The sequence below is a fragment of the Zalophus californianus genome, chromosome 9 (assembly GCF_009762305.2).
Source record: "Zalophus californianus isolate mZalCal1 chromosome 9, mZalCal1.pri.v2, whole genome shotgun sequence".
NCBI lineage: Eukaryota > Metazoa > Chordata > Mammalia > Carnivora > Otariidae > Zalophus > Zalophus californianus.
In genome coordinates this window covers 65,691,560-65,816,073 of record NC_045603.1, presented here as the reverse complement: position 1 = coordinate 65,816,073, position 124,514 = coordinate 65,691,560, and the positions used below count along the sequence as shown (strand labels likewise).

General features: G+C 54.9%; 3 protein-coding genes across 6 annotated transcripts; 1 reads left to right on the top strand and 2 right to left on the bottom strand.

Annotated features, from left to right (window-relative positions):
* Positions 1–10,816: 10,816 nt before the first annotated feature.
* On the top strand, positions 10,817–18,756 carry SLC48A1 (solute carrier family 48 member 1). The gene is made up of 3 exons (XM_027592836.2): positions 10,817–11,060; positions 16,747–16,914; positions 17,532–18,756. Exons 1-3 carry the CDS (start codon positions 10,925–10,927, stop codon positions 17,666–17,668), a joined length of 441 nt encoding a protein of 146 aa, XP_027448637.1. The 5' UTR covers positions 10,817–10,924; the 3' UTR covers positions 17,669–18,756.
* A 1,120-nt stretch (positions 18,757–19,876) lies between these two features.
* On the bottom strand, positions 19,877–55,603 carry HDAC7 (histone deacetylase 7). Of its 4 annotated transcripts, none has more exons than XM_027592833.2 (26): positions 55,487–55,603; positions 39,523–39,573; positions 36,411–36,595; positions 36,193–36,283; positions 35,813–35,924; positions 35,062–35,177; positions 34,744–34,869; positions 34,298–34,389; positions 33,995–34,105; positions 33,660–33,840; positions 33,244–33,440; positions 32,823–32,996; positions 31,426–31,645; positions 29,924–30,057; positions 29,651–29,771; positions 29,393–29,442; positions 28,068–28,175; positions 26,995–27,050; positions 26,740–26,827; positions 25,533–25,652; positions 25,227–25,324; positions 23,874–23,992; positions 23,040–23,173; positions 22,635–22,719; positions 21,193–21,331; positions 19,877–21,061 (listed from the first exon to the last, which is right to left on the bottom strand). In XM_027592833.2, the coding sequence occupies exons 1-26, from the start codon at positions 55,503–55,505 to the stop codon at positions 21,016–21,018; spliced, it is 2,973 nt and encodes a 990-aa protein (XP_027448634.1). In that variant the 5' UTR covers positions 55,506–55,603; the 3' UTR covers positions 19,877–21,015. The 4 variants fall into 4 exon arrangements, with proteins under 4 accessions (XP_027448634.1, XP_027448636.1, XP_027448633.1 ...); XM_027592835.2 differs by lacking the exon at positions 55,487–55,603 and adding an exon at positions 54,810–54,831; XM_027592832.2 differs by lacking the exon at positions 55,487–55,603 and adding an exon at positions 45,363–45,691.
* A 20,499-nt stretch (positions 55,604–76,102) lies between these two features.
* Positions 76,103–123,723, bottom strand: VDR (vitamin D receptor). Its single transcript, XM_027595783.2, has 10 exons — positions 123,612–123,723; positions 111,903–111,982; positions 108,877–109,024; positions 97,580–97,710; positions 90,624–90,808; positions 90,251–90,371; positions 86,816–86,987; positions 80,635–80,786; positions 80,299–80,415; positions 76,103–78,946 (listed from the first exon to the last, which is right to left on the bottom strand). The coding sequence occupies exons 1-10, from the start codon at positions 123,614–123,616 to the stop codon at positions 78,687–78,689; spliced, it is 1,371 nt and encodes a 456-aa protein (XP_027451584.1). The 5' UTR covers positions 123,617–123,723; the 3' UTR covers positions 76,103–78,686.
* Positions 123,724–124,514: the final 791 nt, after the last annotated feature.

Below are 124,514 nucleotides of genomic sequence, written 5' to 3'. Positions count from 1 at the left end.
ATGCCCTGCCCCAGTGCAACCTTCACCCTCCCCTGACTGTCATTAGATGCCTGGAGATGTGTTAGGACAGATAAATAAAAACAAGAGTTACCCTGCCTCAGGCCCTGCTCTTGATTCGTTACATACATGCATGTTTTTAATCATTACAGCAATCCTATGAGATAGGTCTAATTGTCATCCCATTTCACAGATGAGGAAGTTGAGACACAAGAAGGTTGGATGGCCTACCCAAGTTCCCCTAACTAGGAAGATGTAGAGCAGTGGGTTCTACCCAAGCCGTCAGGAGTCCTGTGTGCTTTTCCATTCTGCAATCCTGCCTCTCAAATACATCAACGGTTCCCATGAAGGGGAAAACGCCCTTATCCAGAGTCATTTCCCCCACAGCTGGATGCACAGGCTCCAGAGGGAAGGGAAGGGAGAGGCAGATGATGGAAGCTGAAGGGCAGGGCCCCTTGATGCAGTCTCCCCATACAAGGAACTCTCCGCCAACCCTGCCCGTTCCCTTCAGGCAGATGGCAGGGGACTACAGAGACCCCCAGAGAATAGTGGAGGAGGGTGCATGGGTAAGGAGAGGCCTCTCGGTGAAGCTGTCCACTCACGAGCTTCCTGGATCCTCCCAGGTGCCTCACAGGCGGGGTTGTGGGGGGGGTGGGGGGGTGGTTGTCTGGACTCCCTCCTCCTGCCCTGCCTCCCCTCCCTGCCTGCTCCCTGCTCCAGGAGCCCCCTCCCCCCACACACACACTGCCTAAGCCACCAACTAGATTCCTCCGTCTCTCCTCCCACATCCAATCAGCCATGCCACCAGCTCTGGCCGAGTCAACGAGTAATAATCTGTTACATTCAGCCCTTACGCCGCGCCTGCTGCAACTGCTCTGGCCCCAGAGGTGGCCTCTTCCAGCACTTACTATGCGCAGGGTGCTGGGTCACTTCATAGATTTTGTCTGAGAGAACACTCTCCACTTGCAGGTGAGGACACTGAGGCACAGAGAGGTGAAGTAAGCTGCCGGAAGCCCCACCATGGAGTTTGGTAGAGCCAGACCCAGGCAGCCCGACTGCAGAGTGCACACTCCACCACTCTTGGGGACTGCCTCCCCATTGCTGCTCTCAGCCTTGCCCTCCTCGCCCTCCTCACTCTATCCTGTGCCCTGCTGCACAATCCTCAGGTCATTCCCCCGCATATACCCGGGCAGCGCTCCTCTCAACTGGGATCCTAGAACTGAGCAGACCCCAGGCTGCACGGGCACAGGGCCAAGTGGAATTTTCCTTATCTCCTTAACACACACATCTGGTCAGGCCTCCCTGCCCAGCACAGTGTCTGATGTAGAGATTAGCGGTGGAAATGAAATGAGTGGGAACTGTGGGAGACCAGCTTGCCCACCAAGGGCTGTCCCCCAGGGCCAGGGGAGGGAGAGGGGCTGCTTTTCCAGCTCTCCGTGGTCCAGCTTCCGAGGCATCTGCTTCCATCTCCCTCCCTCCTCGCTGCTTCCCTGCCACCTACTCGGTTCTCCTGTCCTGTGCTGCAGACTTTGCTCACAGGCTCAGCTCTGGCATCTGAGGTTTGTTGGTGGGATGCATGGTGGGAGGTTAGAGGAAGGTTTAACTAATGGGCCGGCAGGACTGCAGGAAAGGGCCGGCTTGGAGACCAGAGGTTGGAAGGGCTCTGCCTGGGAGCCCCAGCCTGCTGCAGCCTCCCTTAGCATCCCTGGGATTCTCCCTGGGCCGGGGCCAATTGACAAGGGAGAGGAACTTGAGCCCAGTACCCTCATGGGGGCTCTGCCTCCTGGCCCTGGAAGGTTTCAAGTCCTCCCGTACTTGCCCAGGTACCTTGCCCTGAGGGTGGTTCCAGTTCAGTTCCCGGCTCCCCTCCCTGCCCATTCCTGGGGTGGGGGGCAGAGGCAGGGAGCCGGCATGCTAATGCGCACCAAGCCAAACCTTCTCAGGACAAGCAGGTCCCAGGCAGGCGCTCAGGGGCCACTCTGACAGCAGTGGCGCGGGAGGAGAAGAGCGACGGGCTCCTGCCTTCTCCAGGTGGGGGAGGTCAGCGAGCTGGGAGGGAAGGCTGGACAGGGCTGGGGGCCGCTGGGGATCTGACCCCATACTTTCCAGGAGGCACATTCTCCTGGCTGGTGCTCAGACTAGTCATGTGCGACAGGGGCAAGGAAACAGTCACTGAGCTGGCCCGTGGTGGTGACGGTAGTGGCTGGAGGGTGAGGAGAGGCGGGGAGAGCAGGAGGGAAGGCAGGGGCAGGTCTGGAGCTGTGTGGGAGGGAACAGGCCTGCCTAGCAGGCAAATGTGCTCTTCTATGAACGTGCATAAATAAGGAGCTGCTTTTGTTTCTCAAGGGCTCTGTGTGTGCGCGCACGTGTGTGTGTGTTTGCACGCTCGCGTGTGTGTATCCCAAATACTCAGGAGACACTGCATCTGACCTTGAGTGATCAGTGCTGGGAAGTGGCAGCTCCAGGCCAGTTGTAGCCACTGTCCGTCAGGCTCAGAGCGCCTCTCCTTCTCCCTCACTCCTGCAGCTCTGTCAGAACTTCCAGCCTACACTTGCCTTTACCCCAGAGCACACCACTCCTAGCCTTTCCCTGAGGCTCACCACCCCCACCCCCTCCTCCCCCTTGCCTCCTCCCAACATTCCCGGCCTTCCCAGAAGCCCAGCCTCAAGTGCTCCAATCTCCCAGCCCATCCTAGGCTCATGGCCTTTGTTCAGGATTCAGACTCTGCACCCACATGACCCTCATGTTTTAGGCCCCTGGCAGGAGCAGCTGCGGGAGCCTGAGGGAGGGCTCCTAGGAGGGCCCCAGCCCTGCTCATGAGATGCCCCGTTCTCTGCTCGTGAGATGCCCCATTCTCTCTGGATCTAGAGCACGGGCTGAGAAGGGACAAGGGTGTGTAATCAGGCAAGCAGGCCAGGGAGAGAAGCCCCTTCCTAGCCTCAGAGCAGACCTCAACCTGCCCCCAAATCCCAGTCAGGAAGTGTTGCGGCCAGAGAAGAAGCTGAAGAGTCCAAAGACTTCCTGGCACCAGAACCACTGCCCATTTCCTCTCTCCTGAGAGGACCTGGGAACAGCCCAGAGGAGGTTGCAGAGATGGAGTCCAGAGAGGAAAACAGAAAAGAGAGGGGTCTGCAGTTCTGACTGAGAGAGAGAGCCGTAGGTCATTCCCTCCGCTCCCAGTATCAGTTCGTACCTCCAGGACAGGGAGACAGCACCAGCTGCTCAGACCTCCACCCCAGGCCTGGGCCTCAGGAAGTCCTTCCTGCCCTTAGCCTTGGTGCCTCCTCCTCTAGAGGCCTCACCTCCGGAGAAATGGAGAGTCACCTCCACTTAAACATGATGCAGGGGCAGGTAGAGAGGCCACCTCAGCTTTTCTGTTCTCATTCCACAGAGGCCTACTGGGGCCACACACCTGACACTCACCGCAGCCAACATTAAATCACTTCCTAGTTATGGTCAATGATTCCTCCTTCGAGAGAAGGTGAGCTCCAAAGACCGGGCTCTGCATGGCCAAGGCTGCATGCCCCGCCCAGTCAGGGCCTTGTGCACAGAAGGTCCTCAAGGGAGGTTTCTTGAGTTCAGCAGGTAAACGACCTTCCCCTTCTCCTGCATGGGTCCTTTTCACCTTCCTCGTGGCTCCCCCACATCTGCCTTCCTTCCTGGTACCTTTCCACCCACTCTTGACCACTCTCCACTCCTCACCCTGTGGCAGGCCATCTCTAGAACAGCCCTCCCTCCTCCAGAAAGCACCCTCAGATGCGGCCACTCTCCAGGCCACTTTTCTTGGGTCCCATGCTCTCCCATGCTCTGGACCAAGCACAGGTGTCGGCCTTATTTCTAGTCTCTTTACCTCACCCAGTGTCCCTGCAGCTGGACTAGGGCAGGACCCACATGTATCAATTAAACCTCTGTGATGACTTTCTCATTCAATCAATCCAATTACCAAACTCAAAACAACGGGACAAGCTGTGCACCTCCCTGAGCCAGGCTGTGTCCTGCAGGAAACGTCAGCAGCCTCCCCTCCTGCCCTCAGCCCCGCTGGTCTCTCACTCCCCACAGCTCCGGAGTAGGTCCACCTCCACGTGGAGGTGAAGAGCAGTCTCTCTCTCCCTCCCCCCTCTCTTTCGCTCTCTCCCTCCCTCCCTCTTCCTCCAACAGCAAGCCCACAGGGAAAGAGAAAGAGAGTTGGAGTAGGTACCTGTGATGGAGGGTTCTGGTCGGAAGATGGAGGTCACCAGGACACACCAGGAGAGGCAAGCAGGCCTGGGCCCCACGCTGCCCTCCCAAACAGTACTGCGGCTGTGATCACACACACACACACACACACACACACACACACACACACACACTGCCCCCCTCCCCGCCTGCTGCCTCTGGCTTTGCCTCCGATGCTCACTTAGCACTTCTCACCCTGCATCCTGCCCACTCTGGGGACTTCTAGGCCTTCAGTGGGCAGGCAGAGGAAGTGGGGTCTCAGTGAAAAGGCAGACTCTGAGCAGTTTCACTCTCACCCTAAGAAGCAAAGACATCCCTTCTAGGGGCAGAAGGCAGCCACAGCCCTGGGGAGGAGCCCGGGGGCCAGGGGGGCGAGGTGACCCCCAAGGAGCCCTCAACTCAGGATGTTTTTCTACAACCTGGGCAGCTGGGACGCTTATGATGGGGCCAGATCCTCCCTTCAGTGAGGCACCTGCTCCCCCTCTTAGAACAGTCCTTTCTGCTCTGGTCTATCAGTCTGGCCTCAGGAGGAAGACGAAGCTTCAGGAGGTGGGACTGGAGTGAGGGGGTGATCTTATTCAGGGTCCTCGGCCTCGAACTCCACAAGAGCTGGGGGTGGGCAAGGGGGCCATGCGATGTCTGGGGAGAATCTTGTGGAACTCACCACCTAAATTCAAGCACAGGAGATTTTTAGCCCAACTTCGGAAAGCTGGGCCTAGAGGCCCAAGGTTGGAGAAGGCTGCCCCCTAGAGCTAGGATCAAGGAATTCTTTATGGACAGCCAGCCATTGTTACACTGAGCATACAAATTTTATTGAGTTCCTCCCTGTGCACCTGGCCTTAGACTAGGTGCTGGGAATGCGAAAGCAATCAAGACAGGCAATAGCGGTACCACAGTTTGCTCTAGACCAAGGGACTTCCCGGGGGGCGGGACTTCTAGTGGTAAAACCAGGACGGTCCTGGGCAAACCAAGAGGAGTCAGACCCTATCACATAAAGCCCCTGCCTTCATGGAGGTTATATTCTGAAGGGATAGGAGAAGTGGGGGCTAAAGGTAAACAAACACAATTTCACATAGTGATAGGTGCCATGAAAACATATAACCAGGTGGCAGATCGTGCTTGATATAGGGAGGACAGCATTGCCTCTCTGAGGAAGTAGAGTCTGCGCTGACGAACGATGAGGAGGAATCAATCTTCTAGGCACTCAGAGAAGAGATTTCCAGGCCCGAAGTCCAAAATCCCTGGGGCAGGAACAAGTGTGGCACGTTCGAGAAACAGAAAGAAGGCCCGTGCACCGGAATTGGAATGAATGGTGAGAATAGCTGCAGCCGGCAAGGCCCCGGTCACTTTACTCCACGAGAGACGGGAAGCTCACGGAGGGATTAATCAGGAGAGTACCACGTTTCGGCTTGTTATTTTTAAAAGACCGTGCCAGCCGCTGGCTGGAGAATGGACTGGAAGGGAAGGGACAAGCAGAGGAAGACCAGTTTGGAGACCCTTGCCAGGGGGCAGGGGCTGGACGAGGGTGGTGACAGGGAGAAGGAGAAGAACGACAGGGCAGACTCCACTGCACTTGCTAATGAACTGGATGTGGGGAGGAAGGAAAGCAAGGACTCTGAAATGACGCTGGGGTTTAGGGCTGGAGCCCCAGTAAGCAAGGACATGCCCCGGAAGGCATGCAAGATCCCTGTGTGTGGGGAGTAAGGAGCAGAGAGGAGGAAGCCCTGGCAAGTCCAATAAACTCAGGCAAGCTGAGTACAGCTCAGTGGGGTTATCCTTGACGCAGCACTGTGGGGCGAGAGATGTGTCTGGAATGTGCCTGCTTTGGGGGAGTGAGGAAGGAATGTCTTGGGAGGCAAGATGCCTGCAGGTGGGAGTTAGAGCCTGTCTTAATATTGGTGGAGCCCAATTTAAAAGTGACTCCTGAGGGATTGAGAGTTCAAACCGGTTAGCCACATGGGCTGTGTTTACACAACCTGAAATGGGATGAGGGATGGTGTCTTAGGGATGGTAATCGGGTAATTGTAACAAACAACCTGCAAATCTCAGTGGTTTAGTACAACAAAGGTGGGTTTTTTGTTACAGTTGCATGAGGACAGAGTGAGAGGTTTTGTTCCATTCATTCATTCAGGGGTCCCAAGCTCCTTCCATCATGTGGTGCCACCATCGTCAACATGTGGCCTCCCAAATTATGACAGAACGGAAATAGGGAATTGAGAAGGGACAAGGGTGTGTATGGGTCCTGCCTGGAAACGGCACGCATTGCTTCCGATTAGATTCTGTTGTTCAGAACTCAATCCCATGGCATCAGTTTCACTGCAAGGACACTGGGAAGGGTTCCAAGTTCAAATTTAGTGGGTGATGTGCCAGAAGAGTCCCTAATGGTGAGCATTAGTGAGCAGGGAGAGTGGCTATCTGTCTTGTTGGAGGGAGCAGGCAGCGGTGTCTTGTCTTGGGTTGGGATGGGAGTGTGCTCTCTGAAAGCACCTTGGAAAGGAAGCTAACGTGGAAAGACGTGTATGTGTGGACACACTCATGTGCTTTGCAGAACACAACAGAATCCTTTCATTCTTTCCCATTGTCATGGCCTTTCTCCAGATAAGACCTTAATTATCCCACACCTTACCACTGAAATAGTCTCGTGACTGCTTTCTCTTCTACAATTTTCTTTTCCCGTCGAATCTAAATTAGACATCACAGTCTCAATAATCTTCCTAAGACATGGCTTATGTCCTGCTACTCCTATTCAATGAGGACAATAGCAACAATCTTAAGAACAGCGAAAATAACTTGTTGGATTACTGTGTTGAGGGCTCTAACTGCAGTATGCCAATATATCTCAATTGTTGTAACAAGCCTACTAAGCATCATCATCCTCCCCATTATACGAGCAGAGCAACAGGGCTCCGGAGAGCTTCCTGGGCTATCACAGTAGCCACTAGCCACCTGTGGCTATTTAAATTTAAAATTAAAAACAATTAAACACTCAGCTCCTCAGTCACACTAGCCACATACCAAGTACTCAATAGCCACATGTGTGTAGTAGCTACCATTTTGAAGAGCAGAGACATAGAGTATTTTCTTGGCAGAAAGTTAGAAAGTTCTGTTGAGTTATGGGAACCTGCCTAGGGTCACACTTTAAGTGGTGACCCCATCTGAGTATGAAATCTTTCAACAGCTCCATATTACCTCTACAATCAAGAGGAAGATTCAGGGGCCCCTGGGTGACTCAGTCTGCCTTGGCTCAGGTCATGATCTCAGGGTCCTGGGATCAAGCCCCGCATCGGGCTCCCTGCTCATCAGGGAGTCTGCTTCTCCCTCTGTCTCTCCCCCCACCCCAACTCTGACTTGTGCTCTCTCTCGCTCTCTCTCTCTCTCTTAAATAGAATCTTAAAAGAAGAAGGTTCAGCCTGCTTTTAACCTTTCTGTATGACCTGGGCCAGCTACAGTTAGATAATTTTTTTCTCATTAATTTCTTGTACGATCTCATACTTCGGAGCGACACATTTGCTCACTACTCTCCAACACTCCCACTATGTCCACTCAGAATATTTTCACCCTCCTCATTTCTGTCTGCCCAGATAATGAATTCCTAAATGACCTTTAAGGTTCAAATAGCTTCAATATCTGTCAAATCAGTTCCCACTTTTCCCTTCTCATTCTTTCAGCCAGAACCACCTTTCAGCTTCCCCTCATCTCTTGCCAGGGCCTCTGTACTGCACTACTATAGCTAATCATAGTTACTGAGCACCTACTATGTGCTAGGCACTCTTCTAAACACCGACTCCTCGTCACAACACTGGAAGTAGATATCCCTGCTGTCCCCATTTTGCAGATGAGGTCACTAAGGCACAGCGAGGGGATGGACTTGTCCAAATGAGCTCTCCGCTTCCAGTCTTTGCACAGGCAGCTGGTCCTCATGCTATTACCCTGGCCACATTTCTAGAACACGGAGCTCTTACTTCCCTCCCCTTAGCAGAGCACAAAGGCCCTTTATGTTCATAATATTTCTAACTTCAAAACCCACCACTCCACCCACAGACCACAAACTATTTACAGTTTCCCCAAATCTGCCAGGTTATTTCTTCCCTCCGGGCCACACACATGCTGTTCCCACCGCCTGGAGTGTTACCCAGCCAGCCAGGGCTGAAGCCATCCATGGCAGTGTACTCTGGACCATGGGGCTCGCTCTCTTCTCTGACTGCATCACTGGCTCCCAAAGAAGGGCTGAGTGCTGAGCTTACCACATGAAAATTACTTCTTATTAAAAAATACACTTCCAGGGCACCTGGGTGGCTCAGTCGTTAAGCGTCTGCCTTCAGCTCAGGTCATGATCCCAGGGTCCTGGGATCCAGCCCTGTGTCAGGCTCCCTGCTCAGCGGGGAGCCTGCTTCTCCCTCTCCCTCTGCCTTTAGCTCCCCCTGCTTGTGCTTTCTCTCTCTCTGTCAAATAAATAAATAAAATCTCTAAAAAAATAAAAAAATACACTTCCCAAGATTCAAATTTAATAAGCCATGGATGGATGGGAGCCTGTTTTTTTGTTTGTTTTTGTTTTTGTCTTGATTGAGCTTTTATTTATTTATTTCTATTATGTTATGTTAATCACCATACATTACATCATTAGTTTTTGATGTAATGTTCCATGATTCATTGTTTGCCTATAACACCCAGTGCTCCATGCAGTACGTGCCCTCTTTAATTTTTTAAGAAGCTCCCAGACTATTCTTAAGTGAGGCAAGTGTGGTTTACACTGGTTTATATCACTCCCTGGGCAATTCATCATGCCCTGCCTGGACTTCTTATGACGATCACCTTTATCATTATTTAATGCTTACCTCATTCACTGCCTTTACCTATTCAACAATGTTCATTAAGGGGCTACTAGGTGCCAGGCACTCTTCTAGGTGTTCATGTGAATGAAAGTGGCACAGTCCTTATTCATAGAGTTTACATTCTGGAAGGTTGTGGTAGGCAGAATAATGCATCCCTAAGATGTCCACGTCCTAATCTCCAAAATTTGTGAATATGTTACTTTACATGGCAAAGGAGATTTTGCTGATGCGATTAAGGTAAGGAAGTGGAAAAATTAGCTTGGATTATCCAGGTTCTTTTTTTTTTTGAGATTTTATTTATTTATTTAAGAGAGAGAGAGAGAGAGAGAGAGAGAGCACTTAGGCGGGAGAGGCAGGGAGAGAGGATCTCAAGCCCAGAGCCCCATTCGGGGCTTAATCTCAAGACCCTGACCTGAGATGATGGCCTGAGCCGAAACCAAGAGTCGGACGCTTAACTGACTGAGCCACCCAGGTGCCCCAGATTATCCAGGTTCTTAGTCACAGTGTCCTTACGAGGGAAGAGGGAGGCTGCAGAGTCATCAGTGGACATGTGACAACAGTAGCAGAGATCAGAGTAATGTGATTGTTAGCTTTGAAGATGAAGGGAGAGGGCCATGAGTCAAGGAATGTGGGTGGTTATAGAAGCTGGAAAAGGCAAGGAAGCAGATTCTCCCCTCCAGCCTCCAGAAGCAGGGCAGGCCTGCCATCGCCTTGATTTTAGCCCAGTGAGACCCACTGTGGGACTCCTGACCTGCAGAACTGCGGGAGAATAAGTATTTGTTGCTTTAAGCCATTAGATTTGTGGTGATTTGCTATAGCAGCAAAAGGAAACTAATAGCCAAGGGCACCTGAGTGGCTCCGTGAATTAAGCATCTGCCTTTGGCTCAGGTCATGACCCTGGGGTCCTGGGATCAAGCCCTGCATTAGGCTCCCTGCTCAGCTGGAGTCGGTTCTCCTTCTCTCCTCTCTCTCTCTCTGTCAAATAAATAAATAAATCTTTTTTTTTTTTTTTTAAGGAAACTAATAGGGATACTGGCTACTTATTTTGTGCAGGGATGTGATGGGCCTCCCCAACTAGATTATCTGTGCTTGAGGGCTCTGTGTTAAGTTTGGTTTTCCCTCCCAGCTCCCAGGAGGAAGCCGGGCTCACAGTGGAAGCTCAACATACTCCTGCTATAGATTCTGAGAGTCGGGGTGATGTTTGCTAGGGATTTGGGGTGGGGGGTGAAGCTTTTGGGGATGAAAGGAAGGGGAAGCTGTCAGCGTGGGTGAAGTGTTTGAGGTTATGAGGTGATGGTCACAGTGCCCGGGTTCTCAAACCTTGGTGTGAAGAATCTTCTGAAATGCGCATAACGTCTAGGGGAGGGCATCTGGTTCATAGGGACAGGGTGGAGGGAATCTATTCACTGTGTACTCACATGTTTCTCAATTTTTATATCTTAATTTTAACGAGAAATTTAAATTTTAAGCGAGAATTTTATTCAGAGAGAAAAATGTTAAGTCTTGGCCGCAGCTGGCTTGTGTACCTGTAGATTGCCGGGCCCCGCCCACCCCGAATATCCCGACAGGGTAATGAGGATGAGCCCCCGAACGTTCCTTTTTTTTTTTTTTTTTTTTTTTACCAGGCACCCCCAAACGCCCCGCGGCCCCAGGCCCTCACTTGGCGAAGCTCCGGCCGCGCGGCGCGGTTCCGGGCGCGGGCGGCCTCCGGCCGGGGAGGGCGCTATGCCGGAGGCTCGGGGGGCGGGCCGGGGGCGGAGCGCGGGGCGGCCGTCGGCTCCCGGCTCCCGGCTCCCGGCTCCCGGCTCGCCGCCCCGGCCCCGGCCCTGCACCTGTGACTGTCGCGGCGCTCGCCCTCCCCGCCCGGCGCCCGCAGCCCCATGGCCCCGTCCCGCCTGCAGCTCGGCCTCCGCGCCGCCTACTCCGGCCTCAGCTCTGCTGCCGGCTTCTCCATCTTCCTCGTCTGGACCGTGGTGTACAGACAGCCGGGGACGGCGGCCATGGGGGGGCTCGCAGGTACCCCGGGGCGCGCGGGGGCCGGGGGTGGGGGGGGGCGCGGGGTCACGGCTGCGGGCGCGCGGCGGCGGGAGGCGCTGTCTGCTGCTCCGGGAGGCTCCTCGCGGGCGGCGCTTCCCCGGGGACCGGGGCGGGAGAGGCTGTTTACCCAAAACCGTCCGTGGGCAGCGCAGGCCCCGCGAGGGCCCGGGCGCCTGCGGGAGCCGATGCCCGCCCCCCCCCCCGCCCGCCGCCTCTGCCCTTGGCACCCTCCTGCCGCGCCGCCGGCCCAGCCGCCCGGTGACAGCGTCCTCGCTGCGCGCCTGCTTGCCTGCCACCCTTCGTTCGGCCCCCCAACCGCGCGCGCGCTTCTGCCCGGGGACCTCCGCTCCTCAAGCGCCCCTTCCCTGGGGTCTGGGTGAGGCAGAGGAGGAGTAAGTGGAAAGGAGGGCGGAGGGGTTCCTCAGGGAACCCGTCTCCTCCCGCCAGGGCGGACCCCACCCCCCGCAGAGTCCTCAGCCGAACCCGGGGGACCGCGCTAGGGATCTGACGGAAACTGGACATTTTCTTCCTACCGCGTCGGTGTCTCTTTGCCACACCTCCGCTGTGGCTCCTCTGCCAAGGTCTGCAGAAGCCTGTGCTGGGTGCCTTTTCTGTGCTTTAAAGAGCAGAGGGGAGCCAAGTGCTAGAGGGCGAGCGTCAGGGTGCTGGGAGGCGGGATCCGCACCAATGCTGTGTCTTCCCTGTGCACCTGCGGACACCCGATGAACCTCTCTGTGTTGTATGTAGCATTGGTGTGAAGACAAAACATATTCTTCCTACTCGCTAACACTTTTTTCTAATACTTTCTGTGTGTCAGTCACCGTGTTAAGCGGCGTTTCCATCATCTTGTTTCATCTCTACCTTAGTCCTATGCAGTGGGCATTATTATTGTGTCCATTTCACAGATAAGGCTTGAACTGAGACTTAGAGTAAGTAAGTAGCTTCCCCAGGGTTACACAGCTACACGAAACACTGTGTGTGGAAAAAGAACTTTGGAGAAAAAAATACATGTAAGGATATTACTTTTACATATGGTGATCACATTCCATTCCTAAAATCCTCTGCCCGAGAGAGTCCTGAGTGTACTCACTGAAAGTAACTAGATTTAGTCATTGCCACCAAGCCTACTAAGTGCCATCCCTGGGCAGAGAAGGAACGGGGCGGGGGGGTTGGGTTCTGCCTTAATCGAGGGGCATACAGAGTGACAGCCTGAGCAAGGCCAAACAGAGCCCTCTGGGAAGCCCCCTGGCTGGGATGCTCTCATGCCTGCCTAGATGCCCCCTCCCCCACCTGTGGGTTCCTGTCCTCCCTGGAGGCAGCCAGCCCGGCATTGCTTAGTTCTCTACAGACCCCTGGCTCCCCCTCTGCACCCCCACGAGCTGCTCTGTTCCTCAAGGTTCTCTCCTTGCAGTTTTGTGTGTTTGTTCCTGGGAAGGAGGTGTCGTCAGGCCTGTGGCTGAGTGACACCTGAGGTGAAGGGACTGGTTGTGTGGAGGAGGGAGGGGAGTCCATCCCTGGGATCTGAGCTGGTGTTGTTAAGAGTCTGGTCCTGGGGAGCTGAGCCCGGTGAAGCTGAGCTGAGCCGATGCCTCCTGGACCTGTTTCCTCATCTGTAAGGAGTGGGAAGAGATACCACTGAAAGGGGTGATCTTGGACACCCCCTCCCGGTTGGCAGTAGGACAGCTTAGAAGGCTCCATAGCATTCATCCCACAGTCTTAGGAGGCCGTGGAAAAGGCACCGTACCTCGAGCTCCAGGGAGTGTGGGCTTTCCCTCTGACCCAAACCCTGCCCTCTCTCCCTCCTTGAATGCTTCCCTCAGGCAGGCCAGCTGTGGAGTTGCCTGCGGGGAGGGGTGCAAGGGCAGCAAGCAGCTGGAGCAGGGCCTGGTGCCTCCCTGACAGTCTGGCCTTGCAGACAACCAGGAGGTGGCAATGGACAGGCAAAGCCACTTGGTAGTGGTGGTGCCAGGGGCGGGCGGGTGGAGGGCTGACCAGGTCAGAGCCACCAGCCCTCTCCACCCCGAGTGTGTTCTGAGAAAGTCTGTAGTCAGTCAGCCTCCTTCCTTTTTGGAGGGGGTAAAGCATCAGCAGATTTACTAACTTGTGAGCACCCCCACTTCTGACTCAGCATTTTCCAGCCCAGAAACTGCTGAGTCACCAGAGGGCAGCCCCAACATGCTCCTTCTCCCCTGCCTACCAGGCAGGGGCTGATGGGGGTGCTGGTTTCTGAGACAGGGCTAGCCCCCAGGGGCCCCTGGGCCCAGCGGGAAGCCTGTTCATGGGTGGAGACCCACTGTCTCCCATCCTGATGGGTGTCTGGGAAGAAGCGGCTTGGAGGAAAAGCCGTTGTAGAGAAAATGGCTTTGCTGGGGGAATCCTGGGGAAAACAGAGACTCTTGTTCCGGGTCTAGTAGACCAAGAAAAGGTGAAAAGAATGGAAAAGTTGCCCCAGGAGTCTAAATGGCTTTGTGTTCTTCCCACCTGAGCTGGGAGGGAGAGGAGCCCTGGGGCTCGGGCCTGGCTTTTCCCCAGGGCTGGTATAGAGGGTAGGGGTGCACTGGCCCAGGGTCCCACTTGTCTGAGTTTCTCTGTGGGCTCCTCTGGCCTCCTCCCGGCTCCTCACCTCCAACCCAGACCCTAGTGATACTCTCACTGACCAACTCCGACCCTTCCTTGCCCTTGGTTTGTCAGCTGCGAGCCCCCAGTGGAGCAGGGGCTCTGCTCGTTGAAGCGGTGGGGTGGGGTGGGGTGGGGGGTGAGGGTGAGCACGCAGCCGGGTGGGCCTGGGGAACTGACCATCCTGCCCTGAATTGTACAGACCAGGCTTCCTAGAGTCCAGAGTGTCCTCAGGAAGAGAGCAAAGCTGAGGGACAATTGCTTCCTGCTTGAGGTGTGGGAGGGGACCAGTCAGGGCTCCTGCTCATTCACTGACCACCTTGGGGGAGCTCCCTGTTCCAAGGACAGCGGTGGGAGCCTGGGTGGGTAGGAATGGGCCTGCTTCCAGAAGTGGCTTGTCTTATCTGGAGGCAAGGCCTGTGCGCAGCGGGAAGTGAGAGGTGTTAAGGTTGTGCCTGCTTATTAACAAAGAACTAGTACATGGGACACCCAAAATGGCCATCTTCCTTTTCGGTACGTGGGTGTATGGTGGCGGCGGCGGCGGCGGCGGGGAGCTGTCTGGGGGCACTCCTGCAGCGCGCCCAGTGGACTAACACATGGCATTTCCACAGGCCCCTATTTCAGCATTTCCTAACCCAGAAATTGCTGAGTCACAGAGGAATTACTCTGACCTTATTTTTCTCCTGAGCTGGCTCCAGGGTCTTTGAGTGGTGACGGATCTTAGAGCTCATCTCCTCCAGCAACCCCCCCCCACATGGCATACTGAGGAGACAGAGGGCAGGTGGAGCTGTCCCAGACAGATGCCCATCTGACCGTTCCTTGGATGCGCTCAGTAACAATACGCCTTCTTCCTAAGGACCCACACGGCATCCCCAGACGAACACTTAGGATGCATGTGAGAGGTTTGGGAAATGCTTCTGGCATATGCTACAGATCGTGTGAGATGTCAGCGGAAAAGCCATGAGATTATCATTCTGTCCACCTCTGGCCTGCTCCAGCTTCCTGTCTGGGCGGGGATGGAGAGACGCTTGTTCTGGCTCACCCTGATCTCAGGGGTGGAGGGACCCATGTTCCAGGCCCCAGAGCCCCGCAGAAGGTTGCGGTGGGGAGGGGCAGAGCTGGGAGAGCGGGGGTCAAACAGGGTGGGACGGGAGGCTGGGGGCGGGGGGGGGGGGAGTGTTGGCTGGCAGGGCTGAGCCCTCACTAGGGAGGAACCCTGGGGTGGCCAAGTTTCCGGGCTGGCAGGACCTTTGGGCTCACTCGGTTCTAGACGTGGAAACACCAAGGCTCTGCGAGGTCACGGGCAGCACAGCAGTGCCAGGCCCCAGACTTCCTGGCTCACAGTCCCGTGGCTTTGCGTCCCGTGCCAGGCTGCCCGGAGTTGTGACAACTGCTGAGCTGACAACCAGAGCATAGTTCTGTGACAATGCCCCACCCCCCACCCCCCACCGCCGCCACCAGCCTCTTCTCCCCTCCTAACTTAAAAAAAGAAAGAGAGAGAAATATCTTGGGCATATAAAAAAGGATAGATGATTTCATGAACTCCCTTATACTTAGCACCCAGCCTAAGAAATAAAAATACCACAGAGCCAGTCAAAGCACACTGCCTCCCCCAATCTCCCGTCCACTTCCCTTCCTTCTCTCCCTCGCTCAAGATAACCACTCTCCCCCGACTAGATGCCCGCCCTCCCTAAGCACAGATGCTCCCCTGTGTGTAGTGTGTGCGGCGGCCTGCTGGAAACGTCCCCCGACTCCTAGGACCCAGCAGCCTAGGAGTCGCCTAGTCGTGTGTGTCACCCCCACACACGGACAGAACTCGCAGCCGGCTCTGCCTCTTTCGTCTGTCCTTCCTTGCCGGGACCCTGTGGCCCTGCTCCAGACCCTTGCCAGTGGGACAGATAGTTGTTCCACTCCCAGGGCTGCGCCGGCAGGCATGGCCTGGCACAGAGAGCACTGACTGTGTCGGCCGAGTGGTAGCTGGCTTCCAGGGGAAGTGCCCAGCCAGGCCTGGAGGGCAGGCCTTGCAGAGGCTGGGGGCATCTGGCCTGCCCTCTCAGCAAGCTAGCAGGAGTCACATGGAGTCTGGTCAAGAGCAAGACGGCCATGTGGGTGCTGGGTGGCCTTGTGGGGGGTCTCACTGCTGGGCGTCTTCGCTCTGCAAGAGCAATCCGCGGAGTTCTGAAAGGGCCCCGCCGGCCTAGAGCTCAGCCACAGGCCTCTGAGGGCCAGGTGGAGCTGGAGCATCAGCCCCCCACCCCCGCCCCAGGTGGTCGCAGGTCCCAGAAAGCAGGCCAGACTGCAGGATTCCCAAACCTTCCGATGTCAGGACTTCTTCACACGCTTGCAAACTAGTGAAGCCCCAAGGAAATCTTGCGTATGTGGGTTATAGATCTCGAGCTGTACCACACTAGAAATTAAGACTGAGAACATTTCAAGCATTTTATTTTTTTAATCTAAAAATATCGATTGTTGTTTATTGTCATCAAATATCCAGTGTCCTAATTTTTCCACTTGTTTCATAACATTTAAAAAAGTCTTTTTAAATTTTTTAAAAATTTAAATTCAATTAATTAGCATATAATGTATTATTTGTTTCAGGGGTACAGGTCGGTGATTCATCAGTCTTATAGAATACCCAGTGCTCATTACAAGCATTTTAAAGTAATATAAAAAAATAACACTGCGTTAGCGTAAATAACATGTTTGTGTAAGAAAGTCATGTTTTTTAAAACAAAAAAATGAGGGAAAAGAATGGCATGGTTTCCTATCTTTGCAAATCACTTTAACATCGGGCTTAACAGAAGACAGTAGATTCTCTTATCTGCTTTTGCATCCCTGTCCTGGTGATGCCAGAGGCCTCATAGCCTCCAGAACATTCCACTCCACAGTCAGAGAGTAATGAAAGTGGAAGGCCAACATGATCTTAGTATTGCTATGCAGACAGCCCTGGCCTCTGGGGCCGGAGGGTCTGCGGGGTTCCCGGGCTGGAGGCCGGGGGAGGCGGAGAGGGGAGAGGCGGCTCCGTGGGCTGACGGGTCTGTCCCGGCAGGTGCGCTGGCGCTGTGGGTGCTGGTGACGCACGTGATGTACATGCAGGATTACTGGAGGACCTGGCTCAAGGGACTGCGTGGCTTCTTCTTCGTGGGCGTCCTCTTCTCGGCAGTGTCCATCGCCGCTTTCTGCACCTTCCTTGTGCTGGCCGTCACCCGACACCAGAGTGAGGGCCGGTCAGGGAGGGAAGGGCGGGGGAGGGCCCCTGGGGGACTTAGGAGTAGACGCGGGATTCGGGTCCTGGTTCCAAAGCTTGTGTCCAAGGAGCTTGGGCAGATCACTTAACCTGCCCGTGCCCGGGTTTTCTGTGAGGAGAAAGGAGTCCCCAGCCGCCCCTCGGGTCGGAAGGGTTCAATGAAATGCGTGGGAGGTGTTGAGCGGGGTGTGCTCTGCAGGTCCTCAGCCCGGAGTGCTCTTACTGGCCCTACGGGGTTAGTCCTTCTGCCCAGCTCTGGGATGGGAGCGCCCCCTGGTGGCCACGGCCAGCAAGTAGGCAAAGGCCCTTCCTGCCCCTGAGGAGTCTAATGTTCAAAGCAAGTTGCAAGTTGCAAGTGGCCCAGGGTAAATGTAGAAAAGCAGAGTAGATGATACAGACCTGGGACTGGCCAGCCCTGACCTTCCCTCAGCCCCAGGGCCTCCTGCCTGCAAACCCTGAATGCTCTAAAAGTGCTTATCACATTCCACCTCTCCTGGTGGGGAGGGGTGGCCCTGCACTTGTGGCATGGTGGCTGGGGTCCAGGGCAAAGCCCTCTCAAGTCACCGTGGGGTTCCTCTCCCCTGCAGGCCTCACAGACCCCAACAGCTACTACCTCTCCTGCGTCTGGAGCTTCATTTCCTTCAAGTGGGCCTTCCTGCTCAGCCTTTATGCCCACCGCTACCGGGCTGACTTCGCCGACATCAGCATCCTCAGCGATTTCTGACCCAAGGGGTGAGGCCTCTGTACCCTGGGGGTCCTCAGGACCTGGACTCAGCCTCTGAGACACTGGGCAGGCCTGCCACACCCCCTGGAAACCCTGGATCTGTGGCAGAAGAAACACAGCAAGAAGACTGCGGTCTCCTAGGAAGCTGTCTTGTCCCCTTTGCGGGACACCTGGGTGCAGTGGAAAGGGGTCCTTCCTGCCATGTTGCTTCTCATCGGCCTGGCTGGAGGGCAGTTTTAGACCTTTTCAGATGGATCTATTTTCTTAGCACTCAGTGAGGAATCTTCATAAGCGGGGCCAGGGCAGTGAGTCAAGGGGTAGGGCAGTGAGCCTGGACCTCTGCCTGGGGGCACTCTCCCTCGGGCCAGGCTGAGAACCTGGGAGGTCAGGTCAAGTGAGGGATCTCTACGGGAGACCTCCCAGCCCCGATCCCAGCACCCCATCCTCTTGTCCTTTGAGGGTCAGGTAGCTTAACTCCTCAATCCCAGGGATGGCAACATTTGGCTCTCTTTTCCCAAGGCCTGGGGACCTGAGTGGAGAGGTGAGTGTCCCTCTCCCCCCCAGAGCCGGTCTCCCATGAGTGCTAGAGCCAGTCATCTCCTTCACCATACCACACACCACACCCCCCCCAAAGAGGGCTCCCCGAGCGAGGCCAGACGAGGTGTCTGGGGAAGGTGCCATGCCCCCAAAAGGGCTCCAGGCAAGGGGGCAGCATGGTGCAGGCTGGAGGGAACCCCACAGATCTGTGCCTGTGCACCTGCAGCCCTGTATTTCCGTCACTTCTCACACGTATCACCCCTGGCCACGAGACGTCCCCCCCACTCCCCCGCTCACTGCCCTTTGCCTAGAGCGTTCATCTTTTTAAATCTCCCTTCTGAAGGACAAAATCTGCTTTTCTGCCTGTACATGGGCACAAGGGCTCACTAACTCGGGAGGGAAGGAGCTATTGTTACGGATATCTTTTTATGTTAGGTTGCCATTTTGCACGGTCTACCCTTTTCCCACCTGATGTGTCCTGCCCTTCAGCTCTTTTGCCTTATCTGTGTCACTGTCACTTTAGCGGAAATACATTGGCCCTTTGTATCCCACAGCCTCTGGTGGTTTCTTGTGGGGCGGGAATCTTGCGGGGAGTGGGGAGGGGGGTGCTGTAGGAGTGGTAAGCGGGACGGGTGGGGGTGGCGGCGGGTCTCAAGGTGTCTCAGGAAGCCATCTCCTTAGCTCACCTTGTGCCCTGCAGGGCAGAGGAGGGATCACTGTCTCAGGGGCTGGAGGCCCTCCCCCTCTGGCCCCTCTTGGCACAGGGGAGCCCAGCAGCCTGGCTCTCAGGCCACGCCGGCCAGGGGGAGGATGCTCGGAGGCACGGCCTCAGCACCACTGGTGGCATGTAGTGTCTGTCACCCAAGGGGCTAGGACAGATGGAAAGGGGCTGAACTTGCTTCCCTTCATATTCTCCCGGGCTGAGGGCTTGGGGCCCGGTCTGAGGGGATGAGGCTGCTCCTCCTACAGGCTGGAGAAGCCTGGCTGGCTCAGAGCTGTAAAGACAGGCGCCGGCAGCCTGGCACCTTCCTCTCCGGTGGTTGGATGAGCTTGTCCCAGCCTGCTGCCTCATGCATTGTCTCTTCTAGGCTCAGTATATGTTAAGAAGCCATGGTGCAGTCGAGCGGGAAGGGACCAGAAACAGTGTCTATTCCTGGAGCCTTTAACTGATAAACAGGGGCCCCAGGAGGTGACGTGACTTACCTGAGCTCCCAGCTGGGACCTGAACCCAGGTAGGTCTGATTCACCACTCTCTGGGGATGCCTTCTGGGTCCGCGTATCTCTAGCCCCGCCCGCTCAGTGGGCCTTCTGACTCTGGACCCAGCCCAGAGCTGCTGCCTCTTTATTACCCCAAGGTGGGGCGAGTGGGGGCCAGCTAGGGTGTGTTCAGAATGGGTTCTTCCTGCAAGGGAGCTACCCACAGAAGGGCAAGGAGCTAGAGGGGGGCTGGCCCGCAGCCCAGCCTGGTCCCTTTTTTTCCCCACATCAAAGGAGACGCACACTGTGCTGTGTGGCCGAACGCCCTCCGCCCGTCCCCGCGCTGCTGTCCGCCCGCGGTTCACCCCGCATCCCCAGAGGCCCTTTCACAGGCACCTTTAAAGCAAATAAAACATTTATTGTTCAGATTTTTTTTCCATTTTTTTTTTCTTTTTTACAAAAACATGCATACATACACAGGGTATGGTGGTCCTGGGGAAGACACACACACACACACACACACACACACACACACACACGTTCTCTCTCTCTCACACACACACACACACACACACACACGTTCTCTCTCTCACACACACACACACACACACACACCCCAACACTTTCCTTCTTGGCCCCAGGCCCGGACCCCAGAAGCCTTGAAGACTTTGCCAGGGCAGCCTCCCCTCCCCCAGGTCTTGCGTCCACTCTCCCACCCCCTTTCCCCTCAGCCAAGCTAGTCCTATGTAGGGCAGGAGTCAGAGCTGGGTGAGGGAGACCCCAGAAAGAGAGAAGTCTCACGGAGGGGGGCAGTGACTGAGGGGCCCCTGGTGGTCATGCCGTGCCGCTGAGGAGAGATGAAGAGTTTGGCACCATTGGCTTAGGAAGCACGGGACTCCCAGAGCACCTGTCTGCTCCACCAGGGCACTGAGATGGCTGACGTAGGGTGGCCTCTGGTGGGGCCAGGGACCAGATGGGAGGCCTGCTGATGGCTGCTCCTGGAAGGAGCTTTGTCTCCCTGCACAGTGGCGGGGCGGGGTGGGGGTGGAGGGGAAGCTTCCAGAGTCATCTGAGGAAGCAGGCAAGAGGGATGCCCCCTGCCCTCAGGGATGGCAGACCCCCTGGCTCCTCCTACCCAGCCCCCTCTCCCCCACTCCAGCCCAGCCCTCAGAGCCTAGGAAGGACCACCCTGGCTGAGGCCAAGTTCACATTTCTGTGTGGAGCCTGGGGCTGTGTGCAAAGCCCAGGGTCTACAGAGCCAAGAATAGTGGTTATCGGTGGGCCCGACTGAGCTAGTCCTCCTCTGTGCAGTCCTGAGGAATGGGGGCCCAGCCAGGGGCCCGGACCCCAAAGGGGTAGACTCTGTTCTTGAGAGAGCCCTACTGAGGCCTGCCTGGCTGTCCAGCCTGCCTCCTCTCCGGGTCCTCTTTGGTCCCTATCCTAGACCCAGGGCCCTTCTCAGGCTCCTTGGGGTGACTGCAAGGGGCTGTTCTCTGGCCCCAACTACCTGCCCGAAGGCTCTCTGAAGACCCCGGGAACGGGTACTGTTGCCAGAGGTTAGAAGAGAACCAGGTCCAAAGGGCAGGGTGGGCAGGCAGATCCGTTCTGGAGCCTTAGAGATTCATGGGTTCTTCCTCCTCCACCAGCTGTTCTGAGGGCCTGGGGGAGAGACAAGGGTGGGGGCTGCTGGCGGACCTCAGGAGGCTGGGGCGGCTGTGCTGGGATCTGGGGTCCTCGAGTTGGGAGGGTCCGAGGGGTGGAGAGGCTGGGGGCCAGGGGGCGGGCGTTACCGCTCTTCAGCCAGGATGCCCACGGAGAGGGACGCCAGTGCCGTCACTGCCTCCACTTCTTCTGTGTCGGCCCCGGGCACCCTGGGCGCCCAGGAGTCTGGACAGGAAGCCAGGCGCTGCATGCAGCCCCAGTATTTACCTGGGGCAAGAAGCCAACTCAGGCAGGGTTGGGGAAACGAGCCCCCCCACCCTGCCACACCACACGTCCTAGACTGATATAAGGTTGGACCTCTCAGGCCGAGGGCCCGACAGCGGCAGGCACACCCTCAGTTTGGGGTCAGCGTTCTCACCCGCCTCTACCCTCAACATAACACGTCCCCTCACCTGCCCCCTCGGCCCCCCGCAGCCCTGCCAGGGTGAGCAGAGCTGATTCGCTGTGGCTACTGGGGGGCCCTAGCAGGTGCCCAAGCTATTCCCCCACCCCTGAGCCATTCCCACAGTGTGGGGTTCACTCTTCCCCAAATGGGGTCCAGCACGTAAGGCCAGGACAGCATGGGAGGCGCGAAGGACGCGACCCAGAGAGCTGACCCCCACCACGCTGCTCTGTGTGGCCGTCAGCGGGTCACTCACGGCCCCGGGCTTCCACCGCCCCCGCCAAGCCATGGACACGACCATCCTGCCCACTGTTGTCAGAAATAATGTCCATGGCACACGCCCAGCCCAGAGCCTGGCCCAGCATGAAGACGCCATACAAAGGACCAGCAGCATCGCTACTGTTACGCGCACTTCCTCTACTGGATGTGGGGAAATCTACTTTTATTCCGTTTTTGTATCCCTAGCATTGAACCCCTTGAACACGGGTCTTTACATAAAGTGCTCCACAGATGCTAAGTTGCAGGGGAAAATTTAAAGTGCTTTCCAAATGTAGGGTTATTTATTTATTTTTTTTTTTTAAGTAGACTCCACGCTGGGTGTAGAGTCCAATGCAGGATTTGAACTCATGACCCTGAGGATCAAAACCTGAGCCAAAATCAACAGTTGGATGCTTAACCTTCTGAGCCACCCAGGCACCCCCAGATGTGGGGTTATTCTAAGACCAGCCCCCAAAGCAGGCAGAGCTCCCAAGATCCCTGTGGACAGGACTGAGGGTCAAGGTAGAACCAGGGCTTTTGGCAAAAGGCCTATTGCTATTGGCCTGGCCCTGGCCTAGGGCTGCAGCTGGGGATGGGAGGCCCGTTCTGCCTTGAGGAGGCAGGTGGTCCCCACTGACTGGTGGTCCCCACTGGATCCATCTGGAGGGCTCTGAGAGTACCCATTTGCAGGGAGGGAGGCAGTCCCACCATTACCGTTGGGGTAATTCATAGGAGGCCTACTCTGGCACAGCAGCGGAGCCCCTCGCCTGGCGGGCCCTGGAAGCCATGGGGCCCAGGTTACTGAGGGCAGGAGATGCCCTGAGGTTCTCCCAAGTCTGGGGCCAGCAGGTGCCCTCTCTCCGTACTCACTGTGCACCCGGATCACGGCTTCCAAAGAGCGGATGGCATTGAGGTTGGGTTTCTGTTTCCAGCCCTCTTCTGAGAGAGGATCCACCTGTAAGAGAAAACAGCACGTCAGCTCTTGGGGACCCACAGGCCCAGCTCTCTCCCACCCCTAGGGCCCTGGCTTTCCAGGAACAAATATGCATGTATTCCCCAAATATGCATGTGCTTCCGGCCTAGGGCTGGAAACACTGGTCCTAGACCTGACCTGGGGAAGGGGTACCCACTCTATCCCCCCTCATTCTAGGCCTGCTACCCCGGCCCTATCTGCAAGCCCTCTGGGGACACCCCATCTTCCTGCTTGCTGGGGCCATCCTCGGGGAGCTGGGCTTCCTGCCCTAAGGATGCACAGACCGGGGGCGGGCTGCTCACCTTGTTGCCCAGAAGAGCAGCCACACAGGCCTCAGAAGCATCACAGATGGCTGTGAGGTCATGACCACCTTCCAAGGCCAGCACCACTGCACCTCCCGCCAAGCTCATCAGCTGCTGTGTCATGTACCCAAAACCTAGATGGTTGGGGAGGGAGGGAGAGGAGAGGCAGGGCTGGAGGGGAGGTGGACCCTCTCTGTGATTTCCCTGCTGCCATCCTCCTTTATAAATAATGATCAGATGCATACATCTCTCTTTCTTCCAGGCCTTTCACACGGACTCCCAGGCCAAACCTATTCGTATGCCCCAGTCAAGGCTTGTGGAGCTTGAAGGACTTGCATGAGGCCCACAGCTAGTAAATGGCAGGGCTGGGACTGGAACCCGGGGCTTGGACTCCAGCCCGTCTTTTCCACTAAGCCACACCATCTTCTCTTTCTGTCCCCCAAGCCCTGGGGCCCAGCAGGCTGAGTGGGCTCCCTCTGTTCTGAGAACATGCTCCTCCCCATCCTCCTCCGGGAGAAGCTGCCAGCCCAGCCGGGGATGCACAACTGGGGTATGCATTGGGAGGGGCATCCCATGGCTGAGCTTCTGGGCTACCAGACTTCACCCCCGGATTGTGGCTTAGGCCTCCCATGGTGATGCCCCTGTCATGAGAAAGGGCTCTGGGCAGGGCTAGGCGAGGAGGGCCTAGGGAACGCCAGGGCCAGCTGTCACCCCCCAGTCCTCACTCATGGCCCTGGGCCGGCCATTGCTACCTTCCTCTGGACTTGGGCAGTGCCTCTCCTCCCAGCCTAGCCCTCATTCCCTACATCGCCTCCTGGGCTGGGCCCTCCTTACATTTAGCAGAAACATGGTAGCCACCCAGTGGGGCTGGGTGACCCTCGGCGGCATCAAACCCAGCTGACACCAGGACCAGGTCCGGAGAGAACTCTCGGGCGATGGGCATCACAACCATCCTGTGTGGGTGCCAGAGGCAGGGGCTCAGCACTCTGTGCAGGGCTGCCAGGGGCAGACGCCCCTGCCCGCCAGCTTTACTGTGGGTACCCTGCTCTTAGAACTCCAAGACACCCAACCTCCCAGCAGGATAAATGGATCCCTCTGACCTCCTTGACCTGGCTGGCCACCCATATCCCTAGCACAGCCTAAGGACTCAGCCACCCAGAACCGAGGCAGGAAGGAGTCAAGGAAGGGGCACCAAAGGGAAAGAAAGAAGAGGGTGCATGCACGCATGGGTGCGCGTCTGTGTGTGTGTATGTGTGCGCACGTGTGTGTGTGTCCATGTGTGTCTGTGGGGTGCAGTTGGGCAGGACCACAGTGGGGGCAGGTCACTAAGCCTCGGGGGCTGAAACTATTGGTCCTCAGCTGTCACCCGCTTTGGACTGAGTTGACCACACCTCACCACTTGCTACCTGAGAGCTGACTCTCTTGAGGTCCCGTGCCACCCAGATCCATTCTCTCATCCTCTGCCCCTCCCGGCCCCCCACAGCTGCCTCCCTCCATCCCTCACCCAACTCTGGGGTCCATTTTGATGTGTTTCAAAGCCCCGGGGTCAGGGCACACAGACACTAGGAAGCCCAGTCCAGGGCTCTTACAGAATTAGCTCTCAGGGTGAATATTTCCAGAAAAGTATTTGAGACCTACTTCCAGGGTTCTCTTTTCCCAGAGTATAGGCACGCCGGAATGAAACATATAAGGGCTCCTAAACAGAGCCCAAAGCCCCTCTTCTAGAATGCCCTTTCTTAAGCAACTTCCCCAATATGAACATCATCTGCTTTCTTTCTCCACAATTTTAAATTTCTTATCTCCTATGCAAAGCCCACCTCCTCCAGGCAGCCTTCTTTGACTGAACGTGGCAGCTATGCTCACTACACCCTGCCTCTCTTCCGGCACTCAATTCAACATTGGCTTTGGGTAACATGTGACTTTATAAAGCACCCTTGACTTTTTCATTCTGTGTTTCCTGTCTTCTCATGGGGACTGGAGGCTCCTAGAGACCAGTGTAATAGTGCCTTTCCTTTTGTTTGTCTCAGTCTGGAAGGCCCACCCCAGGACTAGCTTATAATGTCCAGTAACTGGATGAGGATGGGCTGCCAAGCCAATCCATCACCTCCGGCCTGGTGCTGTTGGGAAAAGGGGCAGGAAAGAGTGGCCTTGCTGGGCAGACCTCCCCTGGGCCCCCAGAGCACTTACCTGAAGGCAGCCAGATACTCAGGATCCCCCATTGGGGGGTCCAGACCTCCGGCCCAGGCCACGTTGACATTGAAGCCCTCACCGCTACCAGCTCCCACCTGGAAAATAGGAAGCAAGAGACAAGAGGAGAGCAGAGTCCCAGGAGAGGAATCCCAGGATGCCAGTGCTGCGAGACCAGCTCGTCCGACCTCTTCACTTCCCAATAGAGAAGTGGAGCATCAGAGAGGCTAACCAACCTGGCCCGGATCCCACAGCTAGCTGTGACAGAGGCAGAGTCCACGGGGCTGGGAGGGAGCATGTCGTTACCTCATCCACGGCCCCGCTGCCGGGGAAGAAGTTGCCGTCATCATGGCGATGCAGGGAGATGTAGAGGACACTGGGGTCCTGGTAGAAGGTCTGCTGAGTGCCGTTGCCATGGTGAACGTCCTGGGCAGGGAGATGGACAATGATTAGGGAAGGCCTGAAAGCACACAGATGGGGGCTGGCGCTGCTCAAAAGGGCTGTGAGCGTCCCTCTTCTGAGGGTCAGGATCCTAGACTGGGAGTAGAGAGACTGGGGTTCCTAGAGCGACACTGCTCGGTGGTCCCAAGTAGTCCGCTGGCCCTCTCCATGTGCGCACAGATGTGCGCACAGCCCTGGACCAGGGTGGATAAACCACGAGACCCTGAAGGGGAGGAGGCGTGCCAAGGGCCAGCCGGCCCGCGAGAGCAAGACACGTACGGCAGAAGAGGGAGGGGTCTGGGCTTACACGTGTCAGGAACCTTCACTGCTGTGTCTTGCCCAAGGTCAAGGAGTGATAGGTGATGGGAAACCAACCTCAGTTACAGAGGGGCAGGTCCATGAGGCCCGGGGCCACGACGGCTAGGAAGAGCTGTGGCCTGACACTCGGTAAGTCAGAGGGCCACACGTGGGCACAAGGGTGGAAAGTTCCTCCACTGTCCTCAACTGCTGCAGAGGCATGTCCCATTCACAGACGCTCATGCAGAGTATACAGCTTCGTTAGATGCATGGACTCCAGAGCTAACTGGCCTGGGTTCAAATCCCAGTCTCAGGACTTACTAGATGTGTGGCTATGTGCAAGTTACTTAACCTCTCGGGGCTCACATTCCTCATCTGAAACCAGGTAACAGTCAGGCTCAAAACCCATCACAGGTCAAACCACAGGGTCTGGATGTGATTAGGGGCACATTGAGGTGACCTGCTATCACACTGTGACTGTAGGGGCAATGTAGCAATTATGACACCTGCAGAAAGAAGCCCCTGGAGGCCAAAGAGCACTCAAGTGGCTCCTCCCGCCGAGGGAGTTCGAGATGGCTGAGGACCTTCCCACACGCCATCACCCCCAGGCCTCCTGGCAGCCCCCCGATGTGGCTCTTATCTTCGCCCACATTTTATACAGAGGGCCCAGGAGGCTCATGTGGAACTCGGACAGGAAGCCAGATCCTCTGATGCCAGGCTCAGGGCTCTTTCCACGGGGCTCTCAGATCTGAAGGGGCTAGGAACCGGGACCTACCCAGTCCATGATGAGGATCTTGTTGGCCTTGCCCTGTTGTTGAAGCTGCCGGCAGGCGATGGCCACAGAGTTGAAGAAGCAGAAGCCCCTGGGAGGAGGAGAGAGAGGCTCTGCCCGCCCATTCCCCCCGGGTCTCCACCTATCCAGCCTCCATCCTCTGCCCACCCCTGGCCCGGCCTGGCCCCAGAAGGCTCAGGGGACGGAGGGGGAATGCCCCCCCATCTCACCCCCTCCCAGGCTTCCCCCCAGCCTTACATGGCTGTGGAATGGTCTGCATGGTGTCCTGGGGGCCGAACCACAGCAAAACCATTCTGGAAACAGAAGGAATGATTGTCAACCAAGGGCCCAGCACTCAGACCCACAACTCCCTGAAGCTGCCCCCAACCCCAGGCTCATCCCTTGAGGAGGGGCCATCAGACAATAGCTGTCAGCAGATCTGACGGTGGCCAGGCTGGATCTGAGGTGCCCTGGGGCTTGGCCACCAGGCCAGGCCAGGCATCCTCTGCCTTTAGGCTGGCCGTGAACACAACCCCCCCACCCTGGTGTGTCTGGACTCTTACCACTTTATAACCACAGTTAACTGTTTGTCGGGCAGAAGCTACATGCCCGGCACTGTGCCCCAGCACTCTATAAACGCGGGACTTCATCCTGACATCTCTCTGAGGTAAATGTCATCTAATCCTCACAACATCTCCATGAGATAAACAGGATTCTCTCTAGTTCACAGCTGAGGAGAAATCTGAAGCTTGGGCAAGTTAAACAGCTTGTGGGAAGTTGCCCCCTTTGTCAAAGGGTGAAGCCAGAATGCAAAGCCCAGTGCTGAGCTCTTCACTGCATGCCCCTACCCCCCGAGGAGGAGCTAGGACACTGAACGTGTGACCACCTTGGGCTGTGAGCTCTTCAACAGCTGGGGGTGCGGACCTCAGCACGAGCCCCTGGAAGGTGCCCAGCCCAGAGCAAACAAGCACAGGCACCAACCCAGTCTATAAAACCTCGGTATTGCAAAGAACCAATTTGCCAATGGGAAAGGTCCAGAGATGCTCTGCAACGTGCCGGTGGTCACACAGCGGGTCTGTGTGTGAAATGATCCTGAATAATTACGACCCTGGGTCTCTTAGAGACCAGCGGCTTGACTCCCCACCAAATAGCATGAGCGTAAGGTTCGAATCTCAGCTTTGTCCCCAGAGCTCTCGATTTCCCTTCCCTTCCCACCCTGCGGCAGATATCCAAGAGGAGTGAGAGGTCTGGGGCTCTGGGTCTGGCCTTCCCTGCTGCCCCGTCCTGCCACCTCCTCTGCGGCTTACCCACCTCGCACTCAAAGCTCCTACCTTTAGCTCACGGGAAGCTACTTTGAAGGCAAGGTCGGTGACGCTGCCAGCAGCCCAGCGGGCTGCATTGGACGAGTGCAGCTCGTTCCAGATGGTATCAGTATCCACCTGTGGGGGCCAGAGTCAGGGCCCGCATCATCCAAGGCCCCCCTAGGAGCCAGGGCCCACTTGGGCGGTGCCCACCCCACGGCCAGGACCCCAGGGGCAGGGAGCTGGGCAGACAGTGCTGCCTCCCCAGTGCCCCACCACCCAAAGGCAAGGCCTCCTGTGTCCCCCAATCCCAGCATGACTTCTCCTTCCCAGCTTCAGTCCATATCACCAGCCCGTATCTGGCCAGCACTCTGCCGGCAGCATCGCGCCTGCCTCCCCGCTCAGAGGAGGGGGCATGGCGTTACCTGGGCGGGACTTGGGGTTTGGACCGGGAGGGGGTTTTAAGCCCCAGCTGACTCTGCTCAGGCCCTGCGGGACGGTCGGAGCTCGAGGGGCCGTCTGCACCACTGTCTTCCACTCAGGGCCCCTAGCCCAGGCTGGGAGGCCCCCCAAACCCAGTCCCTGGGCCTCAAGGCTAGGGAGGGGCCGGGGGGCATGATGGGGAGATGGGGAGGGCGAGGCGGACCAAGAGAGGCGAGGAAGGCAGAGAGAGTCGCAAGAGGCTGGAGAAAGAGAGAGAGAGAGACAGACAGAGAGGGAGAGGAGGGAGGAGAAAACAGAAGCAACAACAGTTGGAAAAATCAGAAAGTGGCAAGAAATGGGAAGTTGTGAACAGGGCGCTGACCGGCTCCCCAACAGCCCCCCAGCTACAGCTCCCACTTCCCTCTGGAACTAGGCCTCCATCCCCTGCCTCCACACTCCTGTCTGGGACACCACCAGAGGAAGCCGGGTGAACTGGGAGGAGGGGAAGCTGGGCCGTGGGAGAGAACTGCCTGGGTCACCAAGGACCCTGCAGGCGCCCCCACAGCCCCAGGCTGAGCAGACCGACTCCACCTGGAGGCCGGTGTGGAAGGGCGAATCCCGACCACCACCAGGGTCTTACGAAGGGAGACGATCCCCTGCTCTTTGAGCCTCACTCCACATTTACCAAACACCTTCTAAGTGCAAGGCAAAGGGCTCCCCACTCAGGAGACACTGACGGGTGGAGGACACACCTGTCCACAAGGAGCTTCTAGCCGGCAGAGGAGCATTATGGGAGAGCCCCTGGCCCAACAGGTCTGGCAGAACCACAAGAACAAGCAGGTAGGGGCTGGGCCTGGGAGAACAGAAGGGAGGCGCTCCGAGAGCCCATGGCAATGGCTGCTCAAGCCCCCCCCCACGCCGGGCACACTTACCCCTACCCCACCACAGGGCAGCATCACAAACATCCGCTGTGCCAGGAGCCCTGTGGGGAGAGGCCCAGGGTGTGTGAGCTGAAGCCTCTCAGCTCTGGCCTGAAGAGGGCTGGGGCCGGCTGCCCAGGGCAAGGGGGAAGTGGGCCTCGGCGTGGGGACGCCCAGGATGCTGGAGGGACAAGCCGGGCAGAGCTGGGAACGCAGCGGCTGGGTGAGTCAGGGGAGGTACGGGGATCCCAGGCGCCCCTGGGCCCCTACCTGCCAGCTTCCCGTTGTCCAGTTTGAGGCGGCTGAGCGGGTTGGTGCCATAGAGGAGCACATGCCGCTCCGAGTGCACTGACTGCAGCTCCTCCAGGGAGGCCTTCCGGCCCCGGAGACACTGAGGGAGGGCCCGCAGAGCTCCTCAGCCCCGGCTCACCCCCACCCTGCCGCTGCTCACCTCCTCCCTGCCGCGACCACCGCCCGCTGGGCCCCTCCTGCCCGCAACCCCTGCCTCCTTGGGTTTCGCATGCGCCCACGCTGCCGCCTCACCTCACACTGGCTCCGGAGACCCCGCTCCTGCAGCCGGGACCAGATGCTCTGGATCCGGCCCGCATGCTCCGGGTGCCTGCTGTTGTCTCCGCAGGAGCACTGGTGCTTCAGCATGACCGAGTCATAGACCAGCCCTGCCGAGAGCGGGGCTCAGGGCTCAGGGCCCAGGCCCGAGGGAGCCCCCGCCCACCGCCCCCCCATGGCTGCAGATGCCCACACCCACATGGAGCCAGACCTGACAGCCCCCCACCACTACTCACACAGCCCCACATCCCCCATCCGGCCCCTCAGCCCTTCACGCACATACACACACACCCCAGCCTCTTCCACGGGCAGCCTCAGGTGCCCCCCGCACACACCAGCACGGCCCCAGCCAATACCATGGCCATAGAGCCACTGCCTTCCTGCCCTCTGACCCTCCCCACAAGGCTCCCTATGGTTACCAAGACCTCAAGAGCCCAGAGCCTGACAAAAGGAGGCCTAATGTCGGGGGTCTCACACTGGATGTCACGACCCAGACAGGCTGCCATGGGGGCGTGAGAGAAGAAAGAATTCCTCAGAAACCCCCAAGCTAAGAGCTGAGAAGCCCACAGTGACACTGGGCCATGTGACAAGACAGATGCAGTTTTGGGGAAGTGACTGTTTCGGCCTGACAAGCGGGCCGCCTAGAGGGCCCTGCACGCTATCGGTGGGTGGGTCACTTTCAGCACGCCTCAGGACATCGGGAGCCTCAAAATGTTCACCCCACTTGACCCAGGGATGCCACACTCCTTAAAAAGTAGCCCTTGGTAAACAACGCCAGGGATGGGTAAAGATTCATGGACAAGGAAATTCACATGAGGAAAAATGAGTAACCACCTACTGCCCAACCAATAAGAAATCTTCAAAAAAAAAAAAATACTGTGATGAAATACTATAAAAATCTCATTTTTAAACATTAATTGTATCAGGGTGTATTCATAAGACGTTAACAGAATAAGCGGGGCTCAACACCCAACCAGCATGTGTATGGTATCTGAATACAGCTGCCGCAAAGATGGTGACAAGCTAGAGCAGCATTTAGGAGAGGTGCCTCGGGGTGGTGGGACACCGGTTGGTGATTTTTATTGTGTTCTTACGTTTTTCTGTATTTCTCAAAATTTCTAAAATGCTTTTGAGCTCTTTTTTTTACCAACAGAGAAACCATAGTAAATATCATTTTTGAAAGGTCTGAACGAGTTGTCAGGAGACCCGGATTCTTAATCTGGCTTGACCATCAGCTTGCTCTTTGACAAGCTTGTCACCTTAGTTTCCCGAGCCCAGGCCTCCTCATCTGCAAAAGGAGAACTACCACCCGCTCCACCTGCTTCGTGGGATGCCCCGTGTGGATCTGACAAGGCCAAGAAAGTGCTCTGTGGCCTCGAAAAATGTCCCGAGTAACAGCATGACACGACATGGACTTGTGCCTAAGCCCCTGTAGGCCCCCAGCCCCTTCTCCTGCCCCAGTCTAATGTAGGCCTCACCTGTGGTGAATGGCAGGGTCCTGGCAGGGGTCTCTGAGCTGGGCAGGACACGGGCCTGACTGGCGGACTCTGGAGTTGGCAGTGAGGCAGGTGCAGCTGGGGACGACTGAGCCCTGGACAGGGGCCGGTGACTGCCCTGGGCCAGGGGAAGCAGCACAGAGTCCCCCGTTCCTCCCCGGGGGAGCCGCCCAGCCAGTCGCTGCTGCTCCCAGAGAAACACCTGAGGGACACAGGGGGCCTCAGTCTCCAGGTCTCAGGATTCTGCTCCGCCTCCTGCTGCCCAAGGCCTTGGAAACCTCCAGGCAGGCCCCTTTTGGGAGAGAGTCCAGGATGTCTCTAGTCCAGCCTCCTGGTGGGGCTCTGGCCTTTGATCTCTGAACCTTCGGCCCCCTACACCACCCCCAAAGGTCTGTAGCCCAGAATGACCACCCTGTGCCACCAGAGCTCCTCAGACCCTTGGGACTGCAAAGCCAGAACCCAGGTAAGGGGCCTCGGGCCAACTGCCCAAGGACACAGGGACGTGCGTGAGCCACTGCAGGTACGTGGACTGTTGCCACGTGCTGTGGGCTGAGTTGTGGCCCTGCCACTTCCCATTCGTGAAAGCCTAAGTCCTAAGCCCCGCCCCAGGACCTCAGCATGTGCCCTTATTTGGAGATAGGTAATTACAGCAGTAATCGAGTTGAAGTGAGGTCATTAGAGCCTTAATCTAATATGACTTTTGTCCTTATAAGAAGGGAAAGGTGAGACACAGGCAGGCGGGGGAAAGACGACATGAGGACCCAGGGAGAAGATAGCCATCTACAGCGGAGGACAGAGGCCGGGAGCAGCCCTTCCTTCACAGCCCTTGGAAAGAACGAACCCTGATGTCAGCCTCCAGGCCTCCAGAACCGTGAGACGACGTATTTCTGTCCTCTGAGGGGCTGGGTCTGTGGTACTTGTTCCAGTAGCCCCAGCAAACTAATCCCCCACGGCTTGCTGGACTCAGGCTGTGAGAGCGCCTTGGCTGAAACGCTCACGCCTGGCTGTGCCCCGTTTCCGGTCCCAGCCCCCGTTCTGGACGCGGGACAACCGGTCACAGGGCAGACGGGCCAGGGCAGGGACATGCCCAGCTCTGTGAGAGGCCAGCCTCAGCGCCGGACAAGGGACATGGCTTCCTCCCAAGACAGGCAGGCTGCCGGAGTGTGCGTGTATGTGTGCGTGCACATGCGTGCATGCATGCACGTATGCAAACGTGTGCATGGCGGGGGACGCGTGTCTGCACCTTGGTGCCGATCTGGTAGGGCAGCCTGGGTCCCAGACTTGTCTCCTGCACTGATGAGCTAGAGCCCTCCCTTCCATCTATGCCAGGCCCCAGAGTCTCCTGACTATACCTTCCCAGGGATGTGGGCGTGCCATACCTGCTGGTGCTGCTGGAGAGGAACAGGGCCTCTGGCTTCATGCTGCCCATGGCTTGACTCCCTGTGTTCCAGGCCATCATCCCCCACTGGCCCCACTCCCCCACCATCCGTCTCTAGGTCCTCAGCGGAGGGTATCTGCCGCAGTCGGGGCTTCTCACTTGGCTTGGCTGGCCTCTGGGGAAGGGAGATGCCCACTGAGAAGACATGCCGGGGTGCAGGCTGTGTGGTGGGCCATGGTGGGCTGGGCTGCGTGGCCACTCATGTTGATGGGACTTGAGCGGCCACGTGGCTCTGGGCCCTCAGGAGCCATATCCTGTCTCTGGCTCTCCAGGTCCCAGCCCTTCCTGAGCCTCCCTTCTTTCAGCCCCCAGGGGCCCAGTGAAGCAACCCCTCATTACCTCCCCTACCCAGTTCCCCTCACCTTGATCAGCTGGACGTGAGGTTTGAGCCGTTCCAGGCGGGGCTGCAGGGGGCCCAGCGGTGGGGGGGCGGTGGCGCTTGGGGGCAGGGGCTCTGAGCGGGTCCGGCTTAGTGGCCGGTGGAGGCCTGACCCAGAGAGCCGCTCGGTGGTCAGTAAGGACTGGGCAAAGTGGAAGGGCAGGGGCCCAAGCCGGGGCACTGGAAAGAATGGGGTGGGGGTGGGGCATAAGGAGGGAACCCAAGGGAGGAACGGAAGGAAGCAAAGGCACGGGGTGGCAAGGGGGCATGGGCTCAGCGGGGAGACACGCAGGATGGGGGCACTGCAGAGGGGGGCAGGAAGGAAGGGACCCTTCCCGAGCTTGGCCCTTAGCAGGATGCAGGGACCAGCCCCTCCCCTGGAGAAGCCTTGGAACTCACCAGTCAGCAGAGGGGCGTGAGACACTGAGGGATCCAAGAGGAGGATGGGCTGTAGTCGAGAGGGCAAGGGGCCTCCAGCCTCAGACTCCAGGCCATGGGGCAGGAAGAGAGGAGCATGGGGGCTCCCCAGGACCGGCCCCCGAGGGCCCAGAGTCGGATGGGCCCTGCGGTCAGCATCAGCCTGGGGAGAGGTAGGGAGAAGTCACGGGGGCGGGGTGGGGGGGGACGACCCCTCGCCGAGAGAGAGCAGTGAAGGTGTTGGGGTGAGGTGGTAGGAGAAGGGAGCGACAGAAGCTGGGGGCTGGCGGCGGGGAGAGGGCGCCTCAGCCACTCACCCTGGCAGGGGCGGGTAGCCCCAGCGTGATTGCGGGCAGCAAGGACACTGTCGGCAAGGCGAACGGGGCCAGAGAGGTCTCCTGCAGCCGCAGCCGCGGGCCCAAGAGCGCCTGCCGTGGGGAGCAGGGCAGGGGTCACCGGTCCCAGACCTCTACCCCTGGGCCTGCCTTCCCCAGAACCCCCAGGAGGCTCAGTTCCGGGCTGCCCAGACCCTGCGGCCCCAGCTTGGTCAGGGCTGCTTGCTGAGAAGAAGGCTGAGCCTCAGAACCGCCCCCGAAGAGCCTGGCCCAGCACGGCCTTACCTCGGAGCCCAGGACGGGGTTGGGGCCGTGCTCGCTGTCATTAGGGGAACTGCAGCCCGACGCCGGCGTGCTGCTGCTACTCGGGGAGGAGTCTGGGGTGGCGGGGGCGGGGGGGCACCGTCAGCGGCCCATTGTGACCAGGACAACGGGGCCAGTCCCCCTTCCCCAGGGGGTGGCCTCTGCTTCCCGCTTTCTTCCCAGAAGGGCAGGAAGAAGGCAGGCCACCACTCGCCTCTGGTGCCTTTGCACACGTTTTTAAGGTGTCCCTTTCTCTGGGCAGATGTCAGCTTAGCCAACCAAGCAGGGGCTGGCTTTCAGCCTCAACCCCACCCCCTGGCGAGCGTGTAGGACACATCCCGTATAACCATGCACAGCCACCCTGTCTGGGCAGGACCTGACCCAGAGTGACAACACCAGCCACCCCTACCCACCCTGTGGACCCTCACCTCCAAGGGTTTCCGCAGGCCGTCGCCGGAGACTGGGTGGGGCGCTCTCCTTTCTGAGCAGTGGATTCTTCCTCCGCTCCAGGGACTTCTTGGGCTTGTAGCGCAGCTTCAGGTTGGGCTCAGAGACTGTGGGAGCACCGGTGTTACATGGCCCCACACTACCCTCCTCCCTCCGTCACCTCTGGGTGAAGGCAAGAGAGGGCAGCGTCTGGGACAAAAGCACCGTGGGCTGACCTGCTGCTGCCCTGCCAGGCCCTCCTGCTCCTCCACGCTCCTGACCCTCCCCTGGAGGGTCCCCCACCTGCCCGTCCCACTCACCTGTCTTTCGGAGAGGGAAGTGTTCTGGGGGGTCACTGGGCAGGCTGGGAACAGGAGGCAGAAAGCTGCTGAGCATAGAGCGAGCAGCTCCTTCCGTCTCCAAGGGCTCGAGAGTTCTGTGGAGGGAAGTCCAAGGCAGCTTCAGAGGGGCAGGGATGCCCAGGGACCCGGCGGCCAAGGGCTCTGTGAGGGCTCTTCCTGAGCACGGGGCCCCAGGACCTGCCGGGGGAGGCAGTCGCTGACAGGGCCAGGCGTCATATGGCCACCAAGAACAGGGGCCATCTCCAGGTGGCAGCACCGGGCCACTCTCCCTCCCGGCAGCCTGCAAGGCAGGCTGGGATCTTGGCATAGGAGCCAGGGTCCCGGGACTTGGGTGAGGGCCAGTCACACTGGGGACTCTGTCCCCTGTGGGAGGAAACTGCTCTAGGAAGCAGGATATTTTTGTGCTTAGGGGAAGTCCTAAAGAGAAAAGGGACTCTTGTAGGAAGAAGAAAGCCAGCCTGGTATGTCTGTGCTGGGGTGGGGGAGGGGTGCAGCTAGGAAGGGCTTCAGGTGGGGTAGGGAGTGATAATTAAAGGAGAAAAGGGGGCAGGTGTTGGGCGGGAGGAGAGAGGTTGGGGCAGCATTATAATTAGAGGTGGGGGTACAGGTCTGCTGATGAGCACCCGGGAGGCAGGCGGAGTGAGGATGAAGGCCTGTGGGTTGACACTTCAGGAGGCGGGGGCATGACAAGGACACAGGGGAGCGTTACCTGTAGGGAATGCTGGGGCTACCAGGATGGACCGTTCTCTCTAGGGCAGCCTGCTGTTTCTTTAGGATCACCTCCGCCAGTTTTTGCTTGACCGCGCTGCTGGCTACGGCACCTAGCAGGGGGTCAGGAGTGGGTTGGGGGGGTGGGCAGTGTGGCCTCCCCGGCCCGCAGCCTGCCCACCGCCCTGTCTGTACCCGCAGTTGGAGGCAAGAGCCAAGCCTGGGGCCCTGCCCCTTCCGCGAAGCCTCCAGACCCCACCCACATTCGCACGCAGCGCTGGGCAAGCAGAGGGAGGCCCGGGCTGGCGTCGCTCCCGCCCCAGCCCGACGTGCCCCCCCGCGGGCGGGCCATGGACCCCAGGCAGGAGGCTCCATCCTTACTCCGCTTGCTCTTGTCCTTATGGAGAAGCTGCCGCAGCTCCTGCTCCTGCTGGCCAGCCTGCGACTGGGGCACCGGCGTGTCCATCGGGAGCTGTGGGCAGGGCCGGCCGCCCAGGAAGGGGGGCAAGGAGTTGAAGATTGAGCCGAGGGTCTGGGGAGGCTGAAGGCGGGGGGGCTGAGCTCGAGGCCACCGCGGGTCGGGGGAGCTGGGACTTTACCCTCATGGACTCTGCTGAGCGCTGCGGCAGGCCCGCGAAGAACAGGTGATGGTGCAGGCGCTGCGGGTGCTGCAGGGCCAACAGCGCGGGCTCTGGCGGGGGCTCCACGGGGGGCCGCTGGCCCACCCGCAGGTCCATGGGCTGGGGCTGAGGGCCTGGCGTGTCTGCACGGGGCCTGGGGTGGCCTGGGGGCACACAGAGAGGGGGCGCAGTCAGGGCCTCCCTGGCCTCCTGCAGGCTCCCTTGGCCACAGCGAAACACTCTGCAAGGGGCCCTTCCTCACTTCTGTAACCATGGTCCCACGAGGTAGGTATTTCCAGCTTCGGCTCCATTTCACCCGGGCGGGGGAGGGGGGGTGTCATGGAACCACGCAGGGTTAGTCTACAGAGGCAGTGCCGGAACGGAGCCTCCTGACTTGAGCACTGTGCTTTCCCACTAAACGGTGTTGCCCCTCCGGGGCAGGGGCTGGGAGCTGGGAGGATTTAGGTGATGAGAAGATTTGGCCAGGATGCCCCCTAATGAACTGCACTCAAAGATAGCTATCCGACAGTCCCCTTTGTTCAGCCTCCAGCCCCAGAGGGGCTCTCCCAGTTGCCCCCCCTCCCACGCTCTCTCCTAGGCCAGAGGATAAAGAAGCAGAGCCTTGAGCCCACAGCCAGCCCTGGCCCACCACCCTAAGCCTGCACAGCCCTATCCACAGGGCACCTTCCTCGGCTCACTGGCCCCTATGCCCGTGGGGCCTGCTCCCGGCGCCCTCAGGCCAGCTCTGGGCCTGGCACTGTGAGGACGGCAGGCTCAGCCGCCTCTTTTCAAGTGTCCTCTGCAGCCACACCAGGAGTACCTGCCCAGGGCCGTGGGGGCAGGAGCTATTTATAACCAGCCACCAGACCAGGTCCTAGGCCCACACAGCCAGCTGGGCCAGGCTGGACTGAGCAGCTGGAGATGCTCAGGGGCAGAGTGTCTGCAGGGCCATCATCCTGGAGAAGGGGAAGCCGGTTTGGGGGGGCGGGGCAGCGGAGAACAGGGGCCCTAGGACAGAGCACACAATTGGGGAAAGCTTTCTGGAGAGGTCTCCTTCGGCTCAGCCAACAACGCTCGGCATCCCCCATCAGGGCAGCCAGAGGCTGAGGGGCGCTGGAAGGCACTGTGACAGCACCAGCTGGGGAGTCAGGGAACGCAGTCTCCAGGCCCAACTCAACCATCACTAACCATTACCTTTGATCTACGGCACACGTGCGGGCATGCCTGCAAAACCCTTTCACCCTGAAACCCCCATAGGCCCTCAGAGGTGGTTATTGCTATTCTATTATCCCAAATGTGGAAACTGAGGCTCAGGGGACGGGACCTCTCCAAAGCCACCCAGCGAGAGGCATGGTGAGCATGGGTTCTGGTTCTGCCGAGGCCAGTGCTCTGGCTCCATTTTCCCCTGGACTTTCAGGAAGTCAGCACCCCTCGTGGGGGTTTCTCACTGGACAGAGGAAGGTGGGCTTGCAGTAGGTTGCTGCTAAGGGGCATCTGCTCTAACGTTCTCTGCCCGTGAGAGAGAGACAAGAGGAGCCAGGCAGGGAGGTGCCCACCATGACTATCCAGATATTAAGAGACCGGAGGGGATGGCTGTGCATCCAGATGTGCCCTGCAGCAGGCAAGCATGGCCTCCATGCCCCCACCCCTGTTCAAGCATCCACTCGGGGAACCCAGATTCTCATTCAGCTTGAGTCTCCTGCCAGGAAGGGTCTCAGTCTTCCACATCTGGTGTCCTGGTTTCCCGGGGTGACTCCCCTGATGAGGTAAGAGGGACCTCAGAGAACCCCAGGCAGGCCACAGGACAAAGGGCTAGCTGCCTCAGCCTCACACAGGCGAGAGGCCCCGTCCACCCCCTCCAAGCACAGGGCTGCCCCCTGGCGGTACCATCCTCACCCCTCAGATTCTACTTTTCCAGATCCCGCCCCTTCTTTCAAGTCCCGCTGGAATCTTCCTTCTTCCCACCGCCCGTGTTCCTCCCTCCTCTGGATTCCAGTCACGTTGGTGGTTCGGCGCCCCCCAAGCCCAGTGCGGGCAGGGACCATCAGAGTCCAGCTCCAAGGGCAGGAATTTGTTTTGTTTTGTTTTTTTACTTCTCACTATCCCAGCACCTAGAATAGTACCTAGCACATGACAAGAACCCAATAAATGCTGGTTGAATCAATGAATACACCTCTGTCTCTGCCCCCCTAAAATGCCTAGGAAGGTGCCCTGGCACAGAGATGGGGTTCATCAATACTTCTTTTTCCAATTTCTGTATTTTTTTTGGAAATTACATGTCTAGGAGGACTACGTGACAACAGGTGTGAATTTAGTGTTTCTTGAATGAAGGGATGAACTTGGTCCGCTGTGCCCTCCTTTGGCACTGGTCACCTACTGCATTCTACTCTTGGTGAGTCCTGTCTCCCCAACCTGCCTGTAAGCTTCTGGACAACCAGGAGGGAGGCGAGAGGACACCCGGACTTCACTCCTCCCCGCCCTGCGTAACCTACAGGCATCAGACACCGGTAGGCCCTCCGTGGACGCGGGCTGAGGCTGAGGAGGGGTGGCCCTCAGCCCCTGCAGCCCCAGCCCCGTAGGCACATCCTAAACCAGAGCACGGCCAAACGGCAGAGGAGGCAAGGGGCGGGGAGAGGACCCAGGAGAGGGGTCCCTCCCGCCCCACCCAAGTGGCAAGAGGCATCTCTCCACCTGCGAGGGGTGCTGTGCCCACTTTGTGGGGCCAGTGTGAGGACTGAAGCCAACAAACAAGAAGCAGGCGCCCCGCCCAGAGCCTGATGTGAGACAGGGGCTGAGTATAGACGTTAGCGTCCTACTTGCCTTCCTGCTTCACCGCAGCCAACAAGAAGAGGAGCGTCCTGCCTTTTCTTTTCCTGTTGTGCTTCGCAGCCGTGGGGCCAGCCTAGATCCAGAGTTGCCTCCCCCACCCCTCTCCTCACCCCACCCTCACCTCAACTCCGCCCCCACCCCCAGGACCCCAACCTCCCAACCCCCCGGTCCATCAGCCAGCTCCCCGGCTTCTGTCGCCCCTCTGATGTCCTCCCCACCCTCAGCTTGCCCTCCCCACCTCGGGAGCCCTAGGGTCTCTTACCTGTGCCGGGGGGACTGGGGCAGCGGGCACCCGGGCTCACCTGGGTCCCATCTGTAGAGAGAAAAGAGGGGGCATGAAGGGGCTGCAGGGAAGGGGCGGGGAAAGGGTGACAGGGCCAGGCCAGGCGGGGAGGCCCCACTCTAGCTTGAGCACCCCTAAACCCGGCACCTGCATCAGAAGCTAACCAAAAAGCAAGGATTCCACCCCATTCCTTCTCTCAAATTCCCATGCTGAATGCGAACGCTCGCCAGCCCTCTCTTCCTTACCCAACTCAGCCAGTCAATCAGACACCCTGCCCTGCAGAGCCCAGTCCACAGCAGGCCCAAGGAGGCCCCAGTTCACCCAACGGTGCCTTCAGCCCTCCTGGATGTGCTCCGACACCATCCTCCTAGGGCCCGGGCTCCCAGAACCCAAAGGGAAAGAGAACTGGAGGGGAGGCAGCCAGAGGTGGGAGAGCATGGCCGGTGAGGCTGCCAGGAGGGAGATGGGGAGAAGCGGACCCAGAGAAGGGTAGCTGGGGGCTGCTCAGAGGCTTCCTGGGTGGGAGCAGATAGGAGCAGGTGGCAATGGGGAAGCTTCCACAGTTGGGGAGCGGCTGGGTCACGGCCTGAAGACCAAGTCAGAAATGGTGGGAGCTGTGAAGTAGCAGGTCTGGAGCACACAGCCAAGGCCCCCACGGTAGGAATCCCTTTCCTCCTGCCGCCCCAGCCCGGGTCCTGCAACCTCTGTGCCCCCACAGACAAGAACCTCGCAGCATTGTTTTTTTGTTTGTTTGTTTGTTTGTTTGTTTTAATAACCTGAAATAAAAGTCTTTGCTTTTGGAAAGGGTCGCTTCTCTCAGGCTCATAAGCCGAGCCCAGAGCGCCCCCACCCCGTTCAGAACCCATGAAACCCATGGTAGGGCCCGAGCTGGGCAGCAACAGAGGCACGAAGTTGCCCAGAGGCCCACTGGGGTAGGGAAAGACGGAGATGAATCTGAGGTCACCTGTCCCAGATGGACCCCTTTCCCTTCTGCTGTCCCCGCTCAGGGCCCAGGGGACAAGAGTCCAGGAGACTGGAAGGCCACGTGGAAGGGGCCCTGAGGGACACACAAAGACGTCCCTAGGCCAACCTTGGGGCAGAAGGGATATTTTCTGAAGAGCAACTGTTGGGCGCTGTTCTTTTGGGTCTGTGTTAAAGGGGCAGAAGCTAAAGAAAGGCGAACTCCCTGCAGGCAGGCATCACGGGAGGGGGCAGCTCTAGGCCCAGAGAGCCTCGGGCCGGCTGCCCTCACACACCAGTGCTCCATGCTCCAGCTGCTGACGTCGGGTAGGGAAGGGCGGCCCTACCTCCCCAAAGTCGGCGCAGCCCAGGCCCACGGGCTTCCTCATGAAGCTCACCCCGACCTCCCTCCCGCTCCCCGCCCCAGAGCACCCACTCTGCATCCGCCCCCTCAACACTCCACTAATCGTGGTCTCCATGGTGTCATTTGGAAGCTGCGCCCGTTTGCACCTACCACCTTGCTGCACGCATGCCAGGCTCCATCAGGAAGGAGTGACTCAAATGCCATGGTGCTCCCCGCGCACCCCCCCCCCCCGCCCCCTGGCTAGGATGTGGCATGAAGATTTCTCAAGCTCTGTGAGCCCCAAGGAACACTGGTGCGGCAGGCAGCATCCCCTCCCCAGGATGCGGTAACCCCCTCTCTAGGCTCTCTTAGGACCTCCTCTTTCTTCTGCTGGTCTCCCAAGAGAGGTTTCTGAACTGGGCTCCCAGGTATACTCCCAGAGGCTGAGTCAGGCCTGTGTGTCAGTCCGGGGCCTCCAGCCCCTGCCTAGTGGGAATTCTCCCCTACCTCCCCTCAGCCCCTGCCCGCGGGCTGGTCAGCAGCAATCACGCTTGGGAGCAGAGCCAAACCTTGCTCCCCTGGTAACCATGGAGTCAGGACACCATGCACTCTCTGGATAGGAGACAACCTAATGGCCCTGAACTCTGTAGTGTTTGTTACTGAGCCCAAAGGGATGTTTTGTGATGATGATCTATGATAGAAACTCTGTTCGGAAAAGCTGGGAGCAGGCACGCCTGTGTGTGTGCGGGTTGCCAACAGGGGCTACTTCCAGAAGCAATTCCTGGAAAAAGTTCTGCTTCTCCCCCAGTGCCCTGGTTCTGTGCTGACAGCCTTTAAGTTCAGAAGAGCCCAAAGCAACAAAGGTAAGACCTGTGCAACAGCTCCCCCGTGTCCCAGAGAGAGGAGAGGTGTCTAAGGGGACCCAGCTGCTGGCTGAACTAAAACCAGAAAGCGAACATTCTGCAAACCAGGCTTGGCCATGATCTGGGGGACAGTTCTTCTCATTGGCCCCTCTTGGGGTGCTGTTACCACTACTCTGGGACCAGACCAATAAAATCAGGAGTGAATGGACCTGAGGGCCTGAACCGTGCCTAGGCCTGGACCCTTCTCCACACAGCTCCCCGCCAGGGTGGAGAGCTCTCCATTTTGGAATCCTGGCTCCCTCCCTGATCTCTACCTTCGGAAGTCGCCACAGTCAGACTGAAGAGGTGGTTTACTTGGCACCGAGGCACCTGGGCCTACCAAGTTACCTTCCCAAGCCAGCGTACCTGACCTCACACAGAACCAAAGAGCCCCAGAAATACTGCCCCAGTGGGTCCACTGCAGCCCTCAGAAGCCCCCAGAGCAGACACGAAGGCCCCCCAAGCCCCTGTGCAAGCTGGTCTCCCACTCCTACTTTGTGGGCCTGGGCCTCACCTCCCCCACAGATGGGACTTGGCCCCAAGGCAGGCGCAAGGTGGCGGGAGACCTGAGCCCGGCCTGCTCACCTGCTCTCCCAGGTGTTTCAGGCCTTTTGTCAGGAAGAGGGCTTCCCTAGGAGCAGAAGCCCCCTGCCCACGCCTCTGATGTCTTTTCTGAGGCTGTCCCCACCTCCCTGATCTCCCAACCAGCTGTAGAGGAGTAGCAGGAAGGCCTGGGCCCCAGCGGGCAAGAGGAAAGAAGGCAACGGCAGGAGGCCAGGTCCCGGGTTCAGGGCTGGCTCCCTCCACACCCCACATTGCGGCTCTGGTTCTGTTTCCCTGACACAAGCAGGACAAAGCTTGACTCTGCATGGGGGCTGGCAGAGAAGATGAAAGCTGGGGCTGAAACGGCTTCAGGAAGATCCAAGAATAAATAAACACGAGAAAGAAAGAAATCACGGTTGCCAGGCCCTCCTGACACAGACTGAGCACTGAGCACCAAGGAGAGGCTCTTCTCTTCTCTCATTCCGGTCACAGAATCTGAGAACCTTAGGAGCTGATGGGGCTCGAGTGCCTATTCTGGCCAACCCTCTCACTTCAAGAGGAGGCAAGAGCGAGGGAAAGGGGCTAGGTCACGGTCCCCCAGCGGGGGAGCCGCCTGGCCAGGCCAGGGCAGGGGAAAGCCAAGAAGGCAATCCCAAATGCAGGCATCCAGTACTCCCATGTGAGGTCACTGCTCCAGGCCTTGAAGACATGGGCGTATGAACGAAATCGCTTCTCACTTTCAACGAGTTTCACATAGAGCCCACAATTTTTTAAAAAAATTAAAAAGTAGACGACTTGCAGATACTAAAAAGTTCAGAGTCTCGAAAAGTGTAAGACAAAAACTTTCTCAGTCATCCAACTCCCAAGAACTTCCCTAGAATCAACCCTTTTTCTAACGGTTTCTTATCTCTCCCTCACCTTCCAGAAATTCTCTTGCTCATTATTAATTCTATTGCTCATTATCTTGGCACAAAGCTGCTTATTGCTCAGATTTCTCCAGAACCCAGGGGGCTGCAAGCTGGCTAGAAACTCCTGCCACACAGAGTAATGGAAGCGAGGGTCCACAGCATAGAGGACGTTGGCTTTGAGGTCAGATGGACGTGGGTCCAAACTCTGGCTCCCCTGGTGACCCACAGGGAGAGCCAGGGACACAGTGTAACCTGGTCAAGCCTTGGCTGCCCCAAGGGGCAAGAATAACATGCACTTGGAAGAGATCATCTGAGATTAGCAACGCTGTGAGTGAAGCTCCTAGCACACGGTAGGTGCTCCCTCAATCGTCTCCATTACTACCATTTGTCCCTGAACTGGGCTGCGGCCTCCCTTCTGGCATATGCATTTCAGCGTCTGGTCCCAGCTGCACCCTCTCCTCTTCTGCCCCAGTGCATTTTCTCCCCGATGCATTCCCTGCCCCACCTCTTATGACGGTACTCCCTCCCTTTCTCTTCCATCGGAACTTTTGTAAACAAACACTTCACTGTGGGCCAGTTGTTCTGAGTGCCTTACATGTGCTAAGTCATCTCACCCTCACCAGAAGAGGCAGTTAGTTTTTATCCCCATTACATAGATCTGTAGACTGAGGCCCAGCGGGATTAAATAACTTGTCTCAAGTCCCATAACGTGGGAGTGGCTCAGCTGGGACTTGAGCCAGGCACCCGGGCTCCAGAATCCATGTTCTCAACCAATACCCTCCCCTGCTCCTCCCAGGCGCGTCTGCTCCCACAGGCCGGCAGGTAGGGAGCAAATGCAGGACTTGGCTCAGCACAGGGAAAGATGGAAAGAGCACCCAGCCCCGCAGAGACCAGTCTCAGCGGCAGATGCCAGGCCTGCTGGAGGTTAGAGAGCAAAAGCTGCCTATTTCATCTCCGGGTCCCCAGGAAGACTGTCCTGAAGAATCACTTATGGACAGCAACTGCTGACTTCGAAGATCCCAAGCAATGATTTCAGACTGCATGTGGGAGCAAGGGGCTGGTGACAGGTTGCGGTCTTGGAAGAGCATTGGCTTCATTCTCCCTGCTCTCCACTGCCTGCTACGTATGTCCCCTCTCTAGAAGCTCCCAAGTCCCTCTGAGACTCTCATTAGCGTCCCAAAGCAAGCTGGGCTGCTCGCAGGCAGAGGGGCTAGCTGCCCTTGGGGCAGAGGCCTGCCTCACAGGTGAGTGGCCTGGGCCACGGCCACCCAGACAAAGGCCCCCTGTCAGCCCAAGTTCGGGGGGGGGGGGGGGGGTGGCGACAGGGGGAGCAGCGAGGGGACTGAAGCCCTGCAGCTCGCACAGCCTGGATGGGAGGCCACAGGCCGGCTCTCCGCCCCTGCGGTGAGCATGCCCCTTGCCCCTTGCCTGGGGCCCTAGGGCAGCTATTTTTAGCTCTTGACACCTGGGTATTTTGCAGCCGCAGGATGTCCGGTTTGGAGTCTCTTTCTGGGAATCCCACATGCGGCTGTTGTAAACAGCCCCACGCAGCGGTGGCCCGAGCTGGGGGCCGGCACCCCTCCTTCTGCTGTTTGAGATGAATCAAACAGGAAGCAGATGTAACCATGGCAGCGGCAGCTCGCGCTCTCTGGGGGTGGGAAAGCGTCCTTCCTGGCTCCTTGCCCCCCAACCCAGGTCCTCTCCCCCGCCCCCCCCCCGGGCGCCCGTGGCCTCTCCTCCCAGCCAGGGACCCGCTGGACGCTGAGGCCCAGGGAACCAAGCCATCCCGAGTCGTGTGCAGCTGTCGGTGCCTGGGACTGGCACTCTCGGCGGAGCCTCGCCATCCTCTGGCAAAGAGAAACAGGGGCTCGTCCAAGCCCTGCCCACCTCCGGGGGCCTCCCAGACCACCACTCCGTCTTCCCTGCCTGTCCTCGGTAGAGGTGCAAAGGGGCAGGCAGAGAGCCTCTTGCTCAGGGTGGCTGGCCTCAGAGAGCCTGCATCCACTTCCTGTCACCCACCACCCTCTCCGGACAGCCAGGCCGGCCCTGAGCGCTAGGGAATTCCTGAGCCGGCACGTTTCCCCCCAACTCCCAGCCCCCTGGTCAGACTGCCCCAGGGTTTCTCAGGTCCTGAAAGCCCTCAAAGGCTAAGAGCCCACTTACCCTCACTCCCCTGCTCCAGGAGCTCCAATCCCTGAGATAGGAAGTTCACCATGGTATCTAACCACCATCTTTCCTATCGTAAGCAAAACATCCTGAGCAGTCAAGATGGGGGCCCCATCTGTAATGTGGGGAGAGGAGTGGAGGTTCCGTCAGCTTCTGCCTTTGTCTCTCCCCTCCCCCAGCCCCTGCTGCCCCACTTAGACCAGCTGCTCCCTCTTAGCAGCCAGCCCCAGACAGTCTTTCTCAAGGGCCAGCGCTTGCCCCAACAGGAAGCACAGTCCCCGCCCCGGGGCTGCCTCTCCGAGCCGCTCCTTCTCCCCTCCAAGGTCTCATATCCCTTCCCTCGCACTGCTCCTTGTTCCCTCGGCTTCTGGGCCCCCCTTAGCCAGGTCCTGCCTCCCACGTCCCCCAATCCCGCTCGCCCCCCACCCTCTGCCAACCGCATGAGCCACAAGATGTGCCTTCCCTGGCTCCTCCCACCTGTACCACCGGGAGGCCACTCAGCCCACTCCAGAGACTTGCCAGGGAGAAGTTCAAGCCATCAGATTAGTACTATTAATAATTAGTAACTTATAATTATTAACGAATGAGATTAGTGACAATCCACAACTCTGTACCAAATGCCCACTGTGTGCCTGTTACCGTGCTAAGCATCTTACTCGCACTATCTCACTTGGTCCTCGTCCTCGCAAAAACCGTCTGGTAGATGCTCCAAGCATCCTCCTTATACAAAGGGAGAAACTGAGGTGTGGGGTTTTTAAGAAGCTTGCAGAGGCCACATAGCTCGTAAGTGGGCTCCTGGGGCCCCAGGACCTAAGCTCACAATCGTGACCCTGGCACCCAGGTCCACCCACCTCCCCAGGTGGTGAGGTGAGGTCACCGAGGGGCCAGAGGACACAGTGAATCTCAGCATCTGAAGGCCTGGGTGTGCCCCCCAAGGGCGGTGTGTTCCCACAGCGCGCTAGTATTCCACCCAGAAAACATCCACGGCTACAAAAATAACAGCAGAGATAGTCATCTCCGCCTGTGTCCTTCACAGGCCTTTTGTCTCCAGGAGGCACTCCCAAACCCATCTTCACTTCCTTTTTCATCTTCTGTTTTCCCTGTTTTTTAAACATACATGTTACTATTTCATTGTTTCCTGTAAGCAGGCTCCAGCAGGATATAAGCAAACAAGCAACCCTCCCAGGGCTGCCAGGGAGGATCAGATGCTGTGTGCAGGCATTCTGGAAACTGTCAAGCACTGGAGAAAATGCAGGTTGCATAACCAGAGCAAGTCACCCATGGAGCAGATACTTGGGAGTGAATTCCCTTGGGAAGAGAAGCTCGCACTCCCTCCCTCTCCCCCCCCACCTCCTTCTCTCCCCCCAGGACTCAGACACACAGGCAGATCTTGGGCAGGTGGAAGAGACGGAGGCACCCCCAGTGCAGAAGAGAGCACCCTCCTTGAGGGCAGACTCCTGGGGACCAAGAACACAGCCAAAGACCATCAGTGCCCTTGGAGCTGGGGCAGGGGAAGGCAGAGGCCACTGTGGAGACCAGGGCCTGCTCCCAGGCCTGGGGGCATCACAGATAGAGGAGGCCATTACAGATACAGGAGGCCATTAATAGCAATAAGCTATGAATGCTGGCACTCATGGGTGCCACATTAATATTAATGACAGTAAGTACCCAGAGATCCCCCTCCTTTTGCCTATTATTTTTGGAAGATGGCAGAGGTCTGCTAGGCAGATTCTCCCGGTGACAGGATTCCCTTCTGCGGCCAGGGTTCTGCGGCTGCCCTTGGGATTTGGTGGGCCAGGGTTTTTCCGGACCACAAACGCAGCCAGCGTGTTCGCACAGCCTTCAGGGAACTCAGTAAACAGACGCATGGTCCCGGGTACTGATTTGGACAAACCAGCTGGGACGGACGATCTCTGACCAAGTGGGAATTCGATGAGATTAAAATTTACTGTTGTGGAAGGTGGCAAGCACTGAAAAACCAGCATGTGCAGTGTAATCTCATTTTCGTAAAAACTATGACCTAGAAAGGCATGTTGGGAAACAGGGAGATGCGAAGAGGTATTGTGGCAGTGGCCTCTGACCGCTGGGAGTGGAATGCTTCTCAATTTTTGAATTTTTGCTTGTCTGTGCTGTCTGATCATCTACAATGCACAAGAACTGCCTCTGTAATAATAAAACAGAATACATATGTATATGTACACACACACACACACACACACACACACACACACACACACACACCCCACGGATAAAGATGTCACAATGGGCCGCGAAGTCAAGGTTCAGCTTCTGGTTCCCACGAGAACTAAGACAGCAGGCTTTCGTGGACTCCATGCACCGTATTCTTGGATGCTGACAGCCTCTGAGGTTCTGCGTTATTTACAACCTCGCAACCCCTGCCTCTCCTCAATCACACAGAGGGCCTAGCACAGGGCTGGGCACCACATCAGGACTGACTTAATGAATGCCTGTAGGCTGAATAATGGTCATTTCCTGAAAGAAATGCCTCCTGCCTCTTCCAGGGCCACAGTGCTGGGAATACTCACTGCTGACATCACTGACCTTCCCAGCCCTCCTCTGCCTTATGCTCCTCTTAAGAGCTGCCAGGGAGGGGCTAAAATAAAGGTCACCCCAGCAGATACTGGTAAGGTACCCCACATGAGGCCCATCAGGGCGGCCCCATCCCAGACCCTTCCCCAGTGCCAGCTGGCTGGGAGGCCCTGAGGTCGGCTGGCAGCCTGCCTCGCTGGGGGAGCCCGGGGGCAGCAGACTACAAGAGAGAAGAAGGGGTCCACCCTGTGACTTCTGGCTGCAGACTCCTGCTATCCCAGGCCCTTATGGGTGGAGGAATCTGGAACAGTGAATTTGGCCTGGTTTTGTCTGTGAACTGGGGCTGGGCCCAGTTTCTGTTCTTCATGTCTTCAACGGTCCCTATCCCTGACCTTCAAAAATATGAACAATAACATCGATAATCATGAATATTCTGTGTGCACCGGCTTCATGCCAGGCTTGGCGCTGACATTATTTACTTTCATCTTTATAGCAGCTCCATGGGGCTGAAACTGTTGTTCTCTTTGGGTTACAGACATGGAGAAACTGAGGCACCGAGAGCCACGTGCCCGAGGTTACACTTAGCTGTCTGGAAGAGAAACAGGGACTCTGCCAAGGCCATCCCATCCCTCCCTCTGTGTCCTTACTGGAAGGCTCTGATGCCAGGCTTTGCAAGGGGCACAGGAGGGTCCAAAGGTGATAATTAACATCTGTAGGGTGCTTTAGAGTCCACCCCGTGTTTGCCTCCGCATCTGAGAAAATTCCCACTTGAAAGACTGGGAAACCAAGACTCAGGGCCCTTCCGCGGCTTCACACAGGGCCACCCGGAATCCAAGCCAGGTGTCTGGCCTCAGAAGGGTACGTTTCTTCTCACCCCCCCCCCCCCCCCCCCCGCCCATCCTACAATCCCGGTGGCCCAACTCTCGAGACGGCCCTCAAGGCCTGGAAGGGGGATGCACATCCTCTAGAACCACAGCGACGAGGCTGCTCTCAGCCCCTCGCCCCGGTGGGGGTGGGGGTGCAGGGCCGGCACCTCCTCAGCGTCTCCACCGTGACTCACTCCTGGGACCCAGGGGAAACACAGCCCTGCGCGGCGGGCAAACATTGCCCGCCTCCTGCCCCGCCTCCAGCTCCCCGCCTCCACATTTGCTAACCGAAACCCGGCTGCTGCTATTTTTAACCCTCCAGCTCCCCCTCGCTGGGGGCTCCCCCCTGCACCCCACCCCCACCCCCTGCCCCAACCGGGTGCCACCAGCCTGTCATTCTGAGAGCAGTTCTCCAACCTGAACGCCCCGGCGGCGCAGCGGATGCCCGGGCAGCTTTGTGGGGCAAACAAAACAGGACGGTTACAGCCCAGTTGCCGAATTCCCCCACCCCGGACTCTTTCCGAACCTGCGGCTCCCAGCCGGCCCCGCCTTTCCCAGCCTTCCTGGGAGCTGGAGAGGAGGCAGGAATGAGACTTCCTGGGCTGGGAGTGACAGCAGGAGCCAGCGCTGGGCTCCTTGGAACGGGCTCTGCAGGGAGCTGGGCTGTACTCCTGAGCGGGAATGGGGTAGTCCTCGCTCTTCCCAGGGCCGAGGCTCTCCCTGCAGGCCCAAGGTCTCTGACCACCAGGGTTTCCAATCCCTGCAGGCAACATGGGGGAAAATAGGAAGTGGGAAGGAGGCGGGGTAGGGATGGTGAGATTAGCCCTGTGCCCTCCTTACTAAAAGTCCCCTCCCCATCCTACTGCAGGGGTTATGGAGGGGCTGGGATTAAGCTTGGAAGTGGAGTCCAGGGGGCTTGGGCACTGAGCAGCCTAAAGGAGGCCCCGGGTAGAATGCCAGCCGAGGCAGTAGGGGGAGGGGGCAGAAGAGGGCTCTTCTCGTACTTGGGGGGGCTCCCCTGATGCTTCGGTCTCTAAGGAAAGGGCTGCAGCTCCCCGCAGCCTCAGCTCTATGTCCCCCAGGGAACACACCCCCCTCTCCCCCACTGCAGAAGAGGTTGGAGGTGAGAGGGTCTGAGGGCTCCTTGCCCGATGTGAAAGTTAGCCTCCTGAGAGGCAGAAGGGGTAGGACTGCAGGGGGACTAGCTGACGTCTGCCCCCTGGGCTGCGAGGCTCACCCAGTTTGGGAAGCAGACTCCAAGGGCCCAGGAGAGGCTCTGGGGCACCCAGCCAAAGGACTCCTTCACGCCTTCTCTCCTGCTGGGACCCCGGATCGGCCGGCCTCGGCTCTCTCCTTTGCCAGGTCTTCTCCGGCTCCTGCCCCAGAGCCTCTCTCTGGTCTGTCCTCTCTTCCAGGGCCAGGTCCTCTCTAAGTCTTGACCCTGTCCACAGTGGTTCCTGAGCCAGGCAAATAAATCCCCCGTGGCTACCGAGGCAGCCAGGCTGGACCCAGAGAGGAGGGACTTGGCACAGGAGTTCCCAGGTGGGGAGATGAGGAGGAAGGGGATGAGGCGGGAGGAAGGTGAGGCTGGAGCGGCAGGAATGGGGTGGTGCTTGAGAGCTGCTGGGGAGAGGCTGCTGCCTTCCCCACACCATGCCTGCGTCAGGCCCGGACTCAGCCTGGCACAGGGAAAAGGTTGCCGCTCCTCAGAGCAACGGAGCAGCCTCAGTTTCAGCCCTGTCCAGCTCCCCTTTCTCCTCTCCCCCTCAGCCAACCTCAGGGGGCCTGCTTGGGGAGCAGAGACCCTGCTACCTGCCATGCCAGGAAAGAGGCTCCAGTCCTCAGCCAGCACTCAGCCCAGGGCCCCCACCGGGAGCCAGGCAGTTCCCAAGCATGCTCAGAAGCGCTGAGGGCCCACTTCTGGTCTGGGGAGGTGAGAGAAGGCAGCAATGTCACTTTCTCAAGCAGGCCTCCCCTGGCCACCCTATCGAAGGAAGTCCGACCTTGCTATTCTCTATTGCTGCACCCAGTTCATTTCCTCCTTAGGGCTTATCACAGTGTGTAACTAGATATATACACTCATTTCTTTACTTGCCTACTTGTTTCTGTCTCCTCCACTAAAGTGGAAGTTCCCTGAGGTCAGAAGCTCTGCCTATGGGTTCACTGCGTATCTGTGCCTGGTGCCTGGCACACGGCAGGGCCAGTAAGCCTCCAATGAATGGATGACTAGCTGAATGACCGGCTCAGTAAATGGGGCCGACCGGCTCAGTAAATGGGGCCTCCCGGCTGCCAACATCACCTTTACAGTAGATGCTCAACAGTTCCAGGATTTCCTCAGGGGGGAGAAAGCAAGGATGTAACAGGAAGAGCAAGGTCAGGAAGCCTGGCACCCCGGGGGGAAAGGTCAAGGCCCAGTTAGTGTATACACCAGCCCCATCTGGCCCAGTGTGGACACGTGTACACATGCACACAGAGACGGTGCTTGGGTAGGTCCAGGACTGGTCTTGAAAGGGTTGAGTTTTCCTAGATCTTCCTCTTCATAGCCCTGTGTCCTTGGACAAACCACACACCTTTATGGGTCTCAGTCTTCTCAAAAGAAAAAAAACGAAAAGACTGGCCCCGATCAGTGGTCCTCAAACACGGCTTTGCACCAGAATCACCTGAAGCATGTATTATAATCCAGATTCCTAGGCCCCAACCCTGCAGATTCTGAGTTGGTCTGGAATGGGGCCCAAGGATCTTTATTTTTAACACCCTCCGAGGTGAAGCAAATGGTGCAGGAACTGGCACTGGAAGACAGTGCTTTTCAGCAAACATCTGGACTTCTATTAAAAAGCCACTCTTGGGGCGCCTGGGTGGCTCAGTCGTTAAGCGGCTGCCTTCGGCTCCGGTCATGATCCCAGGGTCCTGGGATCCAGCCCCGCATCAGGCTCCCTGCTCAGCGGGAAGCCTGCTTCTCCCTCTCCCACTCCCCCTGCTTGTGTTCCCTCTCTCGCTGTGTCTCTCTCTGTCAAATAAATAAAAAATTAAAAAAAAAAAAAAGCCACTCTTACACAGGTATACGTTCTCCCAAAACATGTCCATATATCCCACACAGAGCAATAAACTGCAAAGGTACACAACGATACGGGTGTCGTACATCTGTAGCACACGTGTGCATACTCTCCAAACACCCAACACAGAGCCACCACACGGGTCAAAAACTGCCACGGAAACACCACATGTACATACCGAGCCCAGGGGGCACACAAACAGACCCCCGCCACAAACCCAGGGTGCACACACACTCATCACATGGTGACCCCCACTAAACAGACGCTCCCCTGAATGTATTTTGCCTCTGGGAACTGGTCCAGGACCAAAGGTGCTATGCTCTGCTGATGAAAACATCCCTCCCGCCTCCGCCACCCCCACCCAGCCCCCGTGCGCCAGGCAGCAGGCTGTCCACCTTCCCCTGGTAGAGGGCGGGCTGCTGGAGGACGACAGTGGAGAGATGGAATGAGGGGAGATAGAGTCCTCCCCAAAGTCCAGCAGACCCTCCTCTTCCCCTGCCCGCCCCCCACCCCCCACCCAGGAGATTCAAGAGGGCCTACACCCAGGTACCACCCCCATCAGTACTCGCTCAAACCACTTGCCTGGATTCCCAGGCCCTGGTCCTCAGGAGCCAAAAGGGCTAGGGAGGTGGCCCGATCTAAGGACTCCTCCTAATACTTAGGCTTCTAAGGAAAGGGCTGTCTGGGGGCACCTTCCTGCGGCCCGAAGGCCAGGGTCCCCCGGGGAAGGTTACCACAGAAACAGGGGGGAAATAGCACAGGGAAACACAATAGCCGGCAGGGTCACCTGCTGACCAGGCTTCCTGCTGTGTTGCCCACCACTACCCCCCCCCCCACACACACACCATCTCGTTGCCCTCGTGGCCTCCTTCTCTGGCCTCAGCTTGGGCCTCCTCACCAGTGCTCTTCCTCCTGCCTCCCCTGGCTTGGGGGAAGCAGCCTTAGACAGAAAGTGCCCCTCTGTGGTTCTAAACAACATCAGGGATGGCCCAGAGCTGAGCCCCCCACTCCTAATCCTACCAACGCCCCCACCACAGGAAATCAAAGCTTCCTGCCCCAGAGGAAGTGCCCCATCTAGTGAACAAATCCAACACACACAAATGCATAGTCCTGGACAGATGCCCTTCCCCCCAGCTCCCAGGCCTTACTCTGGCCCCTGCTTCTAGCAATACCTCCCGGCCAGTCTTAAGTCTGACTAAGGACAGGCCAGAGCCAACGTGTGAAAGGTGGGCATGGGCAGGACCTCAGCCACGCCAGAGGAGGGGAAGGCCAGGGGAATGGGCACCAGCAGAGTTAGAGGGTCTGGTTCTGGCCCCACTCAGCCTACCATTCCCTGGCTGGGTGACCCTGAACCTTGCCTTAGCTCATCTTCTTTCGGGCCCCCGCAACTTCAAAATTACTAGCTCTTAATGAAAGGCCCGGAGAAAGACAACAGGAGGCTGGGGTTACACCAGCTTCTGCCTTCCAGGTCCTTGGGCCAAGATGCCTACAACTATAGGAGGGTCCCCAACCCCATCACACATGCGTTCATCACTCCCAAGTGTTTTAAATGAGGATTGGGGAGAGAATGGAGAAAGAAAGAGTTCCAAACGCTCATTCCCAGAAGCCATCACGGACGAAAGCTGGGGTCTGTCCAGCATCCCTGAAGGAAGTTGGGGGCAGCATGATAGCCCCTATAGTGGACGCCGGTCCATTTCTTTCGAGTCAACCTCTCTTCCTCTGTGCTCTGGGAAGTGCACCTGAAATGTTGTCCCCATTTTATTGAGGGGGAAACTGAGCTTCAGTGTCAAAGCAGAGTGACCAGTTTAGATTCTTGGGAAGGTCAATGCAAGACCCAAATGCAACCTTGCCAGCTTCAGGATCCCAGCTTAAGACCAAGTGGCCAGAGAAACACCCACCCAGGGGCCGAAGCAAAGAACACAGAGGCCTCAGGAGAACACTGCCCCAGGGCCATTCTACATGTAACACCAAGAGGCAGCTCTGAGCCTGTCCCTCCTGGGTGGAGGAACATCAGGGGACTAAAGGCAGGGAAGGAGGCCTGGTATGTCGTCCAGAGCCGGTTCCAGTCTAGGTTCACCGGGTACAACACAGTGACTGCTTTGTACCTTAGTTTCCCTCTAAAGTGACTACAGAAGAAGAAGAAAATCACTTACAAACTGAGGTGGATAGAGGGAACACAGAGCAGAGAGTAAGGAGGATGAGCTGATAAGCAATGAGGAGCTGAGAGTGGTTTGCAGAAGCCAGAAAAGGAGCCTGGGAAGTGTAAGAGGGCTGGGGTGAGGAGTGAGAAGTGTGTGTGGCAGCCAAACCACTTTAGGGACCTGGCCTATGGGGTCCTTGTTGGGGAGATATGGGCTGCCAAAATACCCCTTTAGGGGGTAGGGAACTAAGTCACAGTCTCCTTTCCTTCAGCCCAGTGGCTGGGCAGTGGTCTTGAGGAAGGTCCCCATGGGTCCTGCTGCAAGTCTCGGAAACAGGCTGATGAGTCCAGATGTTAAGGGCCAATGTCTCATTCTCAACCTAAAAACTGGCAGGCAGAGCTGGGCCTCAAGCAGATGTTGACTCTGGGTGTGGGGAGGGATGGGCAGCAGCAAGACAGCCAGTGTCCAGATGCTGCAGGAGGCCTCGGTATGCAGGACAGCCAGCAGAGACAAGGGAATGGCCAGGACTGTGGTGGGGGTGGGGTGGGTAGGAGGGTAGCAGCGGTGGCTGGAGAGGTCAGATCCGAATGGGTAGCCAGAGAGAAGGAAATGGGGCTGGGGGAACTGGGTGGCCTGCAAGTTCCAGAGGGCTCTCTCCTAGCCCTGTACAGGCCTAGGAACTCAGGGCATCAGAGCCCGGCCCAGCTGCCGGATTCGCCCCCTGCTCACGTTTCCCAGCACCAACAGACCCGAGGCCTGGGGGGCGCACATCCCGTCCCCCACCCCTCAGTACACAGTCTTGCGGTCCCCACCCTCCCGCGCCGCTGCCCGCACCTCAGCAGTTCACTTGGGCACAGGTGTCTCTTCGTCCTGATGGGTGAGCGAGGGCGGGGGACGGTCCTCAGAGAAACCTCACGGTCCGGGAGCCTCCCTCCAGGGGATCACTTCCCGCCCCCCCCCCATGCCGAGGGGTCGGAGTTCGGCCCTCCCGGGACCCGCGGGATGGGGGCGCTGATGTCCAGCGCCAAGAGGCCGGCCCCAACTCAGCGGGTCCTGCCCTTTGCCCTCGCGCTTCCAAACCTTCCGCCCCGGAGCACCGCCCCCTCCCGGGCCCCGCGGCGGCCGTCCCTCCCTCCCGGGTCCGCCGGTCGGTCCTCCCCGGGCTTGGGGGTGATGGGACGCCCCGGCCTGCGCGCCAGCGGCCCGGGGCCTCCAACTCCCTCCCTCGGGCCTGTCGCTGCCCCGGGGCGGGCGGATGTGGGCGCCCCGCGGGAGGCCCGAGCCCTCCGGCCCCGGAACCGGCCCCGACCGGGGGCCCTGCCAGAGACCCCCCGCACCCCCTGCGGAGCCGGGCGGGGCGGGCGCGGTCGGGGGGCGCCCTCCAGGCCGGGCCCGCGGGCCGCGCGGAGCCCGAGCCGGAGCCGGAGCCGAGCCCGAGCCCGGGCGGGCGGCGCTGGGTGCCGCGCGCGGGGCGGGGCGGGCGGGGCGGGGGGCGGCAGCCCAGTACTCACCAGCGCCGGGGCTGTGCATCCAGGGGCCGGGGCCCTCAGAGCGGGGGGCTCATGGCGGGGCGGGGGGGCTGGGGCGCCGGCCTCACATCCCCCCAGTCGCCGGCGGCTGCAGAGCGACTGAGAGACGGCGAGAGGAAGGGAGGGGGCCGGGAGGGGGAGGGCCCTGGCAGCCCGGCCGGCCGGGTAGGATGACAATGGAAGGAAATGCTTTATCTGAGTCTGAGAGCGGGCCAAGGGGGAGGGGAGGGAGGGGGCAGGCGCTCGCGGCCCGGGGACACACCACCGCGGCAGACACTGCCCGGCGCGGCGCACGGGCGGCCAGCGGACACCCCGCGCGGCCCGGGAGGCAGCGCCGAGCCCGGAACGCGGGACGCGGCCCCGACCCGCGCGCGGCCGCCGCGCTGCCGCCCAGCCCGAGGCGCGGCGCGCCGACCGGCGCACAATTCCCGGAAACCCCGATACCTGAGCGCACGCAGCCTTGCACACACAGCGTACACGAGCGCACAGCCCTGTTTACACAGGGGCAGAATCGTTCACACAGACACACTTCTGGGAGGGACCCCCGCGCTGGCAAGGGCGTGCACGTACAGCCCACCGGCCAACAGCCGCACATAGGGACGTGAGACACTCGTGGAGTCCCAAGTCCCGGGCAAGGAATCCCAGACGGACACCCCCGCCGCGCCCCCCCCCCCCCCGCATACCCCTCACCAACACGACTTGCCTGAGGAAAGTTCCAGGATCTGATTTGAATCACTGCCCAGCCCTCCCCCCTGCCCCCCCCCCACGCCTGCTGAGGGGAACAGAAGGGTCCAGCCTGTTCCTATTAAAAGAAAAAGGGGGTGGGGGTGGTGCTGATTTTGAAAGTTTTCTTTTTTTAAAGAAATTTCTCAAGGGATTTCCTTCCCTCCTCTCCTCTTCCTCTCTTCCTCCCATTCCTCTCCCCCCCACAACCCTCCCCCCTTCTTTCCCCCTCCCGGTCCCTATGAGTCAAACTTCAGCAATGTGCCCAGTGTCTCCCAGTGCATTACAGCGGATCACAGAAATGTTCCAGTCTGTGAGTCGGAATGCAGCCGCCTCCAGCCCTCCCTCAGCTAATAAACTCAGCTCTGGGCCAGCTCTGCCCAGCAGTTCTCTCTGCGCCCCCTACCCCCCTTAACAGGACCAGAAGGTCAGACTCAGGGGTCAGGGGCTGAGGACCTCCCCATTGTGCTTCCCTGCCTAGCCTATCAGCCCTGTGGCCTCTGGCAGTCTGCTGGGTGGGAGACACAGCGGCTGGCTCTGGGAAGGGGAGAGGTCCACAACCCGAAACACTAGACTCTCCTGTGGTGGGAGGCATCACCTCTGGAAGGCAGGATGCAGCTTCCCTCTGACTTCCTACCCATCCTCCCTCCCTCTATCCTAGGAACCCCAAGAGCCTCACGATTCTACAGAAGGAGAAACTGAGGCAGAGCCACATGGGAAGCAAGAGTCCACAATGGCCTAGGAGGGCTTAGCCATGGCAAGGTCCAGCTTCTGACCACAGACCCTTGTTCCCACAAGCACAGCTCGGGCCTCACCACTTGTTACTACCTGGGATTTTTAGAAGCTGCCTTCCTACCATAGTTCCTTTCCTTGTCCCAGGGCCCACGTAGCAGGCAGATCCAACCCCTCTGCTCTTGTTAACTTACCCTCACAAGCTCCTTGCCTGGCATCCAAGCCCTTCTACAACATGGCAGCACACTTCGCAAACATCCCCCGCCCCCCCCCCCCCCCCCGCCGTCTCCCTTTTTTTTTTCTCGCTATTCTGCCCAGTGGCTCCTGGTACGCAGTGCTCAATATTAGTTGCTGTTATTTCTTGGATTATTTCAGCTAAACTGGGCTGCTGTCTGCTCCCCAACATGCCCCCGTGCCTTCCTACTCCCTTTCTTTGGCTCATCATGTTTCCTCCACATGTGATGCCCTTCCAGTCCCTTGCTGCTCCTGTTGAAATCTTTCCAATCCTTGGGGTCTAGAACCACCTTCTCCAGCAGCCTCTCCAGGATTCCCATAGCCAGAGGGATTCTCTCCCTCCCTTAAAGGACCCCACCCCAGCACTTTGTCAGTCTTGACCTTCATCCACCTAGTCGACGTGTCTCAACTCTCCTTGCCAAGAATGTTCAAGAGCGGACATCCCTCGAGCCCTTTAGTCATGGGTGCATTTCTTGTAGTGTCTTGCTAAGTAGCTTGCACAGAGCTGAAGTTCTCTATGAGTTATTTGCTGAAGTGAGACAGATGTTCATGGCCTTCAAGGACATCCCCCCCCCAACCTGGACACCCATTTTTCCCATGACGACTCTGCAAGACGCATGTTCTTCTACCTCAGGTGCATTCTTCCCAGCTCTCACCTCCAAACCAGATGACTCTCCTTCCAGATCCCTCCTCTGTGCCCATGGCTTCCAGAAAAATTGCTTGGCTACGTCAGGCTCCTAGCCTCTCCCCTCCCTCACATTGTCTCTCTCTTTTAACCCTGCAATGTCTGCCCCCCCCAATACACCCCAGGACTCCTATAGTTATTTCTGGACTGAAATCAGGCACTTGTTGGCTCATTTCTGCCATGTGCATCATTCATGTATTTGTTTCTGAGCCTTCTTTTTCTTTTTGACCTAATCACTGAGTTCTAAGAGATTGGAGCAAAAAGGGGTATCTCCGCCTGCCTCTGTCTGTCCCCCAAGTATCCAGCACTTTGTACACACACCAGGACTCCCTGTCCCCAAAGTATAGACAGAAAGACAACATGTGAGACCTGCACCCGGGAAGCTGGATAGTGTCCCTCCTTCCCTGGACAGCTGAACTTCTCACTCCAGCACCGCCACCCTCCCACCCGAGGCAGGGTCTTAAGCCAGTTTCTAAGTCCCGTGCCCCTTGTTGGGATATGTCAAAGAGCCTCCAGGAACCCTGAGAGACATGAGGCAGGAAAGTGCAGGCTGCCTGTCTCTCCTCTATCCTGGCTACCATGGGAAGTTTCTCTGCAAGGCTCTGGAGTCAGGCCTCTCTCCCAGGCTACTCAGCCAAGCACGTTGCAGAAGACATTAGCCCCGCAGGACCTGCCTTGACTCCCTCAAGTCTTGCTGGAGTCTCTGGCCAGTCCCAAGCCCCAGGGCACACTCCTTCTGCTTCTCTTTGGGCTTCTGGGCCTACCTGACCTTCTCTTTCTCCTCTCCTTCCCTTACCTGGCTACTTTTCACCGACTATATACCATGTAGCAGCCCTATGCTATCCCCTTGGCAAACATTAGGTCATTTATTCTTAATAATTCTTGTTATGCTTATGCTCACAATTAAAGTATGACCCACGAAGGTTAAGAAATCTGATCAAAGTTACCCAACTAGTAAGTGATGGGGCCATTCACTCATTCAACAAATATTATTGAGTGCCCACCCTGTGCCAGGATTCAAAGCTCCAGAAAGTCAACCGGTCGACACTCAGGGCTCCTGTCCCTGCCTTTTAGATTCGGTAGCCGACGCCAAAATCCCTCCCTAACCCACACTTCCCACACACTCCCCACAAAGCCAATCAGAAAGCGCTCATTCCCTAAGGCCTCCGTGAGATCTCGGAGGACAGCCATTTTCATTGGGTTGGGTTGGGCCTTGCACTGCAGTTTCTGAACCTGGGATCAAATGCCAATTCACAGGGCTCGGGATTTGCAGATTGATAGGGGAGGTAGGTCTCCACCTCCAAATAAAGGGTCTCGTGGGACCAGATATAACACGTGGAAGGCAGGAAGGAAGGAGGGAAGATAATTTGGATTTATTGAGCGTCTCCTCTGTATCATGTGCTGCCCAAGGCGCCTTCACTTATATCTCATTATTATCCCCATTGTTTTAGGGAGCAAACTTAAGCTCAGAAAGACAAAATGATTTGCCTAAATCCACAAAGCCAGTAAGTGACTTAATCCCGAATGTCTGATTCCGAGCCTTTGCAGTATCTTGTGGCAGGTCAGAACGATGGAGAAGCTGCTGCCCTCGTGTAAACCTGGCTGCTTGAGGTCTCAGCTGATCTACGTGTGATGTTCTAGATGCCAAGTGTACCTCCTAACTGGCCCCAACCATGTGCTCTCATCCCTGGTTCCCACCTTTCTCTTGGCATCGCAAGGCAGGATTAGAGGAGTTATGTAAGTATTCCAGTTAGGACTGGGGAGGGGCAGCCAGCCAGACCCCCGCTTTGGATTTCAAGATGTAAGGGAAGAGGGGATACATCCTCCTGGGCCAGAGTTGGATGGCTAAGTCCAGAAGAGGCCGGGGCATGGCTACAAGTCCAGGTGGCTCAGGTTGGTAGGCCAGATGACTGTGGGGACTAAGGCAGGGGGAGGGGACGAAGCAAGTCCCTCACCCCGTGCCCCTGCCTCCCTCCAGTGTCAACAAAGGTGATGTGGTTTCCCCTGTGGTCTGTTGCCCTAGACACCTGCAGTTCTACGTATATGTGTATGTGTCTATGTACCAGCAATGACATGGGGGGGGGGGCACAAGGAGAAAGCGGTGGGACAGGATGGGGAGGGGGGCAGGAAGCCAAAGACGGGGTCTCCTTCAGCCCAAGATGAAGAAAGCAGAATGAATGCAAAAGATGGCAGAGGTCACCCCGTCGACTAGTCCAGGGCCCCAGCCCGGACCATCAGGAGAGAGCTAGAAGAAAGACGTTGTGGGGAATCAGGGCTCTGGGCTGGGAGGCAGCGGGCTGGAGTTCTAGACCTCGTTCGGCCATTAACTTCCCAGGCCACACCTTTCTAAGTCTCAGTTTTCTGCTCTGTAAAATAGCAGTGTCTGGGCTCCCTCTTCACAGGGCTGATCTGAGGTCACGTGAAGTACATAGTCAAACATCTGTACCACTGTGAGTTTTAGAATCCTCGTCCTGATAGCCCCTGGATACACAGAGCACGCACACGCGTGCGCACATACCACAGTGAAGATAAAGGACGTTAAAGACAAAAGCAAAAACACAGCCTCTGCCCTCCTATTGATCACAGTGTGTTGAGGAAACAAAAACATAAAATACTTGAAAGCCTCTTGCGAAGAAGCCAACTCTTTTGAACATCTCACTACTGTGTGACCTTGACCATGGCACAACCTCTCTGGGGCTTCAGTTTTCTCGTCTATCGAATGAGGGAGCTGGTTTAGGCCATGTCGACTTAGTTTTCTGAGTCTAAAGCAGTTTTTCTGATCCTGTTATTCCAAGCGTCAGTGAGTAGACAGCAAACAGGGAATGAACTGAGCCGATCCGGGCCGAATGAAGTAGGGAGTTTTGAGCTGGGTTTTGGAGGAGCCCAGAAATGTGAATCAGTGTGGGGTGAGGGGGGTGACATTCCAGGTGGGGAGAATGGCATGTGCAAGGCGAGGCAAGGAAGCAGAGGGGGTGGCAAACAGATTAGCGAGGCTCAGGAGTGAGGTTGGTAAGGACTCAGGGAATCTGGAGAGGAAGTCCCGACAGGAGGAGGAGAGGGGGCAGTCGCCGGGCTGCGGCAGCTGAGACAGAAAGTCGGGGAAGGGATATGGGTGGGAAGACACTTGCTAAGCCCCAGAGGTCGGTGCCAGAGCCCGACCAGCCAAACTCCACCCAGGAGAGAAGGGAAGAAAGGTTCCCTTGCCAAGAGGCCCCATCCACCCTTCCCTTCTCTCCCAGCCCACTCCCAACCTTGAGGTAAGCCAGGGACCTTGGAGCCAGAGCTTCCATTAGGGATGGGAACAAACAGATGGGGGCCCTGGCACGTTCCTGCATAACAATAACACCAGAGGCAAAAATCACCATAATAGTAATGATGATGACTAGGAGGACTGGGGAGGTAAACTACCCCCCACCTGCCCTCTGATAAACCCCACAGCACTGAAACATCTTGATACCATTGTTCTGTTTACCAGAATCTTGGCTCTTTAAGAGCTGCAAGTAGATTTATAAGATTATCTCATCTGTAGGATCCCCCAAACCTGACATTATATCAAAATCACTTAGAAAGATCTGTGAAAAACAGATTTCTGGGCCCTCTCACAGACTCAGTCAGACTCTCTGGGGCGGGGAGTGGGGGGGATACACAGTAATCTCGGGTTTAGGATGCTCTGATCCAATCCAAACCACTCCTTTTACAGATAAGGAACCTGGGGGCCCAAGGGGCAAATAACTTGCCAGAGATGGCATGGTTAATCAGTGGCGGGGAGCAGGCAGAGAACTCAGGTGTCCCAGCTTCTAGATCAGCCCTCCTTCTAACAGCCTACACCGCCCAGCCCTGGAGATGCCTGTGCCAGCAGAGATTATGGTCAGGGAGGCAGCCACTGGGCCATACTCTAATCATGAGCAAGAAGAAATCCGTCTGAGTTGCAAAATGCCTTTCTGCAGCCAGCTCAACATTACTGGCTCCAGTGGGCCCCTGCAGGGACGCTGCGGTCCACCCTCTGGTGGGCTGGGGGCTTCAGCCATGCTACATGCCCCCAGGAGGACCCTCTGTAGCCCCAGTGGCTGAATTGGCTGGAGGGCAGGGTCTGACCTGGTTACAGGTCTTAACGATTCCTTTTTGGAAGCACTTACCTCTGGCCCCAGAATCTCCAGAAAGACCTTGAGGAGGTCCTGGCCTAGGGGCTTGTACCAATCTTCCCCAGAGGTGTCTTTCAGGGTGGGTTTAGATGATGTCTCTGTAGGTCAGGGGAGTGGAGGCAAGAAAGAAGTGAGGAGCGGAGAGGGGGTGGTGAATGGGGTGAGGCTGGCTCCCCAGGATGTGAACGGGGTGTCCTTGCTAGGACCTTGAAGTACCCCGCTCACAGATGACCACCACTACCCTCTTTTTCATCCGGCGTAATTTTGGATTTATTGCACCTCTACTCTGTGCCAGGTTCTTGGGCACAGAGGCCGAAGAAGCCACAATCCCCATCCCTGAGGAATTCATCATCTCCTGGAGAGCAAGGTATGGCCAGAGAACAAGAGCCCCTTTGCGTGTTCAACACCCATGCCGTCGAGGACACACTGGGTTCAGAGTCGCAGAAGTTCCGTGTTTGAAGGGACCTGATGGGCCACGGGGTCTTGGTAGGCTAGGGCAGTGGTCTTGCTCTGACCTGCTGCCTACTGTGCCTGAAACAGTGATTCTAGAAGTCTCCGCCCCCGTCGCATCCCTTACTCCAGCTCTGCCAGAGCGGCTAGGGGTAAGAGGGCACGGGAGGCAGAGAAGACGCCCCTCTCCCCTTGGGCGGCCCCGGACTCTGGGCTCCACGCTTCTCTACACTGAACTTTCCAAGGAAACATTTAAAAACCTGTAAAGGAACAGCTAAAGAGAGGGTGTGTCGTATTGTGGTTCAAGGCAAGAGTTTGGAGTCAGTCGGCTTGGGCTGGAGTTTGTTGCTTACCCTCTGTGTGACCTTCAGCATGCTACTTGACCTCTGGGAAGCTCATTTCCTCATCCTCAAACAGGGGTGCGACGTGCCTGCCTCCTTAGGGTCCTGTGAGGACCGTCTGCATGGAGAGTGAAGCGCTTCGTGCAGAGCCTGCCCACTCTGCGCTCTGTTCGGGGCAGAGCCCGATGCGGACATTAGTAATAGAAGACAGTGTCCCATCCCCTCTGCCCCTCTAAGCCACAGTTTTCCCCTACAGACTCAGTCTCAAAATAAATACTGTCCTAATTTATGCAAAGAAATCCAGATAGTCTCGAGCAGCTGACGGTTCTGGGGCGCACAGAGTAGCTTGGCAGGGCTGTGGGAATGGGGAACTCTGGGGAAGCTGTCCTGACCCTCCCGAGGTACAGGTGTGGGCTCCGACTTGACTCAGTTGAGGGACATCTGGATGGGCTGGGCTGCAGAGAACAGCCAAACAGACCGCAGAAAAGGCCCTGCTGCCTCTCTCAAATCCTGGCACCACGCATCTGGAGTGATCGGCACATCTGGCTGCATCCCTGGGGCAATGTTCACAGCTGCTGACATTTGAGGGAGGAGAGATCCAGCTCCTCAGCCAGGGCCTAGGGGGCTATAAATAACTAGCTAAGAAGACCAGGGGGATGAGGTTGACCTTTGGGGGGCGGGAGCGGCCGGCGACTTCCCCCACCCCTTTGGGTCCAGAGCCAGAGTTTTAGCAAAACAGGAAGAGGCAGCAGCAGCTGCTGGGAAAGTAGGAGTGGCTCCCTTCCCCCACTTGCCTGGGGCCTTCGGATCCCGGCCAGGACCTGGGAGAGGTGGAGCCATGTAGGAGAGGGGAGGAAGGGCAGACCCACGCAGGCTGCAGCCCAGGCTCCCAGTGCCCTCCTATGGCTCAGCTGGGGTACAGGTGAGGGTGACGGAGACAGACAAGGGCAGCCCAGTGGGCTGGGGCTGCCACTCCAGACCCCCTCCTGTTCCCCTATCAGTGGGACGACAGGAAGAACAGGCATTAGAAATGGAGCTTAAAATATGTATGCGAGGCAGGCAGTGTATCTAGAGGCTGGTGTTATGTCAAGCCCACCTTCCTCCCTCATCCCTTTCCAGACCACAGGTGGGCTGAGCCTAAGCCCAAGTGGGTGGGAAAGACGGCTCTAGACTGGAGCAAAGATGCCTCTGGGCTGCCGGAGGGCCCCAGGGCCTGGCCCCAGTGGAATATGATGGAGAACTTCCCCGTGAACCGTTGGGGTGAGGAGATCCGAAAGCTGGTGTGGCTCTGGGTAACTGTTTTCCTGGAGTAACAGGGCATCCCACAGGGACACACCCTGGAGAGCCAAGCCCTAGGTCAGAGGACCTCATGAAGTCCAGGATTAAAGAAGTCATCCCAGAAATGTTGCTTTGCTTTGCTTTGCTTTGCTTTGTTTTGCTTTGCTTTGCTTTGCTTTGCTTTGCTTTGCTTTGCCTGAGAGAGACTGGCCATCGAGAGCCTGTCCTTCGGTGTCTGATTGGTTGATGACATCTGTTTGGAGCTTTGGCTGGTCCACATCTCCAGTGGGGTCTATGGCAGTATCCGCCACGACCCCTCATTGCCTCTCAACCTGGAGCCCCGTGCTTAGCCTGCTGGAAAAGTCTAGACCAGCATCATCCAGCAGAAACCGAATGTGAGCCACATGTGCAACTTTAAATTTTCCACCACCCTCACCAGCAACAAAGTAAAAGTAAATAGATGAAGTGAATTTTAATAGTGTATTTAACCTAATATATGTAAAATAGTATCATTTCAGCGTGTAATTGGAACAGAGAAATTGTTAATGTGATGTTTTACATCCTTTTTTTCACACTCAGTCTTGAAAAGCGGTGTATATGCCACACTTGCAGCACGTTGCGGTCCTGGATGACCACATCTCCAGGGCGAGCGGCCACTGTAGCGAACAGCACAGGTCTACACGGCTCGTAGCTGAGCTGCTTCTTCAGCCCCTTGCTGGGGAAGAGGCTCCAGAAGTAGAGGAGGGGGCAGGTGAGGTCCGTATGAAGGGTTAATTGGCTCTAGGAGGGAGGCCACCCACTTTGATTTTCAAGCGTCTACATCTAGACCTGGAGCCAGTCTTAACCTATAGGCAAGCAGGGAAACTGAGTCACAGAGCAGCATCTTCCTAGGCAATGGGCCTTCTCCTCCTCTTCCTCGACCTCTTGCTCTAAGCTGAAGGTTGGAGGAAACCTATTTCCTCTTCAAATGTGTCAGCCGCAACCATTCTCTTTCCCCTTCCAAACACAAACCCAAACCCAAAGGGATTCAGGCTGCAAAATTAGGCAGTGTGGGAGGAGAAGTGAATCTGGAGGGAAATACAGAGTCAAGCAGCGGATGTGTGGAGTTTAGATATTGAGTGGACAGTTGCCATCCAAGGAGGAAAGGCAAAATAAAGATCTGGGGTCACCAGTGAGAACTGGAGTTGTAGGTAGGAGTGGATGAGATCACAAGAGCAGGGAAAAGACGGGAAGGGAAACTGAAAGATGGCTAACTATAGGAACGTGGGAGAACAAAGATTCTGGGTGGGCAGAGGTGTGGCAGCCAGTGAAGGAGGCAGAGATTTAAATGAAGCAAGAGCAGGTGCCATGTCAGAATCCAAAGTGGGAGAGAAGGGGGAAAAGGGGAGATTTGCCCTCGATTGCGAATGATGATGCCTTAAAACCATTCTGATGGAAGGAGCTCACACAAACTACGATGAACAAGAAAACAGGGGTAGACTGAAGTTCAAAGCGCAAAAGACTCTTCAGGGAAAGAGGAGACACAGCTAGTAGGTGAGGTAGGGGAATGTTTAGCTTGATCGCCATCAAAGTGATGCCAATTAAAATAAGAGGAAGGTAGACGCTGTCTTCCAACATCAGTGAGAGAGCGGCGAAATTTACATGTTTGCAATCAATTTGGCAATAGATAATAAGAGCTATAAAATGGTCTCACCCTTTGCTCAGTCACGCCACCCAATGTACCCTAAACTAGATTTCTACAGCCAGAATTCAGGAGGGGGAGTGGAATATGTGCATAATGACGTTCACCCCTGCACTATTTAGAATATGGAAAGTTAAAAACAATCTGAACACCTACAACTGGAAAATTGTGAAGCAAATTATATTTCCACTTAATAGAAAATTATGAAGCTGTTATAAAGATGTTTATGAATGCAATATAGCATCACAGGAGAGTATCGATTTGTGTATGCACTGTGATGGCAACTGTAAAAAAAAAAAAACAAAAAACCCAACATGGGCACAGAGGAAAAGATCGAGAGGAAATATGCAGTAGGTACTGATTAGGTAGGATGGTATGAGTGTACATGTTTTTCTAGTCATTTAAAGATTGTCAACATTGTGAAGGAGAGTGGGGATGAAGGCCCATCAGAAGCCTAGGTTGGGCTATAAGGAGGGCCCTGACCACCTTCTGGAGGTCATGAATTCATTCATCACCTGGTTTATTTATGGGGCTCTGCGCATACGCCGAGTGCTGTCGCTGGGGCATTGGCTCAGCCCTCTCCTGGTGGGAAAAGCGCAGATTCCCTGTCTGGGTTCCAAGCTCCTGGCTCTTGTGTCACCGATGGGGGCAAGACCTAGTCCTGGGCACGGAGGGACAGACCCCAGAGGACAGGACCCAGGCAAGTCCAGAGCAGGCGCTGGGGAAAGGGAGCGGTGCGTGTGGGTAGCAGTGGCCCCAGGGAGGGATCACCAGGGACATGGGGGCTGTGAAGACTGCTCTGCCCTGGGGGAGGAGCTGGTGGGATGTGGTTGCCACCTACTGTTTCATGTCTCCCTGAAGGTGACAGGAGATGGGAGTGGGCCATCACCTCCGCAGCCCCCCACAGGAACTCCACCTGGGCCCCACCTACGGGCACCATCCGGCCTGGCCAGCCTCCTGCCCCCACCCCCCAGCTCTCTTCCTACATTGACACACTGGGGCCTTGAAATAACACATCTTTATTTATGCCATCATTTCCACATAATTTGCCTATGATTCACTTGTTGTCAAGAGGCATTAAAACCTCCATCCCCAGCCCCCAGGCACCTACCGGTCCCCTGGCCCACTGCCCCTGTGTGCCACTGCTCTCTTCCCACTGGGTCTTCCCAGCTCTGGCCGTACCCCCCACCCTCAGCGCCTCTTCCTCTGCAGCACCCGCACCCCAGCTCTGCCCTCCCTGGCCTTGGGTGGGGAGCAGAAGGCAGGGGCTGCGAATGGCCCAGATGGGATCCGTCCGCTTCCCCAGCCCAGAACCTGGCCCGAGGGAGGCTCTGCTGGGAAGGCCCGTGGCATTAGGACTGGAGGTGACCGCTCACCCACAGGAAGCCCTGGAAAAGGGAAGAAGTTTCTCTTGGCCTAGAAGCTGTGGAGCCCCCAGCCCCAGAGGCAGCCCCCCGCCCCAACCACCACCCCCTCACTTCCTCAGGCTGGATTTTCCTCATACCTCACTCTGTTTCCTACAGGGCACAGGGGTATAGAGTTTCCACCGTGTGTGTGTGTGTGTGTGTGTGTGTGTGTGTGTGTGTGTGTGTGTGTGTGTGTGTGTGTGTGTGTGACAGAGAGAGAGAGAGAGAGAGCGCGCGCGAGAGAGCGAGAATGTGTTGGGGGATAGAAAGAGCTGTCTTCTCACACCTTCATTACCCAGTAGGGCCTTACAGCTTTGTAGCTCCCCCACCCCACCCCCTACCCCAGAATCTAGGTGAGTCAGGGAGTTATGAGGTGGGGGAGGCAGGGGAGGAAGAGGGCAAGGGGTGAGGAGGGGGCTACTGGAAGCCAAGTCAGGGTGAGGGGAGCTGCTGTGGTTGGGTTATCTGATGTGAGGAGCCAGGTGTGCTCCGGGGGTGGGGGAAGAGCAGCCGGAGGCAGAAACTCTGCCAGAGCAGCCTGGAGACACAGAGGCAGGGACAAGAAAGACCGAGCAGCACTGAATCAAGAGGAAGACGAAGGGAGACTTTAGATCTCTCCCCACTGGGGACACCTGCCTCCCAGCTCCCCAGGACCCAGAGAACAGGCAGCCTCCCCCCACCATGGGACAGAGGTGGGGGCTGGCCAGGGGGTGTGTGCGGCAGCAGGGACAAGGGTCCAGCCTTATCCCTGAATCAGAGCAGTTGGAGACAGTTGAGGGTCTATAATCTCGGTTGGGGGTTGATGGGTGGAGGAGGCTTTGCAGGAGGAGATAATGGGGTGGAGCAGAGCCCTGGTCCGGAACAGAGTGCCCTCAGGCCAGGCATGGTCAACCGGCTCTCCACCCCCAGCTCCTCCTGCCCTGGGGGGCACGGATGGAAGCTGCCCTGGCCACAGGCAGAGGCAGAGCTGCGGGACTGAGCCGGGCTGTGAGCGCCCTTGGGGTGCCAGCCTGGTCCTCCGCAAGAGCTGTCCACCTGCCAGTCCCAACGTCCACCTCCTCCAACCCTGCCCTGGCCATGTGTGCATGTTGAGGGGAGGGCGCTCCTTACAAGGAAGAGGGTATCTGCTTAGAGGAGAGGATCCCCAGATGGTGACGAGAACTATAGTAATCAATTATCAAACACCTGCTCAGTGCCAGGCACTCCTCTGAATGCTGTGTGTGCTGTCACTCCGTCTTCACAACACCTATTCATGGGCGTCACCGTTCACAGGTGAGGAAACCCGGGCCCAGAGACCTCAGATCATTCCCCCTGAGTAGGAAGAACCTACTTTTGAAGTCCATGTTCTTCCTCGCTAGCCTGGCTTCCCCCCAGGCCAGGAATGGCGGGAGAGGGGCTGGGAGAGGCCCTGAGCTCCCTCCGTCCATGCCACCCTCTTAGCCTAGACTGTGCTGGTCCAGGGGAGAAGGAACTGGGTAAGCCTTTGCTCAAAGAATGAACCAACAACCAAGCCCAGGTCCTCTCCAAAGGCCCCTGACAGTGTTCCCTTTCCTCCTCTCCACTCCTCCCCCACCTCAAGGCCTCCCCATAAACACAGCAAAAGGCAGGGAGCCCCTGGGGTGGGGTCCTATCAGAGAGGAAGCGGGGCTGGCTTCTCTCCCATCCCCTTTATCATTTCTCCCCATCCCCACTCAAACACAACTGGCTGATCCACTGTCCCCCCTGGGCCGCTCCCCTGGGGCTCCAGGCTGGGAGACGGAAAGAACTTTAAATCCCAGGAGCTGGGGGTGGGGTTGGGGGCGGCTGGAGGAAACAGAGAGGACCCTAGGAAGGGGTTTGTTTCCCTGGCACTCTGAACCTGGAGCTCCCAGTCCTCTGCACCCAGGCTGGGCTGACCCGGGTTGCCAATCCTTTTCTGATGGGCTGCTTGATCTCCCCGGCCCACCCTGGTAGGCAAATGGAAAAAGAGGAGCCAGGCACAGACAGTTAGGACCCCAGCCTTCTCCTGGCCCTAGCCTCACGCCTGCTGCCACAGGTGTTCACAGGCAGGATTTTTATTTAGATGGGGTTGGGTCAGAGAGGCCCAGGCCTTTCTAGAAGCCCTGTAGGGTTCTGCACACGAGTGCAAAGGACAGTGGGGCGGCCTCGTGAAGCTAAATAAGGGCTGGCCTGGGCTATGTGTGACTTCTCCACTCTCCATCGGGGTAGGGACGCCTAGGGAGAGTTCTGCCCACTGTCTACTGTCTACAGCCTTCCTCTCCTCAGAGACTATGCCTTTCTCCCCTGAGTCCAGCTGAGACAGGGTTTGCAGAACAATCCAGCTGGGATGTGATACTCGATCCATCTCTGCCTGCATTCTCTGTATCAGATATCCCTGGATCTCCTGATCCAGGGCTCGGATCTGGTCTAATTCTATAAGAGTCTGTTCAGACTTGGGCAAGACTGTTGGGTCCCGGGGAGGGCGGAGCTGTGGAAGCATTGACAAGTTCCCCAGATTCCTGTGGATGCCTGGGTCTCTCCATCCACTCCTTTCCCCTGAGACATAATGTCTCATTGCCCACCCCATCCCCTTGCTGCCCGGGAACAACCGAAGTGTTTCTGGTCAGTGTGCTAACGTCAACCGCAGGAGGGCAGAGCCTTTGCCTCAGTCTCAGTGAACTCTGCTCATGGTCTGCAGACCTAAGTTTTGGGAGATATATGACCAGGGGAGATGGTCAGAATATTGAATGACAAAATGAGGATTCAAAGGATTCGAGCAGGCTAAGGTGTGGGATAAATCAAGTCAGATAAATAGGAATCGGGATAAATGCTAAGTTCGGCATTTTGGTCCAAAAACAAACTGTCCACCTACATGCGGAATGAGGGAGATGTGGCAGATGCTTTAGGGAGAGGTAGTTAGTGAGCATATGGGTTCTGAAGCCACAGTGACTTAACTTCTCAGTTTCCAAAGTTCAAGGGAAGGTGTTTAAATTTGCATAAGTCCGTTTGCATTTCATTTTCTAGCAGGGACCCAAGCAGATTTTTTTTTTCACTTGACATCTATGGTGAAGACCAGATCTTTTGGAGGCCCACAGAAGTGGGTAACACATTGCCCTGTACTCATTCATTCGTCCATTTATTCCAGCCTTTGTGGAATCGCTCGTTTATTCCAGTCTGGTAAGGAGCACCAAAGGCAAAACAGAAACTTACAACACACCACAATGGGTGCTTCATTCTACAATAGGGTGAGCACACACTTCTACCCAAGAGAGGGCGCGCGGGCGCGGGGGGGGGGGCGGGGTACAGCTTGGTGAAGTTCCAGGAAGATTTTGTGAAAGACATGGGAAACCTGAGCTGGCAATGGCAGGAGTATTCGGGGTATTGAGGATGAGCGGAGGGCATGGCAGGCCCAGGAAACAACTGCATAGACAAACATAGGTCTCGGAGTGTAGTCTAGGGGTCCCCGTGAGCCTCTGAGCCCCATGTAGGGGCAGCGCAAGATCAAAACTACTTTCGTTATAAAACTAAGGCATGGTTTACCTTTTTACTCTTGTTCTTCCACTGTGTACAGAGGAGTTTTCCAGAGGTTCCATGATGTGTGATATCCTAACAGACAATACAGAGCCAGATATGAGTCTCCAAGCTGGCTTCGATTGAGCCAGACGTTAAAGAGATTTGCGAAACTGTAAAACAGCGCCTTCTTGTCACTAAATTGTCTTGCTTTGGAAAAAGGTTATTTTTTAAATTTATTTTTAAAGATTTATTTATTTGAGAGAGAGAGAGAGAGAGAGCACACAGGTGAATGGGGGGAGAGGTAGGGGGGAGAGAATCTCGGGTAGACTCCCTGCTGAGCACGGAGCTCCACAAGGGGCTCAGATCAAGACCTGAGCTGAAACCAAGAGGTAGACGCTTCACCGACTGAGCCACCCAGGTGCACCCAGAAAAAGTTTATTTTTAATAAAAAACGTGTTATTTACGTTAACTTACATTCATTATTGTTACTTTTCTAAAATTTTTAAAAAAAACTTAGGGACGCCTGGGTGGCTCAGTCATTAAGCATCTGCCTTCAGCTCAGGTCATGATTCCAGGGTCCTGGGATCGAGCCCCGCATCGGGCTCCCTCCTCCGTGGGGTGCCTGCTTCACCCTCTGCCTGCCTCTCTCTCTCTCTCTCTGACAAATAAATAAATAAAATCTTTAAAAATTTAATAAATACTTTAAAAATGTTTCAATTTAAATTTCCAACATGGCCAATATGGATAGATATAATCCCACATGCATAAAAGCTCTTTGGGGTCCTTATTTTCAATAGAGTGAGGGGTCCTAAGACCAAAGCACTGAGAGCCACTGGTGTGGAGGCAGGCCCCCAGGGCGCAGGCAAACAGTCAGAGAGAGCCGCAAGCGGCTGGAGTTTCAGCGTGTGGACAGTGCCACGTGAGAGGCAGCCAGGCGGGATCGTGGTGGGCTATGTACCTAGCCAAAGGGGCAAGTGTCTAGTAGACACTGGCAGAGAAAGAGCATCAGTGGAAGAAGTTGGGGACAGTATTATCTGGAGTTCCATGTGTTTCTGATTTTTGTGCCTAGCTTCCCATCACTCCCTCACCGCCCTCCCCAGCAGGGCTGTTTAGGTAGGGGCTGCTTGGGGTTTACTAAGTTGCACACCTGCCCTCTGGTGGCCAGATGCCACAATGATGCCTTTCCCCGGCTCTAACAGCTCTTTGGGGAGTAGGAGCCCTCGGGTCCTGAGGCTGAGGTCTGGACGAGGGGCCAAGGAGACCCTCTGGAGTGAGTCCAGAGGGCTCAGCAAGGATGAGTGGTCAGAGGATGGGAGCAATGTCAACTCCTAACGAAAACTTACTTGACCATCCCTCCACTCTGAAGCCTAATGATGCTGCCCAGCATTTCTAAGTCATGGCTACATCCAGGTAGTGGGGTTGGTTTTTTAGACAGATTATATCACAACAACAAACCCAGAAGGAGGCACCATTTTGTTGCTAATCTATAGGTGAAAATTCTGAGGCTCAAAAATGGTAAGTAAATTGCCCGAGTTCCCACAGGGCCAGGATGATGACCCAACCGTTTATGGCATCGAGTGATCTACTTGACCATCTACTTGGTGACTTCTGCTTGCGCTGCTGGGGGATGCTCTGTTTGTAGGGCTGTCTTCTCCTCTTGGACTGCACCTTTCTTGGGGGCAGTGACTGTCTTATTCACCTCTGTATTTCCCGCGCTGAGCTCAGTGCTTGTGCTTGCACGCACTAAAGGACTGCACAACCAGGCTGGACCTCAGAGGGAAGCTGGAGCCAGCATGGAAGGTGTCCAGAGGCATAAGAGCTCCGTCTTGGGGGGCCCTTAGCTAAGGTGTGTCAGATTCTCCAACGCTCCCCCCCCCCCACCTGCTGTGATTCCACAGACACCTGGGAAGCCAGAGAGCAGGTCCCTCGTCCATCCTGCTTGGTCCCTGGCATGAGGAGACAGAAAGAGCACCGGGTGCCTCCAGCAGCAGGGAGTCAGGACCTTGCTGGATCTCAACCGCCTTCACGGAGAAAAAGAGAGGCGGGAGCCGGAGATAGAGGGAGGACAGGGGAAGAGGCCAAGCAAGTAGCTCAAGCCTGTCCCTGTAGGGCAGTAGCACCACCTAGTGGTGAAGTTCAAGATGATTTAGGAAAAAAGCACTAGATTGTCCATAGCTGGGGAGAGGCGGGGAGCACTGTCCTCCGGAGGGAGCTCCAGGGACTATTGGGGTCCCCCTCCAGAGAGCCAAAGGGCAGGGCCTGGAAGCCTTCTGGGAGCTCCCCAAGGCAGAGCAGCCCACTCTGAAAAGCCCCGCCTGGTTGTACAAACTGTAAAGAAACACACCGCCAGTCCTACCTGCCCTTGGCTGAAAAGAGCCACCCAGCTCAAGGTCCTGTCAAGGTCACACTCTTCCTGGGGACTGCCCTGCATCCAATGACTAGTTGATGCAAGAATAAAAAAGCCGTCTTCCTCACCTCAACTTGGGGCCGCGTGAAGGGTCATCCCAGTTTCGGAACTCCCCATCAGGGTTAGCTGAGACGGTGGTTGAGATCACACTGCAGCCCGACTTCTCCCTCTCCCCGACCCACTTGCTTCCCTGCCACAGAAGCTGGTGATCCTGACACCTCTCTACTTCATGCTGCATTTCAGAGTCAGCTTCCTGGGGACCCGACGAGCCACACTCTCTCATATATCCTGTGTGTAACCTGTCTGAATATGGAGATTGAAAGCAGTCCTCCGGAGCAGGGACCCCGACCAGCCACTGCTTCTCACCCCCTGTGCGCAGACTGCCCCGGCAGCCTCACAGGCTTCTTGCCTACCTGGAGTACTGACCACTGACAGGACATGGGCGGGAGGAGACCTCCCCTTGGCCACGCTGGGAGACAGACTCCCCCCCCTGCGACAGCCTCCGAGGAGCCCCGGCTGAAGCAAGAGACACCGACCAGAGGGAGGGCTCTAGCCACCCCAGACAGGCCCTGTCTGTGTGCCCCCAGGGCTGAAGGAATCCCTATTTCTCCCCCCCCCCCCCCACTGCTCACCTATTTACACCGCACAAAGCTCTGAGCTATCAACCCCATGGCCTGTGCTTTTCCTTTTTGTCTCTTTTAAGGAGTAGACCTATTCACAGCAGCCCAGTTACAGCCTTGCCTGGTGTAAAGGGAGGATGGTTCCTTTATAGCTTCTATGAAAAGCTAGAGTTTAGGAGCGCCTGGGTGGCTCAGTCAATCGTCTGCCTTCAGCTCAGGTCCTGATCTCAGGGTCCTGGGAATGAGCCCCGCCTCCGGCTCCCTGCTCCGCAGGAAGCCTGCTTCTCCCTCTCCCACTCCCCCTGCTTGTGTTGCCTCTCTCGCTCTCTCTGTCAAATAAATAAATAAAATCTTAAAAAAAAAAAAGAAAGAAAAGCAGAGATTAGTAGAGTGGCTATCTGCCCAACAGATCAACAGAAGCCTATCATCCACAGTTAGTGCCAGAGAAGAACGCCTTGTGTGGACCAGCACTGTCCAGGAGCGTTTCGTGCAGCCAGGGAAATGTTCTGAGTCTGGACTGTCCATTCCCGTAGCCCTGGGGCTATTGAGCCCTGGAAATGTGGCTAGTGCCACTGAAGAGCTAAATGTTTCCTTTTATTTACTTTTTTTTAAAAGATTTTTATTTATTTTTTGACACAGAGAGACACAGCGAGAGAAGGAACACAAGCAGGGGGAGTGGGAGAGGGAGAAGCAGGCTTCCCGCGGAGCAGGGAGCCCGATGCGGGGCTCGATCCCAGGACCCTGGGATCATGACCTGAGCCGAAGGCAGATGCTTAACGACTGAGCCACCCAGGTGCCCCTCCTTTTATTTACTTTTAATGAATTTTTTTAAGATTTTTTTTTATTTCTTTATCCTAACCCTAAGGTCTTTTGGGGGTGCCTTCCTCTCAGTTTATGGTAACACACAGCCTTGGAGATTCTGTATTCCTCTAGTTCATCCATAAAATGCTAAATCAGATTCTCCTAATAGTTTTCAAGACCTTCCTCTTCACACTTCTCCAGCCAGAGACATGCCCATTTATGCAGCTGTTGACTTCCTTCTCGAAGCTCATTCACCTTTCACGACAAAATAGCCCTCGGGCTCTCTCCCCGATTCTTCTAACTACCATCTCATCTCGTGGTGACACTATAGTCTTTTGTCTGAAATCTTCACCGATACTTCTGAAAAATTAAAGTAAATCACATCTACACGTTTCCAGACTAACCGACTTATCCTAAAATAAATGCACTGGTTGCGCATGACTTCCCCGTTCACAGAGCGCGTGTCTTTGGTTGGGTCTTTTTGCTTGCTGCGTTTAGGGGTGCTGCCTTTATCATACACCTCACTTCCTTGGGGAATGGAGTGGGGTGCCTCAATTCCTCTGGGGCCCTTGAGAGTCTGTTTAGGCACAGGAGACCTTTGCAATTCTCCAAGTCACCGACACAACATTTTGAATACGAGGCACATTTTTTGTCAACAGTGGCCTGGTTCTCGTTCTTGAGGGTCTCAGGTAAGAGCCACACTGGATTGGACCCAACACGTGACCCCCTGCTTTCTGCGAGTAGAGCACAGTTCGACCAATCACCGCCAATTTCCGCATGTCAGGGCCTGCTTCGGGAATGGGAACCCCCCCCTTACATCCTCTTCGGTAGAGAGCTGACAAGACTGTTATCTGTCATTTGTCAGGCTCCTCAACTCAGTTGGAGGTGGACTAATGCAGCAGTTAATGAATGGCTTCCGGAGCCAGCTGCCGAGGGTTCAAATCCTATCCCCGGGTGAGTTACCCCTCGGTCAGATGGGGTTCATAGTAGCCTAGCTCCCCTGGGGTCCAAGTTGGTTTGCATAAGGTTTATTTACAGCAGTACTTGCCACAAAGTACGTGCTACGTAAGTATAAGCTCATTTTATTACCATAAGCAAAGCTTTCTTCATTTGTTTTTTTGACAAATTTCTGGCAACTTGATACTCTCTTTGGAAATCGCCGAGGAGGCACTCTGTAAAGCCTTCTTTTGCTCCTTTATTCCTTTCCCCTGATCCGTCTTACACTCCAACCTTCTCTGTCGGGAGGACCCCACTTGCTTCCAGTTAACCCCGCAGATGGATTTTCCCATCTCCCAGAATCTTGCGTCTTTGGCATCTAGGTGTGCACTTTCCAGCATTTCCAATAATATGCTTTAAACATTTTAGACTTATAAATGTCTACCTTCATTCTCTCATTCTAAAATAGAAGAGATGATAATATTTTCTTCCACTCCGGTCCTGGGAAACTTCACTTTTCCTCCCGTCTTCTCCTCCCCCACTCCTAGACTGCCCTTCGGTAGTGAGCTGGTGTCGTGGGGCCCCGGGGCTGAGGAGCTGGTGTTTCCAGGGTGTCCAGTGGGGTGCCCTGAAGAACACAGGGCCAGAGGGAGAAGTGGGAAGGTGGAAACATTACAAAGACAAATGCACTTTATTGATAAGGCAACAGCATTATACAGAGCTGAGGCAGAGACCCCGTCTGGCCGGGGCCACACTGGGGCAGGGGTTTCTGATTCACATTGAGACACAGGCTGAGGTGTCCCTCCTCCTCCTCCTGATGGGTCAGCAGGGTGACAACTCAGGGAAGGAACGCAGGGGTCCAGGATCTAGATTTGCTGTCTGAAATCTAGACCCTCCCCTAGGGGACTAGGGCAGCCTTCGGCGGGGGGGTGGGGTGGGGGGGGCGGGGCGGGAAATGGGGTCTGAGCACAAGTGTGGTGTAGTGAATAGAGCACTGGGCGGGGAGTCCACAGACCAGGCCCATCCCTGGAGCTCTTTCTAACTAGCTGTCTGAGCTCGGGGGACCACACCCTCTGCCAAGGGTCAGGTTTTCTTTAGCAAGGAAGTTGAACTAGTGTAGCAATTTTTAAGCCTTTCTTCCCCCCACTGACTAGCATGCTAGACCAGTGTCTTCTGCAGCTAAAATCCAACAAGGGCCTCTCCCTAATTCGTGAACAGCAAGGACAATAACGATAGCTGATGTATAGAATTTTTTTACAATGTACGTTTCCCCCCATAAATATCTCCTCATCAGTGGTGCCTACTACCTGCTACATTAGAATGTGGTAAAAAAAAAAAAAAAAAAAAATGGAGTCTGATTCTGAAAACAACTCCTAGCTAATAAATGTCAACCTTGGCCATATCGAAGGTACTGTGCCGTGAGAAACGTGGCTGTCAGAAGTTTCTCCACCAGCAGAAACACCGGGGCTTGTGGACGCGGACAGTGCTCACAGAGGAAGCCTCACTGCTCCCCGGGGTCCTCAGAGAACAGCAAGGGAAGGTGGGGGCAGCATCGGACGGACAGGAGCTCCTCCCCAGTGAGTCATCGAAAGCAGCCGCCTTCCCCAAACTCAAGCAACCATCTGAGGGATGTTCTCTGACTCCTGGAGGGAGCCCCTCCGCAGTGGCCCCACACACCTACAACTCACTCACCGGGGGACCCCACCCCAGGGGAAACAGAGTGAGAGTTCCCACCTCCCGGGTTGGACCGACTATGGAAGGGAAAATGGAGTGTGAGGTTAAGTACACCCCACCCCTTCTGAATTTGGGGTGCTGGAGTGAGAATAAGAAGCGAACCAGCCCCACATGACTCCACCCCTGGATGCTCCCTCAGCCTAGCCACGCGAGGCCAGCCCGCTCTCCCTCCACCCACAGCGAGGTGTTGGAGCACTAGCTCCTGGGTCTCTGGGGGACGGCAGTCTTGGAACTACACCTCGATGGGCCCCCTGGGAGGGCAGGGCCTGGGCTGTCGGGGTCTGAGGTTCTTCTCTTCCATCCCACCTTGCCAGGCGGAAAAGAGGTGGCAACGCGGGTGAGCAGAGGGGCACCGCTTCTCCAGGCCGTGGGGGATTTGGGAGAGTGCGCCCATCTCAGGGTCATCCTCCACCGTCCCAGGGTGAGGCCCCTCCAGCACCCACGGCCACTGGTTCTCTCTCTCCTGAGTGGGAGGCAAGGCACTGGCAGGGTGAGGATGAAGATGCTGCTGGGCATTTCTCTGCAACCTGGGGGCAATTCCGTCTTGCCACGTAGATCATCGGAAGGGGAGCTCTGGCCTCCACCAACCTCTCAGATCCAGGTCAAGGAGCCATGGGCTTGGAGACAGGGACAGCTGTGGCCACCATCCACCACTCTCCTGTGAGGCCGGCTTTGCCCGTCCCCCACTTCCTGGGCCCTGCCCTCCTCCCTCCTTGGGCCCCTCGGCGGGTGGGTTCTGGACTAGTGGTCCCTGCCGTGGGGGGAAAGCCCGCCTGACCATCGCTACTTCGGGAAGAATGTCACCATGGCAATGGGATGAAGGTAGGCACTGATGTGTTAGGTGAGTGCCCTCTGGCCAGCAGAGGTGGGTGAGGGAGGAGGTGTGACCTTTGTCACCTTGTGTTTGGTCATCCTTGGCAGTGAGTGTCCTAGACAGGCCAGGGCTGGGAAGGCAAAGGGAGAGGGCCCCATCATGGCATGAAACAGCACGGACTGGCAGCAGGATGGGATGGGGGGCGAGGGGCGGGGGTTGTGGCGAGTTATTCATCGTGGGTGGGGCAGCGGGAAGGAGAGCCCCACTCGGCTCTGGGCATCCGGGCCAGGTGTGGCGGGGAGGTCCGGGCATCTCTGTCCCTGAGGAATGGGCGCGTTTCTTGGGCCTCGCTGTTCCCTCAGCAGCAACCAGGGGCCACTTTTGGAGCCGTAGGGCCATCCCTGGGCGAGGCCCCACCTTCACCATCCGCCCTCTGCCCCCACTTGAGTTTCTTGGTCAAATAAACAGCAATTCCTCATGACTGAGGTCTCAAGGGACTGCGGGCAGCCTGTGGCCAGCAGGAAGGGGAGACCGGGTGCTAGGTCGTGCAGGAGACTGGGTGGGCTGACTGGGGAGGGGAAGTGCGGGAGGAGGGGCTGGGCCCCGGAGGGGGCGGGGAGGCCTGCGGGGCAGCAGCGGGCCCCAGGCCAGGGCACAAGGCCCCCGAGGAGCAGCCCCGCCCAGGGGCCCGGGCAGGCTGGCCTAGTCAGGAAATCTCATTGCCAAACACCTCCAGCACGAGGGGTGTGAGCTTCATGCTGCACTCGGGCTGGAAGGAGAGGCAGCGATACTGCTTGGAGTGCTCCTCATTGAGGCTACGCAGGTCGGCCAGCTTCTGGATCATCTTGGCGTAGAGCAGGTGGCTGCCCGGGGGTGGGTGGCGGCAGCGGATGTAGGTCTGTAGTGTGTTGGACAGGCGGTCCTGGATGGCCTCAACCAGGGCAGCATCCTGCACCCCGGGACGGTCTGGGCGCACAGGGAGACGGGAGGAGAAGGCACAGGAGCTCTGAGCCAGGCCCCTTAATAGTCCATCTCCCCAGGACCCCTATGCCCAGACAGACACCCAACCTCAGCATCCTCCTGGGTCACCCCTGTATGGCTGCTGACCTGTGACACCACAGTCCCCCCTAAAGCCTCTCAACCATTTCCCCTTGCATTTCAGATCAAGTGGCCCAGGTCCCATCCGGCCCTGTCTCCAGCTCAACTCTCTCCCTCTGTCCCTAGGCTCCATGTTTCCATGAGTAAACTGATGTGCCATGCTCTCTGGCCTCCACGCTTCACATTTGTGTTCCCTCTGCCTGGAACCCAGCTCTTGTGTCTTTGCCTCTTACTGATCCTTCAGGTAACAGCTTAAAAGATCTTCCTCAAGCGGGCCATTCCCGATGACCCCCCCCACTTCCATTCCCCAGACTGCATCAGTTTCTCTCCTTCTAGTATACCCTGCTATAGTATCAGACACTTGTTTATTTTTAAAACTTTCATCACATTAAAATTAGTCATTAAATAGTAATTGTTTAATGTCTCCTCCTACAGTTCATGGAAGAGAAGTCTGTGTCCTGTTTGCTGCTAAATCCCAATGCCCAGCACAGCGCCTGCTACCTGGTAGGTGCTCAATAAATCATCGCTGAGTGTAGGAAGGAATGAATGAGTGAATGCTGGCCGGGCAGGGGGAGGGGAGCCCACGTTCCTTCCGTGGGTCCTCAGCTCATCCCTCACCCGTGGGTCCTCAGCTCATCAAGCCATTTGCTTGTTCCCTCAACACAGGTGGAGGCGGGGCTGCCCCCTGCCCTTAGGCCTCATCACTAATATAACATCCCCAGGATCACAATAACCTCCTTCTCAGCCTCTTTCTCTCTCTTCCCACCCCAACAGACAGAAGAGCTCAGGGCCACAGCACACTGCCTCCAAAATCCGTCGGGTAAGCTTCTGAGGCAGAAGCATCTGTAAGCCCCAAGTTTTTCTACCCTACCCCAGAGGTGATCTCAAGTGTCAGCAAAGTTCAGTCCAGTTCACATAAGAGCAGAACCTGAGTACTGGGGACATCCGGACCTGTCTGTGGCCTGAGAAGCCCCATTTATCTGGTTCCTCAGCGTCCCACCTATGAATCAGCTATGGTCTCAGGGCCATGGGCAGTGAAGGACCTCTCAACATACACACATCATATGGGCTGTGCAAAACCAGCAAAGTGGGTATTTCCTTGTCTCTCTTTCGTTTTGCCCCCTCCTCCCTCCAGACTGCCCTGCCGGCCTTCAGCTGGGCTTAGTGCTCCATGTCCCCCCTTCCCAGGTCCCCAAGGTCCCCACCGCTAGGCCCCATACCTGGGGAGACAATGCAGATGGCCATGAGCAGGACGTGCTCCTCCTCATGCAAGTTCAGCTTCTTCAGCCCCACCTGGAACTTGATCAGGGGCTCAATCAGCTCCAGGCTGTGTCCAGCTACGAGACAGATGGCCAGACGCGGTGGGCAGAACTGAGGAGCTGCCTACCCAAACCACCCCACCCCACCTCCAACCCTGACTGGGCCTGTCTCTCACCCTTCTCACCTTGTTGCTGCCTAGCCCCCTCTGATGCACCTGATCGGGGCCCATGACCCCAGGAAGTGCAGAGCCAGAGTCTAGGAGCAGAGGATGGGGTGGAGGTGGGGCCTGAAGGTACCTTTGGCCACATCACTGATGCGGTACTTATAGTCCTCGCTGCCACAGGTCCAGGACATGTCGTCCATGATGAAGGACTGGTTGGAGCGCAACATGATGACCTCGATGGCACTTGACTTCAGCAGCACAATCTGGTCATCAGAAGTGAGGTCTCTGCCAGGGAGGGCAGGGAGGAGTCAGGTTACTGGTCAAGAACTTCAAGTCATGCAAATCACTGTAGCATTTTGACAGGCGCCTGCCAGGTGACCAGCATGTGCCCTGGGTCCTTCATTGAAGAGCTGGTGGTCTGATCAGAAAGGAAAAAAAACTGTTTCCCCGAGGGAGAACATCTCAAGACTGTGATTGTGCACCAAGGCTGGAAGTAAATGAGCTCAGTTACTAAGGCAGAGAAAACCCAGGGACTTACTGGGGTCCCCAGGCCTAAGTGGCCAGAGCTATTAGGGGCAGGAAGAAGAGCCTGAGGGTGCTCTCAGGGTTAGAGCATGAATGCGGAGGTCAGCAAGAGGTATGGCCACAGTCATCTTCAACACCTCTCATGCCTTCTTTTTCTCCCCTTCCTGTCCTCTGGTCCTTCCCAGAAGTAAAGCTCAGCCAACTCTCTCTCCAGGACCTCTCTTGAGCCCTTGACCTCCTTCCCACTACTATCAGGACTGTTCTGGTTCAGAGCTCCATCATCTTTTTCAGTTGCCTCTTATTAGAACTCTAGAACCAAGTCTCTCTCGGGTCTCTCCTCCATGGTGCTTACGGCTCCTGCAGGGAGATACTGCCTGTGCTCGGAAACACTCCCTGACTCTCAGCCCCCTCAGGATCAAGCCCATGCTCCATCCCTTGGCTCCAACCTATCTTTCCAGCCTGCTTCCCTTCACAAACTCCACCAACCCTCCATTCTCGCAACTTCACACTACTCCGCATTCAGTGTCGTGTGTTCTTACACCAGCTTGCCTTTGGGCATGTGACAGCTTCAGCCAAGAATGCCTTGCTTCTACTGCTCCACCTCATCTTCCTGACTCTGAACCTGGTGAGGTCTCCCTTGGAGACTCCCCAGCCCCATTACCTTCAGTAGGATTAGAACCATTTCTTCACGGCCTGCAGCTTGCACTCCTACTTTGCCCTTCCCCCTTCAGCTCTGCTCTTTACATGCTTGTCTGTGTCTCGGAACATGCAAGCTCCTTGAGGGCCAGCACCACTTCCCAATTCCCTCAGTGTTGCCCACACAATGATTATTGAGCCCTGAGCACAACAAGGTCAACAAATATGTGCTGATGAGTCAAGAGGCCAATGACTAGTTCTACTATTCTGAGTCACGAGCTGGGCTTGCCTGAACAATGACAAGGAAAAAGCAGCACCCACAGATCAACTTGCTTCCAGTTTTCTCTCCTTTTCTCTTCCTGACTACATTTCCACCTGGATATCTCATGGAAGGGCTGCCGCCCTCTCCCATGGCTGCACTTTGGTACATGGAGAGGTGGGAGGCAGATGCTAATGGACGGAGAGTTCTGTATCAGCAGGTGATAGATGATGGCTAGGATGGCCGCAAAGGGTCTGCACTGAAAACAATCTCAAAGCGCTCGAGTTGGAAGGCCCCCCTTAGAGGCTATGCAATCCATTTCCTTCTTCAGCATTCCCTACAGATGCAGGATATTTCTGGGGCCAGGATACTTGAGGTCTCTGGATCTAGCCATGAGGTTGTTAACTCCTGGGTTTATAGCTTCTTCTATTGAGCTACACCCACAGGATGACACACTCATCCACTGCTTGTCATTCTGTCCTCTCAAGGAACACAGAACTAGACTTCTCCATTAGCCATGGGGCATCTTTTAACCATTTAAACAAAGTTACCATGTGCCCCTGCCTCTTCTCCAGGACAGACAGCCCTGATGACATGGTGCCTAGACATCTCACCACCCTTGCCACTTTTCTGTTGATGCTCAGTACACATTTTAAAAATAAAAACTAATGCCTCATTTTAGTTTTAACTCATCACACAATAAAAGATACTCATTATGAAATCTTTGCAAAACACAGAAAAATATAAAAGCAAATAAAAATTGTTCATAAACACAATGACCATTTTGGTCTATTTCCTTCCTATCTTTTTTTTAGATGCAAATCTCTCTCTCTCTCTTTTAAATTTATTTATTTGTGAGAGAGAGAGAGAGAAAGAGAGAGCACACCTGTGGACAGAAGAGAATCCTCAAGCAGACCCCCTGCTGAGTGTGGAGGCTGTCTTGGGGCTCGATCTCAGGACCCACGAGATCATGACCTGAGCAGAAACCGAGTCGGATGCCCAACCAACTGAGCCACCCAGATGCACCGCAAATCTCTCTTTTTCAAACATACTTGAGTTCATGGTAATTCTGTGTCCCGCTTCTTACATCATGAGCAATTCTTTGGCCCAGTCCATAGCTAGTTGCATAAAATTACATCTTATCAACATACTATAAGTTATTTAATCAGTCTCCCATCCACCTATCTCGGGACATTTTGGTTGCTTCTAACTTTTGCCATTATAAGTAATTCTGTGAGGCATTTCTTTGTACATAAGCTTTTGTTCAATGGCCCATTTGAAGTGGATGGACGGAAGTGAACTTGCCAGAGAAATTTCAGGGGCACCTCTCCTACTGTGATCCAGGCACATGGCTCCTGTGAAAGCAAACCTAGAACGACCTCAGATTATGGCCAGAAACCCAGGGACTCTCTAAGTGCAAGTCACAGCCAGAAGAGGGGATGGTGGCAGGTGGAAATGACGGGGAAATCGGTAAGAGAGCTCCTTCCTGCTGACAGGCACCAGTTCAGGCTCTGTGCCTCCTCCCTGGACCTGTGTAATGTCTATATCCCCTGATCAGTTCTCACACCGGTGGCCGGCTGCTTCTGGGCACCTGGGGGGTGCTCTGGAGACCTGCGGCTGTCTGGTTGTCCCCGCCCCCAGGCAGAGCCCAGCCCCTCCTCGCCTGCATTCCCACGGTACCTCCAGTAGACCTCTCTTGGTTCTTATCTCTTCACCGCAATTGTCTCACGTCTATCTCTTCCATCAGACACTGAGCCCTGGAGGTCAGGAACTGTGTCCTAGTCAACTTGTATCCTTCACAGTTGATGGAAGAAAGCTATTTGTTACATAAATGAGCAAGTGAAGACAGAGGAGAGGACATGGGAGGAGGGACACACACTATGGCCTCAGGCCTCTGACCCAGGAAGGAGCCCCTGGGAATAGAAATGACAGTGAGGTCAAAGGTCTTTCGCCCAGAGGGCTGGGCTTCAGCTGGTTTGGCCTGGTCTGTCTTACACCTCTCTTGGCAATGAAACCTGGGGGTCCTTGGTTCTCAGGTCCAAGATGGCTCCTGGCCATTTGGATGCTGCTCCTGATTTCACTTCCTCCATGCCTTTCTTTCTTAAAAGATTTTATTTATTTATTTGACAGAGAGAGAGAGAACACAAGCAGGGGGAGGGGTTGCAGGGGAGGGAGAAGCAGGCTCCCCGCTGAGCAGGGAGCCCGACAATGCAGGGCTCCATCCCAGGACCCTGGGACCATGACCTGAGCTGAAGGCAGATGCTCAACCCAGGCACCCCACCTCCAGGTGAAACACTTAGGGCGGGAGATTTGTGGGGTGCAGAGGGAGAGGCTGAGGAGGGGAGGTGGGAAGCAGGAGCAGGGCCAAGGCACACCACAGTGCAGTTCACACCCAGCATGGCCTATTCAGTCCTGCCCCACTTTGGTCCCATGCCTGCACTGGAGTCTCAGCCTGCCCCCTCCAACCCCCCCCCCCCCCGCACTCACCCACACAGAAGTCTCATCCTGCCCTCCCCACACCCTCCACCCTTGCCTACAGGCAGCAGGATCAAAGCCACCAGGGACATAGCCACTGTTCTCTCACTTCTTGGAAAAACAGAACCCCTAAGCACAGAAACCAGCAGAGCTGGAGAGCTGTGGGGCTGGCCCCATATGGGGCCCACCAGAGCCGGGGCTTTGGCCTCTGTCCAGGCTCGGTGTCACCTCTGTCCAGCCACAGAGAGTATCCCCATCAGTGGCCCCCCCACCCACAGAGCTCTTGGCCAGGCCTGCTCCCTTTTTACTGGGACACCTTCCATTCTGAGATTTCCTAAGTCACTCTGAAGAGAGAGAAGCCAACCCAAGCACGTGCAGGATCAGTGTAACAGATCTGGGATCAGTAGCTGGATCAATTCAGTGTCTGTTCCTATATAACTTACTTGGGCCATGACTGTGCGGCTAGACTGGGGAACCGGCGAAAATGAGGCTGGATGTGGGAGGAAGGGGGCAGACTACAACGCGTCCTTGGAGAGAGACATTAAAGGCAGGGTCATGCTATTTGTCAGAGTATATGTGGCCAGGGTAACCAAGGGCATGGGAGAAAAATGGGATTTTGGTTTACTCACTACAGGGTGCTGCGTTGAGGTCATCTGGTTAAATAAATATCCTTTTTTAAGGACAGTTTTGCCATGTGCACCATCCCAGCCACCACTTAGAATCAGCAAACCCGAGCATCTGGACAGAGCTTCAGGGGCCCTGTGCCCCAGCTCCCCACCGGGCTAGGAAAGACGAACCCTGCATCGGTGAGGACTGCTTTCTGGAGCTGGGATAGAAGCGGGGTGCTACTGCATATCCTTCAGCACGGTGAGGTGTTTTTGTCTCTAGCTGTTTACACAAAACAAGACTTTGGAACAGCCCGAGTTTGCAAACACTAACTTGAAGAGTGTGGGAGGGAGCTGGAACTCGGGCTAAGCGGAATGTGTTGTCAGCTCCAAGGAAAGGCTCTGGAGGATAAGTCCCAGGCCCAGTGCGACACTGCACTCACAGGTGACACTCGGTAGCTCATTCATGCTAGATGCCACAGTGGCCTTGGCTCCTTCTGCAACCAAAATGTGTGATGCGGTAGGGGTGTCTCAAGGGTGTCTCGATGCAGTAAGCGAGTTTGATGTTTTCTCTTCTTTACAATTTTCACATGAATTCCCAGGGACGAGCACAGGAGAGCCCCTGGTCTCTGAGCTGCTGAGAGGCATAAGATCACACAGAGCCAGCAATCTCAGGGCAGACACAAACTGGGAAGAACTGGGCTGGGTGCTCTGAATTATCACCATGTAGCTGTCAGTGAGGTCATTGAGACAGTGACTGATGGCTTCCTTGAACGGCAGAGAGATTCACGAAACAATAACTAGCACATCACATTAGTTCCCATTCAGAGCTAGCCAAGGTCAAATAATCTGGGGCTCCCAGAATTGCAGCACTGAATCTGAGCACTGGCATCTGGAAAGCACTCAGAAGCCCCTTCTGCTGGCAACTGCAAATACTGCTCCTTGATCTGAGGCCAACAGTAATTGCTAGCAATTTCTTTCTTTCTCTTTCTCAACCGCGCTGTCTATGTATTGTATGGCAATGCTCCAAATGATATAAATAATGTGTCAATAATGTGTCAATATAACTACCTCCCAACATTCTACTAAAAGCATCTACACTCTCTTACTTTAAGAAAATTTAATACTGCATGGCTATGTAAATAGAAGTATATGAGCCATTATTACTAAAACAATAAAACAGTTGAATGAAATTTGTATCAATGAATCTACAACAGATGATCTTTACTCCAGTAGAACTCCTTACACGTATATGTTTTGGCAAAGGTCTCAGTATGGTTAGGAAAATGCCTTTTCACAGAAATTTGGGTGACGGAGGCCCAGGTTATGTGTTCCAGGAAACCTGTCTCCCTCTGGGATCCCTAAATTATTTCACAAGTCCACTTGCGCAACCCTTTCTCCTCTCTATCACTTCATTTTGGTTTCAGATTAGGGTGTGGAGGGTTAATGGAGGTTTAATTTAAAGGGTTAGCATGGGGATTAGGCCCAAGCCAGCTGGAGAGCACACGGCAGTGAACTTGGAATTCTAGACCTTGGCTCTCACACATACTGGCTCCAGCACTAGAAAACAATCCTGGCTGGCCACTGAACCTCTCTGGGCTTCTGTTCTGTCATCCAGAAACTGTGTGTGTGTGTGTGGGGGGGCGGATAGCTCTTCTAGCGTGGGCCTGCTGGGTAACGTAGATGGGTCGTACTTCCCAGAGATTCGGACCTAGGAGGCCTCAGGTAGGGTCTGGGTCTCTATTTTGGGAAGCAGTGGATTGGTGACCTCCAGGCCTTCTTCTAGCTCAGTCTAGGAGTCTGTCTCTTCTTACCTGAACCCTGGAATCATCTTGGCAAAGCCGATGACCTTTTGGATGCTGTAACTGACCAGGTCAGCCAGGTGGGGCAGCATGGAGAGCTGGGATAGGTCCAGGGTCAGAGAAGAGTCATCTGAGTCTTCTTCCCTCAGATCCAGATTGGAGAAGCTGGTTGGTTCTATCACATCTGGGGAAGGATGAGGAGAGAGAAAGAGCTACTTGAGGATACTTGAGCCAGATGCCTTCCTGCTTGGCCCTGTGAGGACCTCCCATGCCCTTGCCGCAGGGCTAGCCAGGAATGCCACAGTGACTGCCTCTCTCCAAGGTCACTCTTCAGCCCAGGCTTTCCTCTAGGACTCCCCCTGGCTTTTCTTTCAAGCAGAGCAAGGCAGTACAAAGATCAGAGATACTCCAAGAAATGAGATTTCCTGGAGCCATGATTTCCTGGAGCACATGTTTCTAATGACCTCAAATCAAAGATGAATTTGGAATCAATGAACTTATGGAAAACAATGTTCAACCTCACTAGTGATCAAAGAACCACAGAGTAGGACATCTAGGCTTTTCACCTATAAACTAGAAACAAATACGTTTAAATGTGGATGCCAGTGTCAAGGAATTAGGCAACGCTTGTGCCATGGGGTACTAAAGGAAGCATAAATTTGTGCAAGTAATTTAGGGAACTATTTGACAGTAGGCATCAGAAGCCTATGATGATGTATATTCTTTGACCAGTAACCCCACTTCCATAAATTCATCATAAGGAAAAAAAATCTGGAATAAGTGCAAATATTTAGCCACAAGCATACTGTTATCTTAATGAAAAGCTGGGACACAATCTAGATTAGATATGTTATTGTACATTCATACCCCAGAATACTAATCAGCCTTTAAGCATATATTCCAGAAGCATACTGATGGCATGAAAATATGATACGATGTACTGTTAAAAGAAAAAAGCGAGTTACCAGATTGTGTATAGCATAATTCCACCTGGAAATATACATATGCATTTAAAGAAAAAAAAGAGATGGGAAAGAGATACATCACAGTGTTAACAGTGATTACCTTTGGGTAGTAGGTTTAAAGATTTTACATATATAAAAATACATATTTATTTTATATATATTATTTAGCTTATATTTTCTTAATGCCCACAGTAAACGTGTATTACCTTTGCTTAATATTTTTAAATTAAAAGGATGCCTGGGTGGCTCAGTCATGATCCTAGAGTCCTGGGATCTAGCCCTGCATAAGGCTCCCTGCTTAGCCAGAAACCTGCTTCTCCCTCTCCCACTCCCCCTGCTTGTGTTCCCTCTCTAGCTGTCTCTCTCTCTTTGTGTCAAATAAATAAATAAAGTCTTTAAAAACATTTTTAAATTAAAAATGTTAACTAGTTTGAATCTTATTTATTTATTTATTAAATTAAGTAATTTCTATGCCCAACCTGGGGCTCGAATTCATGACCCTGAGATCAAGAACTGCATGCTGTGTCAACTGAGCCAGCCAGGTGTTCCTTTAAATCAATATATGCTATATTGAACTTAACATTGGTGGGGCTGAGCACCTCATATCAATTAACCTATGAGGGTATCAAAACTATCAAATAATACGGAATTATTAAAAGCTAAATGTGTAACATGCAGACTGATCCTCATCGATGAAAATAAATACCCCACCAATTGGAAAGAGCAACAAAGTAAGGAAAGAAAATTAACACTTGGGGGGCACCTGGGTGGCTCAGTTAAGCGTCTGCCTTCGGCTCAAGTCATGATCCCAGGGTCCTGGGATGGAGTTCCGCATCGGGCTCCCTGCTGAGCAGGGAGCCTGCTTCTCCCTCTGCCCCTCCCCCCTGCTCATGCTCTTGCTTGCTCTCTCTCTCTCTCTCTCAAATGAATAAATTAAAAAAAAATCTTAAAAAAAAAAAAGAAAACTAACACTTGGGAAGAAACCCTACAAGACGAGGGGCTCAAAGGGTCAATCTCTGCAGTGGTCACTGCTTCTCTTTAGTCCCTGACCACCTCCCTCCTGTCACTCCTGGGTGAGTAGACACCATGTCTGGCTCCACTGCCACCCTTGTCCAGCTGACACGGAGACCCCTCCCACCTCTTGGGGATCTGGGCACAGATCCATCAGTAGGTACAGAAGTACCATATCTGAGGGTTCTAGTTCCCCAGAAGGAAGGGGTTTTCACATCCTGCTGAATCCACGCAGAGGGCAGCAGAGTTGGGTGAGAGGCAGAGGGATGAAGGACAGGGGGAGGGGGAGGATGGAGCAGGAAGATGAAGAAGAAGGTGGAAAAGGACCATAAGAAGGAAAGCAAGGATGAGCTGGAGATGACGAGTGCTCCGGTGCTGTGGTGATCCCCCAGAGCTCAGGGTTGGGGGGAAAGTAGGCTGCAACGGGACCTACATGTTCTCCCTGCACTCCAAATGTCACCTTCTAGGTTCCGATGACTGTAGTTAATGATACTGTTTTGTTTTTTTTTTAAGATTTTATTTATTTATTTGAGAGAGAGAATGAGAGATACAGAGCACGAGAGCGAAGAGGGTCAGAGGGAGAAGCAGACTCCCTGCCGACTCCAGGATCATGACCTGAGCCGAAGGCAGTCGCTTAACCAACTGAGCCACCCAGGCGCCCCAAGTTAATGATACTGTTTTGTATATTTGAAAGTTGCTAAGAGAGTAGATCTTAAAAGCTCTCAGCACAGGGCGCCTGAGTGGCTCAGTCGTTAAGCGTCTGCCTTCGGCTCTGGTCATGATCCCAGGGTCCTGGGATCGAGCCCCGCATCGGGCTCCCTGCTCCGCGGGAAGCCTGCTTCTCCCTCTCCCACTCCCCCTGCTTGTGTTCCCGCTCTCGCTGTCTGTCTCTGTCAAATAAATAAATAAAATCTTAAAAAAAAAAAGAACTATAGAATTAAAAAAAAAGTTCTCAGCACAATGAAAATAAAAACTTTGTAACTCTGAGACATGATGGATAGTAGCTATGCTTATTGTGGTCATCATTTTGCAATATATACATGTATCTAATTATTATGTTGCATACCTGAAACGAACACAACGTTCTATGTCAATTATATCTCAAAAGAACTGGAAAAAACCAAAAACAGAACCCCCCAAAAGGCCCAGGCTCAAAATACCCTTGAAAGGAACCAGGTTACCCCCAGGGAGGGGGAAGGCAGGAGCAGAAGCCTGGCATGGAGGAAAGAGCAGGGACTCTGTAGACAGACCCTGCCCTGCCAGCCCCCAGCTTGGCCTCTTGCCCAGCATGAGCCCTTGGGCTAGTTAGCGGTCTTCAGTGAAAACAAGGTGGGGGCGCTGTTCTGGGGACACTGTGTGGCACACAGTATGAAAGTGTTACCTTCCCATCCACAGCCAAGGACAGGTGGGCTGTGGAAGCTCTGGGGTCTTCTCCCACTGCTGGGCTCACTGGGGGCATGCGTCGACTCACCTAGAGAGGCTGTGTAGTTATCTGAGCAGGAGGAAGAGGAGTCCCCAGAGAGGCTGGGTGTGTGGAGGGAGGAGGGCCTCGAGGAATGGCTCCCTCCACACCCATCCGCACGAGCTGGAGGCTGGAAGGGAGAGATGGAGTATCAGAAGCTCACATTGGGGGCCACTCTCCTACCTTGTTCCCGATCGCTGACAGAAGTGGCTTCAAGGCAGGCCTGCGGGAGGGGGAGGCCTCCCCCACTCCAGAGCAGCCTCCACCCATGCCCTGGGTCTGGCTGGCCGTGGCCCTCCGTCCCCACTCCCACGCCCCAGCCCCAGCTGCGGCTCTTCACTCCGCAGCTCATCCTTCCCGGCCAGCCAGGGAGCGGGCGTACCCGGAACTGGGTGAAGTCGGCATAGGTGGGGTCGTAGGTCTTGTGGTGGGCATCCAGCAGGATGGCGATGATGCGTTGCTGCTCCTCGGACAGCTTGGGCCGCAGGCTGTCCCTCAAGGCTTCCTCCTCCTTCCGCTTCAGGATCATCTCCCGCTTCCGCTGCACCTCCTCATCCGTCAGGATGACTGTGGGGCAGGAAGGGGGATGTTGAGAGGGCTGGGCCTGCAGCTCCTCCGAGAAACCTTCCTCCAGGTGCTTAAGGTAGAAGATGCGAGGGGCTTACAGGGTGGGGGGAGGCTTACTGCCACGGGGGCCTCCGAGCCCACCACATGGATGGAAAACTGGGTTTCTATTGAAAAGGCAGGTGCATGAGACTGGAGGAAAAGGGATCTGAGAGGTGGGATGGTCAGGCCTTATTGGTGAGCCTGGGTTCTCAGGAGCAAGTGATCCGACTCTGGGCAAACTGTTTGAACTCTCTGGGCTTTTGTCATCTCATTAATCAAACAAGCAGTTTGCTCCATTAAAACCTCTTCTAAGGTCCTTTTGTGGTTCCTTCCTCCAGAAAGCGTGTGTATGTGGGGTGGCAGAGCGACAACACCGACCGTGGCGGATGGACTGTTCTGACAACTGAATGCATGTGTAACACAGAGCAGCTGCGTATGAAATGTTAAGCCCTGTCTTTCTCCCTCACATATTTGTCCATGATCTTGACGGAGACATAGGGTGGGGGGGAAGAAGGGCGAGAGTCACTGTGTGGCCAGTCCCAGTGTCAGAAGCTAGGAGATGCTGAAAGACCCCTCTACAGGGGCATTCAAACGTCCAGGTTGCCAGGCATGGAACTTGGGCGTCTGATCTACTCTGACCAACTTAGCAAGACTCTGCGTCTTCGGTTCTCTGCAAAACAACCCCTCCTCCAGCCTGTCCAGTCTTGAAAGTTCTGCCCAGGGAAGTTTCTGAGCCCTCTAGAAATCCCAAAGATAACACCTCAAAGCCCTCACTTGCAGTTCTCTCCAGCTGCTAGCCCGCATGTCTGACGACGGGGAGACCGTAGGCCACCGTCGTCGGGCGGTGTGGGGGCTTCTAGGGTGGCGCCCACCTCACCGTGCTGGGCAGCTGCCCAGGAGGGCAGGGCTGTGAGCAGGGATGCCTGGCACAGCAGCCGGGCAAACAGACCTCCTGGCCGGGGCTTGCCGAGTGCTGACGGCAGGAGTGGGCACTGGGGCCCTTGGCCTGTAGCTACTTGCTCTGTGCTGGTGTTGCCAGCGCTTCTGCCCACAGAACTAGGGAGTTTCACAAGAGCGGGGAAAGCAACCAGAACCCCAGGATGGGTGGGTTCAACGCTTCAAGAGAGGCCCACTGGCCCAGACCCCTCAGGTGGGCAAAGAATGAAAGAAGCTGGCGGGAGGTGGAGGGAGAGCCTATGGGGTGTGGGGGTTGGGGAGTGGGCAACCAGAGCCTCCGGCACAGCAGGAAGGGAAGCCTGTGGCAAAGGATGGCAAGTTCCCTCCACAGCTGAGGTAAGCCCTACTAAGAGGAGGCCTGGAGGAGGCCATGCCCAGCTGACTGACTCACCTGCCCAGAAAGCTGCCAGCCCTCTCCCACAGTGGGTGTCTGCTCAGACCCCAAGAGGTCAAGTAGGGTAGAAAAGGAAGGAGCAGGGAGCTTTGCACTGAAGGCAGGGTGTGGGGCCCTGGCCTGGGGAATCCAAGATTAGGTGTCTGGTCTTTCCTGCTCCCCTGAGGGTGGATGCAGGAGGTGCTGGGGCTGGAGTTGGGGGGCGAGAGTGGCATGCCACAGGCATCCATGGACATGCTTCTCAGCTTAACTGGGCTTTGATAATCTCTTGTGATTCTATGATGTCACTCTCCTGCTCAGAAACTTTTTCTGGATCCTTCCTTCTTACCATGGTCCAAGTTAAAGTCAAGATTCTCCATGATTTTACTTCTTCCTAACTTCCCATCCTCATTCCACAGTGCCTCTGGACACAGCTTCTGCTCTAGTCACATTGAGGCTGCTGACCTGCGAACATGACCTGCTCAGTCTTGTCACTGCCTTTCCACTTATGCTGGCTGCCTGTCCAACTGGGTCTTCTCTCCCCAACAGCTGGGCAAGTTCTCTCCGTTCTCCAGCACCCAGCCTTCAGCCCTCTTTTACCATGAAGCCTTTCTGGATTGCCCCGATCTGCACTGAGCTTTCATTTCTTTTTTCTGTGGTATGTCTACTGTTTCCCACACATGTTGGCACCCAACTATCTTCTGCTCTGTAATAGTTATGGTTAGTACAGGCTCCAATAAATGCCCATATAGAGAGAACCTAAGATGTTCAAGATCTCTTTCACTAGAATGATAGGTTACCTGTGTTTCCCTCCTAATGGCTAGCCCAGCGGAGCTTCCTGGCCATGGTGTTTGCTCAGTAGTCTGAGAGACTGGACACTTAACACATCCACGCTGATTATATCTACTGTGTGCTAGTCATTGTCCTCTGTTCAGGAAATGACAGTGAGAAGTGCACCAATACGTGTGTCCTATCATGTCGGGATGGTACACGTCAGATACCAGTCCACTAGATACCTGAGCCCCGCTCACCTTTTCAATTTATTTATTTATTTATTTTAATGATTTTATTTATTTATTTGACAGAGAGAGAGAGACAATAAGAGAGGGAACACAAGCAGGGGGAGTGGGAGAGGGAGAAGCAGGCTTCCCGCCGAGCAGGGAGCCCGATGTGGGACTCGATCCCAGGACCCTGGGATCATGACTTGAGCCGAAGGCAGACGCTTAACGACTGAGCCACCCAGGCGCCCCTCACCTTTTCAATTTAAATAATTGTGATTGAAATATTTTCAAGACAGAATACCTTGTAACAGAACACCTGCAACATCATGTAACCTTTACTTGATGATTCAGAGGCATCATTCGGAACAATTATTGGACTTTGCAGGAGCAAGGTTATGACCTCAGGACCGTACAGGGCTGTGTTCAGGCACTATATGACTCAGCCTGCTAGGATTTGGAGGTCTTGTGCTAAGTTTCATAGCTTTCAGTCTCCCCCTCTCTGGTAAGCTCCGTGTCGTCTCTTCTTATTGGTGCCTCCCTCTAGAAGGGTGCCTTTCTTCCCCTTAACAGTTAACTTCTAGTCTGCTGGGGAGCTGGGAATCCTGGTGATCAAGTTTTAGGTAAGAAAAAAAAAATCATGTTAATAAAAATGGCTTAAAAATATATAATCTTTTATGTACCGGGCACTATGCTAAATGCTTCTTAAATATTAACTCACAGATATTTAGTCCTCATAACAACCTCTTAGGGTGGGTGCTATTATCCCCATTTTGCAGATGAGGGACCTGAGGCTATGTACCTAGCTCCAAGTCACACGGCTAACACGTGATGAAGTTGGTACTCAGGCCTGGGCAATATGGTTCTAGAGTTCATGGTTGTAACTACTGCCCCATATCCCCTCTGATTATAATTGGCTATGACGGTTCTGTAGGACCCTTGTCCTCAGTTGTGGAACACACAAAATGTTCCAATCCATCTGAAGAGTATGAAAAAATAAAGTAGCAAAGTTTGTAAATGATTTACTCTAAAAGGACAAAGTTAAGAAGATTCTAGGTTAACCTTATGACATTATTCCTCTCAATCATTGCATCAAATGGTGACTGCCATCTGGTGTGCAGTACTAGAGAAAGAAATGCTGAGATCTGGCATTTTCTCCCCGGGCTGCCAATCCATGGGCCTCCCTCCAGGCAACAGTGTCTGGAGACTGAGTAAGTAATCAGGCTCTCGCATGTGCAGATGCTGTTGTGATTTAGGAAATGAGTTTTTTTTTTAAAGGGGGTTACTAATTTCATAGGAAACTTTTTATAAAAATCATTTTCTCAATGAATCACTACTGAAAATGCCGTTACTATCATGTAGGAGGACACATGTTTTGGAGTTGAAAGCCATTGACCGAGAAGAAGAGCAAAGAGGTTCTGAAAGAGCATTTGATGGGCTCTCCAATGAATAAGGTGCATGAGCTGTGTCCACGGACCTTTTGAAACCCATATGGCTGCTCAGTAGCTTCTCCGCCTTCCTTCTAGGCTCTTTGCTGAGTGCTAAAATGGCTTTGCGCACGTTTATTCCCATGCAAGATGTTCCCTGCTTCATGAAGTCTAGAATTGCATTTGGAAGTCAAGATATGAAAGCATGAACAACTTAAAAACACCTCAAGTTGCCCCTGGTGGCCTAAGGACAACAGCAGAGAAGAGAACGTAACGTCTTTCCAAATGAATGACACAGGCAATATCAGATTTGGGAGATCTTCCTGATCTATAGACCAGGGGAGATGCAGAGGTACAAAGAAGCATCATGGGGAGCTAATTGTCACTCAACACATATTTATTGAGCACCTATGCTGTGCCAGGTGCTGTGCTAATGCGGGGCAGGAAAGACATACATCCGTAAAAACATTAAACAAATTCACATAGAGGTGTTTTTGTGCAGGACAGGTCAACAAGAAGCAAGAATTCAACTGTGAAAGTTCTTGGGCTCCAAGGACACGCTCAAGTCAACTAGGACTTGAAGAGAGAGAAAGGGAGTCTTCAGTGGGAACAGTCTCTTGAGCCCATCCTTTAGGGACCAGATGTGCCTGGAAATGCACAGTGGAAGAGCTCTGGCCCACTGAGGGTGCCTGACGGGCTGCACCAGGGTAGAGCCCACAGGCCTGGCCTTTGGAAGCAAACAGACCCAGGTTAGAATGTCGATACCATACCATCTTATTTGCTCTGCTTCTGCCAGAAGGGAGCCTGTGTTTGCAGGTCCCTTCAGAGGGAGTCTTGGGGTGTCCTGTGGTTTTACAAATGTTGACACAAAATTGTCTCTGGGAGGTTGAGCCTTAAGGCAAAAGCCAACCCACATGATAAATGAGCAGCTCTCCTAGGGTTCAGAGCTGGGAGCTCCAGGCCCAGACCACTCTGACAGACTTCTCTCAGCTGGCTGACTTGAGTCTGAGAACTAGAGCCCTTCCTGAAGGACCTCCCCTTGGAGTAGTGGAGAGAACAAGCCTAGTGCTGGCTCCAGGTTTTCATTTAACCAGACTCCAAGAGCTCAGCACTACCAGTCCACAGCTAACTCACTATAGCTCCCCGCACGGGCATCCTGAGGGTAGGGCACACAGGGCTGCACTGGGCATATAGCAGGGTGGGGCGCAGGGCTCTGTTGGGGAAGACTGGGGCTGTGTTTTGGGTGACTGAAGCACAAAGCTGTTGGGGTTTGGGGTGGGCATCCACTTCCAGATTGCTGGCTCCCATCGCCACACCGTATTCCTAGGGGCACCCTGATGCACCCAAGACCTGTTTATCACCATGGATGTAGTGCTTTCTTTGGGGACCAGAAGAGGTCTAGAAGCAGACATGGAGACTTGCTTTCTGACTCCAATCCTGATATTTTTACCTTTGTGAGTCTCAGATGATTTCTAAGTGTTCTTCCTATTCTTAGCTGATGGGACATCTCCTTCCTCCTGAGACATAGGAGAGGAGTGTCTGGGACATCAGTGAGGCTGGCCCTGCCCAGGACTTCTAGGGCAGAGTCTTACTGAATCCCAGTGGTGGAACTGTGCTGTTCTTGATTGGCAGAGCCTCAGAGCCAGGCTCCCTGCCCTGTGGAGGATGTGTGCCCCTTGCGGGCAGGAGCAGGGGCTGTGTCCACTGCATCTTGTTTGTGTCCAACCTAGTGCCTCACACAGAACTGGCCGCACTAAGCCAGTGTGTGAGAAGCCCCATGAGGCACTCAGCCTTGGCCTCCTCTGCTCCAGGATAAACACAGGAGTTGGGCGGGGCAGGGGACTGCGCTAGGAGAAATCAGCATGTCCAGGCCTGCACACTCCTGTGGGGGCGAGGAGGAACAACAGCCTGGAAACTTCTTCAAAGCCTGCCAGTGTTGATGGGGGAGCCGGGATCAGGAGTGAAGAGCTGTGACCCACCAGAGGGGAGCCTGTCAAGGCCCAAGGAGGAGGCCCACCATGAGGGTCTTCATTCTGTCTCTGTTCCCCAGTAACAGAGAATTTTTTTTTTTCCCCATCAAGGAAGAAATGTTCCATCCCCTAAGCCCTGTCCTGTGACTTTTCCCTTGTTGTGGATACATCTTCCCCATACCTGCCTCCCTCACCCCCAAAACAATAACCCCATAGCTAGGAGGGCCTCCAGGCGTGCCTGCATCTGAGCACCCCTCCTAAGCCTCCTCAGGTCCGCAGCTTAGCAAGGCATAGGCCCTGTCCCGGGGCCAAGGAGGGGATCAGTGTGCAGACTGCAGACAGGAGTGAGCAAGAGGCTGAGCAGGGTTGAAGGTGCCGAGGGTACCTGTGCCCGGACCTGCCCAGGGTCCTGGTCTCTAGCCGAGGGAGGGTCTGGCTAGCTCCTCCCAGGGTCCCCCAAATTCAATGGCTACTCTGGTTACCAAGTAACTGGTACCAGAGCTCAGATGCAAAGTCCAGGAGTTGGTTTTAACCGAGGGTTAGAACAAGTCAATCTGCCATTGGTCCTCTCCTCCACCCCAAGAGCTGGACAAGAAGTCCTATAGGACCGCTCTTCTCTCTCCATCTGGATCTGGAGGGCCAACCTAGAGTCCAGTGCTTCCCCTCACAGAGTCTCTCCCCCTGGTCTCCCCTGGGCTCCGGCCCACAGATCTGCCCCTGGGGCCAGAGTGGCCCAAAGGCCTGGGCGGGGCAGGACCCGATGCTCTGAATACTTATTCTCCCCAAAACTCCTGCCCCTCCCCAACTTCAGCAGCCCACTCTCCCAAAGTCCAAACAACCCTGGGGCCTCTGACCCTGTTGTTCCGGCCGCAGGGCCCCAGCTCCAGGCCCCGGGTGTTGGCAGCCCCAGGGGAACGGCACGTGGACCTCTTGGGCCAAACCTGCCTAAAGAGCAGCTCCGACCGCCCCCTTCTAGTGCTACCCCTGCCCTGGCCCCGGACACTCACACTCCTTCATCATGCCGATGTCCACACAGCGCTTGAGCCGGCAGGCCTGGCAGTGGCGGCGGTTGTCCTTGGTGATGCGACAGTCCCCGTTAAAGGGACAGGTGAACAGCGCCTTCCGCTTCATGCTTCGCCTGCCCGGGGAGAGAGAGCACACGCCAGCTCCGGATCACCTGCCTTCCAGCCACAGCCCTGGCTGCCTGCTGGGGCTGTGACCACCGAGACCTGCCCACAAGCACCCCCCCCATCTCCTTGTCTCCCACAGAGGGTTTGGGGCCCAGCCCCCGCCACTCCTAGCGACCACCACTCCCCTCCCCCACGCTCCAGGCTCCTCCTTCGTCTTTCACTGCCTACTCTGCTCCCATCATCGCTTTGATTTACTTTTTTTTTTTTTTAGTATTTGAAAGGATTTATTTATTATCACTTTCATTTTTTTAAGTGAGCTCTACACCCAACATGGGGCTTGGATTCATGACCCTGACTGAGATCAAGAGTCACCTGCTCTACCAACTGAGCCAGCCCGGCGCCCCTGATTTACTCTTACGGTACTCTACTTCTCACTCTTTTATTATTATTATTATTATTATTATTATTATTACCCAGGAAATACATGGGTGAATTAGCCTAGAGATATTTTTTAAAATACTAAAATCTGCAGCTCAGCCCTCACTGCCTGTAGTGAGCCATTACGGGAGGTGAGGACGCTGGTGGCAGGTATGTCATCCAGAATCTGGAGATCTATGACTAGAGCATTCCTGGTTCAGGGACAGACATGTGCGCAGGTGCACTAAGGGAGAAGGGGCCCAAACCAAAGCTCGAGGCCTCCAGATCACACGCCAAGAGAGAAAAGGGCGGATGAGGGTGGGAGCCCTGAGGTCTGGCCTGGGCTTCTTTGTGTGTGTTTGTGTGTGTGAGTAAAGCGATAGAAGTTTATTAAGTGAAGATACAGATAAAGCTCTCAAGAGTGAAAGGGGTCCCGACAGGGTGGCAATGAGGGCCTTTAGGGTTGGTCTTTTATAGAAAGCTAACCAGGGAACTTCAATCCTTTTAACATCTCTATTGATAACACCTTCGATGGCTTACTTCCTTTTTAGGGGCTAGTGGTTCTTTGTTGGTCACGGGTGATTATCACAGAGACCCCCACCCTGCACGCGGAAAGGCAGAGGAAGCAAGGACTGTGGCAGGACAGAAACCTACTGAAGGTTCTTAGCTGGGAAGCCAGTACCCCTGGGACCCTGGTATTCTATGTAAAATTATGCGTGTGTGTGGGGGGGGGGAGGTGCACACACGTGTGTGCCCATGCATGCATGTGCAAGCTTGAGGGCTCATTTTCCTAATTCTGGCTTTCTGCTGCCAGCCACACCACATGGGACTTTCAGGAGGCTACATCATCTGTGTCCTAGGGGTTCCTCATACTCTTCCCAGCCCCAGTAGGGGCAGGCCCCAGTTTTTTTGCCCAGGGACAGGTGACAGGATTTAGTTGGGGAAAGATGGTGGCAGAATCACTTTCTCTGGGACCAGCAGCATCTTCCAAGGAGATGCTCAAAACTTGTGAGCAAAGGCCCGGGCCCAACCATTTCCCTCTCTCAGAGATGAGCTAGTCACACACTAGTTATGTTTCTTGGTGAAAAATGACTCACTATTCACATTCACTAGAAGACAAATGGGGTTTGGGACAAACATACTCATCAGTCGACATGGACAGATGCGGACCCATGGGGCAGCGGAGAAGAGAACACAGAAATGGCCTGCCACCAGTCGCAGGTAATCAGACTCTCAGACTAGGGGACGACCCAAGAGACAATTGGTGGACCTCCTCATCTTATAGGCGAGACCACCGAGGGGAAGAAACTTATCAGTGAGGGGATTCAGCAAGAAGCGAAGGCTCCCCGGTTGGCTGTTAGAGATGTGAAGCTCGGCTTTTGGCTTCTTGGGTTGAACACACCACTCTCATCCCTAGAAACTCAAGGTGCTCAATGAAGTGGAGCCTAGAGGCAAACAGCTCCAGCAGCTGGCCCTTGAGAACAACTCAAGGCCAAGGATGACTCAGTGGCCCATGAGGTAGCTGCTCTTGGTTTTGGGCCCTGGCCCAGTACCCTCCTGTTGCCCCTCTCCTGACCTAAGGGGGCCCCCAGTAGACCGGGCTACATGGGGCGGTGGAACAACGCGAGGCTATGGGGGTCGAGTCCAGCCCACCAACGGCCACACCCACCCTGCGGTGACTACCCGGAGAGAGATTGTGTACCAGGCTTTTGCCTACCTTTATGGAAAGAGAAAACCTTTCTCCTTGAGCCTCCATCCATCTATTGTAGCTCTCCAGAGGGACAGGCAAATATGGAAGTACCTTGGCTACCCCGAAATGAGCTACTATCATCACCACAGGTTATGAGATTGATTCACCCCTTTACTCCTTCCCCTCCTTCCCACTCATGGTTCCTGAGGCTCCTCCTGTTAAACCACAAATGTTCAGGCCCCGGGATGCCTGTAATTCTCTAAAATTACTCAAGGGCCAGAAGTTTCTAATTCAGCGTAAACTCTCATTTCCTTTTTTTTTTTTTTACAACCAGGCACTTTGCCCAGGAGCTGAGGGTCTGCTCTACCCTCCCACCCACTGTCTTGTCTGGCTCCGGGCTCTTCCTGTTAATTCTCTAGGGCTTTGGACACCAAGAGGAGCATACCTTATGTGCGGCACCTCCCGACACATGAGCCAAAACCTCTCACCAGCCCTGTGCTGGGGGTTGAGAGCTTCCTGAGGCCCCTGGTGGGAGGCAGCCCCACATCCCCCAGGGACCTGTCTCTCCTTCTTTGGGCTCTAGTGCACCTGCCTCTGACTCTCACTGGGGGGCACGTCCCCCAGCTGCAAGTTTGCTCAGAAGGCGGCACTTCACCGTCTTTCTTGGGTCTTTCTCATTGTAAATCTGAAGCCCACCCCAGGCTTCCACACGCAGGGGTGCTGGAGATGGCTACTCATCCCAGCTTTGCCGGACAACAGAAACGGACTCTAACGAGGCTGGGTAGGAATCCAAAAAAAAAAAAAAAAAAAAAATGCAGAGCTGGCTTCAAAGAAAATACTGGGGGGAAAAACCCCAGTGTCCTTGCTTCCAGCTTTGTAGTTATACTAGGAAGCTCATGAATACTGAGAAGCAAAGCAGGAGGAGAAGGAAGAAAGGGAGGGAGGAAGGAAGGAAGGAAAGGAGAGAAGGAAGAAAGAAAATGTTAAAAGTCCTTCTGGCCAGGCACATTATCCCACAGCAAGGCTCACACCCATGCCTTTCACCCATTGCCATACTTTATCCCAAAGAACACCAACTTTGCCACATATCTCCACATTATTTGAGTGATGCAGAAAGCAGCTTATAAATTTATGGAGCTCTTGAATTATTATTATGAAAAATTATACTAAGCAGCTCTTCCCTGGCTCCTCGAAATACAGAATCAGAGACAATACCCTGGAATTGTAGCCAGGAACATGGAGGTTAGCCATCACGAAGAACTGTCACACTCTGGAGTGTCCATCAGTGTTCAGGGGAGGGAATGCTCCCTTGCCAGCTCCAACAGGCAGACCCAGGTCCCCCCCACCCCCCCAACCAGTGTGTCCAGCCCAGCATAGTTGCCAGGGCTGCAGGTCCCGCAGGCTCCGGGGCCCAGTTCTTCCCCATTCTCCAGCCTTCTAAGGGCACTCCATACATGCGGTTGCCATCTAGCCTCTGCCAGTGAGCAGGCCGGGCAGCCAGACTGGCCAGCCCTGGTTCTGTGCTTTGTCCCGAAGACCCACGCCCTGCCCTGCCTTCCTCCGCATGCTAATTGCTTGTGAGCGGCTTTCGTTTTGAGAAACAAGAGCTTCGAGTTTCCATGGGAGCCCATTGCCTTAGCTGCTCTCTTAGCCTGGACCCTGTCATCCTCTGGATGGTTGGCAATTATACCCCAGCTCAGGAAGGACGTGTTGGGGTGGTGCAACCAGGCTAAATATAGACACAGTTTCTAGAAAGTCAGGGGTGAGAGAGGACATTGACCAATTCATCAAAACATGGCAGACAAGCTGTTCACAGAAGCATGAAGTGCCTGGGGCCAGGGTCTCAGGCCTGGGACCTTAGGGTCCTTCTCGGGTAGGTGGGCCCATCACCAGAGACCCACCTCGAAAAACCCCAGCCTAATCAGGGAAATCCAAATCAAAACCTCAATGAGATACCACCTCACACCAGTTAGAATGGCTAAAATTAACAAGTCAGGAAACGACAGATGTTGGCGGGGATGCGGAGAAGGGGGAACCCTCCTACACTGTTGGTGGGAATGCCAGCTGGTGCAGCCACTCTGGAAAACAGGATGGAGGTTCCTCAAAAAGTTGAAAATAGAGCTACCGTATGATCCAGTAATTGCACTACTGGGTATTTACCCCAAAGATACAAATGTAGGGATCCGAAGGGGTACGTGCACCCCGATGTTTATAGCAGCAATGTCCACAATAGCCAAACTGTGGAAAGAGCCAAGATGTCCATCGACAGATGAATGGATAAAGAAGAGGTGGTATATATACACAATGGAATATTATGCAGCCATCAAAAGGAATGAGATCTTGCCATTTGCAACGACGTGGATGGAACTGGAGGGTGTTATGCTGAGTGAAATAAGTCAATCAGAGAAAGACATGTATCATATGACCTCACTGATATGAGGAATTCTTAATCTCAGGAAACAAACTGAGGGTTGCTGGAGTGGTCGGGGGTGGGAGGGATGGGGTGGCTGGGTGATAGACATTGGGGAGGGTATGTGCTACGGTGAGCGCTGTGAATTGTGTAAGACTATTGAATCACAGATCTGTACTTCTGAAACAAATAACACAACATATTTAAAAAAAAAAAAAGAAAAAGAAGAAGATAGCAGGAGGGGAAGAATGAAGGGGAGTAAGTCAGAGGGGGAGACGAACCAGGAGAGACGATGGACTCTGAAAAACAAACTGAGGGTTCTAGAGGGGAGGGGGGTGAGGGGATGGGTTAGCCTGGTGATGGGTATTAAAGAGGGCACGTTCTGCGTGGAGCACTGGGTGTTATGCACAATGAATCATGGAACACTACATCCAAAACTAATGATGTAATGTATGGTGATTAACATAATAATAAAAAAAAAGAAAACCCCAGCCTGGCCCAAGTGGGAGCTCTGGCTTTGTCTCCACTGCAGCCCTGAGTATCACAGAAATCTCAGAGCCCGGAGTGGATCCAGGAGCCTATTGGAGCTCCTGATGGGAAAGACCAACAGGGTCTGATAGGGAGGACCCCACATGGCACATCTGTGTGTGGCAGCATCAAGGGCTTCTCAGGGGAGTTTAAAAAGCCAACTCTACAGGAAGCTAGGTTAACACTGTGGTAAAGAGCACGAGCCTCTTTTTTGGATGGCAGTTGGGTAATATCCACCAACACGTAAAAGGCACAGAGCCTTTAACGCAGTGAACCTACTTCCGGGAGTTCATCCTGTGAGTACATCAGCCCATGGGCCCGAAGACACGTGCATAAAGGTGGTCGCTGCAGCACTGTATGGAGAACTGGTCCTTTACATCTCAGTAGCTCCATACAGAATGACGGAGCTGCGGAAAGGACAGAGGAAGAACGTGGCCACGGGAACTAGCCTGAGGAAGTGTTCTGTAGTGGATCAAAGCAAGACGCAGAAGGGCGAGGATAGTACCCTCCCATCTTCCTGTGCACGTGCGTGTGTGCACACACATAAACCCACACATGCGCTCTTATATAAAGAATTTGGAAGCGAACACCATGAGCTGGTCCCAGGGACAGCTTCTGGAGGAGGTAGGAACGTGAGAATTGGGTAGAGAAGGAGACTTACTTGTCACTTAGACGCCCTTTTGAACTATTTGCTGCCGCTTCTTTTTTTTCTCTTAACCATATACAGGGATTATTTACACACATACTCCAGGTTCCATGAAAGAGGAGAAAACAGGACCGTCTGCTCTCAGACACAAACGCTACAGAAGGACGGGGATAACAGCGAGCACTTGCTGAGAGCCTTCTGTGCCTGGACTTCACGCATCACCTCTGACTCTCTCAACAGCCTTGCAGGACAGGCTCTATCCCTAGTCTACAGGTGGTAAGAAAAGGCCCCGGGAAGTTAAATCTCTTGCTTCATGTCATACAGCTAATAAGTATGAAAGTGGGATCAGAATCGAGGTCTGTTTGTTTCCAAAGCTTCTGGTATTCTTCCCTAATATGGTCCTCATCATGAATGTACCATATTTCAATCCAAGCCAGAGCAGCAGTGCAAACATGCCCCCAAAGGACAGGGGCACCTGAGACGCTCAGTCAGTTAAGCGTCTGCCTTCAACTCAGGTCATGGTCCCGGGGTCCTGGGATCGAGCCCCACGTCTGCTCTCTGCTCAGCGGGAAGCCTGCTTCTCCCTCTCCCTCTGCCCCTTCTTCCTCCACGGCTTGTGCTCTCTCTCTCACTTGCCCTCTCTCTCTCTCTCTCTCTCTCTCAAGTAAATTAAAAAAAAATTCTAAGAGCATTCAGCAGAGGCTGTTTGAAGGTCTCCTCTAGGACAAAGCCATTGGGAGAGAAGCAGTCCCCGAGATGGGCAGTTTGGAAGTGTGGGGTACCTCTGGTGGTCCTCTCCACTGGCCCCATACTGCCATACCACAGAGAGGACCCCCCCCTCATGTGCGCTGAGAGTGACTTCATGCCAATGAGCCTTGATTACAGTGCTGAGTTCCCAAAGACACGCAAGATCTTCTTCACATGCTTGCAACTGCCTTTCTTGGCAACTCCAGTGACATTTCCTCTCTAAATATTCTGGTCTCCTCTACCCAAGCTTCCAAAACTACTCTTGGCCCGTCCATAGATCACCTTCCTTGTTCTCATTCATTCACAGCCTTGAGCTGCCATGGAAGGGGGCCAGCTGCCAAGCTGAACTGGACAAAGTTTTCTCCAGCAACACTCACTTTGTGGTGACTCATTTACTTGTGCCCATAGAATGCCCTGGACAGATGCTCCTCTCTCCTCTCTGTTTACTCCCGTGCTTGTGAACACTTTGAGTTTTAAGTCACTGGACATCCGCCCCCTTTCTTTGCTCGCCTTCACATCACGGCTCCTGCAGTATCAGCTGGGTGGCCTTCCTGAAAACCAGAACATTCCTCGTGTTCCTGGATCCTCACCAGCCTGGCTTTTGCCCCCTGCACTCCACAGGACTCATAATGAACAAGGTCCCTGAGAACCTTGGGGCCAGCAAACGAGAAGGCCTTTCTCCACACCATAGTTGTTAGCTTGGCACTGGCAGGGCCACATCTGGATTAAGAAGGTGTCAGCAGGCAGGAAGAAAACTAGAGGACGAGGCAAACAGTGGTCTGTTTCTCAACCCTGCTTTCCAGGACCACCTCTTAAATTTCACCATACTCTTCAATCTCTTCATCAAAGTGGTCCCTCTGATTTTCTTCTCTGTCCTTTATACCTTTCCCTTTATATTAGAGCCTGGACTAAGCCACCCATGACCAGAGATTCATTCACCTCCATCGATCACCCACTATCTACTTTGTAGTAGACCTCCATATTTTTCCCCTCTGGCCTTTACTTACATTCCGGTGTTAACATAACCAAGACATATAACCTCTTAGAAGCCTGCCTATGCCAATGTTTTCTTCACACTGGAAATATCCTTTTTCCCTGAGGATGTCCACGCATTCCAGGGAGCAGGAAGCAAAAATGAAATAACTTGTGGGAGGAATTGGCCAGTGATGGTCTCTGATTCCTGACCATCGATCAATAGAACTGTGGTCACTGTCCAACCTTCAAAATCCTATTTCAGTTTGATTATGAGTTTTGGACTTGCTGAGATGACTACAACTAGCTCCTAGAGCAGGTTAATTTGACTATCTTGGAAGTCAAACCAAGCACTGAGGGTCAAATGAGATTACTGGTCCCCAGCGCTTGGAAAATCATCAGTGACCCAGCACTAAAGGGATGCTCTTTCCTTGAGAACGATCATGAAAGGGCAGGGGTGAACTCCCTGAGAGCAAGGACTCGGTTGCACTTATCTTTGTGTTCCTAAGGATGCGGAGCCTCACACAGAGAAGGCACCCCCTCTGGTAGAGACTTTTCTTCCTGGGATCAGGATTTTGCAAACAGACGTAAGTGACAAGAGGGTTCTATTTCAACTACAGTAAGGTGGAAAAACACCAAATAGAATTTGGATGAAGCAAAGGAGAAGCAGGCAAAGGGGGGAGAAAAGAGGAGCAATTATGTATATTTAGTTGATTCTTATTGGCAGCAGTTATGTTCTGTGAAGTCAACGTGAACGCTGAATCAACACATATTGAGCCATTGTTCCTAGGGTTAGCCTCCAGCAAGCCTCTGGTCACAACATTTTCATCAATCAATCAATACATCACCTTGTTTCATGTGTGCTTTCTATTTAAAGACACCTTACTTATTGTTGATTCATTAACACTGAACTCGGCCAACAGCAATATAGCTCATGTCTGAGCGAAGCTTCTTGAACACAGGTTTTCTCTATAAGGTACGTCGAAGCATTCTTGTGCTTAGAACCTCTTAACAGCACTTTGGCACTACGCTTAGAGCCATCTTAAACAGTGAGATCACCATCAAAAAGCCCAAAACCGCAAAAACCGTGGCACTAGACAGCCCACCAAAAGGATACTTTTTTGGTAGCATGAGAGCTGAAACAAGAAGGCAGAGCATCACCTTGTTCCTCCGTGGCTGGGAATGTGTGCCTCAGGGGACTTGAATTTTTCACCACTCTGAGCACATCCAGAAATGACCACAAAATTGCTGGGAGTATTGACGTAGGGATTACAAGGAAACTTTAACAGGTGGACAAGTTTGCAAAGACAGCATCCACGAATAATGAAGATCGACCATCGGGGGGGTGGTGTGTGTGTTTATCAAACAAAATCAAGACAAACAATAAGAGATGTTGGCTCTTCAGGAAGCACCGCTGGCCCTGTCATCAAGGCAGGGACGGTAACGATACAAGGTAGACAAAGACAGAGTAACATGACAAAAGCAGCACGCTGCCCGTAATGCCAGTACTTCATGCAAGGGTTGCTGGAGGGAGGGGCCACGGGTGGGTGACAGCAGCACAATGTGCCCATGGGCATCAGAGCCACACTGTGGCGACGTGGGTGTGCAAACATGCCATCCCTGTCCATTTGGCCAGTTCCCACACCTGGCCCTGGGCGTGAGGGAACCTGTCCTCCCTCCACCTAGATCCTAACATGGTCTCATCTCAAGAATTTGGAGACTAGTAGTGAATCTGAGGGCAGGATGCACTGGTGCATGGGGTTGGATCCACTCTAGTGACCTTCAATCTGTCATAACCCCATGAGCAGCCACCGAAGAGTCCCATCTCTCAGAGCTGAGCCCTGGGGATAGATGGCTTAGAAAGAGTGGATTGGGGGTAGGGTTCTATGGATTAACCAAACAGCCCCAAGAGCTGCTGGAGATCTTTGGATTGCAGATTGGTGACAGACAACCTTGGGTGAGAGCTCGCATATTGCCAGCTCTTAGCCCAGTGCCTTGGTCATAGATGCTCATTAAAATCTGGGGAGTGAGTGTGTGAAAGAAAAAAACAAAAGGAGGGTGGATGGCTGGAGAGACTCGTGTTTGTTTTATTAGGACAGTGTTCCATTAAGGACCCAAGTATTGACCCATCAGTCTCAAGAATAGCATATTGTACTTTGTCTTTTTTTAAAAAAGATTTATTTACTTATTAACTGAGAGAGAGAGAGAGAGAGGAGGGGCAGGGGGAGGAGGGACCAACTGTGCCACCCAGGCACAACTATACTTTATGTCTTTTAAAGCGCTTTTATACATGTCATCTCATCAACCCTCAGATTAACGCTATATACGAAAGGGGTCACATATTAAACTCATGCGCTTAGTTGAGGTAACCGAAACAGAGAAGTCAGAAGATTTGAGCCAGGACATACAATGGCGCAGCCAGCTCAATAGCCCACGCATTTCTGCCTGCTCTTATGATAGAAAGCAGCCCCGATGGGTGCTCCCACCATCCTTTGCCACTGGCAGGAAAGGGTCCAGGTGGCACCTGGGTTCTGGAAGGCCCACCCTGCAGGAAGTGCAGAGGAATGAGAGACGTGGCAACAGGATCTGGAGCCAGCGATGCTGCCCGTCTGGTTCCCCAAGCTGGGGAGCAGCCTGCCAGGAAGCCAAGCGGGCAACCCGCGCCAGGCCAAACAGTCAATTAGCACCCACAGAAACCCCGCTGCCCAGTGATTGCTCAAGGCAATGAAACTCCAGGCCTGCTGGTTCCCGGGACAGAGGGTAGTTGAGTTGGGAGCTGTGTTCACAACGGCCCACGGTCCTTGAGTTGGAGGTGGGGGACAGGTACCGTTCAAGTCCCAGGCTCTGATTCACTCTGCCCTCGAAGCCACTGGGTGAGCCCTTCAGTTCAGAGAATGAGGCCGACCTCTGCATCCCTGTTCTGGACTTGATTCACTCTTTTCTCTCTTGATGGCCAAAGGCCCCATTCTCTTTATTCACCTCCAGTTAAGACTACTATACAGAAGCTCTTTCTTTGATGGGTTCCTCCAGGCTTTTCTCCCTCTTACTCTCTCTCTTACATATGCCAAATACACATTTCTCCTGGTTCCCAGATCTATATTGTAATGCATCAGTTTCCCATCCTCCCGTCCTGGCTTTTGATGGGAACACCCTTCGTCCAGCCTTTCCAGTACTTTCCCCATACTGTTGGCACTTGTGACACTGGGCTCACTGGAGGAGAGAAGAGGCAGCCGGTAGAGAAACTGGCCCTGACTGATCAGAAGTGCTGGCACATTGCTGACATTGCTCGAGCTTTCCAACCTGGGACAGCGAGCCACGGGTGACGACACGGGCACAGACCAAGAATGGAGATCCAGCCCGGGTGCAGTTCCCCTTGTTCCAAGGAATGGTTTGATTTGGATTAGAGGACGAGCTCTGAGGCTTCTGGGGCTTCCCCAAGGACATGCCTGTGATCATCAGTCTGTTAGGAGGTTCACTCCAGAAGGACAGACACACAGGTTAGGACCGTGGGTCAAAGGGGTTGTGGAAAGATGGGGACCTAGATAACAGTCTCAGGAAAACCATTTCTGAGAGGGGCAGAGGACAGAGCTGGAGCTGAGGGGAGGGGAGGAAGGAGATACCCTCCCCAAGACCCCGTCACTCCCAGTGGCTGTAAGAGCTAGCATGTTCCATGGGCATGGGAAGGAAGCAGACATGGAAGATGTGGGGGTTCTCTTCATGGGCAAGAAGGGCTCTCCGTCCCCTTGCCCTTGGGGAGGACTCACCTGAAGAAGCCTTTGCAGCCTTCACAGGTCATAGCGTTGAAGTGAAAGCCTGTGGCTCGGTCTCCGCACACCCCACAGATTCGGGGCACATTCCGGTCAAAGTCGCCAGGGTCAGGCAAGGAAGTGCCAGCTGCCATTGCCTCCATCCCTGCAAGAACAGCAAGGAGGCCAAGGCCAGAGCTGGGGTCAGTGCCAAGGTTGGCTAGCATCCTTTGCTCGCCCACCCCCATCTGGCGGAAGCTCAGCGAGGCCAGGCAGCTCCCCAGGTCCCAGGCTGGAGCAGGACTTCTTGGGCGCCCTCACCTCGTGACTCTCCATGCGGCAGCTTCCCCTCCTGACTCTCTGGGGAGCAGAAGCAGGGCTCCCTTCCCCACGTCGGAAGTGATCTGCAGGGGCACGAAAGCGGCGAATCCGCTCACAGCCTGGTCTGGGTTCAAAGGCCACACCTGCCGCCCACTAGGCGGGCTCGTTTGGGTGACGGGTTTAGCCTGTCTGTGCCCTACCACCCTCCCCTGAAAAATGGCGTTTTCTTTCCAGGGTGTGAGGAAGGATGGCCTGAGTGAACATTCGCCTACTGCCGGCATCGGCTCATCTCAGTAGCAGACCTGCAGCAAGTCAGAGGCCTCTATTCTGCCCAGTGCCCCTCCATGAGAAAAGGGGAGCGCCCCCCCCCGCCCCCCGCCTCACAGGCAGACAGAAGCCCTCAGCCACTCCTCCTAGACGGTGAGGGGAATGGAGTAAATCAATCACATGCCCAAATCAGGCCCTGTTATTTCCCTGCCGCTCCTCCCAGCCACACAGCTCAGCACTGACAGGCCCGTGTCCCCGCCGTCCTGGCACCAACGTAATCAAAATCCTGTTCCCTCTTCTTTTTTTTTCCAGTATAAATTTTACCCCTTGATTTGAACATCCTTCTGAATGAGGTGAGTCATAGACAATTAACTAATTTTGTTTTCCGAGATGGCTTTTATAAATAGGCATTATCATCTCGAGATGGATTTCACGCTTGAGGAAAGAGGAAAGACGGAGGGAACAAAACTAATAGCTTTTGGAAACCCTTCTCAGGAAGCAGCTGACTTGACTCTACCATTAGGCGTGTTGGGCCCTCGGCTTCACGCTGTCAGGCTCAGAGCTCCTCAGGCCTCCCCAAAATGCTTCAGACCCCGCTACCTCCCACCTTGTATCTGGGTCCACACAAGGGCCACTGCAGGCTTAAGTGGGTCCTAGGCCCCAGGGCAGGAGGGGCCCTCCGGGCAGAAGAAACATAAGAGAGAAAGCTAGTTATGAGCCAGTGCCATGTTCTCCTACCCGCAGGTGAGAGGGATAGATTCTGGGGGGCCCTTGGGAGGCTCTGAGCTTCTTTCCAATGCAATCTCTGAGCTGAAGTTTGACATATCAAAGCCCCTTCGAGTCTTATCCCATTTACTCTTTTTATCACCCCATGAGATAAATGTTCTTCCTCTCACTCTCTTTACAAATGAAGCCCAGAGAAGCCCAAAGCTTGAGGTATCTCTAAGCAACTATGATTACAACATGCCCAAAGCGGATGCTAATTTTCTTTTTAATTCCACAAAGAGCTTCAAGCCCAAGGAAGAAAGTGGGACAGATAAGGTAGGGATGGAGGGAGCCCTGATCGCTGGCAGCTGTAGACCCCCTAACGGCCTCAGCTTTTCTTTTCCTAGGAACCGTAATGTAATGTAATAATAGTGACACTATGGTCCATCCTTATCACAGCTAGATCAATACTTGTTAAACTGAAATGTTTATATATACACACATGCAGAGAGGAAATGAGACAGAGAGACTTAAAAAAAAAAAAAGAACAAAGGAATGATTAACAGAAACCTTGAAGGAATTGAGATTGGGGACAGGTTTATGTAGTAACTACACTCTATTTCTTCGAGGGGTAGGTATATGGTATCTTATTACTTTTATTATTATTATTAAAACACGATTTTATGTTTTATATGCCTGTCTGTGTATATAAGACATTGCACAATTTTTAAACAATTAAAAATAGAAGAAAAAGCGTCTGTGGGTTTGTCAACATCATCCCGGTAGCCCATCCCAAGTCCAAGCTGACTCCCCCTGGGAGGCACACATCCAAGCCATGGGCAGGGATCCCAGAGGCCCAATACCATCGTGGGGCAATAGGAGAAACTGTCTAGGATGCTTGTGGCTTAGCCCCAGGTCAGCTGAGATGTTGCAACTCTCAGTCATCATGATATTGCTACAGAGTCTGTGTCATCCAGGCGACCAACCATCTGGTGGATTTGGTGGAAAAAAGAGAAATCAAATGTGGGCGTCGAGGGGGTGGCAGGGGGAATACCAGTCAAATCGGTCCAACAAGCGTGCACCATCACACGGGCTCACTGGGGATGTCATGATGCAGGAGAGTTGGAAGAACAGGATACCCCAGCATGGCAACAGTGCCTTCCTGCAACTGCGTGAACTGTTACCTTGACACTGGGAAGGCTGCTGGCCAGGGGGTGGGGGCCCGGGCCCTGGTCAGGCCAGAGAGAAGGCTGGACCCAGCAGCCAGAGGCCCACAAAAATACAGGACCATTTCAGGGGAGCTGAGAGAAAACTCAGCTCTGTTTGGGGTTATTTGTTGCTACCAAGGAGCCAGGGCCCAGGACCAGAGTCCAGAGGTGGAAAAGAGGCCCAGGCATATACGGCCTGAGAGCTGGCAGTCCCAGCAATGGCAGGCAGAGACTGTGCAAGGTGGGAGGGATAAAGAGGAGACTAGAGCCGGGTAGGAAACATAACCATGCCTGACAGTCCCCTGGGGGCCTGGCCTGGGAGTCAGCAAGCCCCTCCCTTCTGAGCCCCCACCCGGCCTCTAGCTGGCTCTGGGTCTCAGGAGTGGGCTGCTGTGGGTTCTGCTGACACAGGACCTGCCCCGCATATGCAAAGCCCAGGGTAGTATTCTCTTCCTTCCCTTGGCCCCCTCCTTCCTATGGCCCGCACGTGCCCCTGGAAGACAGAAGGCCAGGGAGGCTGGGGCTGATGAGTTAAACACCCACCTGAAGGAGCAGGGGGGCAGGTAAGTTGAGCCCAGGGATGCCCCTCTGTGAGGTTACAGACGCAGCCAACCAAAAGGACCCTGCAATGACAAAGGGGAAAGACTTTATCTACAGCTCGCACTGACCATAGCCAGTCCTCTAGCAAGCCCAACATGTAGTAGGTGAGATTCTTTCCAGAGACTTTAGTCTCCAGATCAGGGACTGAAAACGTGACAGAGTGATTTGTTGGGCACAGGCGTGCCATGTCATCACTGGCAGGGGTGAGGGGGTGGGAGATAGGCAGCAGCCAGAACGGGCCCTCCCTTGAGGCGGGGAGTAGCGAGAAGCAGTGGGGAAGAGGTGGGGGGGGCAGCAATCAGCATGTGGTCCCTGCTGTAAGTTCTCCTGTTTCTTTCACAGCAGAGGGTGTCGGGAGGGAGGAAAGGCTTTCCTTTTTTAAAAGATATTTATTTATTTATTTATTTATTTATCTATTTATTTATTTATTTATTCAAGACACAGGGAGAAAGAGAGAGTGAGCATGAACAGAGGGGGAGGGGCAGAAGCAGGCCCCCCCACTGAGTGGGGAGTCCGATGTGGACTCGATCCCAGGACCCTGGGATCATGACCTGAGCCGAAGGCAGACGGACACTTAACCGACTGAGCCACCCAGGCGCCCGGGAAGGGCTTTTTTCTAAGGGACCTCCGCTGCTCCCATGGCCCCCACCCCCAGATTTGAGGGATGCTCAGTGGGGAGCAGAGCCAGAGGGTGGCCTGGCACGCTGCTGATGGCAGGGAAAAGACCCCACCCCGGGTAGTACTGCCGAGACACCTCAGTGGGGCTGGGAATGGTGCAGGCGGAGACTGCAGGCCGGGGCCTGGCCTCTTGGGACGCCTGAAAGACAGGTGTTTGGGATGCCTGTCTGCAGACTGGGTGTGGCTGGAACAAGTACAGCAGGGGTTAAATACAGCAACTCACTGCTTTCAGACAGGATGTTTTCTGCCACTTTTAGCTCTTCCTGAGACACGCTCCACATCCCCGGCCTCAGCAAAGGCTGAAGGTGGGCCAACTCTGGTGCCCAGAGTCTATGTGTTAGTGGCATGCTGGGTCATCAAGGTGGGGCTGGCAGAATTTCACCCTTCCCACTTCTACCCACACCCAGCCCTGCTTGTCTACCCATAGAGACAGACAGACCACACACACACACACACGCACACACACACTTCCTTCCCTGATGCCAACAGGAGGTGCCTGACCCTGAACCCTGGCAAAGGCCTGTAAGCCAATCCCTAGATGGGGAAGGTCCAGACCCCCAGCTTTTGTTTCTCTGCCTCGCAGAGGCCCAACTAGGCAGGGAAGGGAAGAGCCCAGGGGAATTCCAAGACATAGGCCCTAGGACTGTCAGCCCACTGAACCCATTTACTATCCCCTTGGGCACTGGCAGCTCCCAATAAACATCCGAGGAAAATGCTGATGGACAATGAGCAGAAATAACCTGAGCCAGGCTGGCCTGCTCCCAAGGGCCGTGGGTGGGAGGAGGCATACCTGCTGGGGACAGACATGTCACTTACCCCCAAGCCAGGCTCTCCTTCACTCCCCCTGCTTGTAGTGCCCAAGGCCCCCAGCTGACCACACTCTTCTGGACTCTACCCCATGGCCTTATCAATTTCCCGGACTCCCTGTGTGCTCCTCAGAGGTTGAGGTGAGGACTGAGTCGGTACAGAAAGGACCACTGCCTTCCTGTCTTCAACCCCTAAGATTTTCAAAAGTCAGACTTGAGATCCAGGTAGACTACCACCCTTGAGCTTAAAAAAAGAGTGTGCGGAGTATCTACCATGTGCCAACCTGTCAGGCTCTATACGTACCATCTACATAAGTCTCATAACAGTCCTGGGAGCTGGGGAGCTGTCCCACTTGACAGATGGCAAAGCCGAAGTCCAGAGCACTTTCAGTGACTTGCCCAGGGTGCCATGGCCAGCCAAGTGGTGGGGCCAGGGCCAAACAGAGACAAGCTGAGTGCAAGGCCCAGATGCTTCCACTGCTCCTGCTGACCCCTTCCATTCCAGCGACCATCAGCGGAGACACCATACTCTCTACTGAGCCCTGCTCCAAGTTCTCCAACATGCTCACTCACTGAGGCCTCACAACCTCAACAGGCGGGCCCTGGTATGATCCCTATTCTAGCCATGGGAAAACGAAGGCACAGAGAAGTCGATTGTCTTTGGAGCCCAAAGCTGAGCCTTGACTCCCCACTCCATTGCCTTTCCTCAGGGAAAGAGCTCAGTCATCACCCCAGCCCGAAGTCCTGCATGCCCATCACTTCCACTAAGTCAGGGAGCAATGAAGAGAACAATCCCCGGGTCGTGATGGAAGGATGTCACGGCACTTTTGCTTCCACAGCTCTCGAAGTCAGGGGATGGCAGGCAGCAGCCCCTCTTACCGGGAAAACCCCATTCGACAGATGGGCCTCTCCTCACCAGGCAACTGTGCACTACTGGATGGTCCTTTTAGGAGAGAGTAATCTAGATTTAGCCTGAAGTTCAAGTGCATGGAAAGTGGGGCAAAGACACAGGGTAGAAAAAGGACTAGTGGAAAAAAAAGCGCTTCATACCACCCCCCTTTGCCACATCATACAACCCCCAGCCCTCCCTGCAATTCATGTTCTGAGTACATAGAACATCCCATTGCTTCGGCTGGGACTGTCCCCAGAGCAACCCCCTCCTGCTCTGCTGTAGAAATACCCAAACCCCTGGCACTGAGCCTCAGAGAAACTGGGTGGGGAGCTCAATTCTGCAGAAAGCCCCTGGCTTCCATTCCTCCAGGGACTGCATCCCACATCAAAACCCCTGCCTGAGCCTGACCCAGTCCTGACCCTGCCTTAACAAGAAGTGAGGAGATAACGTGTTTCCTTCCAGTCATTGAAGCCACAACCACTGCCCATCCTACATGTCTGCCTGTCAGCTCACACCACCCGCACCTTATCTTCCAGGGCTTCTGCTAAATGGGCATTCCCTGGGGCAGGCTCGCCTAGAACAGTCTCGTGGGGGTGGTGGCTGCAGAGTGTGCTGGGCAGAGCCTGGGGAAACCGGGATCAAAGTGCCACTGGGCTCGGTTTTACCCCACCACATTCACTGAACCGTCCTGGGAGTCCTGAGGGCAGTAAAGCTATGGCCCTGGAGTATCCGATAAGCGGTGGACGAGAGGTCTGACCTCTAAGATCTTTTCCAGATCTGAGAGTGTGCAACTCCAAGGCTGGATTTCCCATCATGATGAGGCCTTAAGACCATTCACTGAGCTTTCTCTCAGACCTCCTCAGGAACCCGTTTGAGCCCCAATACCATGCTAGTGCAAGTGAAGTTCACTCACCCTCAGAAGCCAAGGACCAGGAAGGGCATGAGTGGTGTGGCCCCTCGCGGGCCCCATGGAGAAGGGGAGCCCGGAGGGGGTGGGCCTTGCTTGCCAGTCTGGGACTGGAGGGATCAAAACTGAGCCTTCTAATTGTTGACATTGGCTCAGAGCTCCCTCTCCTTCTAGAAAGAAATGGAAAGCTAAGTGATTTCCCAGAAGAGGGAGAGAAAATTCTTCTTCCTGAAATTGGCACACACAGAATGAACCACAAGTGCATCTCTCTCTGGAGTAGATGGGTCAGTGTGTACACCCACCACGCTATACACGAGCTTGTGTGTGCTCACCCTTTTCTTGGTGTTTTTCACTTCATCATCCTTTCAACTCTGTCCACAGGGTGCTGAATGCTATAGGACATACCTCACTTTTGGCCATCTCTTTATTCTAGTGTAACTTAGGCACAGCAATGTCATGGCCAGCTAAGGTGAGGCCTTTCCTCCCTTCCCACCATCCCCAGTATATGTCCACATTCTTTTTCCAGAACAGTCTCAGCATTACCTCCCAGAAGAAGCTGAGGGGGAACAGAGTGGAAAAGAGGGAAAGGGGAGAGGAAAGTGCACCGTATGAACAGAATTTGTCGAAACTATTTCTTGCCTCATTGTCTCCCCACCCCTACACACACGCGTGTGCGCACACACACACACGCACACACATGCACACACACACACACATTTTAAATTACAGTGAGAATGGTTGGAAATTATTTTCTGCAGACTATAATGTCCAAAGTAAAACCCAAGAGATATCGGTCACCTCAGACCTCTCAAGGTTGGAAGGAAAACCTAGTCCAACCCTCTTAAATCCCCTCTGTAATATTCTAACTTGTACTTGAATTTTTTTCCTGATGGAGAACTATCTCCCATGGCAATCTACTTTCTTTGGATGGCTGTATGCTTAGAAAGTTCTTCATTATGCACAGATGGAATAGTCCCTGTAGCTTTCAATCACTGGCCCTAGACCAACTCTTTACAGCCATCTAAGATGGAAATAAGGTGAAGCTACGAGGCCATTCCCACAGAGTTCTTGGAAGAAGGGTTGGTGGGACCACCACGTGGCATCATTGTGCAAATTAAACAAGGGCCCATTCCTCATCTGCTAGAAAACGATCGTAAAAAGTAGAAAATTTTAGAATATTTATGGTGTACGTGAGGTTGCAGGGGAGAAGAAGAGAAGATAATGGGGCCACATTTAATTTTGGCTTAGACCTCGTAAACTTCCGGGTATGACCATGATTCCCACAAGGGCAGTAAATAAGGGCGGGGGAGTACAGTGTCTTACTCCGTGGCCTTCGCCTAGAGAGAACAATTTCCAGTCCAAGAAAAGGGCTCTGTAAGAGAGTGTGAGTAGCTGCATAAGCTCCCCCAAGCCTGCCTGTCTCCTCTCTTTGGCTTAGCTGTGTCCAGGGGAGGCTGGCCCTCAGCACTGCAGCACTAAGAACACAGGCAAGACATCCCAAACTATTTAACGACTGACTGAACCATGGGAATTTAAGTGACGGATGTTCCAGCAGTTGCAGGAAACAGTTTACCCTGAAGTTGCTTCTTTTTTTTTTTAAGATTTATTTATTTATTCCAGAGGGGGAGGGGCAGAGAGAAAGGGAGAGGGAAAGAGAGTCTTAAGCAGACTCCCCTCTGACACAGAGCTCCATCCCACGACACTGAGATCACGACCTGGATGGAAACCAACAGTCAGACGCTTAACCGACTGAGCCACTCAGGTGCCCCTGAAGGTGCTTCCTAATCAAACTTTTGGGGAATTATACATCACCTTTGAGAACCTGATAAAGGTCATGGACTGACACCCCATACAGGTCAAGGGTCAGTGGACCACTCCATAGAACCATGCTATCAGCTCCCACTCTATTGGCCATTTACCATGACTCTCTCTTAGCTGACTGTCTTGTTACTCTTGGGAGCACTGGCAAGCTTCTAGGAGTTGAGCAGAACCCAGAGGCAGGAGCCCACAGGGCCCCAGGCAGTGGGGCTGGAGATACATAGCTTACTGAGATATATTTCCACTTCTTATCAACAACAATTATTCCTGCAAGCTGCTTTTTTCCAGTGGAAACTCTGCCCTTAGCTTTGTCAACAAGATTTCTGGGTTGATTACGGCTCTCCAGGTAGCAAGCAGGCCAGGCCCTGTCACTGCTAGAAAGTGTGGGCAGTGACAGTGTTTGGTGAAGCATAGGGAACCAGCCCATTCATAAGCTGCAGCCCAATCTCTCTGGTTTTAGAGCAAAGAAACTAAGGCCATTAGAGGGGGAGGGACCTGTCCCAAGGCCACAAATGAGGAAGAGTGCTTCTCCACCTCCACCCTGGGCAAGTTCAAAACCCCTCATCACCAGCCTGAGTAGCTTCCAGGGGGTCGGAGTGGTGTGGGAGAGAAATGGGTCATGGGAAGAGGGGAACGGTGGGAAGCCACGGAAGAGGCCCTGATGTGGACTGCAGTGGGACCACCCAACCCCGATGACATCCTGACACACCACGCAAAGGAACAAAGTGGGTAAAGGTTACCCACTTGCTCTTGCCCAACCAGCTCCCACTCCTGGCTCTGGCCTCTGTGTCCTGAAGAAATGGATCAGGACTCAAGGCAGCAAGGGAGTATCTTAGAGGGAAGTGGGATGTGCCTGGTCTGCTCTCTCCCTACTCTAGGAGGCCCTCCTGGGATACAAGGGTGGCGGTACTTCCGTGGGGTATCTGCTCCAGGCCAAAGTTGATGGGACCAGGAGACTCTTGGTCCAGTGACTTGGAGACCAAGGAATAGACATTGGAGCAGCCCAAATGGAGAACACCAAGCATACAGGGGAAGTGGTTCTAGCCCTCCTCTGGGGAGACCTGAACTCCTACTAGTGCTAATGTAGCGGATGGCTGAATGGGATTTAAAGCAACAACAAGGATGGCCTCAGGACAATAGGAGAAGGCCGCTTCTCCCTCCCAAGAGATTCCCAAGCCCAGTTGCTAGTGTCTCTGCGGGCCTCTACCAAGACTAAGTATCTTTTTCACTGCCGGGCCCTTGGCCCAAGTCTGCGTAGGCCTGAGTCCACCCCTGCTCAGACAGATGTCTTTGAGGCCTACCCCATCCCAGTCCACCCTGGCCAGTCTTCTTTTCCTTTTTCCTCTGGGACCAATGCAGTCTTTGCATCACTCAGAGACTCCCTGCACTGTCCTAAAGGTCAGTACCCAAGCCCCAGGTCCCACCAGCTCTGAGATACTCAGGATCCTCAGCATCAGATCCCTTGCTTACCTCCACAACCAGCCTGGCCAGCCTGACACCCTGGGCAATCTGCCTACCATCCAGCTTCCCCCAAAGCCCATTCCTGCACCCTTCTCTACAAACGGGGACATGATGGCCCCTGGGGCACGGGGCTGCTGCAGGGACCCACATCTCTGTGTAGCACTCAGCACCGTGCCCAGTGCCTGACACACTGCAGTTTGATGGAAGCTTGTGCTCATCGTTAAGAGCTCTAACTGCTCTCGGTACAGTCACTGGAGAGTCCAGAGCCTGGAAAAGTCTCCAGAGAGGCGCACGAAGGGCAGAAAGCCTGCTCTCAGTCCCGAACATACCACTCCAAACATTGTCTAGAAAGCCACATTTCCACTGAACTGGGAAAAAACCGACCACCCCACCCATTGGCTGTTGGCTTCCAAAAATCTGGCTGCTCGGGGTGGGGAAAAATGGATCGTTCTAATCTCTCCCCTACAAGCAGAGAAGCTGAGCTACATTGGGACTTTTCCTCTGCAAGGAAGCGAAGACCCGTGGCTCCCTAGGTGCCACGGATTACCGAGCCCCTCTGCTTATCACCCTTTCCTTCCTTTCCCTCTGCCTTCCAGTGCCATCTTCCTCCCATTTCTGTCACCTAGGGCTGGTCATGCATCTGTCATATATCTGTTCTCTCCTAGCGGGACTGGAAGCTCAGCGGCCCCGTGACGTGCATGGCCTGTGTGTCATCGGGGCAGTGGCACTTCCTCACCTGCTTTGCCCATGTGCAGGCGCAGAACGCAGGGGAAGACTGGGGCAGAGAGCCGGGGGCTGGGGCCCAGAGGTGGCAGTGGGAGCTGCAGGTGCCCCGGCAACAGGGGGCACACCGTGGCCCCCAACCTGGACACTGGGCTGACTCTGGCTCAGTGAACCTGCACTCCTATTTGCCCCCAGCTCCTAGGGGCCCTGCAAAGCCTTTCACTTATGCTGGGATAGGCGGTTAGGCCTGTGCCAGAAACAGTGAAGGATCCCAGGTCTTCTGGGACAGGTAGGGCAGCTCTAGTCCCAAAGGTCCCGATCCACCCGATGCATCCTCTCTATCTTCTGGGTTATTAGTGAGGGGGTGGACACTCCTCAGGTATTCAGGAAGCTTTTCAGGGCCTGGGCCAAAGAGAGAGGTTCCCATCCACTTTTGAGCACAGAGCAGTTACCCCAAGGTAACACCAAGCTGCTCCTCAGTTTCTGATCAGAACCGTTTCCCCCAAAGATCTTTCCCAGGACTTCAGCTTTGTCAGGGTTCCAGACATCCCCCCAGACATTTCTTCTCAGGGACGCCCTTGGACGGCCAGGGAACTGTAACATTTCTTCTTGACCTCACACTGTGGTGGGCATATTGGTTCTGGCCTCTGATGCCTTATCTTCGATGGTGACCCCTAGCTGGTTTTAAGCACCAACACCATGGCAAGCCCATCCTGGAAGTCAGAGACACAATGGACAGACACACAGAGACCCTGCCCTCTTGAAGCTTCCGGTCCACGGAGGGGAACAAATGGGAAGGACAAGTGAGTAGGGTCCATAGCACCATACAGGTCAGCCCACAGGACAAGAGCGTGCAGGAGCGCCCCTAGCTTTGTGCTGGCAAGGTAAAGAAGGCTCTTCGGAGGAGGTCGCTTATCAGCCTGCCAACGGAGACAGGAAGGATCATAGTTCAACATGGCAGTGGTAGGACGGCTAATGAGGCTTCCAGGCAGACAGCCTTTGTGCAGAGGCCGAGAGGCAAAAGGGGAAAGGGCATGTCAGAGGCGGAGAGACTAGTTCTGCACGGCCGGAGACAGGGAGGCCACCAGGAAGAGAAGAACCAAACTGACCACACTCATTGGCATAGTAGGTATCTTCCATTCTTCCTTCTACAGACTACTTCTTCTAGTAAACCCACTGAGTCTTGAATACCAGGAATTTTAAATTATTGTAATGATATTCAAACTGAAGTCGTTCAGACTCCAGTTGGATTCCCATTCCAACCTGAATCGAGCTCGGGTGTTGTGCAGAAAATAAAAATAGGGCTCTCTGCTACTGGTTTATCAAGAAAGGGCCCCAAGGCCAGCAAAGCAGTGGGCCTCTTCTTCAGACGGTGGAGGTCCCAGCTGGTGCACACCCAGAGCCACCACCACCTCCATCCTCCTTTGGGGCAAATCTTCTACCCCCAGAGTAGGACCATCACAACTGAGCTGAAAGGCAGAGATAAAGGAGAGAGTTCTAGAAAACTCAGCCCAGCTGAATAGGAAAATAGATGTTTTCTGAGAGAAAACCAAAGAAAGAACAGAAGAAGCCTCACAAAGGACAGACGGAAGTCGGTGAACAGCTCAGCCGCACGTCACCGGTTCAATCCTTATTGAATGCATCACTCTGTCCAGGGCAGCCAGATATGGTTGCCTGGCATGGGGAGAGCTGAGTTGCATATAGCCACCCATCCCCAAACCTGCCTCCACTGAGCCACTTGGCTCACCGCTCTCTCCCAGTCAACAAGGTCACTTCCTCGTTGCCAGGAATCGCTGTAAGGAAGGGCATCAGCCACAGACAGACACACAATGCTCACAAACAACTCACAGCACTCACACCTGCGGAAAGTCCCCGACCCGTGTGGGCACACGCCAACCCATACCCTGGGTCGAAATGTCCACGCTCACTGCTGGCAACAGAAGCAGCCCGGCCTTCCCCTCAGACCTAGAGCTGAAGACAGCCTTGTTTCTATGTTTCAGGCCCACACGGCCAGATCTGTCTGGAGGATTCTTCCCCAGAGCCACAAAGTGGTAGGAAATAGCTGCCTTTGTCCTAACCCCTGAACCCTCTCCAAACTATAATCCCCTCCCACAGCCCTATCCACTGGCCATCTTCCTTTTCCTTGTTTTTCTCTGACACCCAGGGGCAAAGATGGAACAGATTTACTCCACAGAGCACTTTCAGGGCTGCTGCAGGGCTCGGGAGGAGCTACACCAGCTGTCTGCAGCCCCCAGCTGCCCTGCGGTCTGGCCTGCCCACCCCCACCCCCCAACCTGGGCCTCAGCACCAGGGGACAGAATTGCCACTGCTTTTACTCCACATGCTTCCACAGCAGCAAACATCCCTGGGAAAGGCACCTGATGGGGCGGCTGGGAGCCTGCCCTCAGTTGAAGGAGCTGTGAGGGAGCCGTCACTCCCGCTGGGGCAGGCCGCCCTCTGTCAGCTGCAGTTGCTGCTAGTCAGGCACAGATGGGCAGTGTTCTAGGGGAAGAGGCAGGGGCCTGGGGCCCATGTCTGCTCCCTGGGGTGGGGAGAGGGGGCAGCCCCTCCACCCACCGCTTCCCCTACACATCCCCCAACACCTTACTTTTGCCAGAGCTCCCCCTGACCTGAAAAACAACTCTGCAGCCAGGCTCTTTAGTAGCTCAGGATTGAAGTTTAACAGAGACAAAAATAATTCCCTGGAGTGAGCTATTTTCTGCCCAGCTTTGGGAACAATAGCTCAAGGTGGCAGGCAGTGGGGGCAGCCTTGGGGAGGAAGCTGGCCACGGGCCACCCACTGGGTTAGGGCCCTCTCCATGCCCCCTCCACACTCCCCCTAGAGTGGGATTTTCAGGGAGGGCGGACCTCCAGTGGGTTAACCCCAGGTGAGGAGGGAGGGTGGCAGGGAAGGGCAGGCCTGTGGGAACCCCGTGCCGCCTGCATGCTGGGTTTCAATCCTCCATGGCTACTCCTCTCTGATGGAACGGAAGGAAGAAGAAAGAGAAAACACTGCTCATTTACCAAGCCTGGGAAAGGGGCTTCTCCACCCTTCTGCCTATCTCATAGCACTGCTGTATCAGCTGAGATAAAGTGTTTTAGGAGCACCTGGGTGGCTCACTTGGTTAAGTGTCTGCCTTCGGCTCAGGTCATGATCCCAGGGTCCTGGGGTCGAGCCCCACGTTGGGCTCTCCACTCAGCAGGGAGCCTGCTGCTCCCTCTCCCTCTGCCTGCCTCTCTGTCTACTTATGCTCTCTCTCTCTGTCAAATAAATAAATAAAATCTAAAAATAAAGAAAGTGTTTTGTACAAATTGTGATTGATAGTCCATAAAAATGTTACTAATTTACAATTATTTCCTCCAGGTCTTAAAAGGAGGATGAAATTCAGGTGTGAAAGTCCAAGGCTGTGAGAGCACGTTGGAGTAGTGCAGGGAGCACGACACTATCCAGCAGCCCGAGGTCCTCACAGCCGGGAGAGGCCAAACTGCAGCGTCTGCGTCATTCTCTGCCGCCCAAGCCCAAGCCCCAAGTTCTACTTTCCTCCCTTCCTCCCTCCCTCCCTCCCTCCCTCCCTCCCTTCCTTCCTTCCTTCCTTTTTTCCTAGAGACCCTTTGCTTGACTATTAGTTTCTTTTTGATTTCTCTACACAGAATTTTCCTTCTAACATCTGCGGGAAAATATCTGCCAGGGATACAGGGTCGGGGAGGGGGAGGGGGAGGGGATTCACTCATGGACTATAATCAGCCTGATTTCATGATAACTCTCCAGAAAGAAACACTTGGGCCCTGTAAGGTCTTATGGCGTGTTGCGCAGTGGGCCCCTGGAGAGCCATCATGCCTTTAGTGAGGAGTTCGGTATCCACGAGGGCCTTCCTGGTCCCACTCTGTCTAACAGTCACGTGTTCAAAAAAAGAAACTACCAGAACACACACTGGAGGCCCACAGGCTAAACCTGGCCACGAGTGGGTGCTGTGTACCACCACCACCATCATCACTGGTCATCAAAAATTTTTAAATTAGTTGTCAATGTTTCTGAAAAATAGAGAGATTTCACTTTTGGATGTCTAGCTTCCTGTTAAAAATATGGGATAATCTGGCCACATTGGGCTGTAGTCCCGGTGGCAGCCCTGCTGGCCTGAGGTGGAGCTACCCCTCCGGACCAGGCTGTGCCCTCCATCCCCCCCAGCCCCGGGTTTGCAGCCCTCCAGCCTCACAGGTGAGAGAACAGGCTGTGCACGCAGCTGTGTGAGTGCAAACCCTGCCTCCACCGCCCCCCTTCGGTTCCCCTCGGCTGCGTCCCAGAACCAGTGACCAGAGCTCTCTAAGCTCCCGTTCCCCGGCCTGCAAGAGGAGAAAAAGATACCTACCTCATTCGTCTGTGAGGCTCCAATGAGATTATGCATGTCAAGGACTCAGCACAGCACCTGGTAGTGGCACCTGCTCAGGGAATGCTAGTGCTTGTTCTTATCAGGATTGCTTTGGGAACTGGGGACAAGTCCTCTGAGCTGCAGCCCAGCTTTTCGTATAATGTTTTAGTCACACGAAGCACTTGCCCTTCAACTCTCTTCTCTAGCTCAGGGGACCCAGGCTACCTAGAAACATATTTCCATCCAATAAACAGTGACTGAGCATAGCTGTGATGAGTTAGGTGTTGTGTGGAGTTGGGACACTTCCAAGATGGGCTCCAGCCCTGTTCTCAGGGGCTGGAAACACAGCGGGGACATGGACCATTGAACAGACAGGCTCAGCCCTGTCAGGTGCAATTGAGCACAGAGCTTCCACACCACCCCCCGGCCCCCGCCCCGGCCCTGCCCCAACCAGCCAGGAGCTTGGCTTTCAAGAAGGAACCCTGACTCTCCTTCTCCTTCCAAGTTCCAAAACCTTCCAGAACTTTACTAAAAGACACTAAATGGCAAATTAGCTCCACTTCCCCTCCGGGTTCTCAGGCTCCACGCTCGAGTTCTTCCGCGGCACACTGGTTAACAGAGTTTCATCTCAACAAAGCTGTTCAGATCTCCGACGGAGTTCATGATAATGGAATTTTACCTGAGGCTGTCACCCCCACTTCTTAACATCATGGCACCCAAGATGTTGGTGTGCTTGCCAAATAGGCTGGGCAGAGGCACCTTCCCGCCCCTGGCAGAAGTCCGGAAACTCAGAGTTGTTTGGAACAAAGAACTCTGCCCCGAAGGTGTTTTCCAGCATCACCCTGGCCAGCCTGGAACTGTCCCATTCACCCTCCACTGGCACCACCTACTGCCTCTCTACCA

Excerpts from the sequence above, each read along its gene's own strand:
- SLC48A1 (XM_027592836.2), top strand. The coding sequence starts at position 10,925 with ATGGCCCCGTCCCGCCTGCAGCTCGGCCTCCGCGCCGCCTACTCCGGC. Across the intron at positions 11,061-16,746 it reads GGCCATGGGGGGGCTCGCAG|GTGCGCTGGCGCTGTGGGTG; the intron begins GTACCCCGGGGC and ends CTGTCCCGGCAG. Across the intron at positions 16,915-17,531 it reads GGCCGTCACCCGACACCAGA|GCCTCACAGACCCCAACAGC; the intron begins GTGAGGGCCGGT and ends TCTCCCCTGCAG.
- HDAC7 (XM_027592832.2), bottom strand. The coding sequence starts at position 45,414 with ATGGTGAACTTCCTATCTCAGGGATTGGAGCTCCTGGAGCAGGGGAGT. Across the intron at positions 30,058-31,425 it reads GACCCTGCCATTCACCACAG|GGCTGGTCTATGACTCGGTC; the intron begins GTGAGGCCTACA and ends CGCTCTCGGCAG. Across the intron at positions 21,062-21,192 it reads GGCATCCTGGCTGAAGAGCG|GCCCTCAGAACAGCTGGTGG; the intron begins GTAACGCCCGCC and ends TCTCTCCCCCAG.
- VDR (XM_027595783.2), bottom strand. Across the intron at positions 109,025-111,902 it reads CTGCCCCCCTGCTCCTTCAG|GGATGGAGGCAATGGCAGCT; the intron begins GTGGGTGTTTAA and ends CTGTTCTTGCAG. Across the intron at positions 80,416-80,634 it reads CATCAGTGATGTGGCCAAAG|CTGGACACAGCCTGGAGCTG; the intron begins GTACCTTCAGGC and ends TCTGTCTCGTAG.